Source organism: Leptosomus discolor, chromosome 15 (genome assembly GCF_034619465.1).
Source record: "Leptosomus discolor isolate bLepDis1 chromosome 15, bLepDis1.hap2, whole genome shotgun sequence".
NCBI lineage: Eukaryota > Metazoa > Chordata > Aves > Leptosomiformes > Leptosomidae > Leptosomus > Leptosomus discolor.
Window position 1 is genome coordinate 14,499,821 of NC_141405.1, and position 130,037 is coordinate 14,629,857.

At 45.6% G+C, this 130,037-nt stretch overlaps 4 protein-coding genes across 5 annotated transcripts; 1 reads left to right on the plus strand and 3 right to left on the minus strand.

The window, feature by feature from the left end:
- Positions 1–1,307: 1,307 nt before the first annotated feature.
- On the minus strand, positions 1,308–32,231 carry SAP30BP (SAP30 binding protein). Its single transcript, XM_086473555.1, has 11 exons — positions 32,117–32,231; positions 31,851–31,960; positions 28,806–28,853; positions 14,635–14,677; positions 8,062–8,150; positions 5,435–5,526; positions 4,914–4,974; positions 4,379–4,430; positions 3,905–3,963; positions 2,598–2,682; positions 1,308–1,927 (listed from the first exon to the last, which is right to left on the minus strand). The coding sequence occupies exons 1-11, from the start codon at positions 32,229–32,231 to the stop codon at positions 1,746–1,748; spliced, it is 936 nt and encodes a 311-aa protein (XP_086329681.1). The 3' UTR covers positions 1,308–1,745.
- Positions 32,232–32,502: 271 nt separating this feature from the next.
- RECQL5 (RecQ like helicase 5) lies at positions 32,503–71,356 on the plus strand. 2 transcript variants are annotated; one of them, XM_086473801.1, is made up of 20 exons: positions 32,503–32,529; positions 32,920–33,050; positions 34,291–34,412; positions 36,243–36,761; positions 37,497–37,602; positions 38,043–38,154; positions 40,365–40,527; positions 40,917–40,999; positions 62,328–62,555; positions 64,027–64,126; positions 64,620–64,656; positions 65,436–65,494; positions 65,642–65,718; positions 66,204–66,297; positions 66,770–66,910; positions 67,374–68,044; positions 68,264–68,342; positions 69,197–69,448; positions 69,923–69,995; positions 70,120–71,356. In XM_086473801.1, the coding sequence occupies exons 2-20, from the start codon at positions 32,930–32,932 to the stop codon at positions 70,218–70,220; spliced, it is 3,138 nt and encodes a 1,045-aa protein (XP_086329927.1). In that variant the 5' UTR covers positions 32,503–32,529; positions 32,920–32,929; the 3' UTR covers positions 70,221–71,356. The 2 variants fall into 2 exon arrangements, with proteins under 2 accessions (XP_086329927.1, XP_086329928.1); XM_086473802.1 differs by lacking the exon at positions 32,503–32,529 and having other exon boundaries at positions 32,915–33,050; positions 70,099–71,356.
- SMIM5 (small integral membrane protein 5) lies at positions 42,680–58,614 on the minus strand. Its single transcript, XM_009960580.2, has 4 exons — positions 58,488–58,614; positions 50,161–50,314; positions 48,430–48,755; positions 42,680–43,527 (listed from the first exon to the last, which is right to left on the minus strand). The coding sequence occupies exons 2-3, from the start codon at positions 50,285–50,287 to the stop codon at positions 48,634–48,636; spliced, it is 249 nt and encodes an 82-aa protein (XP_009958882.1). The 5' UTR covers positions 50,288–50,314; positions 58,488–58,614; the 3' UTR covers positions 42,680–43,527; positions 48,430–48,633.
- A 1,700-nt stretch (positions 71,357–73,056) lies between the features above and the next one.
- Positions 73,057–104,439, minus strand: MYO15B (myosin XVB). The gene is made up of 50 exons (XM_086473535.1): positions 104,275–104,439; positions 103,667–103,744; positions 103,191–103,339; positions 103,021–103,066; positions 102,514–102,638; positions 102,261–102,378; positions 101,575–101,750; positions 101,065–101,158; positions 99,340–99,417; positions 97,719–97,776; positions 96,041–96,171; positions 95,837–95,932; positions 93,808–94,043; positions 93,545–93,723; positions 92,808–92,880; positions 92,142–92,348; positions 91,955–92,034; positions 91,652–91,749; positions 91,393–91,480; positions 89,871–89,981; positions 89,599–89,693; positions 88,770–89,018; positions 88,193–88,286; positions 87,246–87,407; positions 86,804–86,993; positions 86,583–86,673; positions 85,823–86,027; positions 84,207–84,322; positions 83,817–83,876; positions 83,499–83,574; positions 82,875–82,993; positions 82,512–82,630; positions 81,916–82,057; positions 81,672–81,783; positions 81,178–81,338; positions 80,791–80,903; positions 80,610–80,673; positions 80,288–80,360; positions 79,422–79,498; positions 78,965–79,041; positions 78,276–78,406; positions 77,555–77,649; positions 77,200–77,277; positions 76,781–76,889; positions 76,282–76,430; positions 75,765–75,892; positions 74,628–74,761; positions 74,012–74,145; positions 73,450–73,590; positions 73,057–73,179 (listed from the first exon to the last, which is right to left on the minus strand). The coding sequence occupies exons 1-50, from the start codon at positions 104,437–104,439 to the stop codon at positions 73,099–73,101; spliced, it is 5,961 nt and encodes a 1,986-aa protein (XP_086329661.1). The 3' UTR covers positions 73,057–73,098.
- Positions 104,440–130,037: the final 25,598 nt, after the last annotated feature.

Below are 130,037 nucleotides of genomic sequence, written 5' to 3' on the forward strand. Positions count from 1 at the left end.
AAATGCAAAGTCCGGATCAGGAGTGATATAAGGAATGTAAAAAAACCAGAAAAAGCAACACCAGATTCTAAGACACTTTCGTTGATCTGGTAACTGTCCCTCCTATCACTGCTTATGCACTAAACAGGCTCTGGGTAGAAATTTAACTTGGGGAAAAAAACAATGGGAAACAGAAAAATTACCAAAACTGAAAAAATCATGATCTAAGAACTAAAGGCCATTTAAATAACCTGGAGCAACCACTGCAAAGGAAAAAAAAGTCCAGGTTAGCAGCTGTTGCTCTACACAAATGGAACCATTCAAGTTATTTACCCAATTTTCCTCAAAACAATGAGCCAACCACTTCATTGCTGATGAGCTCCATTTTAGGAGAATGGCCTCTATAGAGGAAGGTTTTTTGAAAGACCCAGGTATGAGGACCAGAAGGTAACTTCTGAAGAAGTTTAAGATGCAGGAATACATTTGAAAAAAACCACCATTAAGAACAGCTGAATTACCAACTATTTCAGAACATCCTCTACAACAAAAGCATCTCCATTCAAAATCAGTTTAATGCCCCCTTTTATTCCCCCCCGTCAGAGATTTAAAAAAAAAAAATCCATAATGTGAAAAAACCTTCATGCCACCCCCACTTTCTGGGAATTATTACATACCTCATGGTATCTGTAACCCACAGCACAACAAACGGGTAGTGATTCTCCCTCGCCAAGATGAGAAATGCAGACACATCAATGACACCAGTTGGGGTTTTTTTTTTAAAGACTTTTCCATTTTTATAATAATTTTTTTCTACACAGGTAAGAAGATTTATACAATAAAATTTTCAATTGAAAATACTTTTTCACAACAGTGGAGCAAGCAGTAACTGCCATGTGTGCACTTCACAGTACATCACTATCTAGTACAAAGATGGACAATACCACAAGTAAGACCAGACGCTCTCCTCTGCTTATCTGCTGTCCGATCTCTTGCCATGGCAATGGAAGAGTTTTCTCTGCACAAGTCTTTGCAAATGAGTTCACAAATCCGACCTCTACAGCTTACAGGTTCCACAGAAATCGCCACCCCTGCAAGACGGTAACGAGACTATTTCGGCAAATAGTTTTGTTTCCTCAAATAGTTCAACTGTTTAACACGTGGTCACTAAGATCTACACAGATAAGCACAGGGGTACAGATGTCAGTACTCTAACAGTCAGTCCACATTCACAGATGCAGATCCCTTCAAGTCTCTGCTACACATTTGAAGATGGACACTGGCCAATTGTCTCTGCTTCAATTCCCCTGGGACTGAGCGAGTGCACGGGAGGGAGGTACGTACCACGAGCCGCTAGCAGCCTTCGAGCGTGACCTGGAATACACAAGGGTAACACTGATATTCCTTCACTACTTGCCTTGGTTTTTTTCTCCCCTGAACCAGACTTGCAAGTAGGAAAGAAGAACCTAGCGCAGTAATTTCATGAGCTAACTTTCACAAGCCGACTCCAGATACCACCTTCCTCCCGCACAACGCACAGAGACTGGTTCTTCCCACAGCGAGAAAAGGCAGAGGCATTTTCGGCAGAGGTCCATTCCTGTGGGCACACAGCTGGCATGCCTGCTCCTGCCCCCATTCTTTCAAATGGGAACTGTGGTCTGTTTCAAAGAATCTTGTCATCGTTTACCAAAGGCAAAAGCTACCCCTCCCTTCCAAGAACAATGGCTTCAATGACAATTAAGTCCGAAAATCCAGGCCCAGCACTGCAGTCACTGCTTTGCCTTTTTCACAATGGTGCCAACAGCCGATATGACTGTCGTTTTGGATCCACTCGCGCTGGTTGTCACTGTGACAACGCCCGGCAGCGTTGCAGTAGTGGTGAGGATGGTGGGCTGAGCTATCGTCGTTACAGGGATGGCCGAGTCCCACTTGCTCTTCCTCTTCTGGGCATCTGTGCATTTGATTAGATCAAGCAAACGAGGATTAGCATCACGTTAGAGGTCACCAATCCCTTTGTAACACCCTGTCAACTCTTCCTATACCACTGCTCAACTAGACAACTCTCCCCTCACATTAATTTCAGCGTACACTGGCCATAAGTGTTGAGGAGGAAAGACAACTTTATACCTCCAGAGTCAAAGTAAAACTCTAGAGCTGAACTCCAGCCAAGTGGGAGAGAGGGTCACTCCCTGCCCCAAAGCCTATTTAATTTTAACAGAGCACACTGATCTCAGTTGCTCTGGTACAGGTACAGGACACAGCCACCAGCCTCCAGTGTCTTTTCTCCCTTCCTCCCAGTTTAAAAGGAAGGCAAGAATGATTTTCAGTCCTTCCAAATCTCTTGAGATGCATCAGTCCCAAGAACACTCTACAACCATAAACATCAGCAGGTTTCTTGACCTGCTAATAAACCTCTTCACTATTCAACCTGTCTCCTAAGCTTTCCTTGCAGAACGGCAGCCACGGGACACAGGGATCAGAGAAAAGCTAGTCTGTCACATCTTGGAAGGACCACTGTATACACATTAGACACACAATCAACAAGGAGCCTTCAGGGTCTCCAGAAAGCACTAATCCCAGCATTACTGCAGCTGACAGGTACAATCACAACTGTTCTTTACCTCCCACGGTGGTACTGGCCGTTGTGGTGGTTGTAGAAGCGGCACTTGTTGTTGTACCCTTTTTAGTGCCAGTCACAAACTCGATCTGGGAAGGGAGAGACAGGCAGCAGACAGAGAAGATAAAAATGAAATGTTAATATATATAGTCTTTTTTTACCCCGCCTCGCTTCTCTATGTTTTTAAAAACCAGCTTTAATGTCATGTAAGACGCTGGCCTCTGAGCTGACTTGTCATGCAGGAAGAAAGATGCAGACCTCAGGCCAAAGCGTACTGAAGTCACGATCATTAAGGATTCCTGCAACCCAGCTCCTAAGTCAGATACAATAAAAATGTGCTTGCTAACTGGTATAAGCATAGGAATCTGACACAGCTCAGAAAGGAGACATCCTGTCATTAAAGAATGTGTTCATACAGTTAGAGGTTCCTGTTCTTTTTTCCTTTAAGAAACATGCAAGACAAGTCCCTACCTGCAGGATTTACTGCGACTGCATCATAGCAGGAAACCTAGCAACAAGGGCTACAACAGCATGCAGTCTCCTGTTTTCAAAACTGCAGATACGGGCAAGGACGTAATCAGATACCTGGGTTACTGAGCAAAAACCAAAACAAGTAGCAAGACACAGCACGCACTGCAAGAAAAAAAAAATACCTCCACACACCGAATATGGAAGGAGATTTCTGCAAGGTTAGATGGCAATCTCTAACGGCAGACAGCTTCTAATGGCAGCCACTAGCTTAAAGGCAACACCACTGACAGGCAGGAATAAAATCTTCCAAAGCCTGTCTGTTCTTTTTGGGGGGTACAGAAGAATGTACGTTTTGCGACAAGCCCAGTTAAAGGTAAAATAGGCCAAACATTTCGGGAAATTGGATGCAAGAAGAGAAGGAGAACAGAAAGTAGATATTGTTTCACAACGAGATACGGTGAGGAAATTAAGCTATAACTAGGCTACGCCACTAGGCAAAACGTCATAGGTTAAGAAAAAAAGCTGTTCTTTATGCATTACCTTGTGTGTATGGGGCTTACTGAATACCCTTTTAAGAGCTCTGGTTTAAAAATACTGACAAAACAGAGGGAAACCCAGTGGAATAAAGAATTTAGAGAAATGGACCTATAAGGAAGGGCAAACAACTTGATCTCTGCAGCTTGGAAACAGACATGCAAGAAGAAAGGACAGAACCAGGGAAAACCAAACAGAATTAGCACAGGCACAGTTCATAAGAAACAGCAAAGCCACAAAATGAAATTCAGCAGGGAAGCAAACACCACCCCTGTATTTCCATCTCTCTTGGTCTTGAATAGCTACCTTTGTGCGTTCCTTCTTGGCCTTCTCCAATTTGTCCATTTCTATCTTCTGGGCTTTAGCTGAGAAAGATCAGAAGTTACAAGAAGCACTAGGGACAGTAAAAATCCATAGTTCTACCTCACTTACACACTTCCCATCATAAACAATCAAAACCTTCAAATTGTGTATAGAACACTAAACTGCCATGAAACAAACTACTGCTTTTTAATCAAAGCATTACTGCACTAAATTAGTGATTTAAGAGATGAAAACAAAGAACCACCAATGTAAGTGAAAAGGCTTTCCAGACTGATGAAGCATCAATAACATTCAGGCACATCCAACCAGAATGAAGTAGTTAGAAGAGCAGCATGTGATGACTTCTCATTTATAAAGGCAGGGAAGACTCTAGTGCAGTTAATTAACAGCACAACACAAAGAGCTAAGTCAGGAAAAAAAAAAAAAGAAGAAGGAAAAAAGGCTTCCTGGAATTACCTAGTGCCTCATAATATGAATCTTCTGACCAGCCATGAGGATCAAACATGTCCTAAAGGAAAAAAAGAAAAGTATGTCAGATTAGGGCTATTTCCACATATACACAAAACCCAGTTCAAAAACGTTTTATGTGTTTCTGTTCACTGATGAGATTCATCACTTCTTGCACCCCAGTGGCACAAAGATCACATCAGACCTTCTAGGACCACGTTCTGTGGTGAATGAAGGAACAGCTTTGAAGCCAAAAGGATGCTGGGGTAGGATGTGCGTTTTTCTGCCGCTCAGCTTCTATCCGCCCGCAAGGAGTTTCACGTCTATCTAAACACCTCAGCAGTTTTTGTTCAGAATCATGATGGCAAAGGAGGCACAGAGGCTCAATACCACACAAAAATGTTCACCTCAATGCAGAGGATCAGACTAAAGTTCCCTTAAAGCATCTCTAACCAAGCAGGCTCAAGAAGGCCTGAGGTAAGACCTAACACCCCTATATTGCCTTTTACCCACTCCCTCCCCAGTCAAAAGTATCGCACCTCACCTTCGGGTAATTTGTACCGAGTTCATCAATAGAACAAAACTGGATCAGCTTTTCATAGATGCTGCAAAGGAAAGACAAGAGTTCAGAACAGAGCCGGTGAGCTAGAAGCCAACAGAAGCATTTCAGATTTGTCACCTCTGAGGGTCACCTTACACTGCGAGAGTAAAATCAGAACCTGGGAAGCCACACTTGCCATGACGGATGTGACATGCCATTAACCACGTTATTTCCCGCTCCCCCCAAATTAATCTCCCAGCTCCCAGAACAGACACATCTAAAACACCTCATCCAAAGCCTGTATATTTAAAATCTAGCCAACACATCAACTCTAGTTGTTGCCTCACAGAACACAAAGAAGAGTTTTACTGTTTCAGTTACAACCAAATTATGTCCTTCTCATTTTTGTAAGCAGTAGTACTTCCTGCTCAGGATCCTCTTTCTGCTACAACTGCCACAAAGAGGAAAATTCTTGGCATTTGCTCCGCGGTGCTTTGGTCACACAGGAAGAGATGGTGGCTCACCTGGGGTTGCGGAACTCCTTTTTCCTCTGAATGATGTAGTTCATATCCATGCCCTCTTTTATTTTCCTCTCATACAGCTTTTGAATTTTATCCTAAGGCAGAAAGATTACCAGGTGAGACAGTACGAAAAGGAGGAGCACACCAGCTGACTATCAAAAGTGTACATGTGGAAACAAGCCAATTGAACCAGTGACCTCCTTGCACAGAGGATTCCACCTCTCCCCTAGGGCCAGGCAGGCTGATTAGTACAGACACTCCCCCCTGTAAGGTCTGAAAGTATCTCCATGAACTGTTGGGATGGGTAAGGGAACTGATGTTTGCCCCTTCCGAAGGCTTCAGTGATTAAGGATTTGCATTTGAGGCAGTACTGCACACTCCTCCTTCCCAGTCTGTGGATGCCCTTTACAGCTATGACTGTAGAGAAGCAGAAGCCACCTCAGTGGGACAGGTGAACTCCACAAAGGTTCTCCCACAACTTCCAGTGACCATCACACCCACCTTCAGACTCAGGCATGCACCTGAAAAACAGCTGCTGGGCTACACTGGGCAGAAGGCAAGGCTCGGCTGTGCCTGGGTAACGGAGGAGCAGAGCCAGTTCTGCTGGAGAACCAACCCCAGTGTGACCGTCAGGTATTGCTGGTGGTGTGTACCGGCAGCCAAGCGCTCTCAGGAACAAGGCGCCTGTAAATCCCTGCCCGGGCACAAGTGGCTTCAGCTTCTCTTTGCAGATCACTCATAGTTACGCAGTCTATGAGTGTCTTACTGAACCACAAGCCCCTGCAGAAGGCAACTTAACTGACTCAGGCTGGAAGTGTCAAGCAGTCTACTCTCCAAAAAGATTGAAAGACTAAAAACATACATTTTTTTTTCTTTCCTCAGCAAGATGGTGAAAGACCTTAAAAGTATTTTTACTCTGCTGATGCTGAAAGGATAGCAAAGCAGGAACCTTCAGATGGAACAAACTTTACTACTAGGAGAACATTCTCAGCAATTTCCTTCATCTTTTCTTTTGGACACAAATTTCTCATGTACAAGAGGCATATAAAATAAGACCAGAGGCTAGGCCTCCAGGCTGTCAGGATGGGAAACTCGAGTCAATTTTCCTTTGTTGCGTCTGGATAAGTCAATTCATGCCTCCCTCCGTACAAGCAGTCATCTTGAACACAGAACTGACTATTGTCTAAGGGTCTGCTGATGTCTGAATAAAAGACAATTGTTAAGAGCCGACATGAAACTCCTATTTCATCCACCTTAAAAAAAGCTTTATATGCTAAATTTTCATCAGATCCTCACAAAATTAGCACGAAGAAATTACACAAGCTTCACATCCAGCACGCGTATCGTGAGGCTTAAAGGAACAATTGTAAAAAGCTGAATTTGGGGAGTAGAAATGATTGAAAAGGTGTTCCTTTTTGTCCCCTCCCTGTGGAGGCAGCAATATGCTTCACAAAGTCCACAGATGGGGAACTACTCAGTCAAATTTATAATAAGAAATACTCCCTTTGGCAGAGTTCAAGATACAGTTTATTAGAGGAAGAATTTGACAAAAGGAAAGAGCAGATCAACAGTGAAAAGCCTAGAACATTTTGCATCTCTAAAGAACAATCCCATCTCCTTGCTCAAAGTGCTCTAACATGTGGTTTGACCTACTAACAGAGGACAAGTTCTCCTTTGATTTAACATCGTAAACTGCTGTCAAAGGGGAAGAAAATCTGCTTTATTCTGTCTACTCTCTCGAGCTCTGTGCATTCCTCAGATCTAACATACTCTAATTCATTGATGTCAGAGCAGTAAAATCCTCCTACAGCACAAGAGGAGGAACGGGCGTGCCCAGGTACACCGTGTCAAGAAGAAGAAAGCTGCTCTGGATGGTGAATCATTCTGAATCACCATTGCACATTAGCAGCTTACTTCATAGAGCATTCCAGAAGTGATTCTTTACTTGTATTTCTCCTGGGCAGACAACTGCAGTTCAAACTCAATTGGGTGGTAGGAAACAGCGGCCCCTGCTCTTTCATTCGCCCTCCATCAGGAGGAGGGGAACGGAGCAGAAGGTGACTGCGAGGTTGGTTACTGCAATTATTTGGGTGTGCACCAGAGAAAACATGCATTTGTTTTCTTTTGCTGCCTCTAAGTTACTAGCCTTCCCTCCAAATGTTTATCATCTAGAGATACGTAGGTGGAAAAGGAATCCAGTCAATGCTGCCTCAACCATTCCAGTTAGGGGATTCTCAGGCCTGTATAGAAAAACAATGATGTGTTCTTTCCTATGGAGATGAATTCGCTGAGATAAGAGGATAGCAGCCTTCACAATAAACATTGCTTCTGTGTCACTGGTGGGATCAAGGGCCATTTTAAAGCATAAGTGACCCAGAGAGACTAGAAAACAGCTTTAAAGCTACTTTGAGATTCCTAAACTAGAATTGCTGTAAAATAAACCATTAACACAGTGCGTTCATAAACTCAGTGTGGTAAAGAGCCAGCTTTAACGCTGGAGTTTTGACTTGTGCAAAAATACTGAGCAGAGTTCCCAAATATCCCCCCTCCCTACAGAATTCCAAGCGTGGTGGGGTTTTTTGGTTTGGTTGTTTGTTGTTTTTTTTTTTAAAAGGTGGACTTCTACCAACCTGTAAGTGGTTCGAACATCTGCCAGGAGGCTCAGGAGGGATTTTGATCTCATCTGGAGACATGTTCCGCACTCTCTCTGAAAAAGACGCTGTAGAGAGCAAACTGGGCATGAGTTCCGGCAATACTGAAGGGAATTTAACCCATGCAAGTCATTAAACTTGTTTTATGTCCTTGCTAGTGCTACTCTCTCATTGAGAACCGATGAGCAAAGGCAACGGGAATGCTGTCAACTGGTACTCGTGGTGTTTTCGAAGTGCTGAGCAAGAAGCAGCTAACCTAAAGGTTAGATCATTGGACGAGGGATGTGATGCTTGCTTTATTGATATCTACCTTATACTGTGGCTCTGTCACGCCCACGCTTAAAGCTTTACTTTCAGGGGTCTCTTCACCCCAGAATGGAAATGCGAAAAGCTAAGTTACTTCCCACTTCAGCTGCAATTGTTGTTAAGATCCTCAAAGGCAAAGGATCTCCAGAGGAACAAAGGCTGGTTTACGGAATGTATCTCTAAACCCCTGCACTGTGCACCACATCCAGAGCGCTACACTACTCCAGGTCTTCCATACACACCGTAAAATCCGACTCCGAACAGCTCAGATAACCTGGAATCTCTGACAAAACTTGTGCCAGGATACTCTCAGAGAGAGAATCCAAGCGTGCATGTGGAGGATCACAGGATCGACCTAAAGCAGCCTGGCTCACTGCCATTTTTGGGGAGGTTGGGTCCTACTTATTTCAAGACCTACCTACACGAACCAAAACGGTGCAAGAAGGGAACAACCGTCTCCAAGGCTGTCAGGAGTTAACCACAAGAAATTACAACTAGTCCTTGAGTTACCGTTTCCTTAACGAGCACTTTGATCTTTCCTTACAGAGTCAGACTATTGCTAGAAAGAGCAACTCGTTTTGCAGGACTGAGACCAGCACAGGTTGCCAGATTCCTATAGCTGTTTGTGTTGCGATATACTATTAACAGTACCCGATTGCCCTGCAAAGATTAGTTTACGGAGTTATCAGCAAAAGAAACTGCCATGTTTGCCCCTATTGCTCGCTACTTTCCCACTATTACAGGAAACCCAGTTTTCTAGCCAAGTCCTGGAGCAGAGATTCGCGCCGCATTTAGGCAGCTGGGATTGTTTTCAACCATAATTTGTACAGCGAACACATCCCAGAGTCTGTAGTGGATCAGAGACCTGACACCAGCACAGAAGTCCTATCAACCAAGCCCTTCACATCTGCAGCTCCTCAGTTATACATTCCACAGCAGAAGCTGCCTGAACTGCAGTTCCAGCACACTGAAGTTCAGCTCCTTTGACTAAAGCCTGGAAGGGCCCAAAGGACAGACACCAGCGTTTGAACACAGCGTGCTCTCCTGCCTTCAGGATCCTCTTATCTCAGCACAGAGCCCTGGATAGCTGAGGTTACAGATAATCAACACTACACATGTTCAGCGCTACTACAGTTACCATTTCTTTTGTAAAAATGTAAAGCAGCAAGGACAACACGCTTTGGAGGTGCAAAGCTGGCAGGCGACCACTTGATTCTATTTGATCAAGATGTTGCTGAGGGTTAAATTCTTCAGCAGTTGCTAGTAACGAACAAAAAGCGTCCTTTGGCATTTACTAAGAGGGTGCCTCTATGGAAGAAGGAAAGCTTGCCAGAGCCCCTACAGAAAGGCAGGCAAACTGGAGCGCCCTGACAACAAGGCAGACATTTGTTATAGGTTACAGCTGCTGGCGGGACGGGGAAGCCCCTAGTTTAATTAGAGTTTCAGGAACCCAGGGAGACAGCAGCAAACAGACAGAAGTGTTCATAATAGAGGGCACACTAGGCTTTCCGGAAAAGGTGAAAGCTGATTAGTGGCTTAAGAGATTCACAACATCAGCAGGAACATTAAAAAAGAAAAAAGGTCACCCAATCCAGACTTCCTAAGGCAAAGAAAGGACATTAAATAAAAAAAATCAAGCCTAGCTCCAAAGTTAAGACATCCCATAGGCTCCTTACCTGTGCAGATGACCAGAAGAGCCAGAGAGAAACAAAACATTTATGGGAAGGGGAACTGTGGGCTCACAAACTCAGAACTATGGGCAAGCACCGAAGAAGTCAAAGTCATCAGAGACTATTCAGCAATCAATTCAAAGCTCCTTTGAAACAGAAATAACACTGGAGGAGGAACTCCAGTGCTCCCAGTGAGACAATATGACCCATGACTTTTCAGGTCTTGGTGCTCATTTGCTCTTTTGTTTGAACCATGTGAAAACCATCATTTATCAACATTATACTGATGGAGGAAGGCATCTCTTAATGCCTTACAAGGAACCAGAAACAAGACATCTTTATCTACTGCAATCCCACCACAGCTCTAAGCAGCTGAGTCAGCAGCAAGGCTACGTGCACCCTGTTCCACCTCAAACCGAGCACAAACATTCATCATTACTCAGTTATTTCATCACATCGTAGCCAGACTGAGATGCCACATCATTAGGAAGAAAAGGATGAGTTTGACTTCTTCAGGCTTATTTTACAATAAGGAAGTGCAAATTATCCATGCCCTCGAGCAGCCTCAAACTTCCTCCCCAAACAGATAGCAGAATGGCCGATTCTACAGACTCTTCCCACCTAGAGAAAGAGGCAGCTGGGATTATTATTGAAGGTAATCCTGGAACTTGCACAGAGGGCCACAGGCTTCTGTATAAAAGACTTTATGTTTTCAAAGTCCCAAGCGCAGCTTTCTGCTGCCTATAGGGTTGGTAAATGCAGAGGGACAGCTAACGCCAAGGTGTGTCCTCACAGGATACATCCAACGGCTTTGTGCATCCTGTTATTCCTGCCAAGATCAAAGTTTTACTTTTACATGAGTCACAGGTAGCGACACTGGCTGCAGTCTCTGATTGGGCCCGGGATTTGCTGGCTCACAGCCTAGAGGATCTCCATGTGGGGACCTCAGGGAGTTGGCTGTTGGCACGATTAATCACTATGGGCACACCCAGATTCAGGCTCACAGTAAGTAAATATCTTCCCCTAATTAGATTCACAGTCCAGGTAAAAAAAAAAACCAAAAAACCCAAAAAAAACAAAGGCCATGAAGCAGATCCTACGACTCAGACGGGGGTTCAAGAAAGTAGGAGCCAATGGACTGCCAGGTCAGCAGCTCAAGCATCCTGCTGCTGAAGGACACGGCCATTGGGGCTTAGTCTGTACATTCTCCTTCCACCAGCTGACCTAAAAGTTAACAATTTAATCAGCACAAGCAATAGGTTCTTGTAGCTTTCTGTGCAGCCAGCACATGCACTGGGGTAAGGCAGATCCGTTCAGCTGCTCCCAGGCTCTGTGCGGGAGGCCAAAGCACAGCCAGCTACCGGGGTGTACCCAGCGAGAAGTCAGCTTCTCAGTAGTCAGTGGAGGATATTTGCTTGCCAGATCTTGGTGAGGCAGACAATTAAAGGGAAAAGCTGCATTTAATTTGCTTCAGTTTCAGGTAAATGGGTTATTTGACCAGTATATCCATCAGTCCAAAGATATACTGCATAGCAGGAGAGAAAGTGCCAGCACAAACTGTGGACTCAGTCCCCTCCCGAAAGGAACGGCGGCTTACAGTCCCAAAGCTACGCTGGAGACATGGACAAGGGGCACACAGTTGCTTTTTTTCCTACAGATGGCTAGGCATATTTTTCTAGTGCAGAGAAAAACCAAAAGAATAGAGAGCTGGCTGTACCTGGACAGCCTGGGGCGTGGATCACCCGAGCTCTGCTAAAGCATCTTGCCTCAGCGCTCTCAGTGAATAACACTGCTCCCCAGGTAGGATTAAGAATTCCTGTCCCTTTCAAGGTTCACTTGTATGCTTCATCCTAAGCAGCCACAAGGGACAAGAGGCAGTACCAGGTGCCACTTTGTCTACAAAGGTCACCCTATGCAAAAACCACAAGCAAAGACCTGGTAAGGGTGATCAGAGAGGCCTGGCTTTCCCCTGGAGACAGGCGAACCGGTGGTGCCTGGTCTCTTAAAACTGCATTCTTTGGCACTCTAATCAAGTCTGCTTGGCATAAACCATGGTGTGTGGGTTTCTGATTTCCTGGCACCAGAACAGCCAAATCAGAGGGAAGAACTGGAGGCAACAACATGCCAGTGAGTCACCCATCCATGGACGGACACTAGTTCCCTTTCTGCTCTGTAGGCTGAGAAATGCAGAAAGAGACCTGCAACTCAGCCATATTTTCTGCTCTTATGAACACTGACTTTGTGCTGAGATATCCTAAGGGCTGGAAAGAACATTTCTTACAATCCAAAAGGTAAACAAACATGCTGCAAAGAACCTGAGGCAAAAAAAATGCATCCTAAAAATATTATTTTGCAAAGCCACAGGGAACAGCAAACGCGATGTCCTACCAGCATGACATGCTCTTCACAGCGGTACAAAAACCCCAAAAGGACAACACTGATGCAGAATTCTATCAAAATCAGTTTCACATAGACTTCCTCCTCAACCACAAGGCAGCTACTGTTGAAACCTCCGCTCTTACTCTTTCAGGCTTCGAGTATGTGATCACTACTGTAGCCTAAACCAGGACAACCATGCCCTTCCCAGCTGCTCATCCCTACCGTTTTCTTTGTGCCAACTCCAGTGCTCACCTAGCACGCACTAAGCAGATGAGGGAATGGACCCAGCTGGAAGCCTCGGGGAGGGGGAAGCAGGAAGAGCAGTGAAGGTGGATCTCAGCTGGCTCCAACTCCCAGAGCAGCTGAAGGCAAACAAAGCTCAGCACGCGGCCGGGGGAGGTAAAACAGAAACATTACTTTTGGCAGGAGCCTACATTTATGCTGTACTTAAGCAACTACTCGGACTTTAAAGGTGACGCTGAACAGCGTACGGTTATCTTTTGAGAAGGGCAGGCCCAGAAGCTTTTCATGTGAAAAGCAGTTGTAGAAAACTAAGGAAGACACTGACTTCCACACAGTGATATTAGACAAAAGTTTAGATGTCCAGATTGGAGAAGTTACCTCCTTTGTGTCAGAAAATCTTACACCTTTTTCCATTCAAGAATTCTAACTCTGAAAGTCCAAGACGGGAGCGGTTCTCACGTCACACCAACCATAAGGCTCTTGCAACAGTTCCTTTTCAATTAGGTAAGATACGGTCTAAGGCAAAAGCCCTACAGAATCATGGCAAGTATGCTGACTTCTAACAACCTGGTTCTGCACAAAGTGAGCCTACGTGCTCCTCTGTGGGTGCTACTGTTGGGAAAGGACATTAACGACAGACTGCAAACCTTAATCCAGGTCTCAGGCTCACCGGCACTGTCCACTCATGAGTGTGTGACACTGTAGTAAGTGCCCTCTGTGCAGCTTTTAAGCCTGCAGGCAAGTCTGGGCTGTCATGAGATAAATGAGAGTCAGTCTTCTAATCTGTGCATGGGGAAAAGGAGACAAAATTGTACCCTGAGCCTTATACCTCAGCTAAGAAAGGACTTCCCACTACATAGCTTTGCAGGTGTGGAGCTTCACCTATATGTAGAGAGCAGAAGGGCACCTGTTGCTCAGATATTCTTCACTTTTTACCCACAGTGCTCTTGTCTCCTCCGCATTTCTAGTGTGCATTTTGAGGCATATCAGTAGTTTGGAGAAAAGATCTCTGTTGCATTCTATGATGCAACTGGTTAAAGCAGTTTTGCCCCCTGAAGTCTGAAAATTCAATAGAACAATTGGGTTGGTGCAAAGTCTGGGCAGGTCAACTGAAAAGGACTTAAGTCCAAAACTCCCAAGTGACGGCTGCTGTAGGAGTTGCAGCTTAGCATCCTAGATTTTACTGTCTTATTTTATGTTTGTCACACTTTATGGCTGAAATATCACGTTTGAGCCTTGACAAGCTGACTGGACAGGTAACAAGGAAACTTGTAAATTCAACTTTTATGGTATTATTACGCACTACCACAGAACTGCACTAGTAGCCTCAGGAACAAGGGGTTAGCTCAAGATAGTCAGACCTTCAACATAAAATACACCTTCTGTGCAGCTCCCCAGAGACCAAGCAGAGGCTACTGTTTCAAGCTGATGACCCTGGACTTTCCAAACCTAATAATGGTGCAATGAGTAAGTGAGATGTCACAAAAATCAAATAAGTTTCAGTAACCATGAGAAAACATACGTTACACCACATGGACAGAGTGGCTATAAATCACTATATGGATCACATTTAAGTGGGGACATTTTACGTAAGATTTTGAAGCCACAGAACAAAGTATCTGCCATCATTCCCAGTTATGCTGGTTCTCACAGAGGTGTCTGGACAAAGCTACTGCTTTATTGTTTTTAAGCTCAACTAGAAAAACACCAACACTGCCCTTTACATATACATCTCAGACATGTAATATATATCAATATTTTCATATTTTTAGGCATGGTACCTTTCTCCCAAAAGAAGACTTCATTGAAAATATTCCACTGAGATAAAACATTGCAGGCAATAATTCAAACTACAGCATTGTCAGGACAGAGTGAAGATGCTTTTTACGAAGGGGAAGCCTAGAAGGCCCAGTTTGAAAGAGACATGCGAATAAATACTTCTGAGCAAACTTACCAACTAGCTCCTGAGGATCTCTTTTCTCCAGTTCTGAGAATTCCTGGGAGGAAGGGGAGAAAAAAACCCCAGATTTTAGTCAAAATACACTTCCATCTAGAAAGCTATATTGTCCATTTGTTTAGAAATGTACACATTACTTCTGAGACAAAAGAATAAAAATTAAGTATGAAATGCAAGTTATTAGACAATAGGGCAATGTTCGTACCATAGAAAGTCAAAGCCTAACAGGATGCTCTGTTTCCTTTCAAAGCTAGTGTCTAAATTTAATGAAAGAATTTAGGCTTTGTTTCTAGTAGTCCTGGACACTCAGCTCCTCCTGAAAAACTGCTGGTTTTGAAACCTTTCCTCAAAACAGATCAAACCACGGATCCTTCATTTTTGGTGACTGGCCCTTGGCACGAGCCAAGAGTCAATGTTTCAGAGCACAGCTAGCTAAATACAAGCTGGATCCAGCCTGCAAAAAACTCCTTCAGCCCTGGGATTGCCTACCACAGGCCTGGGCAACTTGCAGTCCTCTGCGCAGGGCCAGCAGGATTCATTCCCCAGAGTAACATGAAAACAGCTGAAATGCTCCCAGAGCCAGCGGCAGAGCACGACTTCGGGGCAGCACCTGATCAGCCTCTCTGCAGACACCCAGGGCTCTGCAGGGTCCTGGGCTGCAGAGGTTTGCCAGACGGTGCCAGAATTCACTCCTGTAATTGTGCCATTCAGGGCTTTGGCTGATAAACACTCTACGAAGCAAAAGGCCAGGGGGCACGGTGGTGATGCAGATCCTGTATTCCCATTTCGGATGCGTTCACCAATGCTCCCACTGTCAATCCTCTCTTGGCTGCTACTTTCCAGGAGCGATCTAGCCCATCTGCTCTACCAGAAACTCAAGGGCAACCTCCACTGGCTTGTAATGATCTGCTTGGAGACCTTCTCAACATGGCTAATCCCTCCCTAGTTATATAAATTAAGGCCACTTCAGTTGCGGGAGCACAGCAGGTATTTGCATCAGAGTCTGCTGAGCAGGAGGTGTTACGTAGGATAAGACACTCTTAAATACGCTTTCACCATACTGAGACCAACATTCAAATATTTTGGGGCTTCTGAGAGCCCCCAGGAGAGTCACAAGTGATACCAAGCTCGGCACAAACAGAAACACTATCAGCTGTATCCCAACGTTGCCCTCTCCCCCCTGCCTCCCTCCGAAAGACCTTTTGTGACTCACTGGACTGTGCGTCCAAAATTCCTCAGTGCCTCCAAACACTGAAGCTATTCATTCAACCTGACACAGACATAATGCTGCCTCCTTGCTGCTTAGTAACCGCTCTCTAAATCCCCTCCTTTACTCCGTTTCCAATCAGGTGAGAGATGCATAAGGTGAGGAGAAAGCGGCAAGGTCACCAAGCCAGATCTGGGAACAGGCTGTGCCAAATTCACTGTGAAAACCCACCGATTTCCAGCGAAGGCAAAGCCCTCTGGAAGCAGAAAAACAAAATTCTTTGTGTGGCATTAACTGCTACAGGGCACTTTTTATAGCCATTCATGAAAGGAGGAAAAAAAAAAAAAGCACGCACTGTTTCTCCGTAAGTACACTTGGATCACAAAAATACAAGGCTAAAGCTATTTTAGAAAAAAAAAAAGTACACGAAGGAACATGCATCCTCTTGCTGGCCAGCTGGCGAGGCCCCAGGCCGCTTTGTGAGATGGACTGCAGTGTAACAGCCCCAACCCCTCTAACCTAATGCACTCGGTGCAGTGCATTAACACCTCTTCTCCTGGGGTCTTAGGAAAGAACAGCACAAGCAGAAAAAAATTAAAAGCATGACATTGCAACGCAGAAATCTTACACCAAGAGAAGGAGTTCTCTTTGGCAAGAGGATGGGACAGGAATCCAGGGAATCTAGGCTGTGCTCTCCGCAGACCTACGCAGACACGGCGTTAACGTAGTGAACCTCAGTTTGCCACCAGAGAAGTGGGGGCACTTCTGCAATAACTAACAGGTTGGGAGGACAAATTCAGATTAGTGTGCAAACGTTGCACGAGGGCTGGAGAAGTTCATAGAGCTACAAATAACAAGGTAACCACATGTCCAGGCAGCATACAATGACTCATTAGGCAGTAAACACATGCAGTCAGAAGGCTGCTTCATTCCCTTTAGGGGGAGAGCTTAACTAGATACGTAATTAAAAGTATTTCTCACCTTGGTTTGAGACAACAAGCAAATGTTTGTTGAGGTGAAAGGAGGAAACTAGTTTTATTCCAACCTTGACTGAATTACATCCTGTACTCTTATCTTTTGAAAGTTTTCTTTGAAGTGGACCGAGAGGGAAGAGGAAGAGCCAGGCTACGTCCCTGAGTGCCTCTTGATCCTTCCTCTTACCTAGCACTGCATTTATTACTCCAACATCCCTCCCATCTTCTTCTGCCCACTTGTCCTCTCACTATCCAAGAACACAAAGGCAAGAGAAACAAATCCCCCAAATGACCAATATTGCCAAGCAGGCACTTAAGCAACCCAGTGGCACAGTCAAATTCAGGTGCCTTAGACGTGTGCTAAAAGCCCTCAGGAAGGCTGCCCTCTTATTTGGCCAATTAACAGGGTTGCAAGGGTATCTGCTGTATTTCTGAAGTTTTCAGAAGCCCATTTTCAAGCCACCTGTAGCTGTCTGGAGCCAGCTCCAAGCATAAACACACAATTCGCAGGAAACACAAACTAATATTCCGGGAGATAGTCTGATAGACAAAACCTCTCCTGTTATGTACCTTATATTAGACAAATACCTCTAAAATGTCTGATGCATTAAATAGTATGTTTTATGAATCTCCAGAATCATCAATAAATTCGCTTTCCCAGAAGTAAGTTTGTTCTTAAATTTGCATCCTTTAATCCTAGAGCTACAGCATGTCTGCCCCATTTATAACAGGCTAACTAAAGCCAGTCCGATCAGGCTGTCCCTGGGTATTTACCCGGCCTGATCACCCACACCCATTTCACCACAGCCGCTCGAGCAAGTCCAGTCTCCACATCCTCAGGCCATAGCCGAGGCACCAGAAACCCCAGCGCTACACCAAGCAAAAGAGAACAAGTTCACTAACATATTACAGCCACACCTCGCTGCCCAGAGGATATGAATTTTGCTTACTGATGAATTACTGCTTACCTACACCCACTGCTCCATCATTAACAAGCTGAAGACATCAACACAGCTTTTCATTAAGTCGGACTACTTTCAAGCCTCTTAAATGCCTTCAGAAAACAAAGGGATGACCAACTCCTCCTACAGTGCTTGTTCGTATCTGCTCAGTTTACTGTCTAACGCTATGGCAAGGCAAGTATCAACAGCTTGACCAAAGGTGTACAGTTTGGCAGATGTCCGATGTAAGAGGACTTGTTCAAACCTCTGAGTATCTACTGATGATCCAGAACTTAGGGACAGTCTAAAAACCTTCAGTGCAGTAATCACCCAACAAGAACTGCCCTATACTCGCTTAGGCTAATTTAAGCCTGGGACACACGTTAAATACAATGAACTGATTAGAAAAGATAGCATTTAAAAAAAAAAAAAATCTGCAGATCTAATCTAATAAAAAGTTGAATGAAATGGTGAATCACCAAGTGGAGAAACAAGGTTCAATAAATTCTGCACAGTTGCTATCTTTTGCTTGTGGAAAAAAAAAAGTATTTACACACGGATGAGAGATTTCCAGAAGAATTCCAAGGCATTTAAACAATGGAAAATCTGGAAGGCAACTGAATTTTAAGTAGGGAAGTTACCTGAATCCATTCAGGGAAAGGCAATCTTTTTGTAGATTACCACATCCTCAATACCCAGCCTGCTATGTATCAGTATCTTACATGAAGAGCATAAAACTAAGCAGGTGAGTGGTTCCAAGCAGAGGGGATTTTATGTCAAATCTCTCTGTCAGAGTAAATATATGAAAGCTATTCGAGCCTTCACGTATCCCAGACCTACAGGCATCGTTTAGTGGGTTCATTTCTACTTTTTTGAAAGTGATCAGGATCCAAATGAAGTTAAGACTTACTAATGGCACCTGCCAATACTGCACAGTTTTCACAAGCTCGACCTCTGCAAGCCTCTAGGGGAGCGTTTCTGAATTTACTTTTGCAGCCAGCCTCTTGCTACTTGCACAGTCAGCCTGGGCACAGTAGTTATGCTGAACATTCCCTCTACCATCATGGAAATATAAAACTTGGGGGGGAAAAAAAAAAAAAACAACGTCCCACGTTAATTCTTCTTCTCTAGTCATTTTATCCCATCGAGTATTACATGATGACCTCTACGAATGGCTAGAGTTAAAAAAAACAAGCAAGCAGTACGGTCCTATTCCTCTGATGCACTCAGCAAGTCGATTTTCTGTCTGCTATCTACTTTGCAGCCTAGATCTCACAAGATCAACTGTTTAAGGGCCTAAAGCCAGACGGCCTTGCTCCAACAGACCCACTGAAAGGAGTCAAGCGATGCCGTGACGCTTCAGAGCCAAGTTGGAAGAGGACCGAAAGACAGCAAGACAAGCAGGAGACAAACTCCTTTCCCTTGATCTGGAGGCTAACAAAGAGCAGCCTCTGAAGAGCGCAAACTATTACGGACAAAGTATTAAAAAAACCCAAACAACAATAAACCCCCTTTTTTAATACCTAACTGGATGACTAAAAGTCACATTTTCTGCACTTCTGAGAGCAATTCTGCACATCAGCTCACCGACAGCAGAAAACAGTTACCCTATCACTATTCCTCTGCGCATTCAGGAAAAGGTTTTTCACTTTTTTCTACTTCCCCAAGACAAATGCTTTCTTCAAGCCTTGGGCAAGACAACGCTGCCTGAAAGAGCCTGGCTGATACAAACCCAGCTTGATGGTTCAGTTTTCATGTATCATAGTCAGCTAAAGAAGAGCAAGCTGAAGGGGGGAGTGGAGGGGGTGTGTACACCCAACGAAAGGGCTGCATTTCAGCTCAAGATTTCACCTTGCTGAGGTGAAACATAGACCATCTTTTCAGTCACTGAGCGTTTCCATTCAGTTACATAAAAACCAGTCTGTGCTCAGGTTCCATGGAAAATAAAAACAACCAAACACAATCCTCACAGTGTGGAACTGAGATTAAAGGAAGGAAGCAAAAACAATATGAATCCGAGACTGATGAATTCAAGTTTGGAAAGGCTTGCCCAGAACAGCTTTATTTAATGGAAAGAATGGACTGACTTACAACAATGCTCACTAAATCCTTCCTGAAACAAGACCCATAAATCCAGTACAAAGCTCACATCGAACACAACTGTTGGTATTAACTGTTGGCAAAAGGTACAAACTCAACCACCAATTTGTTGTAGAAGCAGCTGTATATGTTAGTGCAGGTGTACTTCAAACTACAAGAAGAAACGGTTGAGCAGGGATGCAGAAAAGATACAAAACAAGAAACTGATTGCTTTAAATAAGATGCAAATTGTAAGAAGCGGAGAAGTTGATGCCAGATTTGCCACTGCTCAGTTGTGTTCCCAGACTTGCAGCCAGCTTAGTCCTACAGCTCCATTTTTCCACTGACTTCCAGTTAGTATTAAAAAAGTAGCTAGGAAGCTTCCACAGTACCCCTCAAGAACATTTTCTCTTTTTTTTTTTTTGTTTAGGAGAGAATGCTCTTGCATCACAGAATTTCTTCTCTCCCCTAACTATTTCACCTGATTGCTTGCACATAAAGAAATTCAACACCAATTTAAACTGACAGCCACAAAATGTATAGACCAGTCACACTGTTGTCATGCTAGGGGATTAGTTTGAACATATTAATGCAAAGAATTTTTCAGTGCAGACCTTCCACTAGTAGCCAGCAGACCTGCTGCTGCAATAGTTGTTACAGTGGATTTCTCTCACCTGAGTAACTGCCAGCAGTAAGTTTTTGTAATTTCCCCCCCCCCCCCCCCAATTCAGAATATCTCCTGTGGTCTTCATGTATCAACAGCCTCCTCTGCCTAAGTATGATGGAAAGAAACTCTATAATTTAGCGTAAATTGCTGGAAGAGTTATATAAGCTGATAGTGAAGATGGCCTTGCCAGAGCAAGCAGGTGAAATGTTTCTATGCAGGCAGCAAGAGAGACCTCTCTGAACTCTGGATCATGTGCCTTTTTTCTTTTCTGCCCTTTTTTTTTCCCTCCCCTTTTTTAAAGGACTATGCTAGCAATTATGTTCTTGCTTTTTTTTTTTTTTTTTTTTTTTTTTTTTACAAACATCAGAAGTGCTTTGGGAATAGAACACCAGAAACTTCTCCTGTTATATTGAAAGGGCATGACAAGAACGATTTAATTTCTTGCTCACCACATCTGCCTGATGTTGGTGTGCCATCAGGCTGAGGGCAGCAAACGGAATGCGTGTCAAGCGTATTTAGAATCTGGGGAAGAGAAAGCAAGGGAACAGAAGTACAGGGCTTTTATTCCTCCTCCCCCCTTTTTTCTTGTATTGTGAGAGCAGAGAATCCCGAGAGAAAGCTTGAAACAAGCCCATTTCCTACAGCCATATCCTGTTTGCCAGCTCTGATACACAGCTCCAGGCAAAGTGCCCAGTACAGGATAAGAAACTTAACTAAGAAAAAACTGTAGGGACCATGATTTAGATACTAAGAGAAGCACATTGGCTCAGAAATAAGCCACCTATTTAAAAAAACCTGATACATCCAGCCTTCAATGACACTCATGTACAGGCTGCACAAACCTACCTATTTTGAGATACTATTGTCAGACAAAAATGGAAGGAAGAACAAGTCAGGAAAAAGTCAACTCCTGAGATATTCCTTAATCATCTTATCAAAACAAAGAACGTGTGTAGCTGACACTGCCTTTTACTTTTTAAGCTAAATGAAGTCTAAAAATCCACCTTCATATTCATTTCAATTTCATTGAATAAACACTGAAAAACCAAGATATGGCAAAACACTTCAGTGGGAAAATGCTTTAGAAGGGAAGCATTCATAGCATAAAAGCCTTTAAATAGCTTCTTTGAAACTCAGTTCCACTCACCTGACATATGCTAGCTCAATATTTGACAAAGATTACTTGTTAGAAGTAATTTCCAGCCAAGGAACTGTGTGCCAGGACTTTCACTTTCCAAGTGGAGGTACAGTAACATCTGCCTTACGACTGCACCCCAGTCCCAGAGCTACCTGCTTCCCTTGGCTGCCTCCTCTCTCCCTCCTTCTCCACCCCTGATGCTAGGGGCCCTCCAAGTTCAACATCTGCCCATCACCCTGCGCACGTGCTTCACAAGACCACAGAGTAGAGTCTCCACAGCACAGACACCAACCAGGGCGCAGCGGTGCAAATCGCAGAACAGCCTGCACGGAAGATGGCACAGCCCACGGGAGCCAGGGGTACAGTCCCAGCAGTCTCCACCTGAAGCCACCATGGTCTGCAGAGACAGGCCCTGCTCTGCAGAGCCCATAAATTCAGCTTTCAAGTCACTTTTCTTCTTACAGCGGAACAGGAATTCAGAGGTGAAGTATCAGCACCATATGACAAGGCTTGAAGAGTCAAGCTACTGTGACGATTTCATTTTTTTAACAGATTGTTGCAGTGCAGAATCAAGTAGAAGGGAGACTGGGCTGTGAGAAATCTTAAGCCTCACAGCAGCAAAAGAAAGGCTCAGGAATGCTGACAAAGTTAGCTTCTTGCACAAGCTTTCTTCCCTAATACACGTACTAAAACTTCTTCTTCGTGGTCTGCAGTAGAGGCAAGGCGTAAAAGCAAGTATCCTCACTGGGATACACGCTCCTCCATGAATGGATCCCATGGAGTTTTTGCAGATTTTGGTTCTTCTGTACCCAGAACGGGGAAGCTGGAGGAAGCTATTTTGAGATATTTGTTGGTATTTGAGGCAATCCTCCATCTGTGCTGCCTGTTCAGACTCTCACTCTGACATGCACCAGCAGGCAAATTCAGAACAGCCTATTTCAGTACAGCAGACAGAAATAATCGTAACAACAGAACTGGACTTGAAGAACTTAGACCCTTATCAGGTGAAATATGCAAGGGGAAGCAGCTCCAGAAAGGACCTTTCTTCAAGTTTAAAGACAAACAGAAAAAGCCTGTCTCTTCCTTGGGAGAAAGGCAAGCCACACCTGTGTCAATAATCTGTGGTATTTAGTACTGCAGGGAGTGAAGAGTCTGCCACAGCATGTATGCCTGCCGGGGAGGAAGGAACAAGCATGTCCGTGGACATGTCTCATCTTCCAAACAGCTCAAGAGCTGGACTGAAGCCAGCAGCTCTAAAGTAGGTAAGCCAGCTTCAGACACCAACCATGCTGTGATCTCTCTCTCTCTCTCCGGCAGACAGAGCTGGAGACACAGAAGTATGTGGGGCAAGGGGCAAATAACCAAAGATGCTGAACACTATTTTGTTTCCTGCATGCAAAACTGCTTAACCACTGCTGACATTCTCTGGCAATAACTAAGGTCAACCACCTAGTTAAAAAATGGGAACCAGGTATCAGCTGATGTTCATGTCTGAGCACTCACTGTAACAGGGGACACCACTAGAAGCTGGGCTAACTCTGCTCCCCCTAAAGGCTCTCTGCACGTAGTGCTGACTGCTGAACTGCCAAACGCTGGTTCCCTCGACAGAGTGCTGGAAAAGAGCCCGCCAAACCTAAAACGAGGGAAAAACAGGTAGAGGTGGAAGCACAGACAGCATTTTACACAATTATATTAAAAGGAAGCTAGAATACCAAAAAAGATGAATCCAAGACTGCAGTGCTTATCACCAGCACCTTCAGGCTGTGCTCACAGGCAGGACTGAGTGGGAAACAAGCCACTGGATCTAACCTTAACGCTAGCCCTGGAGACTGCACAGTTCACGCTCTGAAAATGTTTTCGAAGAGGTACACAGCACAGCCATGCATAACACGAGGCCATTTTTAAAATACAGCTGCTCTTTTGCCAGTTCTGCCCATCAGAGGCCAATACTAACCCAGAGAGCCTCAAAAAACCTAAAGGGGGGTGGGGGTGGGTGGGTGTGTGTGCAAGAAAAAAGGAATATAATGAATTTTGTTTGTTTGTTTCTGGTTAGACATGGGGAGTGCCCTTCTAGAACACACTTACAAACCAGTTATATCCTACCAGATCCAGCCACCACAAGACAACTAATACAGAGCCACTTCAGCCATTGCAGGGTGCACTGGTTTTGGGTGGAATGGCAGTTTTAACACATGTCCTTCCGTTATATGACCTTTAACATATTCCAAGTAGAATTTTTAACACTACCTCTCAACAACTGAAAGCATCAAGGGCTGGTATTTCCTAGGCAACCTTCACAATTTGCCACTGTCAAAGTAAAAAATGCAAACTATTTGCTAAAGCTTACTAATGCCACCTCCTTTTACCCAGCTTGCCGTGGAACACCTGAACAGAAGAGCAGTGCTTTAGTGATACAATTCTTCCCAAACACACTTTCTCCTTTTCTTCAGAGCAAAACAGTTATACTCGAGGTGAAAGTTACGGAGTAGGTTCAGGCACCTTTTGAGAATCTAGCTTGATGAATGTATCCTGACTTCTGAGAAATTAATACGCTTTATCAAAATAAGAGTTAATTACAGGGATTACATTACTGCACACAGCCCCATTTATTGGTCCTTAGCACTTGCCGCTTCTACTTTAAATCAAGATAATTTTGGTATTTAAACAAACAGGTTACTGGGTGTGCAAGACAAAAAAAACATTGCAATCAAAAGCCTCTATCTAAGTATTAGTACACACCTACACATCATAACACAGTTAAATTACTTTACAGGTATGCTGGATCAATAAAAGCTAAACAGAATAAAATGCTGATGATTATCAAGAGGTCGTACTCAGACATGCTTAGAAACACGGTATTCCTCTGAAAATCGGACACCCTTTTGCTAGCTCCCAGTTTGGCTGCCTCTCCACACAATGCCACAAGGATGCAGAGGGGACCCTTCAAGCAAAAGCAGAAAAGGAAAACACCAGAGTAGCCACCTGCTTTGAAAAATTTTTACCATGTGTTAGGCATTCACTTGCCAAGGGAGTGGCAATATTTATCAGCTTTCCTGCACTGGCTAGTCCTGATACCACAATCAAAGCTCCAGAGTTAATGATTTCCCCCTGTGAAAACTCCAGTGAGGCAAACTGCAGGGCTGGGCTCTGTCCTTGATCAACGCGTGCAACATGTTACTCATCCAGCCCTGCAATATGAAGTACAGAAGCCCTCAGGTGAGACTTGGAGCACAAGGTCAGTATTTCATTTAAGGTTCTTTCTCCTTCTTCCTGCAGGGCTGGTCCATTTAGTGAGCTCTGGAGGCTTGTATCTTGTTACTGCATCAAGGCTCTTAACCACAGCCAGCTGCTGGCAAGAGCCCAAGCAACTTGCACTCACTGCACAGGCCGTTAACCCTCATCATTCCAAAGCAATGCCAGCAGAACACCAAATTTCAGACCCGTTCCCACAACATCCTTCATTTTGTACCCATGGCTCCATCACCTGAGACAAGGACGCAAAGAACCCGTCCAGGGTGTGGGATTCCATCTTTTTAACACCACGTCTTTGCCAACAGCTTCCGTTGACCATTTCTTTTCCCTTCTAAGCAGAAGGTTTTGTTTCTGAAGCGCTTTTAGGACAGATGCTTGTTCACAGTTGGTGACTGCTCACTTAAAAGCAGGAACCCTTAAAGTGATTTTGGTCACTAACAAACGTGTCCTGTTCCAGAGCCTGAGCACATCCATCCAGACCGAAAGTTGGAAGAGGAATAGTTTTACCTTGATTTGAATCTCCAGTTTTCCACGAGTGCCTGAAGCACTTCAAAATGCAGTTACAGGATGCATTGTATCTGACCTCGCTACTTAGAGGAGGATTCTGCTTTTTGCTGCAAGCACACAGTGGTCAGAACTGGTTCACAGGCGGTCAGTAACAGAAGTCTGCTCTGGAAGAATGCTTTCAGATGACTGATGAAGCTTAAATATTCTTCTATTCTTGGCACACTCTCTTCCCCAAACAGGTGTACAGAAAATTCTCCACCTATCTCTCTGAGGGCAGACGGCAAACAGCGTTTTGACATCCCAGTGTTTGAACCTGAAAAGCTTATTGTGACTTGCTACTCAGCAGAAAAAAAAACCAGGAAAGCTGCAGTCCCATCTAGCCCTTTATACTGACTTCAGCTCTAGTGAGGAACAAGGGCTGTACAGACAGACAGATGCACCTTCATCAAGATCCACAAGGGGATACTCCCTGGAATCAAGATAACCCGAGCTAAATACGAACACCACAGGTGGGGTAGAAAAATATCTCCTCATTGGGGCAGGCTCCAAATTCCACTCTCCTCATCATCACTCTACCAGAGAGTTTTTACACCATTCCCCACTTTCAGTCTCCCTGGTCTATACCCACAACTGACACCAACTGAACCTTTTGGAGGTTTTGCATCTGGTGCTATCCAAGTGCAGAATAAGGGCAACTCACAGGACGAACCAGCAACAAGGGAACTCCTTCTCCATGCAACCCGGCTTAAGTGTCCTGGTCAATTATTCAAGATATAATATCCAAGTAGTTCATTCACCATAGGTACAGAGAGGCAAAACACCAGAAAAAAATGCTCAATGTATATTCAGGGCTTGAAGACTGTAATTAACTGATGAATTCCAACGGGTTTATCTCATTCATGCATTTTAAATGATTTACCTTCTGCACACAGTCAGATTCAGACCCTGGAAAAGCCCTAGCCATATATGAAGGGGCCGTGATATCTATTTAAACACGTTTCCAGGTCTGTGAAGTCTTACAAAGAAACTGATAGAGCAACTGACATAACACTCAGCTGGGACAAAATAAAATAGAAAGTTATCTGAAAGTGTTAGCAACTTATAATCAAGTGCCTCATTTTTTGCCACACTTTGGATTTACAGTAACTACAGCTCTTAATCACTAGTTGATATTGCAAGCTCAAAGCAATGAGGAAGAATGAGGAGAACACTGCCCCTTGGTGGAAAAAGGGGATAGGAAACATTTGCAACTGCTCCAAGTAAAACTACTTTTACAATGTTGTTCAATCTCCCCCCATCCCGAGTGAATTTCTTAACAGCATGGCTAGTGCAGCTCCAGCAGCGCCCCCCAGACCGCCGTACAGCAACACGCCTGCCCCAGCACAGCTCAGCACTCGGCTGCCTTGCCGTGTGCTGTGTAGCAAAGGTGTGCTTCTACCTCTCCCGCAAGTGCCAGCTGGCTATTTAGCTAGAATTCAAAAAAAAAAAAAACCCCAAAAGCTCAGAGAAGGCTATTGCCTTTCTCACTTACATATGAAGATATCTATTAAGGATGACACAGAAGTCTGAAACTGCTGAAGTTCAGATTTGCCTCCCTGCTAATCTTCTCAAATCCTCACCTTTCATGCTAGGATGGCAGGAATTACATTTTACTTTTTTTTTTAAGCTTTAATTTATGTTTTCAGTTCTTGCAGAGTTCCTACTACAGAGTGTACCCAAGATACCAAATGCTTTTAGTACACCCAGTGTTGCTTGCTTCCCCACCGAAGCTGAAACACTACTCCGTGGGCACGTGCAGCTCTTCAGAAGGGCAAAATGCACTTGGACAGTAGCACATAGAACTCACTGAAATCAAGAGGCTTTTTAAACAGGCCAACATGAAACATCAGCAACATATTAAAGCAGTAGTCACACCACTCCGTGGTAAGATTTCTGTATTCTATCAATACTCCGCCAAGAGCTACTATAGTCCGATTTTGTTCTTTCTCTCTGTGCCAGATATTTTCTCCTTCGTCCTGAAGTACTAAAGCCCTTTTAGAGGAGACAGAAATGCACACAACTGGAACAAGGCCTGCTACAGAGGTTGTGGTGATGTACATCAGATTTCTCTTTTAAGGAAAACCCACCTACTCTTCTTTCCCAGCACGCATTCAGATCCAGTTTTTACAGAAACATCTTGCTAGCACGCTTGTGAGCCACAATGGCAAAAATTTAGAAGTAGAAAAAGGATAAGAGGGGGAGATTACCTCTTCCTCTCTTCCAAAACCAAGGTAATTTACTTGCAACAAGGAACGGAGACAATACATTCCATTTCCAAGTGCCTCCTACCGGTATGCCAAAGGCGTTAATGATATTTCACACCCTGATGCAAGAGACTTCAGCTGCAGTACAGCTGCCAAGATTTTTCAACTGTGTATTAGTATAAACCCATAAAAATATTGTGGATACTGGAAGAAGGTGCTGCTATAAAACTCATTGAAGCAGAATAGCTAAACACACTCGTTTGCCTTCCTCTTGTCCCACCAAAGCCCTATGCTAATTCAAATGCCCTACAGAATTTCAGTTTGCAGTGGAGCCCTCCGGTTGCCTTAGCAGATCTTAGAGACTGTCAGCATCCTTGAGGAAGCTACTGGATAAAATAAAGGCCCTTGCAATTGTCATTCATTCAGTATCCCTCAAGACTGCTTATATTGGGGGGGGGGGGGGGGGCATTGAACTAGCATAGGAATTTGAGCACAATTCTCTATAAAGTTTCAAATCGATTCAGTCTTTTGTCTGTCTTCCAGCTTTTCACCTGGTGTATGTTCCTATGTGCTGTTCAACACCTGTTGTTCAGCAGAAACAAGATGTAATCCCAAGATAAAGACAACTTCAACTATTTATAATAGCTATCACCTGAAGATCTTAATTAACTTTTTAAATTTTAAATACAACCTTTACAAAACAGCTTCATTCAGAAGGACAGAAAGAGAGCTGGAGACAACTGACTTGATTTTGACATGTGTCATGACCTCTAGAAGCCTAAGATCATTTCTTTATTAAGTTGTTCTAAATGAAGACAGTATTCCAGCTAATACTAGTCACAAGAGAATCCTGCACCAAATACAACATCTCCCAGACTACTGCAGAATAGGCGAGATGCTGTCAGAAAACCTACCTGAGATCTAATACACAAGACGACCAAGTTCATGAATGCAGGTCTTCATGACTCAGCTCGTTGCCTAACTGGTTCACTATGTTTGGCAGAAGCCAGAACTAAAGTAAAACAAACACATTACAGCTACAAAAAGGAAAGTATGAAACTAGCTACGGAAGATCACAAACGAACACCAAGCCATGCTGTTAAGACTTATTCCTCTTGTACTGAACTTCCCCCCAACCACCACACCACACTTCCAAATACCTTTAGGTCACCAGCCTCAGGTTTTTCAGTCTCTGAATCGTCATCTTCCTACAAGACAAGAATTTACAGGATTAAGCTTAAAGAGCAGGCTTGGCAAGTAACTGCACTTACAGCAAAGGGCTTGCATTCAGCAGCCCAGCAGTAGTCCAAGACCCTTTCCATGGAAGTTAGTTTTGCCCCACCCACTCATGACCAGAAAACAAGTCCTACAGTCAGGGAAAGAAGTGTTTGTTTGGGTGTTTTTCAGGCAGAAGCACCACTCAGTAGCAGATGTCCCCCGCAAAATTCATGCAGCTCCTGAATGCTCAGAACTAGACAATAAGGAGCAGACTGGGAAAAAAGCATTTGTCATTTGATAACTGTCTCTTCCAGTTGGCAGCGGGGCTTTTTGCATTCGTCCCTGTTTAGCAGTACTCACAGAAAAAGCAGCACTTGCCAAGATCTATTACACTCCCAAGTGTACATCAGCAACACACAGAGGACACACAGCTGGCCTGCCACCCAACAAACATGCAGGCTCGGTGAGGGCCTGGCCTAGTACCAAGTCCCAAAGCTCCGGCGATGCCAGCTGACACAGTCTCCTTCTTATTTGGGCAGTGCTCTCGTAGCCTCGTTTGCAGGTGATGTGAACTTGCACAGAAGGGAACCACTGACAAACTTCATTGTTTTAGTTAACAGACCCCGTTCAGCTTTTACTTCTACCCAGAAATAAAGCAAAGAACTGGGTAAATTTCTACCCCGTGAAAGCTTAAAATACTGAACTTAGCCTCGTGTAAAATTCTACACTGTGTGAGAAGGAAGCCTCAGCGTTGGTCCCAACTGGTAGGTAAGCCTGCTCTTCTACTGCTCTATGAGCTGCTTCACTGGGGATCCTAGAGTTCCCTGTGTGTCTAGGCATGAATACATACTCCGGGTTCAAACCAAGTTTGAGGAGCAGAAAATGTATTTCATGCACACACAACTCAGCAGAATGCTTTTTTTCCTCCAAACTTTGGCCCCAAAACAAGAACTTGGTATTTCAGCTTCAAAAAGAAAAACAAAACAAAACAAAAAGTACTGAGACGGTTACATGCAACTGAAAGGAAGAGTTTACAACGAAGTGCCCACCTCAGAGTATTAGCACACGAGCAAGTTATGGCAAGGCAAGCTAGAGAATGACCACACAATAATGTCAGTAAGTTTTAATTGCCTGAATTAACATGCATGTCTCACAGAAGTGAGACATTGAACTCCTTCACTTCACCTACTCCCCAGCTTATCCTTCTGAAACATACATGTACGCCAATCATTCAGTCTTAACTATCAAAGTTTAATAACAGTAGATTTGTAACTAGAAAAGAACCATAGTACGAAGTAACTTGGTGTTTATCACAAATGAGATTTCTGTCCCCTCCACAGTCCCACCTTTATTACAAAGTAATTTTCAACAAAGCCACAATGGGCTGAATCATTCATATTATAGACAGGTAACTGCAACAAACTCCCCAAACCTCCTAGCCTACCAGGGGACATCGCTGAGGCAACATCAACAAAGAAGCGTTACTGAGAACTGCCTTTGAAAAGACAGAGGCTTTTCAGTCACTGTTAAGGTAGATAATACAAGCACAGAGTTGTTTAGATAAAAGCCCAGGACAACCTGAGTCCAGCTCACGCTGCTTTCTAAATACAGCTCATCACCAGCATTCGCTACTAGCAGAAGAAATAAAGGCAGCTCGACCAGAGAGAAGGCACCCTGTGTAACCTGCACGTGTCTGTACCCTAACCACAAATATATGCAAGACCTACTGGTTGGCACCAGAGCACCTCGATCAACTGCCTTTACTTGATGGCAAGTTGTTCCTCCCAGACGACGGACAGCTGCAACCTGCCCTGAAAACTGTGCGTGCAATGAAGGCTGCTCCATTTACCGGCCCGTTTGTCAACGCAAACTAAGCACGGCTGATCCTGACAAGTATCTGGATCGCACCTACCACTTTCTTCAAAGTAAAGAGATCTCATTGAAGGAAGGTCTAGAAATTGTGGATATAAAAAGAAGAATCACTAAAGCATTAAAGAAACATCATTACTTTGCTTAGCCAGAGGCCAGGAGCAGACCCTGAATGCTAGTGCTGGCGTGGCACCTTCTCCAGTCAGCAACAGAACAACACCAAAAGCAAGAGCAAGAGACGGACAGATTTCTTGTCTGCTACTTGGGAAAAACAGATGGCAGAAACAGCGAGTGTGTCATCAGAGACTGATCTAATGCACATAAAGAAGACTTCCACGAGGAAAGATGATAGTAACATAGTCCTATTTCTTTCCTCCACTGAATAGCCAAACACTAGAACAGGGACAAGGTACCATATTCTTAACATGTTGATAAGCAAAAGGTTGATGAGAAAGAAAGGAGACAAGACCCTCCCTCCCCAGTCCCCCAAAACCTGTTTTGCTTTTACAGACACAGGACAGAACTACATATCCTTTTGTGTGTTACAGCTGCTCTCACAGCTACAGGCCCTGTCTCACAATGTACCAATTACCTCGATATTTAGGTGACGTTACACACGCGCCATGCACCTACAACGAACAAAAGTCACTCACATCTAGACAGGACAGCGTTGCATCAAAATAACCTGATGCAGTGAGTGGGTTTAGTTATACACAAAAGAATAATTTAAGACGTCACAGAATTTAACTCTTTTTAATGCTCCAGCCGACCATGCAACAGCGTGTTCCTTTTACAAGGCCCTCACATATGCTAACTGCGCTTAAAGAATAATTTGAATTTAGTATGGCTGTTGACGTGCACCAGCCTTTTTCCCTTAAGAGAGTCAAACAGCATCAATACAGTCAAACAACACGAACTGTGCCAAGCTGGTGATGGGTTTCAAGACAAATGCTTTCTACTGGAAAACAGAGTGGATACAAGTATTTGTGGAGTGCCGAAACCTACACCAGGAGTGAGATATTCCGGGCTGCAGCTTGGACTGCCAGTCAGGGCCTTTCCTTGGGGAGAGAAAAGCCTCTGCAACACGTGAAGGGGTCAGAGCAAGCAGAGGTACTTACTGACTGCCTGCTGTTCTCATCATCCTCTTCCTCATACCCGTCCTCGTCGCCGTCCAGGCGGGTGAAGTCGTCATCTCCATAGCCAACTGAGACCAGGCCTCCTTTCTCTCCTAAGGAGGAAGGGAAAAGGAAAACCGTGAGGGAAGGGGAGGTGGCAACGAGCGGGGCCCTCCCCACGCAGGGGGGAAGGCGGCGGGCCGGGCCGGGCCGGGCCGACCCAGGCCGAGCCGAGCCGCCCCCTCCCCCGGCCCCCTCCCCGCCCTCACCCGTAGCCGCTCCCCCATCGCTTCCCGCCGTCCCAGCCTCGCTGTCCGACTCCGGGTCCGAATCCTCAGCATAAACCGCCAACGAGGACAAGACGCTCCGTTTCGCCGCCGCCATCTTCCGCCTCAGCGGACTTCCGGCGCCTCGAGATGACGCGACCAGCGCAGTCGCCATAGCAACACCGCCCTTCTTCTTCCGCCCTCAGCGGGCTCACGTTAAACCGGGAAAGCCCCAGCGTCCGCCCACGGCGAAAGGAGAAAACCCTTCAGCGAGGCGGAGCAAGTTTTCCATGGCGGAGGGAGAGGGGGGGATAAAAGGCGCGCGGCCTGTTTCTAGCGGGGGGCTGGCCCTTTAAGAGCGTCTTCTGACGTCATCGCGCGGCGCCGCGACAGCACCTGCCGAACCTTGACCAAGTGTGAGAGGGTCGGGGCGCGGAGGGGTACGGCTGCGGGGGGGGGGGCTGGGCATGAGGCGGCGGAAGGACACATCCCTTCTGGGAAGGGAGCGCGTGTGAGAGGACGACCCCGGGCTGCGCTCCCCCTCCGCCCGCGGGTGGGGCTGTGGGAGGGTTTGGGGGCGGCGAGCCCCCCCCCCCCCCCCCCCATGGCCCCCCCTCAGCCCCCAGCGGGGGTCCGTCCCAGAATAAACCATCCCTAAGCATCCTTGGGGGGGCCCTAAGGAAAAAAGGGGGGAGCCCGAGCCAGGGGGGAGGTCGTGAGGTGGCAACGAGACGGGACAGGCCTCGGCCCGGGGGGGGGGGGGGGGGGGGTTCGGGTTTAGCATCGGTTCCTGTCACTGTTCGCAGCTTCTCCACGATGAGCGGCAAGGCTGCCCCGGGCCTGGAAGGCAGGGTCCGGCAAACACTGCGGAAGGTCTTTGGGTTTGAGGCCTTCAAGACTTCCCTGCAGGAAAGTGCGACCATGGCTGTGGTGAAAGGTGAGGCTCCGCCTGGGAAAGGTGTGAAACACGCCTGGGCTTCCATCTTCTTGCGCGGGGGACGCTGCGGGAGTTGGTATCGTGCCTGTTTTGACGCGTCACCTGGACTAGGCAGGACCACCCGGCCCTCCTGGGCCTCCCTGGCTCCGAGGTCATTTCGGTGGCCCGGGAGCAGCAGCATGTGCCTCACGCAAGCTCTCCGAGCGCGGCTTTGCCCTGCCTGTTCCCCTTTGCGTTGGTCCTGTAACACCCCCATCGCATCAACCAGGAAATGGGAAATGTTGAAAGTGCAGCATTGTTGGTATCTCCTCTGGAGGCATCTGCCAGCATGTTTACAGTCAGATGAGGTCAAAATTTTTGTACGTTTTCAGAGTAAACCTGTCCTTGTGTTAGAGATGATACCAGCAGAAGACTTGATTCCCTGGCATCGTTTTTATCGGTTCTCTGAACCAGGTGGCCATTATCAGAAACGTGATTTTGCTGGTGCGATCGTACCCCCCAACGCACCGCCGATGCTTGGGCGGGCAGCTCCCGCATGCAGGCTGCCAACCGCCAGCTCCCCTGGCAGATCTCACGATGCGAACCGGTGTCAAGCTCAGCCTGCAGGGTACGGTTATGGTTTTCATCTCTGGCCAGCAGCTGTGCCGAGAGCAGCCCAGCCAAAAGCAGAGTTCTGCCCGCAGGGCGTCGCTGCCTGTTAATGCTGCCGTGCACTGGCATCTCTCTGGCTCGAGCGGGTACCACTTAGCGCAGTGACTGTCACTAACTGCATGACGTTGTCTGCGTGGTTGAGATTTCCAACCCTTCTTTCCTATGAGGTACCTTTCTGGGATAAGCTTTAAGAGGATGTGGTAAAGATCTGTCACGGGGCTGGTAATTTGGTAACGGGAGGTCTGTAAGATGAGTGAAAGCAGGTTGTCTGGAAGAGAATTAGCATGAATAACTTGTTTAACTTCTCTTTATCTTGGTTTCTGTGTATCTTCTGGTGCTTTTGTCAGGCCGTTTCTAAATGTTTACAAAGCAAGCAGAGATTCTTTGAAGGAAACCATTGCAGGCGTGCAAAGTATTGCTGTGCTTTTGGAGCCTAAAATGAAGTCTCTTTTGTTGGTATGCCACACGGTACCCGGACATGTAGGCTGTTTCTCACAGATTACGAGCCCTTGTGCCCACCCCTCCAGACAGCGCCCTGGGAACTCACCACTGCTCAGTAGCTTTGAGCTTTCTTCTGTTGTCTTTGCAGGCGAGAAGGATGTCTTTGTATGCATGCCCACAGGGGCAGGGAAATCCTTGTGCTACCAGCTTCCTGCGGTGCTGGCAGTGGGCATCACCATTGTCATTTCACCTCTGATTGCCCTGATTCAGGTAACTCTCTCCCATTAGCTGTGGAAAAGCAGTCAGTGAAGCGGGTCGTGAGATGCTGGAGGCACAGCTGCCTCTTGTCTTTCTGTCTCTGCTGGTGGCCTGCCTCTGGATTCTCATCTTCATGTCTCAGTGTGTTTTCCTTACCCTGGTGATAGATGAAGAGACTGCAGCTTAGCTGCAGCCCAGAGTAACTCTGGTATGATGCTATGCAGTTCTCTAAAAGCAGGTTTTTCTTCTTTAATAATAACCTGGTGGTTTTTATAACTGAGCCTTTCTCCACTTTCTTCAGTTGTCTTTGACCTCCAGTGTGCTATACAGAAGCAGCAGAGTACCTCAAATGGACCAAATTAGATCTTTCCCCAGAAGAATATTGCCATTATGCCTATAAAGTAATAACTCCAGGAATGATGAAGTTGCTTTTGAAGGCATAACTTGTTCTGCATCGAAATGTCTTTTTGTTAGGTCGGTCTTTCTGTCATGGGAAGAAGCTGGTTTAGCAGAGCTGTTCCTTGAGCATTTTTGTCTCAGACCTTTTTTTTCCCTGTATTTTGCCTTTTCTATTGTTTCATCACTTGTTGGGAGAAACACCTCCCTGTAAGAGTAGCTGTAGCATTGCTTAGACTTCTGTAAAGCACCTGATTAACACTGCGTGATGGCTGGTGGTGTAGGCTGCTGGTTTGGTTTTAGTGGTGATTTGGTTTCTATAACTGCTTTACAGTCTTGATGTAATACATTTAAGAGCAGGCTTGGTGATACATCTCAGAAAGGTCTTATAAATAGTGAATTTGTTCCAAGTGAGAGGATTTCTAGTTAAGCTCCAGCACAGACAATATTTTATCAGTGAAATGGAGGTTAAAAAAAGTTACCACTGTGAGATTTGCAGGTGAAGCAGAATGTGTCAGAGTGACAAATAGGTTGAGATGGGCTCAACGAGTGTTTGGGAACAGAGCTGGAGCCAACCTTCAGAGGTCTTCTCATCAAGGCCTGAGTTGGGGTGGCTATGCCTGAAAGGATCATGATGTATTTCAACCCAACTTCAATAGCTCAGTGTGTGCAGTTTATTATAGGGAAGGCTGAGAGCTGGCTTTGTGAGCAGAAAACGGTGGATATTAAATTAATCACTGAAACCACTTACTGAGTGAAATAATAAGTTATCTGTTTTTCAGGACTATTCATGTCTTCTGAAATGTTACCTGCTAGTCAAATGCAAGTGAACAGCTCAGTGTAGGGATAGGGAGGTGAATTTATATGCCCAGGGTTCGTCTGGATGTATCTGGATGTGATGCCATGATTTCTTCTTGGTTTTCATGGCATGATTCTCATCCAGACTTGGTTCTGTTGCAGTTATGATTTGTGTGATCCTTGTACTTTTTGTCCCACCTCACTGTGTTTATAACATCCTTTAGCTATTTGGGAATGAAATGCACTCTGTTATTGTAGGGTGGTGGTGTTCATTTTCCATCTGTGACAGCTCCATAGTGTAAATCCTGAGGCGTGTTGGCTTGTTTCAGCTCACTGTGGCTGTGATGAGTTATTTTGCAGAGATCCCTGCTGGTGTGCCCTAGCAGCAGAAAGACTCTCTTAAAGTGAATGGGTGCACAAAAATGCCGTTGGATGTTAGAGCTGGACAGATGTGCTCACTGTTGGAGATAAAGGCATCTAGAGTTGAAGTTCTGAATACCCAGACTGTAGGTGTATGTTGGCCTGAGACTTGATCCTGGAGGTGGAAGCTGGGGCCTCACCTGGATCTCCTTAGTAGTCTTTCTTGGTGATGATGACTTATTTTATTCCCATTTGCTTTTTTTCATTTTAATTTTGTCTTTACTCTAGGATCAAGTGGATCACTTGCTGGCTCTGAAGATCAAAGCCTGCTCTCTGAACTCCAAGCTTTCTGCCCAGGAAAAGAAGACCATCCTGGCTGACTTAGCAAGTGAGAAGCCCCAAGTAAAGCTCCTGTACATCACCCCAGAGATGGCAGCCGCTTCTTCCTTCCAGCCTACGCTGAACTCTCTGGTGTCCCGAAACCTCTTGTCCTACCTGATAATTGATGAAGCGCACTGCGTCTCCCAGTGGGGACACGATTTCCGACCCGACTATCTACGGCTGGGCACCTTGCGCACTCGCATACCCAGGACACCATGTGTTGCCTTGACTGCCACTGCCACCAAGCAGGTCCAGGAGGACATTGTGGCAGCGCTTAAGCTAAAGCAGCCGCTTTCCACATTTAAGACTCCTTGCTTCAGATCCAACTTGTTCTACGATGTGCAGTTCAAAGAGCTCTTAACTGATCCATACGCCAACTTGAAGGATTTCTGTCTGAAGGCACTTGAAGTGAAGAACGCCACTGGGGTAGGTTTTACACGTGGGGAAGATGGCTAAACTGGACAAAAATCTACCTTAACGGTCACTGACCTTCCAGTGGTTGGTGTGGCCCTGACGGGTCTGTGGCAGGGAGGGAGGTCCCTGGAAGGAAAGGGCTCACGTATGGTTTTTAGTTCCTCTAAAAGGGCTCACATACGGGTTTTAGTTCCTATAAAAGGGCCCACGTATGGTTCCTCTAAAACAGGTAGAATGTGAAGGCTGCGTTCCTTTCAGAGGTGTCCTCAGAAAGGGCTTGGTCTAAAAGAAAATGGATTAGGAATATGCGACTAGCATTTCTGTCTTGGTTTGTTGTGTCCCAGGCAATCATTGTGTGTTTGTGTTCTCCTCTTCTCGTCTGGTGAGGGTGAACAGCATTTGGAGTGGGGTTGTATTGAATTTCCTGCTCTAACACTAATGCCCAAAATAACTCTTAGCAACTCAGTTACAGCCTCTGCACCTGAATTTATCTGTAAGGTGGAGGGAGACTGCTTCTTGCCTTGTGCCCGCTGGGAGAGGATTTGGGGGACCATATTTGGTCCATGTTAGGCCTTGTAGGCCTTGTAAGGAAACTCTTTATGTCTGACTTACTGCAACAGTATCTTTCAGTTGCTGGGGAATCAGCTTGGAGAAGAGATGAGCTTTAGGCATCCCTCCTGTCTCCACCGTACTAATGACTGCAGCGTTGCTGATCCGTGTCACGGACTTTCTCTCCTGTCTGCCCAGGTGTACTCTGGTTGTGGCATTGTGTACTGCAGGATGAGGGATGTGTGTGACCAGCTGGCTATCGAGTTGAGCTACCGAGGAGTGAAAGCCAAGGCCTACCACGCAGGTATTGGAAGCTGCATCTCATCTCTCAGTAGCTGGTAGAGCTGAACTCTACCACTTTTAAGGCCTGGGTTGGGCTTTCTAGGCATGGTCTGCAATGTGTCTGATGCTCCCTGTCAGCTCTGTGAGGTAAGTGCGGGGCCTTCACAGGATGGCATTCCCTTTGCTCCAGAGCTGTTGGTTTTGTTGGGTCTTGCATGACCTAAATATAGCAACTGCTTTTATCCCATGGAGAGATCTGAATTTTTCTCTTTGGAATAGAAGCAGCTGTTGCTGACTTCTGCTTGATCGCAGGCCAGTTTAAACACGGGCAGAGAGGAGTGTGTGCATCAGTCCGTTCTAGCGAGGGGGTTGGCTTCACAATGGGGGAATGGAGGAGGAAGAAAATCCTCTTGTTGCTTTTGTTTTGTTTTGTTGTCTCCTCGGCTCTCTTTCCATTCCCAGGACTCAAGGCGGCTGACAGGACTTCAGTCCAGAACGAATGGATGGAGGAGAAGATCCCAGTTATTGTTGCAACCATCAGTTTTGGAATGGGAGTAGACAAAGCAAACGTCAGGTGTGTGAGGCTGTGTTGTTCACCACTAGAGCCTGAAACCTGGGCAGTGGGAAGGAAAGCCTCAGTCTCTCCGTTACCTGATAAATCTGACTGAAATGCCAGATGAATTCTTGCTGAAACCCATAAAAACAGAACTGGAGGTTTTTTTTTTTTATCTTAGAAGCAGCAAAGCAAACCCGGAAGGGTTTTGTAAAGGAATTAAAACCAAGGCACCAGAGCTCCTCTTTGCTAGTCTCTTCAAAACCAAGAAAATTGGCAGAACGCTTGTTTTTTACCACACCCTCCAGGGTTTCAAAAAGAGCCATCTCAATGCAATCACAGCTGTCCCTTTCACTACTCTTGGTGCAGGAGTTGCTGTTAAAAAGCAGTGGGAAGAAAATCTGCACCTAAAATAATTCATACACCCTTTACTAAAATAGTCAGAGCCAGCTTTTTTTAGCATTCTCCTTTTGCAACGCAACGGGGAAAAAAATAGCAGTTCACAAATGTCAATAATCATATAAAAAATAACAGCTGTAGTCCAAGGACAGAAACCTTGCATATGTTTTCAATTGCTGTTCCTCTGGGACTTCTGACTGCCACCGTGGTTGCTCTGTGTTGTTACAATTCCTGCACTGCAATATAGCTGTGCTGCGGTAGTATCGTGAGCTGTGGTCACTTGGTAGAGGGGTAACTCGGGTGCAGCTCACACAACACCCACACAGACCTGATCTTTACTCTAAAATCCACATAAAGCAATCGCTCAGAACGCTGTGGGAGAGGGGCAGGACATCACGGAGACAACCACATCAGTTCACAACTGTGCCTGCCTTCTGTCTGTGTCACTGTGCTGCCAGATAACAGGATTTCATGACAACTGTTTTACTGTTTGATGCTTGTTACCCAACAGAAATGAAAAGTCTCCTAGAGTAGCAGCATGAATTACCGACCTGCTGAAACCACTCTGCCCTGTTCAGTACAGTGGTCATTAAAAAAGGCAAGGAGTAACTGAAATCCATAGGGCTGATTAAGAGTGAAATATAGCTGAAATATGCTTGTAATATGGTTAGTTTCCAAGGAATGAAGTTAAAAATGGCTCTTTACAGGATGTTTTTTAATAGTTTAAAGGGCATTATACTCGAGCCCAGGTAACCAGGCACTGCTGCTTAGCCTTCACTCTCTGTTGGCAAAGTTCTGAGTATCCATCCGTATGTTATCAAGTAAAATCAGGTCTGACAAGTTCTGGAGGTGACTCTTCTGGACAAAAGGGAAAACAAGTGTCTCTTTTTCTGATGGAAACTGCTCCTCTCTCTTCAGTGCCAATTCAGTTTTGTTTGAGATTATTAACCAATTCCTTCAGTAAACTTCCTGATGGGGATTAAATCTGTAGGGCTCTGATGCTTCCTGCCTGGCCTGTTCCTGGAGCATTTGTGTTTGGAGAAACACGTTTGCTTGCTTTTGTTATTTACTCTTGCACACCCATATGCATCATACCTGCCTCTGGGATGTGCTGGTTTTGAGGCAGACTCGTATTTAAAACATTGGCAGTGTTAGTGTATTGTAAAATCTTCTCAACACAGGCATAAGATGAATTGCTGAATATTCAGGTACAAGCAGGTTTAAAGCAGTCTTGCAGTGGTGTCTTGAAAACCTTCCTTCAGAGATTACATAAAGTTTAGTAATGATTCATAGTCGTATTTGCCGGCTGGGAAGGGTACCCTCATCTACAGGTGAACTTGGTGAGACAGAATGTCCCATGCAGACTTTGTTGGCAAAGAAGTGTCTTTTTAAATTGAATATTTCAAATTGTGTTCTGTAATGTTCAAATTGTGTTCCACAAAATAAATAGGACTTTTGCTGATGCTGTATTTATGGTAAAATATCCCAAAGTCCTTAAATCAATGTCCTTATTCACTCTTCATAGCTGTACAATTGTATGCACGTTTGGAATATTCATGTGCTCATTCTTTTCCATCCATTTGGAGCGAGATCTGCTCACGTGTTGTTCAGGTGCATTTGTTTTCTTATAGCTCTGCTGCCTTCCTTGTGTCTCTTGTGTTAAGAAGACTTAAATTTCTGCGTGCAAAATCTCTTGCTCTGCTAAATCTTCTCTTTCATGCCTTTGCTGCCCTATTTTTTACTGTTGTTGATGTTCACAAACAACACAGTCATGTATGCAGTGATCTGAGAAACCTGCAGCCTTATGTTTCCTGTTGTCTTATCACGTGCAGATTTGTTGCCCATTGGAATATTGCGAAGTCAATGGCTGGATATTACCAAGAGTCTGGCAGAGCTGGGAGAGATGGGAAGCCATCCTGCTGCCGCCTCTATTACTCGAGGAATGATCGGGATCAAGTCAGCTTCCTGATTAAGAAGGAACTCTCTAACATCCAAGTAAGAGCTGCAGAATAGTATCCACCTGCCTAGATATGCTGCCTTTGCTCTGATCTGGTTTTCCTCTTGCCTGTGGTGACCCCTGAATATTCAAAGATGAAATGAATTTTTCTGGGTCTAGAGCTGTCTGTAGCCCTGTTCCAAGGGATAGCAGAAGGGAGTGAAGCAGGAAAGGAAAGGCCTCCAGACCCAGCTCCAGCTCTATTAGAGAGGCATGGGTGTGCAGAAGTGTGGAGCAGAGACAGGCTGGTGTCTGCTAATGTTTTAAATACCAGTCTGCCTCAAAACCTGTTTGCCATGTTGATCAGAAGGGTTGGATTTGGGCATTGCTAAAGTTTCTGTATCTGTTTGTGTTTAAATTGAAGACTATTGTCCCCATCTACTTTCAGGAAAAAAAAGGCACCTTGAAAGAATCTGACAAAGCTGTGATGACAGCTTTTGATGCCATTGTGAACTTCTGCGAGGAGCTGGGGTGAGTGCGCTTCTTTCAGACACTGTTTAACGTTGGGGAAACGATGGCCTGTCCCTTCTGAGGTGCTGTTATAGCTGAAATCTTGCATGATCAGGAAAAAGAAAACACTGAATGAATCACCTGATATTTTGCTGTCTGGACTGAGGAAGGTGTCCCTGAAACATCTCTCACTCACTCCTACCTCTGAGTTAACTGAGATGTTGGTCTTGCAGCCTGACCAAGTGACATGGTGATGTTAAGCTATATGTCCTCTGGCTATGAATTTTACTATGTTCTATCTTTGATGGGTTGACTTAGTTACATTTGCTTTTGTTTTGACTCTTTCCTCCTTCACTACATCATCTCTCTTCTAAGGAGACAAACAGACAGGGTAATCAGCATGGGATGGGAGCATTTAGATTAGTTTCTCTAAATCAGGGGCTCCACTCTGCAAAGTACCAGGTATCCAGGACTCTCATTGACCTTGGAAGATGATGCTTAGAATGTTTCAGGAACAGGCTCAAATTATGGACGTGCCCAATCTAAACACAGACTAGCAACTGCAGCATGCATTGTTCAGGTTTAGTTTATGACTTGTAAGCTGTAATTGTACTAATTGCTATTCTATGCTGGATAAGACCTCAAAGCTATAATTTTGCCAGTAAGAGAGCAGTACGTGTTCACCAACTGAAAATAGTCAACATCTGTCTTGCTTTCAAGTCTGCATTTTGTTTCATTTTTTACACCCGTGTCTAGGGCCACTTTTTCAGTGTGAATGTAACGTGCTTCTTTTCTGATGCCATGGTGAGCATATTCTCTCCTTGTGGTCATGTTTGGTAAACAAATCCTGGTTTTATGGGGTTGCTCTGGGAGAGCTGCTTGTACTGAAGTGTGGCACAACATTGAGTAGGCCTGGGGCACTTGAAGAAGCACTTCTTTGTCCAGAGTCAAGGTGATTCTGGGAAGTAGCTACTGGGAGGCTTCTTGCTATAAGAGCTTGATCCACTTACTTGACTAAGCAGCTCTGCTCCTTCTGGTGTGTGTTACCAGCTCACAGCAAGAGTGCCAGGATGGCTGTTTGTGTCTGGGTTTTGATAATCTGAGAGGCAGCTGTATCTGTCTGGTTAGATGCTAACCTCAAGAAACCTTGTCTTGATATCTGTTTCTCCTTGATTCCTAAGCTGCTTATCAGTAGATTTAGTCATGACAGTCACTTCTTGGAATGGACACTAGTACCGTAAGAACTGGACTGGGATCACTGAACCAACCTTGCAAAAGGCAGAAGCACTCACAAGACATTCTAGGGAGGCATCCCAGTGAGGGCATGAGTTAGGCTCCATGTAACCATCTTGCAGGATCTCCCACTTCATGCACGCTGCAGAGTCTGACTGCTGGCTGAAGTGAGGACCTTCTCTAGAGCTGCGCTGCAGCAGTGAAGCAATAACTGAGCAAGGACAGAGAGAAAACATTCTCCTTTGCTCAGATGAGTAGTAATGGAAAGAGGATTTCACTGGGTGCATAAAAGAGAGATTTCTGTAAAGGAATATCACTGCCCTAATTAGAAATCACATCTCCCATACTTTTTCTTCCCTCCCCCAGTTTGGTACAGTCTTCCTACTGTATAACATGCCATATGCAGCCTGGAGTCACATATTGCAGCACCACTGACTGGCTTCCCTGCTCATAGACTAAGACACTGTGTAAAGGAACACCACGTTGCATTTTTTTTTTTACATTTTGAATTAATACAGTTCTAGTCACTATCCAAACAGTGAAAGCAAACGTGAAACTCTGACCTTGCAAGGTTCTAAATAAGAACAAATAAAGACAGACTTGTTTGCTGGCAAGCAAGTTTTTGCATAGTATATTTAGGCTATTGTCCGAGTATGACAAGAGAACAATAGTATAAGCTGCTTTTAGAGAGTGGGTTTAGACAAAGCTTTTGCCGGTCAGAGTTTCCAGTTGCCCATTTGCAAGATGGAAAAAACCCCCATGTAACTGCAGCAGCGGAAGACATCTTTATCAGTTTTAGGTAGTGGTTTACCATTTACCACCTCTAACCCGTGGTTTTGCTTGAAAGATGAAAATCAGGCAGAGAGGAGTTGACTTTGGTATTTGGCTAGTCATGCAGTTCCTGAACACAGCTAGCCTGATGTATTGAGTTTGCTGCGGGCTTGCAGAACAACTTGCTGGCATTGTTGCATTGCTCTTGATGCAGGGAAGTTGCACGGGGAGAAATAACCACACAGGGAGAGAAGAGGAGAAAGCTTTCTATGAACAACATGATCAGGTTATTGCTGGGCTGACTCTTGCTGAGCTGCAGGGCTCCAAGTACCGCCTCTCAGCTTCGCTGTTTGTGCACCACTCTGTGCCTCGGAGATGAGCAGCACCCAAAGATGGCAGCAAACAAGAGAAGAGCAACAAAAACAAGACAGAAGGTGCCAATCACCACTAGCCCTCCAAGAGCCCAGTCACTTGTTGCAATCCGTCTCTTTAGGCCTTCCAGAACTAAGGGTGCCTCTTGTACTGATGACATGCTGGCTTCCACCCTGTGGAGGCAGACAACAACAGTATCAGTTGGTGTATCCTCTCTGTGCTCTGAGCCACAGTCCCAAAACCAGTATAGACATGCATGCTGTCTGAGCCTGGGTGACTCTCCAAAAGAGAGAGGGTCACCCTTCACAGAAATGGCAGCATAAACGAGAAGAAAGATAGCTGAGGCCACTTTCACAATCAAATCTACAGAGATGTAAAGAGGAAAGCTGCTGGCTTTACAAGATTTTTGGCAGTTGATATTTATTTTAATATAATACAATGTCTCTCCCACCATGTTCAGTATGAACCCTTCATCTTTGTCAACTGTACAGCTTATACATGAAAGACAAGTATTCAGCGGGAGAGCTTGCTTGATACCATTGGAAAGATCCTGAAAAAGGAGGTGGGCACTTAAACTCTGAGAAAACACTGGAGATTAAATGAACACTTATTTAACAACAAACAAAACCCCACACCAACAGTAAGCAAAGATCATCGTGTCCAAATTGTTGCTCCCATAGTCTAGTTATGTAAAAAAAAGGTCTCCTGCTAAGAGTTTGCTTTAGTAATGCTTTCTGTTACTCTGCAATAGAAGCATCTAAGCTTTCCTCCCATGAAGTACTTAGGCTCAGCAATAATTTAAACGGGGATCTCAGTGGGTTCCACACACTTGCTCTTTCACTGATACTTTGCATAATGACTTGGCCACCAGCTTTCTAAAAAACATCCAGCATCTCTTTGTGAGCATCTTGTGGTTTTACTAAAGCTTCCTTACTTCTCAAGGGAAAGGATGCATTATTTCGCGTGCTCTTTCAAATATGACCGCGCAGCTGTAACACAGGAAGAGATACTTGTTATTTTTGAAAATGTGTTTGACTTGCTGCCCCTTATGTCTGTATTCTTAATATTGCAGGGTAGAGGATTAGGCATGTAAAGCATGTTTCATCCTCAGCAAGTCACATTTGACTAGGAGCACAATCTCACACTTCAGTTTGCTGAACTTTTTGTTTCTTTCTCAGTAGTCAAATACATTCCGATCATGCTCTGTTTTCTGGCATAATGGTAGATCACCATGCCCAGCCTTTAACCACCAGGCACACAGGATATGAAAGCTGTTCTGGATAGCTTCCTTTGCCTTTAAAAAGGAGGCAGCCTAGATACCAGTTCTGTGGACCCAAAGGCAGAAACTCTGTGTGACTGTACACCCTAGAAATTTCCTGTCTCTTCTGCTAACTACAGTTAATCTCCTGAAATAGGAGAGCTGTATGCAATCTTATAAATACCTGAAGCTGCTGTGTTTGCAGTAGGTGTTTCTTCTAGTGCCTCTTCTGCACCCCCTCCAAGAGATCTTGGCCTGTGGTAAGGAACCCCCTTACTGCACCTGGAGACTGGTGGAGCTTGCATGGACGCTGACTGTTTGTACTGCAATAAATGATTAACAGCTGACTTTTCTGAAAAGGTGTGGCTAATCTTGAGCCTAGTTAAAAAGATCTGGTTCAGCTGTTGCTCAGACATTTCTCCTTCTCCACGGCTTTAGCCACTCATGTACCTATTCCATTGCTTGCAAATTCCCACTATGTCCTCTGACTGGGGGAGGCTGCGGGTTGTGGTGGAGAGGGCTTTGTTTCCTGGCTCCTGACTGGACCTGTATGGTAGGCTCCGTTAGGAGACTGCCGTATGTAAAATGAGACCGTGAACAAGACTACCTTCCAGTCCAAAATTCATTGTGACAGTTTAGGTGGATAAACGCGTTACAGAGCCTTGCACTGCTGTTAGCTGCAATAAAACTGACTTCCTGTTGCTTTCCTAACTGAAGAAGACCAGACGGATGGTGCTGGAGAGACGTGGGAAGGGAGAAGGAGGAGAGGGTGGTGTGTGACACTGTGTGTGTGTAAAAGGAAACTTGTTTTTCACAAGTCAAGCAAATCACTTTGAAACCAGAGGGATGATGTTACAGAATAGAAGCTATTCCGTTGTCAGTGGAACTTCAACCGCTTCTGCTGCAGAGGCTGGCCTCACTGTCTCTTTTAGGTTCCTCAGGGTAAGAAACTATTTCAACACTTGTTGAAATAGGACTGGAGTAACTGTATTCCCTTGAGGTCCTTCTGGGCTCGTTCAGGCTTTCACAACATGTACAGAAGTTGCCATGTTTGAAGCAGTCTCGCCTTAGTCTGTGCTCGTCTGAATCTCCCTCTGCTTTTTGAAACAGAGGATCCATCCTCACTAGTGCTCAGAGCATTCCAGGTCCCTTTATGTGGGTAATGATTGAATCAAAACCCACAAAAACGTGCGTGAGTGGTGAGCAGAGGCCTAGAGACTGGCATGTTTCTAGTCAACAGGAACTGAAGAGCTGCAGTAAGCTGGGGCATGTCTCAGGCCAACCTGATCTGTTGCATGCAAGAAGGCAGCAGACCCCACCCAGCCCAAGCAAGCAATTGGCATATCTAAATACCAAGTATAGGAGCAGTCGAGCTGAGTGCAATGGTACAAAATGGTAGAAAGCAGGACATTCGGCCTGTGAGGTCCAGGCAAGTATGTAGAAGTCAGTCCAGGGACCCCTTCTCTCCCTGGTGGCTGCTCCTCTGCTCCAGAAAGCCACCTGAATTCTCTAGAGAATGGCTTAATTTTCTCTCCTCCTTTTTTTAACAGTGCTGTGTTTATTCTCTGTTTCTAATTCAGGAACTTACAGTGGCAGAAATAAGACAGGAGCCATTTCTCTTGTCCCCCTGCCTGGGATCTGTCAGTGCTGTAACTTGTAACGCCACTGGGAAACACGTAGCTTTTCCTGTTGAGATAAGGCCTGGCAGCTTAGTCCCAGTGACAGCAACCTGTCAGTCGTTGGTATGTTTCCAGCCTGCTGAGCTTCCTCCTGGCTGTTAGCACAGACTGGTTCCATGCTGCTGAAACATTTCTCAATGGGATTCTGTTAATTCCTGTAGCTGGCACTGTCTAGCACAAGCTAGGAAAGAAAGTAAGCTCTGTTCTTTCACAGGTCTCGTGACTTAACTTAGATACAGAAACGTCTGTTGAGTCTGTCTCCTGCAAGAGAGGTTCTGAGACATCCTATGTCACCTTGATTGTCACTTGTTTGTAAGTGAAATGAGCAAAGACGTAGCTGACAGAGAGCTTAGTGTGATGCATCTCTGAATGTTGATTAGAGTAAATTGATGCCATGCTTGACCTTATCCTACCCTAACATTGGTTGGGAGTGAAGGCTTTGGGACAGTGTCATAAAGGCCAGTGCTTTGTTAGCCCTAGTGTAGCTGTGCATGCAGTAGCTCATACTAGTGCAGTCTTCTGTTGGCAGTTGTCAAGTTGGGGCTCAAATATTTACTTTCTAAGGAACATCTTCCTCTTCTGCTGGCAAGTATTTTTTATTAATTTAAATGTAACTTTGGTAGGTTGAGGAATATTTTTTTTTTCTTAATTTTTAGACTATTCTCTGTGTCGCTGGCTGTAGATATATTCCAATGTGCAGCAGTACAAAAATGCAAAATACCTAAATTGTCTTTGTTTGCAAAAATTGAAGTGCATTAAATACACGAGAAGCTACTGATGTAATGTACTAATTTGGGTGCAGGCATCAGAGAAAAGAGGTTTCTTTACAAAGTTTTCATTTTTTTGTCCCTTCTGAAGTGTAAAGAATATTTTAAAAGCCCCCTGTTGTGAACCTAATGATTCTTTTCTCTCTAGCTAGATGTTGGCTCTGGTATATACATGTGCAATCCCTTTGACTCCTCTACACCTAGCAGTTGGAATACAGGGGTAGAAGATGACTTATCTATATGCATGTAACTTTTTATCCCTTCTCATAAAGGTCATTAGTTTCACCTTTCGGGCTGAAAAAACAGTGGCTTACAGAGTTAAGTGCAGCATGATGGTCTTCTGTTTGGCTGTCCCGGTTAGGAAAGTCGTGGCCTGCACATAACCTTGTACATAAATCCCTTTCTGAAGTTCACTGAAGTGTAAACCAAACATACGCAGTGGCTGCAGCATGGAAAAGGGATTTATTTGCACTTGTTAACTGCAGCCATACAGCCCATTCTTGGCTCTGCTTTGTCACAATGCCCGCTGTCAGCTGCTGCACGTATACCCTGAAGTGACCGTTACCATGCTGTATGTCACTCCTCTGAAATGCCTTTGTGTATGCTGAGAAACATACCTTAGGCATAATGTTTATGTCCACTAAAATAAACTGCACGCAGTGCAGGGAGTCAGGCACGCAGGTCCCTCAAGCAAGGATAGGGATTTGTTCAATTCCTGTAACTCCCATGCTCTGCAAGAACCATTCACCTGCAATAAGCAGAACAGAACTACCAGGGGGTGGGGAGGGAGCACATTTAGCAGCAGAATGATCCAACTAAGCCATAGCATTGGTGTGCTTCTCCCTTTTGCCTTCATCTTTGTGTTTACAAAGGGTATTGCACGTGATCTGATTTTTCTCTTTGGCAATTTCACATCGTTGTAACACCGATGACATAAAGCAGGGAGCATTCGTTACCAGCTGTACTCAGAGCCTCGGCTGGCATGTCTGGATCAGAAGGTCCACGATGTGTTGTTTTCAGCAGACTCCTCAGCTAAACGTGTCTGATGCAGGTGGCTTTTGAGAGAGCAGGTTTGGGTTTGATCCGAGACGTACTGAGCATGTGGACCTCCCAGTGATGTCAGTGGGGTTGGCTAGCACCCAGCACCATCCTTCTGGATTAGCTACTTGTGAAGAGAGTAGGTGCTGCCTAGCATGTGGCCGTGTGTGCGTTCTCTGCTTTGGTCTGTGGCTCCAGGCCCACGAAGGGCATCCTTGGCTGGCCCAGCTGCAGGGCTTTCATTGGGAAAGTGTGTCTGTTTTTTCAGCAGCATGTGTCCGTGGCACCCCCACCCCAGCCCAGAAGAGGGAGACAGTGATAAGGTAGCATTACCTTTCTGGTCACACCACGGAGCCCAGTGGTGGCTGTCACAGAAGCAAGGAATTCCATGCTGTGATTTCTGGTCCTCTGAGTCATGTTAATGAATGTTGTTATTGCCATTTTCAGTGAGCTAGTGTAGAAAGTCATTTCCATAGGACTGAATCATGATGTCCTTGCATGTCCTAGATAGTAGGTTGTGTCACCTCTTGTTGCACTTCATGAATGGGCAGTTGGGCGGACTTGGATCTTCCTACGTCTGTGGTCAGGACGTCCGTCACAGCTACAGCAGCTGTAGCAGCAGCAACTGCAGGCAATGATCATGAGTACCAGGACAGTAACTGGAAAGAGAAGCAAAGGGTGTTGCTTCATGATGTAGGAGCTATCACTGCAGAGTAACCCTATGTCTCCTCTAAGTTGTTTGGTGAGCAGCAGAATGAACAAAGCCAATTTTTTTTTTTCCCTATATCCCCACCTCCCTCCTCCTAAGCTCCTGTTCCCTTGTATTAGTTATCCATTTAATCTGGACAATCATTACTGGATATTTCATTATTTTAAGAGCTATGTACCAAACCATGTGGGGGTATATCTTTACCTGCCTAATGGGCTGTTGTTTTGGAGGTGATATGCAGTAACTAAGTAGAACTGTGTGCCTAGAAAGGATGGAGATCCACCCACCCCCCCCAGTTGTGTCTAAAGCAACTCAAGAGGATTTGATTGGTCAAACTGGTAGTTGCATTTCTGAAGACTGCATGCAGTGTACCCTTTAATAAGCATAGATATTCGTGACTGGGTTGACTTTACTCTTTCTTCTGTATTTAGGTTCAAAAAATAGATACTTCAAATGTAGAGGTTTTTTTCAGAAAGCAGTGGGCTAACTTACTGTTATTGTACACTTGGCATAATGGCTGGTGTTGGGAGGAATATGTTAGTTTATCTGGAACAAAAAAGGATGACATGTTTAACCCTGCAAAACACATAAGGGTGCGTGAATGTGCGTATGTGTGTGCATGTGTTCCTTAAAAGTCTGGAGCTGGGCTCCCAGGTTACCGGACCTGTGGGGAACCAGCTGTAGGTATGAGAAAAATAAAGCAGCAGGTGTGTCTATCTGAATTCCAGCCCAGGGAGGAGTGTCCAGGCTGGATACACACCCTTCCTTTTGGCTGGGAGCAAAGTGTACCTCTTTGAGGGGGAGGGCCTGCCTGCCTTCCTTCTTGTTTTCCCATTGTCTAAACAAACTTCATCCCCCTAGATCAAGCAGCTCTTTGTTATTCCTTCCATGCCATCCCCACACAGAGCAGCAGGAGGGATCTTGCCATTGCCAGAGGAGAATAAATAGGCTCATCTGAAGCATACTGGCTTCCCCTGCACTAAGCACAGGAATGACAGCGTCACACTTTACGTGTCTTCTATGGCAATGAGATGCCCTAATACCCTTTGTTGTAAACTATCTCCTATGCATCAAAACATTGCAGCAGCTCTGGGTAGGTTAAAATGCTGCTGTTTAACGCTTAAATACGAGAGCTTTGAGGAAACCTGTACTGTTGCCTGTCGCGCTCTGCGTGCATGTAGAGATACACACAGAGTATTAAAAAATTACCTAGAAATTAAACTGGGCCTTAGAGCACAGCCTGGAAAACAACTGCCAACACCACCAACACACTGACAAAGACTGTGGAGCAAGCTGCCCCGTAGAAGAAGAGGAGAGACCTTCTGACAGCCCTTTGCCTCCACCGATAAACTCACCGATAAACAGAAGAACCACACAAAAGGACACAATCTCCACTGGGTCAGCCTTGGGCAGTTTCTGGAGCTTAAGGAGAAACTTCTCGCCAATGGTTTGCATTTCCTTCAGAAAGCCTTCAGAAGACATTCTGGCTGAACCTCTCCAGGCTTTGCGCTGTAGAAGAAACAAATAGAGAATAAACCTTTTCACTGACTAATGCTAGGAAGCTGCCAGCCTTCTTATAGAGCTGGTGATCACAAGGAAAACAAGTTTATCTGGTCTCAGTCCTTGTTCCCAGTAGCTAAGGTGGAGGACTATTAATTGTCTACGTGTTCCGGCACTGTTTTAATTTCAAAATCTGGCTTTGAGGGTGCTTTTGCCAGCTGCACTGTTAAGCAAAGGCAAAACAGTGTTTCTTCTAAAGGACTAGGCATAGAGTTAGAACTGGACAGTGCCTGCCCTTGGCTGTCACCCAATGAAAGTAATTTTTTTTTTTTCCAGTTTTGCTAATTTGTCCTTCGGAAAGAAATGCAATTCTAACTGGACTTGAATGCTAAATGCTGGACTCCAGTGGTATATAGTTTTCGGTTGTTTTTTACTGAGTAACACAAAGTGGACTCCCCTGAAGACTTGCACTTTCAGCTACAGAAAGCCCCTTCAAAAAATTAAGGCGCTTACTTCAACACCTCACTACAATACCATTAATAATGTTTTATCAACCAGTTTTACTGAATGGTGATATTGAGAGCTAAAGTCTGTGTTCACTGGGGACAGCTGGATGCTTTTCAAGTTCAGTAATCTTACACCTTCTTTATTCTCAGAAAGAGTGATCATCAGGAACTATTGTTACTGAAAATATTAGTCTGGTCAAAGTTCGGGGCCTCAGTTTTGCCACCACTATTTGCCCTTCTTTTGCCCCCAGAGCAGGATTTTGGAAGGCATTGCAACAAACAAGCTGGCATGAGAGCTATGGAAGTTCACATTTTGCTTCAGCCAGTTACTGCAATAGGATTTTGTTAAGAAATATCTATAGTTTCACCTAAAACAAGTATTTGGACAGGTCAGCGCTTGGATGGATTATAACTCTTGTGTCATTATTATATCAGAATGTACTAGCTTGTGTGTGTTGTAATAGTCAACGCTGTTTTATGGGACCTAAACACTGTCATTTAACATCCAAGTCTTGGTGATAACACAAAGCCAAGTGGCCAAGACAGTTCTCCCAGAATAAGCCAGCTAGTTCATTACTGCACATCTGGTTTGGTTACTCAAACAAATGGATGCTTGGAGTTCAGTTTTCCTAAACACACTGAGGACGGAGAGACCTTGGCTGTTTCTTTGCATGCTGGGCTTAAATACTACAGTGCCAAGTTAAATTACATTTTGTATGTTTATGCAATTCAAAAAGGGTTTTCTTTGTTCTTTTAAATCCAAGATAAGGAATAAAAATTGGAACCAGCTGGTTTCCTAGGGATGTGGGTGGATGGAAAATCTACATCTACAGAAAGATCTCTGTGCAACTTAGCAGGGAGGCATAGCTGTGGCCTTTTGACCCAAAAAGGTCCCTTTTGAGACTAGGGTTAAATATTTCTTTCCAGATGACTGCTGTACCCCAAGTGAGCTGTTCCAGAAATGGCTGCATTATCCTTTGCACAGTGCTGTGGGATTCTGTGTCAGCAGGTTTCCAGTTTTGTTTCCATTCCAAGAGATGGTGGTGCAGGCAGAGGTGAAGTGATTTGTGTTTTCTGCTCTTGGCTCTAGAACAACAACTTTTTTTTTTAAAAAAATAAGTACTTCTGGCTCTAATATTCTGAAAATGTGTGTTCCCTTTGTGGGTGTTTCTGCCTGCCCAGAAGCTCTCCTAGTAAGGAATCTTCTGTAACCTTTCGTGCCACATTTTGGGCTGCACCAGAAGCAGCAAGTGTAAGATTCAGGCTGCTGAAGTTTGGGTACACAGTGTAAAATTACTGATCAGGACTGTAGAACTCCATGTGGATTAGCAAAGTGCCTAGTCTAAAATGGGAGGAGCTTCTCTCAGCAGTGGACATTCCTCTGCCCGTGGTACCTGATCTGGAGCTAAGTGAAGGAGTTCTTATTCTAAAACTTGCAAGGAATGTTGCTTGTTTACCTTGGTTTGAACTTCTTCAGGGACAAAGTTTGATGTTGGTGGTGCAGTCTCCAACCTACCCGTGAGGAAGCAAATGTTTTTCTGCTCTTCTTCAGACTGCACTTCTGACTGCACACTGGTTCCAAGGGCTCTCGATTTAGGATTTCTGCTTATGCAGTGTAGCAAAAGTACACCAAGTAAAACTCCCCCAAGAAAGCTAGTTATATTCATGGCCTTTTGGATCTTCTGTTCTACTTGTGATGTAAAGTCTTTGGTCAGGACTGGTTTTAATTGTGATCTTTTTCCAACTGATTTCAGCAGAAGCAAGATCTTACCCTACAGATTAGCATAAGGGTAGAGCTAGTGCTGTGTGACTTAAACAAGTTGTCCTATGCATTTGTCTTATCTTCCTCATGTACAATACAACAGTGATGACGTTATAAATTTCAGTAAAGCTGTAAGATTCCTTTTTTTTTTTTTTTCCTTATTCTGTGTTCAAGTAAGCTCCCAGTTACCAACCGTAGTAAAGGCCAGGTGGTGCAGGATATTGGGTTGAAGCAGTAACTGTAATGATTATTATTAAAATGGGCAAGTCTTGAGAGATTAGAAACTTAAGGTTGTAGGTCTTACCTGACCATTTACTTTCTAAGACTGGAGTCCTGTTCTAGAACCTAGAACAGCCAGCAAAAGTTGGTGCCTCACAGATTCTGTGGGGTTTGGAGCAAACATAATTGTCTGCCAGTGCTTTTCTCCATTGGGAATTTCTCCTTGCTCATTGTCCTTCCTCAAAACCCCATCTCTTGAGGATGGGAGCCCTCCAGAGCAGAGGAGACATGGCTGATGTCAAAGCTGATGGAACTTGTTATGGAAGAAATGCTCGATGACCACACTGAAATGTAATCTTCATAGCGCATTGTCAGACTAACATCACGAACTTTTGCTCCATAGCTGTAGCTAGAGATCATGTGAAGTGAGAACACGGGGAAGAGAGGCAAGATGAAACTTGCATAGAAAAGAAAGTGAACGCAATGCTGATGTCTTGTGACAGGCAATTTGGAAGTTCCTGCTGTGGTGGCAGCCTGAAATTCATGGTTTCAGCTGCTTCCTCTTCTGGCTGTTCTTTAAAAAATAACTCATCTATCCGGTGTTGCCAGTGGGACTAGATCAGTTGTTTCTGCCCTCCTCTGTTACAAGGCCTGGCAGGGGAGGGAATAAAACAAGTCTTCTAATTTGGGTTTATTTGTTTTGGGGAAGAAAAGGCTGAATCGGCCATGTGCCATGAGTTTGTTAGCCTTGGTTGCAAAGAGAGAGCACGGTAGTAATGTCAGGGGATGCCTGACATCTGCAGGTGTGCAGCTCAGCTGTAAGGATTAGATGACCCTTTAAAACCAAAGCAGCATGCCCTATGTTTAGGGCTCCTGCAGATTTAGATTCCCAGAAAGTGCTAATACTTGTTTTTAATGCAGATTTATCTTGCTGTGCCCACAGAATAAAGCTGTGAAAATTGCTATAATAGCACCAGAATTATCTTTCTGCACTATTTTAATGGACTGATGCCATACTGAAGCACTCACAGAAGCTGGCTGCTCAGTCCTTCTGAGAATAAAGCCATTAAAAGGCCTCAATCGAGACACTTGAGAGAAAAGCCTTGGTCAGGGTTTCTTTGTACTGTGAACTGGCTCTGTGTGGTAGCTTCCAGGCTTCAAGCAAGAAAAAGAGCTTTGGGATGACAGTGTCAGGTGAGGTCCCACATCCCTCGGTCTGCCTTAAGCTCGTCAAGTTGCTCTAAGTATTTTGGAATTGATGTAAATTGATTGGGGGTTTTTTGGTCTGTCTTTGGTTTGGAAAGCCGTATCCTATCTGTGTGTCTCCACAGGTGCATCAAAAGTTGAACTGTAGGGAGTGGGTGAGCTTAAACTTACTGCTGAGGAATGAGACACTTGTTAAGTCATAACCCTGGTGGCATTTGAGCAGCCGATTTCAGTGCAAAGAACATGAATTTCAGTTTGTGGTTTAGCCCCAGGACTGGAAGTTAGTAAATGCAGGCAGTCTTCCTGGCCTGCCAGTGATGCTTACTGGTTGTGTGACTTCGGATAAGTCATCCCATCCCTCTGTTGGGTGACTTCATCTCTGCAAAGCAGCAGAACATGTAACCACCATCAGAGGCTTGTTTGCTAATTGTTGTGTGTCCAAGTCTCTAATGTGCTCTGAAATCTGTAGACAGAAAGACAGTAAGTCCCTGGTTTTGTTGCAGTTACAAAATGAAATGACCTTAGCTTGCTAACTTCTTGTTACACTTCAGTCACTGAGCCTGTTTGGGATGAAAGCAGATGAAAGCATGGCTTCCACTCTTGGTTGTTCCTTAGTCATGCTGTACAGGCTTTACTTCTCTTGACATGACCTCCCAGTCCATTGGTTTTACTGTGCTCCCTCGGAATTTTTGCTTGTGTGGGTTTGTTGCTGCAGTAATCTAGAAATGGAGATGAAGCTTTGGAGGGGGTGATCTGTTGGTGGTACCCCGAGGCTGCCAGTGCCCCTAGTCCTAGTGCATCAAGTCCCAGCAAAGGTGAGTTGGATATCCTCCATGCCCACATGAGCAGGGCTCCAGAGACCTTACAAAGTAGGACCTTCCTGATGTGCCCCAAAGCAAGCAGAATGCCAGGGCAACGTTGTCATTGCAATGTTGTCTTTCCCCCCAAGACCGTGGCTGTGGAGAAGCAAATACTTTGTGTTGTTCTTACTCAGACAAGTCAAATAAGTTAGTGGAAATTGGACCAATACAGGGATGGGAAACCTGTATGGATTGTGGTAGCTTGTTTGATAGGAAATCTTAGAAGGCAATCCCAGCCTCATGGAAGAAGAGTGCTGAGCAGCTGAAGGGCAGAGGATGCTTTTTATTCTGGTCTAAAACTTTAAAATAAACTCTGGCTGTATTTGGCCACTTTCTTAAGAATGTGGAGGCTTGGCCAGTTCCTAAGCATACCAGCTTTGTTCTTGGTTCCTGAAATGTGCTTCTGATTTCATATGGATAAGGTCTGCAATGCTTCCTGTCCTAAAACAGTGCTGGGCTGCTAGGTGTTGTTACAGTTTAGATGCATTTTGGCAGAATGTGTAGTAATTCCTGCACGATTGTTTATTGTTCTAAGCTTGTCATGTACTTCTGAGATGAAAAGGGCTGTAGAAATGTAGTCATGTTATCAGTGCATGGTTTTCCTTCATCATTGTTAATGCAGTGTTTGCTGTAGTTGACCAGCCACGTGAATCAACTATAGTTCACAGGCAAGCCCCATTTTCCTAAAACAGGAGTGAATGGAGTGAGACAGACCTATAATTCATTCCCAAGCAGATGAAAATAGTTTCCAGTATCAAGAGAATTCAGCCTTTAACAGCACACACCCAAAACGGTAAATTGCAGCTCCGTGTCATGGGAGAAAAGCTTTGACTTTGTCAACTGGTCTGGAAAAGAAGGCCACACATTCTTTCAGATTATAAAGCTGCCCTGACTGGGTAGCCATTTGGCTGGAATACCCTGTCATCTCCACCACCCACTATTTGGAGACTGGTTTTGAGGCAGCACCATAAATGTTCCTTCTCTCCTCTACAACCTAATATTAGATTAATATAAAAATACTCTGAATTCCCTGCAATTTCAGTAGCCGAGGTACCCATTGGGGCACAGAGCTGGGAGTCTACACCTTTACAGAACACCCTGGTTTTCTCCAGTCCATCCCACAAACAAGTCCACAAAACACCGTAAGATAATTCCTCACTACTAGTCCCATTTTTAAGTGGGGAAACCAAAGCACAGACCCATGCAGTGAAAGGAAAAGGTCAATTTTAAAAATAAACCTGTAGCTCTTCTACAAGAGGACTTTTTTAAGGGTTGCTGATGCTTGAATCTAGCCTGAAAGTCTATTCTAATATTAGCAAAATAACCATTTCCCAGGAAGCTGACAGAGAGGTAGCTGTGTGCCTGTGAAAGCCTTGTAAATAGTCACTTCACAAACATACTGGGATCTATCAGTGTCTGGTGTTTGAGATAAGGCAGCTGGAGCCCCCTGAGACAGCTGGAAACACCTCCTTCTTTCAGCCACCTCTGTGCCCTGTCCTTGACTGGTCTCAGACCTACAGGTCTCAGAAATTACATCAATTTTTGAGGGTTTTTTTTTAAATTAGCTGGTCTAATCCTAGTAAAGATGACAGTTGGCTGAAGGAACTCAAAACTGGAGGCTACAACAGCTGCTTCCTCAGAAGGAGCGGTTTGGAACAGCATCAGCTGCGGTGGCACAGGGTAGCGGTGAGAGCCTGCGTGGAGGCGAGGGGTGGCTGCTGCTCTCCTCGCCCAGCTCTCTCACAGCCTCTGCTGTCCAGCCGGCAGCCCTGCGCGCTGGCCCGCTGCAGGCTGGCTGGCTCAGCGGCCTGGGTTGCAGAAAAGAGCCGCTCTGTCAAACTCGGTTTGTTCTGTACCTCCACTCCCGTAACTGCTTTTGCACCGCAGTCAGGCGAAGAGGCCCGTGCACTGTGACAGCTGTAACACAAGCCATGTCCTGCCGCTTTTATCCAGACATGTGTTTCATATTGCTTATCCCTCCGTCCCGCCCCCGCCTGTGTACAACATGGCTGCGGCTGGACAAGCCCTCAGCCAAACCCATTAAGATTTTCTTTTGGCAAGGAAAACTTGGCATGTTTCTCTACCTCCCTCCCTCCCCTGCCCTTCTCCCCTTGCTCCTCCCTCTGTCCTTTTTTTTTTTTTTTCACCCCCCCCCGTAAATCTTGTTTTTCCCGTACTTTATGAGAAACCATCTTAACTGCAACAAACAACCTAGAGAGACCCTTCATTAGCAGGGTGGAAACTTCCCTCTGTCCCCGTTGAACCCAGGGCTAGACTGGAGGCATGCGGGTCTTAACTACTAGATCTTCTCCCATGGGCAGTTCCAATTCGGTATTTGTACAACAGGTAGGTCAGAAAGACCTCCCCTCCCTTCCGTGTTAATGAGAATGGAGAGAAGTGGAAATACCTGATCCTTAGCATTCCTCCCTACAGGGAGACATCTTTTTGTGAGAACTGGCTTTCTGCAGCTCTCCCTACCTGTTTGTGAACAGCTGACTGCCCACGTGCCTCCTGGAAGATGCAAAAGGTCCCAGCTCAGTGCTAGGAGCTGCAAGAGCTTCCAAGCAAAGTAATTGGCTTCAGATGGGAGAAAACAGGGGCTTATATGGTCAGTCTCCTTGCCAGTCCACCTTCCCGTACCCAGCAGCAAAATGGAGATGGGAGCACAGGTTGTGGGACACCTCCCTTACGTAAAACCAAGGCTTGCACTTGATGATCTTAAAGGTCTTTTCCAACATAAATGATTCTATGATTCTATATTTGCATGTATTTGAGGGATCCTTTTCCTCTTCCTTCCCTTCTCACTGCATTCAGACCTCACAGTCTTGTTACTGTAAACCATGGAACATGTATGTGTTCTCAGAGCAGTGGTTTCTCATGCTGTTTTGAATAGTAAACCAGCATCTGTGCTGACACACTAGCTGATTTTTTTTTTTTTTAAATGCTTGTTAGAAGCTGTGTAAAATCTTTCCGTTTATTTCTATTGGACACAGATGCTGAACGTGCACAGTATGCTAGTTCCCTGACCAGAGTTTGTTTTCTAAGCTCTCTGTTTGCTTCAGGATTTGGGGGATAAAACTTCGCTCCAGCTGGGAAAAGCTCTGGAGAAATGCTCTGGCTGGCACCCGCTTGGTTTCACATATGCTTGCCTGTGCTGGCAGCTACTTGCTAGTAGCACATACACTCCTCCTCAGGAGCAGACCAGCTCTCTTGTCCACATTAAGTATCAATATATCAAGTCATCCCTGTGGAGAATGCCCTGCGCCAGACCTGCTTATCAGCTAAGGTCACATTCCATAACAGCAACAGAAAAATGAGCAGGCAGCCTTTCTAAACAGCAACGAAGTCGCTTGCTCCTGCCCTGTCGAAGCTCTGCAAGACCGCAGGCTGGCTCCTTTTGTTAGCCGAACGGCTGCCGCGCAGGTTGCTGCGATCCGATTAAAAGCTTTTCCCTCGCCACCTTTGCTCCTGAGGGTCCCTTGCAAACAAATTCAGGCTAGCAAGCTCTGCTCAGCGGCTGATCCTGCAGCTCACCATAGAGCGAGCGACAAAAAGCCCCGGCTACTTGCTAACTCGCTGAATGCTAAGGTGCTACGGTTGAGCGAACGCCAGGAGTAGCTCAGCCTTACCCCAGCCGCACGAACTCTTCTCTCGTCGTTCTTTCTGTCTTCTGAAACTTTCCCGTCATCTCTGCCTCATCCTGACTGGTGTCTCGCTGCTCGCTCGGCTCCTCTCCGCTCTGCTGCTGACAGCCAGCTGTTGTCTCTGCCTTTTTTTTTTTTTTTTGTTACTGGTTGTCGTGGCGACACGAAGTTTCCTGTTACATGGGTGCCAGAGGGAGGGCGGCCAGCGAGGAGCCACCACAAGCCGAGCCAGGCGCTGGTGCGAACTCCCCGGAGCGCCGAGTGCCAGCGCTCGTTGGTCGTTTCTTCCGTGCATCTCCTCCTAGCAAGGGCTTCTCCTTGTTTCCTTTTAACTACAGCTTTTTCTGGAGCGAGACGTGAATCGATTCTCTCCTTGTGATAGTTCGGGGGTGTGTTAAAGCAATTAACTTTCCTCCACGCTGCCCAGTTTCCTTCTGAGTCCCCGGGGAAGGAGCTTTTCTCTGGTGTTCTTTGAAGGGGCAGAGCAAAAATGGCAAGGACAGTGCAGCAGGGTCTGCCACTGACAGGGGAGCCGGGAGGATGCTGGGCTGGTGAATTTGCTCAGTGCTCTTGGCCAAGTCCTTTACTCTCTTGATGCTGTGGGTTCTGCTGCTTGTATTTTGAGGACAGCTAAACACTCCGTGTTTTGTCCCAGAGCGTTGTTGAAGTTCAGGTGGTATTTCGAAGAATACAGCCCTTCAGGCAGGTGCAAAAGATCGTTTCTCATCAACTTACTGTTTTTCTCTTTGACAAAGCTTATTAAATGGCTTTTGTTCAGCAACTCCCATCTGTGTAACTAATTTGTTCTCATATGATTTTTGTCCTTTTTTTAATGCTTTCATTTCTTGGCTTTATTCCAAGACTTGCTGGTGGGTTTTTTTGAGGGGGAGCTCTTCTGATGAGGCTGTGTACCCTTCTTTGGCTTATATGAGGGAATGCTTTTTTTGGTATATTTTGGGAGAGGCAAAGCTTCTCTTGGGATATGTGGCTTTGCTTCTTCTCAGTCTGTCCATCTGCTTCTACTAATTGCAGGAACAGCGCTCCTGTTTTACCTGGTGTATGAAAGCAAGGAGTACCAAAAGGTACAGGCAGCCGTGTGGTCAGTTTAGTACCTCCCTGAAATGTAGTGCCACAGGCAAAAACATGTTAATAAACTTGATTGTTACTTGCTCTTCATCCTATCCCATGATGTCAAATCGGGGTAGGATGTCTCAAATGAAATAATGATTTTGTTTAGACAGTTTAAAGACCAATGGTCATCTCATACATACTCCTGTTGAAGGGTGGGGGAGGCCAATAATACAGTTGCATATTTAAAAGATGAAATCATTTTAGGACATGTATAATAGTACAAACTACTATTAATTTATGTAAATCAGCTCTCCCATCTGGTGGGCTAGTCAGGTGCTCATGTGACTTGGGAAGTTTTTCCACCACATGTTAATGCATAACCATGTTTCTGGACCTCTTATGTACAGTTAAACATTAATCCAGTAGTTACCCCCAGCATCCGTATTGGTAACTCTGGTTTTGGTCTTTTGGCTTTAATTACAGGACTGCAATCTTAGTTCTGCAACTGAATTTCTGTTACGACCCAACTCATGAGCACCATTGGCTAAAGTGGGGCTGTGGCCCCAATTTGGATAATTCTGCAGGAAGATATAGGCAGTTACAGGAGGCTGGACAGAAAGGACTTGGCTTTGCAAGCCTGATGGGTTAGAAGCTGGAACTCTAAATTGCAGTGACTTCAGAGCTGATCTCTGCTTCCACCAAAGCCCTCTCTTGGGGTATCTCTTTTGTTTGCATTAAGGGACAGAGGTGCGTATGGATGTCCCTCCCCAGCATAAGCCCGGCGAGTAGGCTGTAGGAGTGAGGAGGGGGCTTGACCATTACTGTATGCCTCAGTTCACTCTAACACAGATCAGTGTGTGTGAGAGAAAGAGACACGGACTAATGAGAATGCCGGCGTGTTTTCTTTTGGGGAAACAAAAAGCTGACTTGCAGCTTGCTGACATTTCTATAGTCACGTTGCATTGGCAGGACAGGCAGCACCAGTAGCTCTTTTGGAAAGGCAGGACAAGGGGATCGAATGTGTTGTCCCCATCGCGGTCCCCCCACCCTTCCCCACCATGTGAAAGGAGCTCTTTGAGTGCAAGACGAGAGTGAGTCAGTGCAGCTCTGCAGGGGGATATAAAGCCAGCTTTGTAGTAGCCCTCTCTAGGCTTTCAGTGCCCTGGACCGCGCAGTGACACGTCACGCTGTTGCAGCCCTCCTTACCTGAGCGGCACCAGGTCCCTTGCGCTTCAGCACACGCATTTCTTTGCTGTGGTGACAGTAGTCTGTGACCTGCTGCTTTGCTGCTTCGCTCGCTCTTCTGCTTGGTAAATTAACCTCCCGGGCCGTGGGAATGAGTGAGCGAGCTGCCGCGGTAGACCCTCGCAGGGTTGGTTTGTGATGCTTTGGTAGACATGCAGTTGTGTTTGTCCCAGGCGCACGCACGCACCCAAGTTAAGAAGTAAAATGTATTTGTTAGATCTCTGGCAAGTTCAGACATGCCTTAAAGGGTTTATAATAAGAATAAATGAAGTGTGCAGTCTCTTACTTTTCCTCTCTGTGACCCACTTTTTACAGATGAAGTTGGTAAGCTGACTAGGGCACTCCTTGGTATAGAGGAAAAATCTCCACTTTGTTCTTCCTTGCAGTAAAATAATTCTTTTCTAAAATAACTCTTGTTGCTGCTTGGCTGCAGGGTTTGATCTCTAAATGCCTGATGAAGTAAGTGTTTCTGTGTATCTAGTATCAGCATTTTGATTGAGAGACGACTGGCCACCTCTTCTGTGAAACTCAATTTTTAAAAAAACTCCTGTAAATTCTGCCTGATTTCTTAAAAAAAAAAAAAAAAAAAAAAAAGAAAAAGAAAAAAAGAAACTGCCTGGTTTTTTATCTAGCGAAATTGGTGTCTTCACTGGTTTAAGTTAGGGAGTGTCCTAGAAGAGGAATTACTTCCTGCCTGCATTGCTAATTAGTATATCTCTGTTACCAAACTCTTTTTTACATACCCAAAAGCACTGATGTCTGCTAGAAATCTTTTGAAGATTCCTGTAAGAATGTACTCCTCTTCACATGGCTAGTTTGCTAAGGCTGGTAGAACTGGTTGTGCAATGCTGTGAGCAAATGGACTGGTTTTCGTGGCTGTTGGCCTCTACCCAAACTTTGGCTGCTGATCTTGGAGCATGTGTTAGGAGATGGAGACCCAGGCTGTATTATCTGACTAGTACTCCCTTGTGACCTCAGTCTGGACTCTGTTTCTGTGACTTAATTTACATTCCTATTTGTTCAAATGTAGATTTCTTCACCTTCAAATCACAAACGATAAAATCAGAAGCTCTCCAATATAGACATACACTGAACCGTGAGGTATAGGGATCAACAGGACCTCTTTATATTTTTATCCTAGAGCCATTCTGACTGGACATGGAATATATTTGGCCAGTGATGCAGAATTAGTATCTGCATATTTCATCCACTGTGCCTACTGTGGATCTCAAAGATCTGAAAGCATTTAGCAGAAGAGGTTGGCACCCATGTGTCTTACATGTGGGGAAGTGGAGGCAGAGAGACCTTAAGCAAGGTGCCAGGAACTGAACCCCAGTTCTGCTCCAGGCCTTAATCCCTGTGATTCCTGCTGGAATAGGCATTCTCTGCAAAAAAAAAAAAAAAAAAAAAAAAAGACTGAAGTCTTTATCAGAAGACCCCTTGCATTTGAAGGGTGGAGTTCTTGTCAATAAAAGCAATTACCAGATCATTTTCCCTTTTGTTTCCTAGATGCCGCCATGCTGCCATAGCCAAGTACTTTGGGGATGTCACCCCCCCTTGTAACAAGTGCTGTGATTACTGCAAGAACCCAGGGGCGGTGAAAAGACAACTGGAGTCACTGGAGCGCTGCAGCAACAGCTGGAGCAAAACCTGCATTGGGCCCGCAAGTTCCTCCTGGGATAGCTATGACCCAGAGCTGTATGAAGGCGGGAAGAGAGGTTGCAGAGGTTTTAGCAGGTCTGTACCTGGTACCTTAAATTCAGCTCATAGGAGCTACCAGAGAGAAGAGAGCATCTCCCAGCTGCAGGCCCAGCCACTCCTATTTTCAGCACATGTTTCTGTGGGGTGGTATTTTCCTGTAACTTCCTGGCAGCAGGAGCTGGAATTTCATTTTCCACACGCTTTGGCAGCCTCGATCACATGCATGTCCTAGAGAGCCAAAAGCTGTTTTGACTGACCTAAGAATTGCCCCGTAGAATGTAATTGGTTCAAGAAACTAGCCTGAAATTTTTTGAAAGCAGTAAGTGGGCTCAGACCGTTCACAGTCACAAGGATCAAAAACGTTTGAATTGAGACCAATGTGACAGCAAAGGATGACGTGGTCCAGAGGTCATTCCTGACTTAGTACGGCTGTCTGTGGGCCGGCAGGCTGGGGGGCTGCTGACAGGACTTAGTCATCACAGGGGTTGTAATGGAGCGCCAGCGTCAGCTTCTTCAGGAGATTGCTAAATTTTAGTGTTTCCCTATCAGACTGACAGCAAAAGGAAGATGCGCAGTGGGAAGCATGATTTATTCTGTAAAAGGCCCAGCAGCGTGGAGATGACAACTGCTCTTCCTCCTTGTTCTCTGGCTGAGTTGCGGCAGTTGCGCAGCTCTGTCAGGACGCAAGTTTCACTGCCTGCGGTGCCCGCCAAGCCCTGCCTGGCTGCGCAGCGCCATTGCTGGCCTGGCCCTCTGCTTTGCCTGAAACAGCTCGAGACTGGTAGCTTTGTTCTTCAGGCAAGTCCATCTGAGTCAGAGGAAACAGGTGTGCTTGTGGCCGAAGCCTGTGTTTGATCTCAGGACCTGAGAAGACACGGCCAGTGCTGTTGTACAGCACGCTGTTCGCCCCTTGATTTATTGAACCTCTCCATGACTTGATTGTAGCTTTGCCTTGGAAGTCGTAATATAAAGCTGTGATTTGTGCTACCTGTAAGTTTTGGCTGTGACAGCTGTGGAAGGCAGTAGACTCTTGGTCTACATCTGGGGAGAATCAGCTGCTGGATTTCAGTTTATTAGTGACGGGGATTCCATTTAATACAACAGTCTGTGAACAACTGAGGCTGAGGAATGGATGCTTTGCCCTTTCTGCCATCTCTGCTCCGAGGACAGTAGTGACCGACAGATGGGGTGTACATGGCACAAGGCAGTGACTCCTCAGCCCCATGGGAGAGTCTGGCGGAGCTTCTGAAATGGAGCCCTCCCTTCTCAGAGCACTAGTTATGAGCTACTAGTTCAGTGGATTAACAAAGCCCATGAATTTTTGGAGGGTGCTCACTACTCTCCAGGTTAAGGGATGGTAGTGAAACTAAAAGCTAAAACTTGTTTAGGAAGGAAATACATCGTCTTTTGTAAATATTGGGACAACCTAGGCTTTCCAAAGCCTGTCCCCCAGTTAGTGCTGCAGCTACAGAAGTGGTTGTTCCTCTTGTTTTCCTGCCTTGTCCAGCTATGATGAAGAAAGCAGTGGGAATGGGGATGAAGCCAATGAAGAGAGTCGGAAACGGGAGTGGAACAACTTTTACAAAAGGCAGATGAGTCTGCGCAAAGTGAGTTTGTATCCTTTGGTGGGAGATTCTCAGACCGCTGTGAGCTTGGCTTACAGACATAAAGGCTTCCTGGCACTAATGAAAGTAAGCGATAGCATCTTGCTGTTGCTTGTCCTGGTTTTTACTTTTTGTACTTGCTGTGTTCTCCATATTCTCAGTCAGTCCTATCATATGAAGAAACACAGCTTATTCAGGTACTGATTTCTGTGCCGTGCTAATGAAGAGGATCCTGTTGTCTTTAATACCTCCGATACTAGTAAAAACAGATTTCCCCATTCAGCTTCTCTTGCTTATTCCTATAGCAAAGGTGAACTTTGGCTTTGATTCTCATTGTTTGTCTTTTTTCCCCCATTTTGATGCCTTTTCAGTGCCTTTGTAACTTCAGTATTATTTTTTCCCTGGAGCAGGGGTATGAAATGTGTCTTTTGTGCTTCTAGACCTGCATATGTGTTGCAGGAATGGAAATGTTTGACTGATCTTTGTTTTCTTCCAGGGCAAAGAACCAGAAAAGGAAGATTTTGTTCCTCCAAGTAAATATCTTCTTTGATTTATAGTGCATTTTATTTGGGAGAAAAAAGACTTATATTTTGCAGCTGTGTGTAATTTATATAGCATCAACACTGGAGGTATCAGCCCCTAGGCACAGAGGTTAGGCTTTTGGCCTTGAAAGCTTGGCTGGAGGAGATGGCTCAGAGCTTATCTTTGGTTGGGGTGAAGATGGGAATGCGTCTTTCTGAACAACTTTTCCAAATAATTAAGAGAGAAAAAAAACTCTGTGTAACCTGACTTTGTAGGCTATTTCTGCAGTCATTATGCAGCAGTATTGAGTTGGGCTGTAAGGAAACTGCTGAAAAACTTTGCTGTTTGTGACTGTGCAGCTTGGGGCCCTGTCTAGCAACACTCCTTACACCATTGTAAAAGAATACCTGGGAGTTCATGTTACTCTATTCAGCCTCTTTATTTTTGGTTGGTGTTACAGGGAGCGGAAAAGAGTTGCGTTTCTTAAGTGCTGTAATTCCTTGAAAAAGGATTTCCTGAGATGGGGAGGTTTGGGAAAGCTGTTAGTCATAAACTAGCAAAGTAGATGTTCTCAACCAGAGAGAAAAATCTCACTTTTTTTCTGCCTAGTCTTTTGGAGATTGTAACTTCTCCAGGTAAAAAGGGTGACTGTAGTGGTCCTTGGGGTGACTATGCAGGGAGGAGCATGCCAAGCAGTACTGGCCTGGCACCCTCCCCATGACAGTTGAGATGTTCTCCATCAGTCCCAGCCCTGCTATGATGCTGTTTCCAAATCCCTCTTCTGTGGTAGGTGCCGACTGCCCCTTGAAGGATGCCTGCAGCAGGAGAATCTCTAAGCTCACAGTGAAGGTAAGAAACGCTGGTTAACAGTCAGACTTGTTGACTTGCAAAGAACAACAAAGATTCTGCCTGCCCTGTTCTTACTCCTTCAGGGATGGAACTCCAAGGGGCACTATGACTTCTGTAGAGCATGTCTGAGTATCCCATGTTTCCTAGGGACGGGAACACTGCTTGAAGATACTGGAAGAAGCTTTGAGCACCAATCAAAAGGTTCCAGCAGCAGAAGGAAGAGGGTATGAGATGAGAGAAAAGGGGTAGCATATTGAGTCCCTTGACACAGGGCCTGTTCTTCCCTGAGCAGCATTACCACTCTCAGGGAATGCTTTTTCAAGTTATTTGGTCCAAGGATGTAGTTTCACTTAGCAGCATCCTTCTTGTAGTGATGTTCAGGATCAGATATGAGGATTCCTGTGTCTGATTCTGCTAAATCAGCTTGATCCTAGGAGTCACAATTCTTCCCTGTCCCACAAGATGAGGATAGTTTACTTCTTGAACTGAGCAACTGGACAAGAGGAGTTTTATTTAAAATTGTTTTCACCACCCTTTCTCTTCTCCAGCAATTCACCACTGCATCCCTTAGGATTTAATTGGAAGTTATCACTTATTCTTCACCAGAGAGAGTGAATTTTGTACTTTCTGGGAGATGCTTAAGCATTAGTGTTCCCTTTGCAGATATAGAAGTGTGTCGTGCCAGAAATCACCTCAGCCTGTGTTACAGGTCAGACGCTCATGCCTGTGCTGTGGAGTTGGAGTATGAAGCTTTCCGAACCAGTAAAATGGCTAACTCGTACAAGGCAACTGTGCTAAAGAAGGTAGGGCCTTACATCTGCTGACGTTCCCTTGGAGGTAGTGTGGCCTCAGCTCGAGGGGAAATAGGGTAGAGTTTGTGTGGGAAAGATGAAGGAGAAGCTCTGCTTTGCCTTGGGTGTCTTCCAAATCTTTCTTCTTGATTTTCTTTCCAGGAGGGCCCAGAATCCTGTTGGTTTCATACCTTTGTTGGCTTCACAGGCTCTGGAAACCTAAATACCAGTGCAAGCTTATCCAGAAACCTTCTAGGGCTGGCAATAAAGGGAATGAGGTGGTCCTCAGAGTGACGCTGACAATAGGGAAACCTTGGTTTAGGTTAGCTGGTTGCCATAAGTCTCTTTGAAGATGTTTGTGTTCTTGAGATAGGTGTCTCTCCAGAGGAGACATTTGTTTTGCCACTGTGGCTTTCAGTATGTACAAAGGCAGGAATGCATAAAGATTTCTGGCCACTAGAGAATATTTCTATTCTCTTTTCAGGTAGCAGAAATCAACAAAGCCTCAAAACAAGGAGAGTTGTTCTCAGTATTTGGGTCTGGAACAGGTGGCAACAGCAGCTTGGAAACAAAATCTGTGTCTCCAGCAGAAGAGGACTTCCTCCCTGCATCCCAAGTTTACTCGGTGAGTGAGGACAGATGGGATACACAAGGAGGGAATGGTGTGCTTTGTCTAGCTGCTTTTTTGTGATTTTAAGTCCTTTCTGTGGCCACAGCTGTATATTTCTATTGTAATTGCTTTCCCTGTCTGTCTTTTTTTTTGAAGTGAGATCAACTAGTTGTGCTGGTTCCTATTAGTGAATATAATCTATGTGCAGGCCATACGTTAAATAAGTTTTTCTCATCTTGCTCTAACCAAGGACGCTGCCTGTTCCTTTCTGTGGGCCTGTGACTTTAACCTAATCCATTTCCCTGATGTCTCAGTTGGTGGTTGTGATGATGAGTCCGTTTTAGAGCCTTCCCCAGCTTACGGCTGTACACGCTGGTGTATTGTATACAGAAACTTAGCTCCTTTCAGGGTCCTGCACACACTCTCGGGGCTTCCTTAATGCTCTCCTATCCAAAATTTCTTCTTGCTTTCTCCCTAGTTCAAACCCAAGCGTGTGGGAGCAGGATTTCCAAAGAAATCCAGCTTGTTTCAGACAGCTTCAGAACTGCTGAAGATCCAGGAGGACAGTGATGTAAAGCCTGTCAAAAAAGAAGTAGATTGTCCAAATGGGCAAGACAACAGCAACTGCAGTCTGGAACTGGACACCAGAAACCCTGTTCGCCAGAAGAAAGAAATAGGAACCAAAGCAATGTGTGAGAGTGCTGGGGTAGAAGTACTCCTTGCTGAAAAGAAGGGACAGCAACCCAGTCCAGACACAAAAGCTGCCCTTTGGGAGAGCCCTACTAAGAAGTCCAAACCTAGCAAGAAGCAGCAAATGCTCGCAGAAGCTGCTAAAAAAGAATCGCAGGATATTTCCAAATTCTTCTCCCTCCCCAAAGGTGGGTCTAAAGCCAAAAGTTGCAGCTCAGCAAAGGAAGATGGCTGTTCTGCAAGCACACTACCTCAGGTTTCTTCTCAAAGCATGTGTCAGGAGAAACCAATACCTCAGGAAAACAAAGATTTCTCTGGAGATGATGTGACTGGACAATCCCAGGCGGAGAACGGAGAACTAGGAGGGACAGAAATAACACTGGCTGAGAGAGAGGATTTTAAGAGCCAGCAGGCTGCTGAATCTGAACTCCTTCAGGAAGAAATGGATGTAAAACCCAGGTAAAATCTCTACCTCTCTGCTCCCTGTGTTGCCCTGTTAATGAGCTGCAGAGCCCCACCAGCCTTGTCCGGGAAACTGGGAATCTGTATGAGATTTTTAGGCTGGTGAAGGAGACTCTTGCTTTACCGTGGAGAGTCTCATGACCACTGACAGTGAACGCAGTAGTACCTTCACTGTGGAATGATTAAAATTTCCCTTCTCTCCCCTCTTCCCACTAGTGTTGCTGAAAACGTCGCAGAAACTGAACTAACTGTTGTTGGGGAAGATGAGAGTGGCAAACGACCAGGCTCAGATGAGGTAAGACTCTAATAAATGATGATTTCCTCTATTTCTTCTGCTCATCTTGTGCCAAGTTTCTGCCTGGGAGTGATGTTCCTGGTCTGAACTTCACCTGATAGTGTTAGTTATCCAGGGAGGCCCAGCTGCAATTGCAGCAGAGAGGAGAACCACAGTTGCATTGCACTCTTGGTGTCCCTCCTGCCACCCACTGCCAGCAACTGAGGCTGCAGTGGAAAGCTTCCCCTCCACTCTGCTTGATTTCCTCTTCCCTGCAACACATGTGACTGTGCCCTGGCTGATGACATGCCTGGAATGAGTCTCTCCACCCCCTCTGGATCTGTAACTAACTATAATTAGCAAGCTGCTTTCTCAAGTCAAGGGAACAACCACAGGCCAGTCACACACCGGACCATCATCACAGCTTTCCTTGCCGTTGTCTCTGGTTCTGTATTTGGCATCTGAGACTGCCTGGCAGCTGTCTCTGCTGAACAGTGCAGTCTTCTCCTTGCTCTTTCAAGTTGGACAGGAGTGTGGCGCTCCTGAGGTGGTTGATTCTTCCTGAGAGGTGTATTCTCAGCAGATATCCTGGGAAATCTTTTCCTGTCAGTTTTTCCTGTGTAGGATGGGGTCTAGCAGTTAGCTGCCCTAATAAGGGCATAGGGTAGTTCTAGATGTGGAGGTCTTAAAGGGTTTTTATTAAAGTCCCTTTGGGTGGGAAATAGTGTATTATGTCGGCATAGCAAAGTGGGTTACGTAGATTCCTGCATGGTATTTGCTGCAAAGATTCATGTTCTCAGAAGGTAGTGGCTGCTTGGAAGTGTAATGCTGCCACAGGAATTGGTGCTTTTGGTTTTCTTCTGTCGCACCTCCAGGATATGGAAAGTCCCGCAACAAAGCGGCTACGGACAGTGGCAAAATCTTCTATTCTGTCCCAGCCAGAAAGCAAAAGTGTTGGTCCCACAAAGAAGAAGGTGACTTTTGATCCAAACTTATCACAGTGTGATAAAGAAGGAACCAGCAAGACCGTACAGCCAGTGACCAAAGGCATGTCCCTCAAAGAGACAGCAGACATCGTTGTCAAGTATTTGACCCCATTCTACAAGGGTGGCAAGTTTGCTTCCAAGGTAGGACGCAGCTCAAGACCCTCCTTAGTAGAAGGAGACTGCATCTCCCAAGCGATCTGGGGCTCTAAGAAAGGGGAGATGGTCTGGGTACCACATTTCATTTCCAAGTCACCTCTTCCAGGAAGGGGTTTGTGTGTGATTTAGAGTGGTATCATGTTAGTTCCACACTTGTTTGTGATTGTTCATGTTTTCACACTAAACTGTCATGTTTTTAAGAACTCCCACGTGGGGAGCGGCAACAGATCAGGGTAATTCTGGTGTAGGTTACTTGATATGTTCTGCAAGGCAGCATGTGTGTGCATGTGCTTCTCCAGCAGGGCAGGTGTAGTTGCAGGTTCACAACACTCCTGTAGTCTAAACCTATGAATGGTTTGTGCTACAGCCAGCCTGTGCTAAGGGCAAGACAAATGTGGGAACAGCCTGGTGAGGTAACCAATGTCTGCTTTCTGCTCTTTATCCTCCCCGATTCTGCAGGAACTGTTCAAGGGCTTTGCTCGGCACCTGTCTCACTTGCTGACTGAAGAGCAGAACCCTGCCCGCAAGACTGGTGAGTTGGCAGCTGGGGAGAGCACCAAGAATCTTGGATTCTTTTGATGCTAAATGGATTGATGTCTTTAGAGGGGGCAGATGCCTTAAGTATCATCTCAAAGGGGGTGCTTCCTCTCTTGCAGTGAAAGAGGAAGCACAGAGACTCATCAAGGAGTTTTTCAAAACAAGGGACAGATGTGAGAGTGAGACAGACTGGCAGGAGCTGCAGAGCTCAGAGAGCTGATCCTTGCATCATGTTGGCTGTCTTTCCTCCAGCAGTGGGACCAGGGGGTCTTGAAGAACTCAGCCATGGAGGGTTTCATGAAACCGCAGAAGTGAGCTTTCTTTTCCCACTGCTTTTTTGCTCACTTCCATCCTTAGTGAGACACACTTCAAGGAAACCAGTTTCTGTGAACTTACGGAGACTTTCTCCAATAACCAGGAAGCTGAAGCCCTCTAGTACCTCTTGCCAAGAGGTGTGAAGTCTGCATCTGCTGTGTAGGTTAGGGGCTGCTGCCTCAGGTGTTCTGCAGTGTCTCCAACCTGTGCTCCCTGCAGCAGTCTGGGAAGGGCTCAGACTTTCCAACTGGGACTCTGCTTTGGGATGGCATCTTGCTTTTGGTGGCTCCTCCCCTCGCTCCCCCATCTCTCAGTTCTTATTTCAGTGTTACTGATAGAAGCCTTATGCTACAAGTTCACGTGCTTTGCTCAGGGCTGCCAATGGCAAACTTGACGGTTGAGGTCCTGGATGGAATGTTTTCCCTTGAAGGGCAGGGGGGAAGCGTTTTGTTCTCACCATGCAGGCAATGCCTACTTTCTGAAGGTGGAGAAACTCAGATTCTTTTTCTTTTAATCTGAACTTTTTTTTAACTTTGTCTAGTTCTGCCTGCCCTTTAACTTAAGCGGTGATGCTCTTCCAGTATTAACCTCTCCAATAGTGGCACCAAGGCTGCCAACACTTTTCCAGCATTTGCTTGTAACCCCTAAAGCCATATTTGCTCCCTGTGCCTCACCCACAGTCTGCAATACAGAGGGCAGTGCTGCTGTTACAGCTGGTTAAGGTACTGCTCTGGCCCTCAGATTGACACTGTGGTACCTCTGCTGCTATATTTATGTAAGGGCCTGAACCTTAGGTTATCAGTAGGTTTGAAATAACCTGATTCCCTGGTGCAAGTCCTTTATGTTGGGTGTTTTTTTTGGTTCTGCCTCTGTTCCATGCCTGTAGAGGCTGGTGGCCTCAGGCACTAATGCTGCTAGAGGAATCTGCAGCCTGAGAGGCCATCAAACAGGCTTTGGGATCACTGTACTCAACAGATGTGGTTTTTTTAATTGTACTGGAGGGTATGTGCGGAACTGACAATAAAACAATGTTATAGCTGCTGCGGACTCTTCCTGGAAGCTTTTTCTTACCACTCAGTCATACATTAAGACTCCATTACTGCGAACATAGACATGAAAGCTCATTTCTTATCTGAACAGACAGCTACTAAATGCAAGCCTGGGATGGGAAGCATGTGCCAGCAGACACCTCCAGCCAGAATCAGAAGAACCTGAAAACATTTAGCTCAAAAGTCACTTTCATCTTCAGCTTGCTCTACTCACTGCAGGACAAAGGGGTTTACAAGAACCCTTTTACACAACAGAAGTATTTTTCAGCTGTTGCCTGCTGGCTTCTATTTCACCTTCACATTAAAAATACTATTTTATCAGCCACTTAGGTAGGGTTACAACCTCTCCAGAGTCAGTGCTTATACAGTTCAGCTGCTGCCTAGGTGAACTTCTCAGAAATGCTTTGTCTTGTACGGGGGGAGCTCACAAAAGGGCTGGCTAAGGCATGGTTTGTGTGACAAAGTGCTCTATCACTATGTGGAGCATTTCTAAGGAGGTGAGTTGTGCTTCTATGTAAGGCAGCCAAAGCTCAGAGAAAGAGAAGGGGAATAAGGATAAGTCAATCTTCAGATATCTTCTCTATTCCTTTCTTTCGTGTTGCTGTGGTGCTTTACCTAGCCTTGCAGTAGTACTGCTGAAGGGGGAGGGTGGAACATGCTTCAGCTAAGGCCTCACAGGCCACAGCAAGCGGCACTTGAAGTTCCTGACGTTGCTGCTGGCATCAGCTCCCCAGCAAGAAGCTAGCTGTGCATCACGGCTTGCGTTGAGCGCTCTCAGATCTAGCCCCTTCCCAGCCAACAGTGACAACCTTTTCCTCAAGCTTTGCCAGTTACCTGCAGGTCAGTCGTCCCACGACAGATGTAAACCAGTGTCTGTCATGTCATAGCTTCAAAACATCTCTATATGATTTTTTTATTGCAATCTCCTGAAGTGCAGATACTTTTCAGTTCAGTAGGATAGCTGTAGCAATAAAAATAAATTAAGCATTTTTGTACAACCCAGGACACTCCTCTACTGTAATATAAATGCCATTTGAATACCCTTTCTCCGCGGGCACGGAGCCATCATTGAAGGATGACAGCTGCGTGGACATGACTGACTTCTTTGTAGTAGAGGGAAACATATGCGTATAATTATGTTAGTAAGAAATTAATTAACAATAAACTTTCTTACCATTGCAGCTCAATGTGTGCCCCAGCATATGTGTTAATTGTATATTAACACTGATCTGCTTTGCAATTAAGATGCTTTCTACGAGCTCCCGCTTCACAAATCCTGCTATAGGGCCTCTTGGGTATCAATACAGAGAAAAGGCGGCCCTGCGGAAAACACCAGCAGCCGGGGCAGTCATTTCATAGCCTCAGCTGTGCACTGTGATACACAAATCTCTAGCAAGCATCAGTCTTTGCTCATGTTAATTAATTCAAAAAGGAAGAGAAGAGTCCCACACTGCATAGCTTGAAGGCAATTGCTTGCATCTGTTCAGCCGCTCTGTGTTGGAACAGGCTATGAAAAAGCAATGGTGTGGAAAGGGTGTCTTGTGGTTGTTTAGCCACTGCATGCATCAAGTACTTGGGAACTGAATGGCAGGTCACAGGGGGTGAGATTATGGTCCAGTCCATCAAGAAACACTGTGGTGGCAGTCTTAGAAAGCAGCTGTCTGAGGTCATGGATGTCTTCTGGAAAAGTTCTCTCAACAAGCTCAAAGAAAGGAGAACTGCTGGTTTGCTTGGTCATTCTCCTCCTCTTAGGCTGTAGTGGTGCAACTCTGTTTTATCCAGGATGACAACAATTGTGTGATACATTTCTTTAGCCTGTCAAAACACAAATCAGTATCAGTCATTCTCTGCCCCAGAAATGGCTGGTTCTCATAATTAAATATTCCCATAAATCACTTTCCATAATTAAATATCACGTATGTGCTAGGACAAAGCTGGACTTTGGGGCCTGGGAAATGCAGTGCCCCCATCTACCTGTGGGACAGAAGAGAGCAGGAATATTGCCTCTTAGTAGAGGCTCAGCTGGGCCGTGGAGGGCAAGTTCTGAATTGCCAGGAGGAAAATGTAGGTCCAGGCTGATCTCACCTGTGACAGTTCAACCCACATAGTCTTGGGGCTGGCAGCTGAGCCATAGTTCAGTTCTATGCCGGGAAGCCCACCGTCAGAGACAGGCTGCAGCGTTCGCATATTCTGCAGCTCTTTCAAGGGGATGATGCAGGAGACCTCCTGTGTGAGGAGAAAAGCCACAAAACACTCTCTGGTGCAATCCTTACAAATAAATTCACCTGATTATTACCAAGAAGGAATCACTTCAGGAGCCTGTTGAAAGCTGACACAAGGACTAGGGCACAGGGCAGTGTGTACAGAATACAGGGCAGGCTCCTGCAAGATTGGGACCAGCAGGAATGTGACCTACACTTAGTTCTACTGCAGACCATGCTTGTTAGCATGATCACTGGACTGACTTACAAAAGAGCACATGGCAGGTTCTACCAGCCTTGTTACTTGCTTTGGGCTAGGGCTGTTGTTACAGTGGCTGTGATGCAGGTGAATACAGCCTCTTCCTGCACAAGTTCTTCTAAAAGTCAAAGTGAACATCTGACAGACATCAGGGCTCTGGACTCTAGGGAGGAATTGTCTGGCATACCTGGATGGTGCCATCCACTGCAATGATCTCCTCTGTATTCACGCCAAAGAAACAGGGTGCGGGGATCGTGTCATCACTGACTCTCTCTACAAAGTAGGTGGTGTAGCCAAAGAAAGGCAATTTCATCATGTGCTCTGTAAGAAACAAACAGTGGCTTTCAGGCAGCAGCTTCCAGCCAGCAATCTACTGCACCAAACTAAGGTGGTCAAAATCTGCAAGTGTTCCCAAGCTTTTCTACGTTAAAAAGTAAGATTGACAACATTTCCCTCCCCCCACAGGCTGCTGATACTCAATTCTCAGCAGCCTGAATGGATGTCTTGTTCTTTTCCAACCAGAAAACAGATGTGCAGGCAGAATATCAATTAAAACACAACTTGCACAGAGCTCTGAAAACCTACTGCAGACTTCTACAAAAGAGGTAGAACTTCTACCATGATCACCATGCTTGGGAACAAGTGCAATCTGCAGGGGGAGGCTGTCAGGGAGATCTATGTCATGTCCCATTCCAGGCTCCAAGGATCCTCTCCAACCTCATGAATTGTCCCAATAGTGCATTCAGAGCAGCTTCCATCGTGCTCAGGATAGATGACTCGAGCGGATCTGGATGTCTTCTTACCCATGAACTGGATTTTTGCATCCACTCGCTGGAGGGGCTGCCTGGTTCTCAGCAGCATGCCAACATGCTTCTCCAGAGCCTGGAGTTTGATAGAGGACTGCAGGGTCTTCGGCATGTACTCCTTCAGCTCTTCCCTGTGCCAACAAGCAGATACTAATTCACCCCCTGTCCAGCTAAAATCGAAAGATCAGTCAGGGGGGTTAAGAGGAAGGAGGGGATGTGGCAACAATTTCCAATTGCTTGGCTGGGTGGAGGGTGGAGGGAGAGGGGAAGAGCACAACAGGTTGTATCTGAATTGGGTAACGTGGAAGGAAAGATCAGAGACAGCGAGACAACCATTTTCCACAGAGAAGGCAGTTGTGCACCACTGACTAGTGCACTGAGAGAGATCCCTCCTTTCTGGAGACAACAGGAGCTCTTCAAGCAAGGACTGTAGCATGGAAGTAAAGTCACAGAGTGTTTCCTAGGCAGTCTCAGCCAAAGACCACCTTGCTCTAACCCTGTCTTGCTCCTGTGCATCCAAAGCACTACACAGAGCAGAGTTCCCCATGTCCAGCAGTGTTATGTCATTACCTGCTGCTGGTGGTGCTGTAAGGGGATCTGATGGAGACATTACCTCAACTCTGAGTCAAAGTGCATAAGGATACAGGAAGGAAGGAGTGTGAAAATACAGATTGGGTCTGTAGGACAGAAGCTTTCCAGTACCTAGGGGCATTTTCATTCCCATCAGGCATGTCACTACAGATTTCAGGTGCCCAGGGTTGAAAACTCTGGCACTTGTGAGAAAGAACAAAGGAGCATTCATCCCAACTATAAGCTCATGCAATTCTTCCTTCTTGGTATTACAAACACATGGCAGTCAAAAGAAATGCCCGTGGCACCCTCATGGCCCTCAACTCAGGAGGAGTCACAAGAGGAAATGTGGATCAGAGATGGTCAGCATTAAGAGAGTGAAGAAGAGGTAAACTTTCTTGATTATGGGCAGGAGTCCGTCACTAAGTGACATTAATTAGTAGCTTATGTTCTCCAGCACTATCCATTCCTTAATTATCCAGAGAGTACTTTCAGGCACCTACCCCTAGCCCCTGTAGTGCCAACAGCCGTTAGAGAGAGAGACGCACCCCAAGACAGACATACCTGGAGAGGGCAGCGTTGTGCTGCTTTGTTTTGGCCCAGTGCTGGAGCATTGCCAAAATGCCCACCTGCATCTCCATTTCTTTACTATGTCTCAACAGTATCCTCCCATTCAGGTAATCCCACAGCATCTGAGAGACAGCACAGCAAAGAGGCCTCTTAAACCTTCCAGGAGGTACAGGCAAGCCTGGGCAGCGCCAGGCTGCAGAGACCCTCATCTTGCCTTGCTGATAACACATCCAGCTCAGGCTGGTAACACGAAAGCAAAGGCTTTCTGGGCTCAGGAAGAGCATGCACAAACCATGTCTGGAACAGTACAGCTCATAGGCTAGGGCTAGAGGCAGACTCTCTTCCTTGCATCCATAGCTTCAGTCACTAGTCATTCCCACAAACAGCATACAAAGCCGATCAGCCAAAGCCCTCCCGCTTCTTCAGCCCCCTTGGGACACTCCCACTGGCCTGTGCGCTAACTGCCCCTGCTAGGGAGGTTCCCGGTGAGCACACTGGCCTTGTGGCTTACCTGTCCATAATGGACATCAGTATAAATTTTGTTCTCAAAGTGCAAAGGTGTCCTCCAGATGAGCCTGCGTAAAGTCACAGTGACCAACTTGTCCTCCAGCAGGTAATCATGAAGATACTCCTCCGATCTTATCGGCCTCACCATTTTATCTACATGTTTATGCAGAGAGAGGGTCATCACTCTTGGTGCTGAGACAGTGGGCTGAGCTCCACAGCCTGGGACAGGAGCCTTCCTGCAGACCTCTATTCCACCCCGCCGTTGTGACTCCAAAACCATTCCAAAGGGACACGGACCCACACAGTCACACACACCTCTTTCAGAAACAGGCAACACATCCCTTCAGAAGGCACCATCCTTAACCCTAGTACAGAAGGAAAATGCTGAAGAGGAACCTCCCCAGAGGCAGCAAGGGTGGGGGAACTACTTTAAACATTACCCATGGTACGCCCTGTTGGAGAAACTGCTTTAAGAAAGAAGCTAGAAGCTAGTCTCTACTTGCCAAGATTATTGCTGTCGCTTCTGATGGCAAAAAGAACAAATTCCTGTATCTCTTCCTGTTCACTTGCCCCCATCTGCTCGCAGATCTCCTGCAAGAGCTCCTTGGCCACCTGAAGCAAGAAAAGAAGCAAATAAATACCATGGGCAGGCAAGCCCAAAGCAGCCCCAGAGCGGTTAGCCATACTGGGCCTGCTGAAGTATGGCTCTGGCCATTGCGCAAAGCAGTAAGCTGGGTGAGGCATCCCAGCGTTGTGCAGGCTCGGCAGAGATACGCTGCTACAGGGATTCCTAGGAAGTGAGGGGAAACTGTCACAGCACTATGGGAAGCACAGGCCAAGCCTAAGGTTTCGACAGATCAGGGAGTTCCATGGTGTGGCTGAGAGACCAGATCAATGAAGAAATTCAAAGTAGAAAACTCACAGTGAATGTCTTGATTCTGGTGAGATATTCCATGCCTCCAGGCATCAGTATCGTTAGCCGGCGGGCACTGCGCCCCTTCTGCAAAGGACAGTCCTTAGGCAGCAAGACATGCAGGGTCCTATCAGCCCCACAATTGTTTCTCCCTCCTCAGCTCTGCCTTCCACTGCTTGCCCATAGTACCTGTCTCTTCCCTGCCTATACCCCTGACTACTCCATGGCGTTGCACTTCCCAGTCCCCTTACAGACACATGCTTCATTTCCTCCCTTGGAACACTAAACACGGCACATAGCACCTCCTGGCAAGCCTCTGCCCTCCCTCGCTTCCCAGCATCCCCACTTCTCTGCTCCTCCGTACCAGCAATGCCCCTATCTCCACAGGAAAAGGAAGGTGACGACGGCCCCCATACATGAAATTTTTCCGCAGGTTGCTCTGACAGATCTTGGCTATATCTGCAGGAAAAGGAAAGAGCTTCATGTGCTGAGCCAAACAGAGGACTAAAGCATTGTCTCCTATGGTGTTGGGTCATCCTGGCTGGGTTGAATTTCACCCAGGGCCGCTGCTAGGAGAGCAAAGAGACTTGACCTCATCTCGCACTCTGCCAGGACATATCCAAATCATGAAGGGCCACCCCCAGACAGCGTCCAGGGCAGTAAGAGTACAGAGGAATGACAGAATGGGAGAACTAGAACCCTCATCTCTAGCAGGATTCCAACCCAAATACCTCACAGCTGATGGCTGGAAGACCACAGCCTGCCTTTCCCCCAAGGGCTACCTATTAAACTGGGCCTAAGCCACAGGACTAAACTAAGCCTCAAAAACCCAATTCCACCTTGCCTGGCTGAAGATGCAATGGGAAATTACCCCTGCAAATAGCAAGACTAGTGATAAAAAGCAGACTCTTGCCTGCAGGCTTGACTCCCTCAGTACCCCACTCGTTTCTCCTGCCTAACAGGATAAGGGAGATTTTCCCATTGGACCATGTCCCTGCCTAGGTCTTGTTCTTCTTTCCTTGACCACTGGACCTTAGTAACAAGGGAGCAGACGTTTATTTTACAGGACACAGAAACAGTCATACCATGGTGGGTGCTAGATGGATCACTGCTGGCTAGCTGCAGAAACTTGGTGGCATAGGGCATCAGGATGTTAGAAGGGAGGAAGTACCCTGTTAGCAGGTTTAGGAGCAACCAACCACGCAGCACGCTCTCCCTGCAGAACAGAAGGAAGTGTGGGCACCTTGGAACAAGAAAATTCCTGCTCAAAGTGAGCCTCTGCCCTTCTGAACATCTATGGCAGGTGGCAGAAAATGAGGTGGTGCCCCTCGGTCAGAGGTTTCTTATGCCAAGGAAGGGATTGATTCAGTTATTCTAGCAGCAAACAAAGAAAAGGAACAGTCAAGGCAACTCTGATGCCACTGCTGCCATATCGCAGGGCAGCATGGGGTCAAACCAGTCCCTAACTTGTATCAACTCCCCACAGCTGCGATGGGGAAATCAGCACCACTACTGGGAGCTATCAGGAATGTTTACCAGTGCCCAGATATATCAGCAGCCAGAGACACAAGGACAAACATCCATTGAAGTGCAAACGCCAAACTCAGTGACTGGCTAAATTTCCTGAGTGCTCAGCAAAAGCCCCAGCATCTGAGCAGCTGGGAGAGCACGTCATTCGGGGGCAGCCTCTCCCCTGGCCCTGGTGTCCCTGCAGCGAGGCAGACAGTTCCCCTGCAGCTGTGCACATACAGGAGCTGACAGTGCTGGTACTCACTGGTTAGGGTTGCAGGTGACCTGTTTGATGACCTGGCAGTAGACCTCATCATGCAAACTCTCCTTCTCCTTGCACAGCTGCATTCAGAGAGGAGAAGACAGCATCAGAGAGGGGACGAGAGCATCAGAGAGGCCCCCAAGTCATCTCTGTGCCCTTCCTCGCCCAGCTCCAGAGCTCTGCCAATTTGGCTTAAAGCTTGGGCTTTGCAGCCTCTGGTCTCTAGTGCTATCTAGGCCCAAAGGAAAGGCAGGTTGTGTTCTCATCCAGACAGTGATATCCAGGGAAACCATTTACATGCAACCCCTTCCCTCCATGTTTTTTAATCAGCCTGTTTCAGCTCCCTTTCTCATGTAGGAGGTTGCATTATGGCTCTCCCTGCTCTCTCCCTTCCCAGCAAGGTCTTGGCCTGTCATTCCCACAGGTGCTTCAGAGCCTTATCCAGGGGAAGGTCACAAACCTGAAGGATTTCATAGATGCATTCAACCTCATCCTGCTTCTTGGGTTTTGATTGATCTCCCATGAATTGCATCAGAGCTGCAAAGCAAAGGCTAGCATTTAGGTCTAAGCAGAGGTGATCCTGCCATGGGGCAGGCAGGAGGCTAGAAAATGTCCTGAAAGCTTTTCTGCTCCACAGGCTATTAGGGCGCTTGCATTAGACACATGTAGTCGTCAGGGCATTAGCCCAGGCAGTGTGTGTTCATAGAATCACAGAATGGTTTCGGTTGGAAGGGACCTTAAAGACCATCTAGTTCCAACCCCCTGCCATGGGCAGGGACTCCTTCCACTAGACCAGGTTGCTCCAAGCCCCATCCAACCTGGACCAACACTGCCAGGGAGGGGGCAGCCACAGCTGCTCTGGGCAGCCTGTGCCAGTTACCCTCACAGTAAAAATTTCTTCCTAATAGCTAATCTCAATCTACCCTCCTGCAGTTTGAAACTGTTACCCCTCATCCTGTCACCACACTCCCTGATCAGAAGCCCCTCCTCACCTTTCCTGTAACCCCCTTTAAGTACTGGAAGGCTTCTAGAAGGTCTCCCCGGAGCCTTCTCTTCTCCACACTGAACAACCCCAGCTCTCTCAGCCTGTCCTCATGGGGGAGGTGTTCTTGGACACTTTGCACTCGAGGCAAAGTACATTTTGCTGGATGCTTTCAGCATGGACACAGCTGGTTATTAACTGCAGAAATGCCTTAGGAGGGCCCCTCCTCTCACAGTTTTCATTCCCCACTCTGGGTCCCAATGATGCCTATGTGTGGCCACGAAGGGAGTCCCACTCACCCCTGCTCCAGCCTCTGCAGTCTTGTGTCCTAGAGAGGTACTTACTCTTGAAGTTCTTTGTAGCAAGGTCATTCAGCTCACTGTCAGAGTAACAGAGCAAAGATTCCTGGATTGGGACCTGCAGGGCCAGAATACAAGGGTAAGTAAGTGGGGGGGTAGATCGCACAGAGCTGTGCTGGCAGGCTTCATGAAAGACACAAGCTCCCTGTATCTTGCAGGCACCACTGAAGAGTAGGGGGCACCTACACTTCTGCAGAGGCTGCAGCCAATGATCTGCCCTCTGCGCTTTTGCCATGGGGGGGACAAAGCTAGAGGCAATGCTGGACCTGGGATTCTGGCTATAGCCATGGGGAGAGACGGGGCTCACCTTGGTGTGCTGGACCAGGTTAGCTGCACTCTTCTTTTCAGCAGACATCCCCTTCAGTCCCTGCCTAGACAGAGGAGAAGGAACATGGAATCCAAGAAATATCCCCAGAAATGGCTTGGTTGTGGGTCAGGCTACACAGGTCCTGTGTATGCCTGTTCAGGAAGGACCGCAGCCTACTCACATGGACTGAGCCTCTCGGAAGTAGGCTGTGGCGAAGTCTATCATGGTATAATGATCACCAGCAGGGACTAACATGATGCTGTTGGATTCTGATGTCAGGCTGGGAGCAGAACTCTGCAGGGACAGGCACCAAAGCCACCCTAAAAAATCAGCTGCGGAACTGCAGTGTGCATTCTCCTCACTGGCCAGACCTGGGAAGGCCTCATCTGTGTGTGGTGCCTCCCCCTCCCACTATGATAGTATTTAAGTATCTCCATCTGCAAGGATTAAGCAGTTGTCTTCTTTCCTTCTAGCCTTGGAGGTCAGATGGTACCAGGGCCATGGACCCCCCCGGCAGCTCCCACAGAACCCAGCCATGTCCCCTAGAAATTCCCCAAGGACAACTCACCTCCCTGCTGGTGTTCCTGCTCTCTGGAGAAGCTTTCAGACTCTTCCGCAGCCCTCCACGTCTGTCCATGCTGGTACTGAGGTAATCAGGGGCTGCAGCCAATTGCACCAGGCTGGTGGGGAAAATACCACAGCGGCCACCAGTGGAGCCAAACTGCCAGCCTGCAGAAACAGGGGAGAATGACTCAGGAACCATGGCAGCCTCCAAGAGAAACGAGCCGTGAAGCATTCTACTGGCAGAGGAGAGCATCAGACTGAACAGGCTTTCCTGCATCCTAAGATAACATCCCCTGTAACTATGGCAGCTGGAACAAGGTGGGTTGTGGGCAGGGAATGGCAGAGCTGAATGCTGTGGACAGGGAATGCCAGCCCTTAACAGTCTGCTTTCCTCTGATTTACTCGACAGCAGCGTGTAGAGTTTCTGGGCACCATGGGTCCAGCAGGCCCTTGAATCCAGTCCCCCCCTTTCCTGCCAATCTCCACAAACTCCCTCACCTGGCTCCACGCCTTCCATGGGCAGTAGCTCAATGAGGTCGCCCTTCTTGAAGCTAAGAAGGCTCTTGTCATCCACAATGTAGCTGCGCAGAGCAACGACGTAGTTGGTATCCTGGGGAAAAAAGTGATGGGGAGGTCAAATGTCATCCCCAGGAAGGACTCGGACCATGTCATCTCGTGGACCCTCTCAGGTCCCTGAGGGAAAACACCTTCATTCGCTACCGCACTACAGCCACTCCCTCACCTGCCTCAGCTCCTGGATGAAGAGTTCCACCATGGCCTTGATGCACAGAGCCTTTGGAGAGTGCAGGAAGAGCTGCTCTGTCTTCAAAGAGAACTCCAGGGCATTGCTGCCCTTCAGTTCCACTGACAGCACATCTGCAAAGCTGAGAACACAGCATGCTCAGGCTCCTTCTGCCAGAGCTAGGGATGCAAATCATGGGGATGGGAGCTCGTTCCAAGGACGGAAAATAGAGACAGGCCTCAGCATGCTCGAGGATAGCCTTTCACCAGCACTGTGTTACAACAGTAATAGCACCATAGGCTGCTCGTGGCTTTCACTGTACCACTCTGAGGACCTTCCTTGTGATGACATGCACGGAGCCGATTCACACCTCGCACTCACTCATTGTAAGCAAAGCACAAAGTAGGAAGGAAAGGGAAAGGCCATACTCACTAGAAGGAGGGTCAGCGAGTCACAACTGGCCTAGGACAATCCTAGAGAGCACAGCACAACCAGGGAATTTTCAGCTCACCCGTTCAGTTTGCCTCCTAACACTCTGAAAGCATCCTGCAAGTGACAAATTATCATCCTGCAGCAACCAGCACCGTTTTGCTCACCTGTAGCTACGAAGAATCTTCAGGTGCTCAGGGTTATAGCCAGCTGCTTTCACCACCTTCAGCAGCCGCATGCCCCGGTGAGAAACACCCAGGATCTGGACATCACTTCCACTTTCACCCTGTAAGGGAAGTGCAGCAGAGAGCATCAAAGGCTCCATCCCACCTGGACAGGATGCAGCAGGGGAAGAAGATGCTACCACATGTACCATGAAGGAGGCCCTGGGCTGACCAGCAAGATACAGAAGGCACAGAAGAACAAGTGATGTGTGGCCAGGCAGGAAGACAGGAAGAGATCCCAGGTGAACCACATAGAGCCACACAGCTAAAGCAAGCCCAGGATCTGGCGAGAAGGTTAAGACTCACATGAACTGGGAAAAGGCGGGAGAAATAGTTAGCCCAGTTATCCCGAGCAGCCAGTACAATCCTCTTCTTTATCCCATCCTCCTGAATGGACTGGGCATCGTTGCCAACCCGGAACTCCACTGGCAGGGTTACAAAGCAGACACTTTCTCAATAAGACAAAGATGGCCAAGTCTCCCTCTGCCCAGGGACTCCTTCCCACCAGTCCCCCTCAGTGATTACACCACAGCAAACATGCAGGGGCAAAAGGATACCACATTACTTGCACACACCAGTCTACTACTAGTTTCTCTCCCCCTCTCCATGAAGCTCCTGTCAAAGACGACAGTTGGATTTTGAGACAACTCAAAATCCCATCCTTAGGCCTCAGTTTCCTCTCCCCACAATAAACATATCAGAACTAAGTTTTTCTGGCTCAGAGAAATTTCAGGGCCATTTTCTGGCCATTTTGGAATAAACAAACATTCCTAGACTGCACTACACAGCACACACAAATGTGATTTCTTGCTATAATGACAAACGTTTCTCCTCTGCCCTAAGTCCTGCCTGAAAGGGCTTGGAGGCCCATTTCTCATTTCAGACCAAAAGATGGGATGGGCATAGGGAGGAAGGGATGATGTTAATTACTCAGCAGGTCTTTCATCTTGCGCTTCTCCTCCCTGGAGATCCGAAAGCAGGAATCGGAGAAAGTGTCACGCATGATCTGCAGAGGAAGGAAACAGAGAGGCTTTCATTGAAAAGGCCACGTCTGATTGTGTTGGAGCATCTGAGGCTGTTAAACAGACTGAGTTTCAGAGAGCAATGAACAGGGGCTTGACTGGATGGACCTGGACAAGTGGCTAACACTGCTAGGGATGCAGAAGTGAAGGCAACTTATACAACATAATTATGGAGCGGTTTGTGCCCAGGGAGACAATAGGCCTCAAGTCATACGCCGGTACATACCTGTTCACACAGCAAGTTCAGACAATAAGGGTGACTGAAATTTTCTTTGGGGTAAAACACCTGCAAGAGGAGGATAAATACAATATTGATGTTACAGACCTTGTGGAAATAGTAACAACAAATTGACTTCATTTGTAGATTTCTCAGTGCTTTACAGAGGAAGGAAAGGACAGGCAGGGAAACTGAGACACAAGATTCAGTAGGGCAGAGTAGGACCCATATCCCCTATGAGATGCTCTCCTGCCTCCAACTCCTGTGTCATGTGACCGCCTCCCAGAACTATCTTTGTGCTTTTACATCACACTGGGTACATATGACAAAAAATGATTTTAACCAAATGGGGGACCAGTTCCCTCCCCCCATAGCCAGCCCTCAGCTAATGAACTGTACCTCTTTGCGCAGAAAGATTTTCCAGGCAGGGTTGACATAAGAAAAGCTGACACTGGTAGTGAGCTTGTACAGCTGGGTCTTAATGCCATCATCTTCTGCTACTGTTACAGCAGGGTCTGTGTGGGAAGAAAGAGCAGTGAAGATGGGCTTAATTGACTACAGGTTCACCTTCCCACCTGCCAAAGACCTACCAAGAGAAAGGGGACAGTGCCATATGCCTGACTGAAGATTACTGTCAGGAACCCTCTTGAAGGTCAGTGATCAGCTAATGTGAACGCATGCACAAAAGTCATCATGTGAGTACCAGCTTTCCTGATAGCTTTATGCTTGCTGCATTAGCCACAACGTTCAGCGCTTACAATAGAAGCATTCCAGAGATAAGCAGCACACAGTGTCCCAGGCAAAATACTGCCCCTGTGCTTAAGGTTGGAGACACAAGGTTCACTTTAAGGCTGCTAAAGGTTTCAAAAGGACATAAAAGTTCTCCCCTGAGCTTGCAGACTGCAAGGTTCTAGTACAAGGCACCCAGTACTTGCATTGGATTTTCTCTCTGCAGGAGATGTATTAAAGACAGGCTGAGTTTGAAGGCAACCATTCAAAGACATTGCTTTATGAGGCAGGAATGTCTTCATTTAAGCACTCCCAACTTCCAAAACTGAGACAAGAAATATAGTACATCCCACTCAGCTGTTTCTATATCCCTGTTCAAAAGCATGTAGGGATTTTTCAGGCTAATCCAGTTACTTTGATTTACTTTCACAGGACTTCTTAAAGAAACAGTTTTTAAAAGAGGAGAGTGAAACAGGGGAATTCTTCTACAATGGGGAAACTGCTGCAGTCCTTCAGCAATGTGTTTGGCTGACTGTTCCTTGTGTGTCATAAAATGTAATACTGATGAGAGTTTTAAACAGCTCGAAATACATTGGTACATGTATCCAAAATAGCAGCAAAGTATAAAATAAATTATAGCTCCAGGGTCCCGCTGAAATTAGGCAAAACCTAAGACTGAATAACACTTCCAACTACTGCTGAGAAGCATTAGCTATGCCATTTTTTAGGTGGGCAGCATCCAAGACACTCCTTATGTGGCCAATGTCCAAGGTCTCCCAGGCTCTCATTCTCCCTCTGAGAAACATTCCCTCCTTCCTCAGCCTGTCTCTAAGGACCCTCCAGAGGCTCTAGATGGTAAAACACTTGGCTTCCCATTCCTCCCTGGTCTAAAGTCCATCTGTTGAATTACAGCTTTGTGGAAGTAATGACGCTTCAGGTAGGCAATAAAACATATTGGTGGTTGGACCTTGATAAAGCTGTAGCCCAAAGGTCCTTTTTAGCAGCAGTCTTCAGAGAAACCCAGCCCCTCCTTCATCATTTGTGCCTGACATCCTGCACTGCACTGGGAAGAAAGGGAAGAGTTAGAGCTGTGAAGTGCCATGTGGATTACTGGGCCAGACTGGAACTATGACAGTCTCTGATTTCACACAGCCCACTCAGGCTTTGGCCAGCTGGCTGATGACAGAACATGTGCTGTGACTCTCCTGGGCCACTGGGCTGATTCTAACCCCATCCCCTCCCCACGCCCTGCTACCAAATCCCACTTGGGTGACATCACTACTCACCCTTCCCTGTGGATTCCTGCCAGCCTTGGTTCTCAGGCAGAAAAGGTGAAGGCAATAGTAGGGGAGAAGGGGGAGCAGTAGGTGGGGTACTCTCCTGGCTGAAGATGGACAGGAGAGGCAACTGCTTCTCCTTGATAGAGCTGCAAGCTGAGCCTGGCTTGGGCTTGGGAGGTGGAGGTGTTTTCTTTTGTGGCAGGGGCGACGGCTGCAAGACAGTAAAACCATTTGACCCAGTCATTGTCTGCATTACTGTGGTCTGTCCTGACACTGCTGTTACAGATCATCACTAGGGCAGCAGTCCAACCCTGGAAGCAAGATCTATCTGAACAGGGATACCAGGACCTTTAAATCAACACACGATCTACAAACAGATGAAGATCAACCAAACCCAGGTGCAGAGAACCGAGTATTTGAGACTGGAACTTCCAGTTGGGAAGGGGGAAAAAAAGACATTAATGGGCCAAGACCTTGGTGCCAAATGTGGGGATCATGAGTTGCTTGCTTCCAGACCACCCTTAAACATACCACAATAGGACTTTCTGCTCCAGAGCCTTTTCTTCAGGACTTCAAGTGGATTTACAGACTGGAACCCAGTCTAGGATGGGCAGCACCAATGGTATGAGCTCACAGCTATCTAGTAACCCAACAAGAAGTCACTTGGCTGCTACTGCACTACCAGGTAGCTCCCAACCTATTGGAGATTGGATATATAGGGCCTCTCTGCTGAGCTCTTAAGGTGACTGGAGAGCAAAGAACTCACTGAGTCAGGAGGTGGGAGGTTCATCATTCCCAGCTTGGCCAGAGCCTCATTTTTGGGGTCGTTCTTCTTCACAAATGGCTTGGACACTCTCCTGCAAGGAAATGGGGAACACAGTTACAGGGGCTGCAGGTGGGTTGTGGCCACAATGGAGCCAAGTGGCAGTGCTGGGATATAGTCCCACTCATGTCCTTCCTGCCCACCTGGGTGGACCCCACTCTCACCTGACAGGCTCAATAGGCTGGGGCTCGGGGGCTGGCCTGCTCTGGTACATTTTGATGATGTTGCCGATCTCCCGGCTGGGTGCAGGCCGCGACTCAGGGCCTGAAGGCTTCACTACAAGTGGCTTCTTCTTCACTTGTGGTGTCTGCTTTTTTGGCTTTGGCTCAGGAGGTGGCAAAAGGGGAGCAGGAGCTATTGGGGATGAGAGTTTAACCAACAGACCAGCAAAGACTCAGGAGAAGTCCCTTTATCTCATTTGAATCTTCCTCTCTTTCACCTCTAGGCTGACTGGCCATGGCTTTCCACTGCCTTGCTTTGGGATCCCATTTCCCAAAGCTCAGGCCTTTTTTCTCTCCTCTGCTGTAAAGATGCAGACTGCCAGAAGAGCCAGATCTTTTCCTCCTCTGACTATATCCTGGGTCTCCACACTGCATAGCATCTTACCTGCCTCTTTTTTAGGGCTAGGCTTCTCTTCTTCCCTCTTCTCTAGCTCTTCTTCCTTCTCCAGCTCCTCTTCCTCCTCCTCCTGCTTTGACTGTGGATTTGCTGGAGGGGTCCAGATTTTGGAAGGAGGCCTGACTTTCTTCACTCGGATGTGTTGCTCTCCTGCATAGAAAGGGGGACCTAAGCTAGTTAAACCCACAGCCAAAACCAAATCTAGCGCTAATGGCATAGTTCCCACCCTTGCATCAGTCAGCAGAAGCCTATGCTTTCTAGAGGCAAAGGAGGGTGCAGCAGTCACAAGCCCAAAGATTTCTAGCGAGCTGGCAACACAACAGCTCACAATCTGAATCGTAGCCAGCTGTGCAGGCACCCAAAACTCCTGCTACACACAGCATCAGCAGCTTCTGCAGGGATTAAGGAGGTGGAACATCTCCCTTATGACGAAAGGCTGAAGGAGCTGGGTCTCTTTAGCTTGGAGAAGAGGAGACTGAGAGGTGACCTCATTAATGTTTATAAATACGTAAAGGGCGAGTGTCAGGAGGATTGAGCTGGGCTCTTCTCGGTGATGGCCAATGACAGGACAAGGGGCAATGGGTGCAAGCTGGAGCACAGGAGGTTCCACATTAACATAAGGAAAAACTTTTTCACTGTGAGGGTGACAGAGCCCTGGAACAGGCTGCCCAGTGAGGTGGTGGAGTCTCCTTCTCTGGAGACATTCAAAACCTGCCTGGACGCATTCCTGTGTGAGCTACTCGAGGTGGTCCTGCTCTGGCAGGGGGGTTGGACTAGATGATCTTTTGAGGTCCCTTCCAACCCCTAACATTCTGTGATTCTGTGATTAGCTGGGTTCCAGACAGGGAGAGAGGAACACAACACTTTATTCTGCAGCCTCCCTGGCATAACAAGGTGTTACAGTAAGTGAAATTCCTGAAGTGGTAGACACTCACCCATCTTCTGAAAATACTGTCTCTTCTGCTGGAAAGTTTCCCGAGGATAGTCATCTTCACTGCTGGAGAACTTGTCTTCCGTGCAGTCATACACCTGCAAGCAGTTCACAACATGGGTAGTTAGCACTACCCAGCAGATACTTCCATACTGCCCTTAAGTTCAGAGGTGACTTTCCTCGCCAAGTTCTGATCTAGAACTTCTCTCCATCTGAGAGTGTCCCAAGAGATCAGTCTCTGACCCAAGGAATCATCAACCAAGTCCAGAGAAGGAGGACTATGTTAGTGGCCCAAGACAGCTTGCTGGAAGATAAAGAACTCTGAGTGATGAATTCTCCTATGGAAAAATTCAGATCAGCTGTGAATTAATATGCCAACACTGCAGCCAAACCTCCACAGAGCTAATGCCACCAAAGTTTGATCCTGTATCTTAAAGGCTCAGCAAGCTCAGTTTGGAAGGCCTCGGTATCACGGGTAAGCATAGCTCTGTGCCAAACCACTGCCACAGTGGAAGGGAAGCAGAGCAAAATCAAATCATGAAATTCAAACCAAATTCACCACCACTGTATGTTTCTCATACCGGTTCTTCTGCCTTAGCTGGTGGTTCTGGAGCCTTTGGTGGCGGTACAGAATTCTGGCTGCTGGGAGGTTTCTTGGGTTTTAGGGAAGTGGCTGGGACTGGGTCTGAGGCTGGAGCCAGGGTTTGGGCTTGTGGCAGATTTGAGACTCTTGGCCTTGAGTTCTCAAGGGACTGTTGCCGCCACTGCTGTTGCTGCTGCTGTTGCTGCTGCTGGGAAATGCTCATGGCTTGAAGGGTCATCTGCTGGGCCTGGAGGAAGGAATTGCAATGTCCATGAGCTCTAGGCTACACAAACCCACCAGCCATCAGTCAGGCTGTCCCATTCTTTCACTGATAATCAGAGAATATCTACATAGTCCACTGCAAATCTCCCACAGTTATGGACAAGGTATGCCCAGGGAGTCTGCTCCCACCTAGCCAAGCATGCAGAGCTCCGAACAACACCCCGAAGACTCAGCTGTCAGTAAGATAGCCTGGGGCCTCCATGCACTCACAAAGCCTTGTACAGAAAGCAGAACACTGCAGATCTGCATCTGTAGCAAATCCCAGCTTAAAAACACACAGGAATTACAGCTGGGGCTTCTCAGGGCCTGCTCTTGTCCTTGCTACTCACTCACCTATGGTGTCTCAGTGTCCCCATGGGTGTCCCCAGTTTTGCAGGCTTAAATAATCCCAACTTTATACAGCTAACCCCAGCACATAAGTACAGAGTGTTACAGAGCTGGCCTAAGGCAGGAGGGGAGCATGGCTAACCTCTTCACAGCACATACACCAGTGCATTGTTCTTCCCCAGTTCCTGGGCCCCTCCCAGCCAGTCCCTTCCACTTACCATGAGCATGGCTTGCTGGTTGATAAAGGCTTGTTGTTGTGCTGCTAACTGATTGGGATCTACAGCTGGAACCACAGACTGGGGCATAACCATGGCTGTGGAAGACACACACATTTGCAAAAGCCCACAGGCAACATTTCCCCACAGTGCTTGAGCAGCAGCCCAGAGCTGATGTTCACTGTGCACTCCGCCTGACGTTCAAATGCACAGGCTCCATTACACCCACCCTTCCATCCTCTTCCCCTGTGTAGCTACTGAACCGGTGTTATTACCTGGCATAGGTGCAATCCCACCAGCCGCTGGCATCATAGGCATGGCTGCTGGCATCCCCATCATTGAAGGCATGGGCTGGTAAATTGGTGCTTGAGTCATTCCAGAGAAGCCTAGAGGCAAAAGACCACACGCATAGTGCTTTTGGGGGATGGCAGCCGAGAAAGCCCTGATCAGTCCTGCAGAGCACATCACACAGGCTGGGTACCTCTGGTTCTCTCCACATGCACCAACAACGGGGACATGTGAGTGGTTTATCTCTTCACACACAGCAGGACACAGCAAACTCAGGTGGAAAAAGGAAAGCAAAGAGAAACGTGTGTCTTGCCAAACTTTACAATAGCAGTATCCAGACCCTGCTTCTGCAGTCTAGCTTAGGACACCGCCACCCCTCATGACCAAGCATATAAATAACTCCAGCCTGTGTATGATTACAGAGAAGGGTTTCTTTTGAGGGATGGGCAAAGATCTCTGGAACTGCCACATCCATATTGGTCTCTTTACAGAAGGTAGCAAGGGTGAAAGAATAATGAGCCCTGGCCTGGGTGGCATTGTGTATCATGTGAAGGAACTGAGGGGAGAAAGGAATTCCTCTGCCCACAGCAGTCAAGTCCCACATGAGGCCACAAAACAGAAATTCCACTGAGGGCAAAGCCAGCAGAGTAAGGGGCATGGAGATCAGTCTCAGCTACGAGTGAGTCAGCACACAGCACAGGTCTAGTGAATCATGATGTTCTTGCCAGTGAGAATGGCCCAGGGATGCCACGGAGATATCTTCACATTCCTGACTGATCTAAGTAGCCAATGAGCAACAAACTGGCGTCAGGCCAGCGATCTGTAATAGGGCTTGTCATGTCCCAGAGTCTCTACAATAGCCAAAAATAGTCCCAGTCTCAGTAATGATCTGAATAGGACATTCCCCACCTTTCTGAAACAGCAGATTTCTCAGTGCTATTAACATATTGATGTTTGACTCCACCCTACTGAAAATACCTGAGTCTTAGCTCCACAGAAAGGAGGAAAAGTAAAGAAACCAAGCACACAAACCAGAACCTCTGTGGGGTTCAGACTTACTAACCCAAGGAATAGCTAGAGATGATGGAAAAGTCTGTAAGGAAGCAATAAGAAAGATTAAAACCCTCCCCTGAGAAAGGCAGCAACTGTTTTGTGAAAGCACAAGGTGAATAGATGGTAAATACAGGACTTAATGAGTATTGTCCTAGGGAAGAGGTGGCCTGGGTTGGAAGCAAGTTACCTGTTGCCTTGACTCCAAGACCAACTCGAGAGAGAAATTAAAACAGTACAAAGGTGGTAGCCTTACCCAGCACCTTTCCCAAAGCATCTGTCTCCCAGCTCCTGGGAGTGAGGAGAGCAACTTCTGATGATCTATATTAAAGACCAATGCTCTTCATGAATCAGCTGAGCCCACGCAATAATTAGCATTTAAGGCACTCTCTGACTTGTGCTCACTGAAGCTTGTGTAGCCCCACAGGGGTTCCCAGCTGTCCCCACCCGCTTACAGACCTGAAGAAGGAAAGATTCCTCTCTGTGTGGGTCCAATCTTCCCACCTCCTTTCATGCGTCCAGTCAGAATCTCCCTGTTCTCCATATCCTGCATCAAGAAAAAACAGTTACCTGAGCTCAGATAGACTTCACAGAGGGAGAGTCATCCAAAGGCATAACTGAGCTCAGCAGAGCGTGAATAGGCAGAGGCATGTCTGAGGGTGTCACAGGGACAGGAGAGCTGCAGAAAGAAAGAAAGAGGGAACATCAAGGGACTTACTGGTACTCTGGAGCCTTGATGCAGCACAGTGCTGAAGAGATCATCCACATAGTGATCTAAGCCTACAGGGGTCCTCAGGTCATCTCTGAATCTTGGATCTAAAAGCAGAGAGAAGTCTGGTGACAAGGCAAGTGAGGAACATTCCCCTGCCTCCAGTCCCTATCAGACAGTCATGTTTTGGAGTGAAGCCCTTCCTTGCTCTACATCAAGAAGAATCACCTGTCTCCCGCTCTGCTCTGTTTCCCTGGCTGGGGCCCAGCTGGGTCTTCCCAGTGCCTTCCACAGTCCTGGGCAAGAGCTTACCTGGATGGAGATTGTTGAATTCTGGAGGCAGGCTAGGTGGTGGGAAGGTAGGTGCCCGGATGCTTGGAGCAGGAGGTATCCTGTTGAAGAGGAAAATGAGATGAGAACAGTACAGAGTGCTGAGAGAAAGACGAGCCACTGGGTCATAGGGCCACAAATGGTGGTGCAGGAGGATTAAGTGACTTACGAATCCAGGTCAGAGTTCTGGAGGAAGCTTCTGTCCCTTTGAGGAGTGATGGGGTACTCAATTGAGGACTGAGAGAGGCGGCTGAGGTTGCTGACCTCCTCCATCTCTCCAATGAGGTCCAGCACAAAGTCACAGCCCAGCAGGTCCTGCCATGTGTTGCCAGTAAACATGGAGATAGACCACCCTCGAGGCTTCTTATCACAGCCCCTGGTAACAGGGAGAGGAAGGAGAGAAAAGGTGTCCAGGTAGACAGGGGAAAGGGAGAGGAAAGAAAACATTGCATTCAGTTTCTTCTTGCCGTGGCTATCCTGGCTTAAGTCCTTAAGATATAGGGTGTGAACCACATAAGTGCCCAGGGTCAGGAAATAACTAGAATCACTCAATATTTGTCCTTATTTTTGTTTTGTTTTGTTTTCATCTTTCCTCTGAAGCTGCTCTGACAGATCATGCCAGTGATTCCTGTGATTCCTCTGTTCCTAAAGAGGCCCGCAGTTTATGTACATAGATGGAAGGGTGAAGGAGAGAGCACAAGCCAGAGTGGGTAAGGAGTGGCTATTCCACATCTGCCCGTATAAATTCTAGCCTGCAGCCCCAACCAGTCTGAACCTTAGAACTAGTGACAGCCTTTTTCACACCCCCAGGTCTTCTCCCATCCTCTGGCAGTACCTTGCATTCAGGAGCCAGCCTGCATACTGCTCCCCAGTCATCCAGGACTCCACCTCAGCTGAGAACTTCTCCTCTAGCACAGAAAAGAAAGTCAGTACACACAGCCTCCCCGGCAGGACTCAAAGTGACACCTAAGCTCCTCAGGACAAAGGCAGAGCCCAGCTGGAAAGTCTTACACACTCCTCAGTGGGGTCCACAGGAGGACTGAAAGCACACGGAGGGCTCCACATGAACACATTCACATCCCATATAACTGTTTGATGGCACAAGTTGGCATTTCCAACCTGACAGCTGAAAATCTTCCCAATGTCCTGGTTTGCTTGGGCCACCACTCCACTCGCCAAGAAGCCAGAGCAGGGATGTTCTGCATTCAATTCACAGAGCTTCTGATGACTCAAGAGGCAGCATAAGCCAATATTTGAGAAGGGAGAAAGGCAGAAAGTCCCTGTAACATAGGCAGCAGTTGCTGCTGCATGGGCTATGCAGTAAAGGATAACGCGAAAACTAGACCCATAGACATGCGAATCTCATCCCTCAGCCTGAGTAGGAGGTCTCATCAGGCCCAAACTTTATGATTTTTGCGTCTAGCTTCAAATGCTTGTATTCCTCGTGGTTGTACCAGTCAGAAGCAATCAATGTTCTGATCCCTCTTTACTAAGTGGAGGGAAATGCTGATTTCTGCACTGGAAAAGTCCTTAGGGACTAGAAGACAGTGGAAGGGCAGAAGCATGAGTTACCATTAAAGGTATGAACATCCAGCACCATCTTCCCTCTCCTCTGGTTTGCGGTCCACTCCAGCTGAGTGGGAGGGTAGGCTCGAGACAATGTAGAGTCTATCTCTGTGTACTGTGCTGCTGTCAAGATCTTGCGCTGGCAAACAGCGTTGTAGCCCTCCATGCCATGATCTGACACAAATCTAGGAAAAGGCAACTGCATTTAGCACACTGCTCGTCTCTCTTGACCTTAATGAAAGTGTAGCTAGAGCTTTTCTCCCCCTTACTTCAGCAATGGCTTCTCCAGTGCTGGTGAAGGGGCAAAGCAGCTCAGCAAAGTTGCCATCAGGACCCAAGCTCTCCGGCTGTACTCCATGTCTGGGTTTTTCCATGTCTGGGCAACCACCTGACTGAAGATTTCATTGCGCAGAGCCACGTTATTCAAACCTCTCCAAGCAATATAGTTGCCCAGAAGTGCCTCCTGCCAGCCATGGAGATCCTTGTCACCAATGAACCGCAAAATCTAGAAGCGTCCAGGGGGAAAAAAAAAAAAAAAAAAAAAAGAGAGAGCTCTAGCTGTAACCCTTGGTCTCAAACTGTGTTGTAAAGTGACAACCTGTGTTGTAGACAGCAGAGTGTTTGTGAGCCTAAGAAGAGGAGCCAACACTCAGATCAGGATCTATTCTCAGGTTTTATGCACCACCTAAGTTCTAGGGAATCTGGGAGGCAGTGTTCATAGAGATTGGACCCTGACTAAAAGTCAGGATGACTTCAGTCTCTTCTTACTTATGCCTCTGCCTCAGAATTTGTTCTTGGGCAAACTACTTCCTCTTCTTTGGGCAGAGATTTTTTACTAAATAGGCTATTTGTTACTGTGTCTGAGCCCACAGGCTGCCTAGCTGTAAAAACATGTAAAAGAAATTGATGCTTAGCTGATCTTTGCGAAAAGCTCATAGAGCCAGACATGAGGAAACACTGTCTAACAACTGAATGTTAAAAAGACTTTGGTGTAGTTAATATTACACCAAGTAGTATGAGAGGTGGTATCTCAACCAACTCACTTAAGCAATGATTCAGCTTCTTGGCTATGCATATCAACGTCTCAGATGCTTTTATAAATTTGTATTTCTCACCCTTAGGTACAGAATAATTTCTTTCAGCCTTTACACTTCAATATGTCATTAGACTGAATTTTTTTGTAAAATGTGCCATGGACAGCTTTGGAAAGAACATTTATGAGTGATGGCCTATTTTTTTCTCATAGAACAACACTTCTTAAAATGGTTAATGGTAGTAAGCGTGTCAGAGATTCACTGAGAAAAACAGGAGACAGTAGTTGTTTAGTTCTCATGGAATTCTTTGTAGTAAATCCCTACGTATTACTGCCTTCGCCAAATAAATAGCTTTTTATTATTATTATTATTAGCAACAGAAAAAAATTATCTTTGATCTTCAGAAAAAATAATAGTAGTCTGCTTAAACACAATCCTATTCACAATGTTTTATTGAAGCTTATGCTCTTCTATAATTGGTATCATTAGGACAAAACAAGAGACTGGTTTTTAGGTATCACCTTTCCTAAAGGGCTTATTTTAAATACATGTAATTCTCAAAAGGATTACCAGATTTACCCAGAAATTATCTGAAGTTTCATTCTATTTTCAGAGAGTCACCATTACTGTTTTTAAGAAGAAATGTATGTTTCACATCTACAGAGATGAAATAACACCATCCCCCTCACATAAACACTACAGAATTAGGGTGTGGTTCCAGGTGTATTCTTGATGACAAAGTCCCTACCTTTTTCCAGCTTTTATACAACAGTTCACTGTCCCCTGTTGTTTACCGGCACAACTGTATGGCTGAGATACAATCAATATATTTACTATAAACCACATTAAGGAAAAGATCTGGGTTAAATTACCCTTTTTTATGACTGACAGATAAGAATAAGTGCTTGAGAAGACGGATATCTCTTATACTGCCATTGCTACTGAACCTGGAATACTGAGAAAGCAAGGTTTAGCAGTCTAATCCCTGTATGTCCTGCCAAATTCTGAGGCTACATTACCAGGCAATTCACTTTGATCCCATTGGTCTATGGCTGGTCTATACTTCACCAAGAACACAGCAACCCTAAGGGGCTGCAATTGACCTCTGCCAGACTGCTCCAGTACCTAGAAGGAGCAATTTATTCTGCTCTCCTGTGCTGTAAGAACAGTAGCCATCACCAACATCCTGTATAACAGCATCAAAACATTGTCTCATGTCCACCTGTTCTTCAACAAGGCCCTGGTCAAGAAAGACATCTCTTACCAGCTTGTTGATCTCAAGTGCGCTTTCCTCGTATTCAGCATCCAGATAGGTTAAGGGGTGCTCCAGAGGCTGACCAGGGGCAGGGAAACCTGTCTTCTACAAAGAAATAAAAGGACAGAAATGTAGAGTTTGTTCCTGGTGTTACTAGAACTAGTGTGTCTCCCCAGTGGGGAAGCAATGAAGAGATATAAAATGAGTTCCCACCTGGAAGTGTGACTTAATGAAGGAGGAGAAAGGATAGCTGTTGATGGTGGGTGGGAGGGAAACGTCATCTTTGACCTTGACTTCTGGAGGCAATGCCTCAGTTATCTGGTTGGCCTGTGCTCGGTACTGACCTGCAAGAGAAAGAGGTCCTGTGTGGCAGCAGTTGGAAAGGCAGGCAGAACACATCTGACTCACAGTGCGACACATGGCTGACATGCATCTAACCTTGCCTGAGCACCTGTACCACCCCCCGGCTCCAGGGACACCCAGGCCACCCCCGCTGCCCTAAACCACCAAGCAGGCACATCCTCATTTCCTTGAAACCACAAGGCCTAACTTCAGGAGAGAGCTTTACAGCTCTGATCTTTCAGACTCTTATCCCTGGGTAACACCCAGAGGGCAGTCAGCACCTGGAGTTTCAATTGCTCATGCGGAGTTTACAAGGCAGGGAACACTGAGCCTGCGCAGAGGTACTGCTGACAACTGTTCAGTCAGCAAGTAAATGAGAGGTCTTCATGATGAGGCGCTGGATAAGGGATTTATCACGGATAACGTAGGAGTAAGCATCTTCCCAAATGAAGAGATTTCTCAATGCAGCACAGCTTCTGTGCATTCCTCTGCCTCCAGACCAATGTGTCCCCTGATGCTCTCCCCCTCCTCTTCCCTGTTTACATCCATCAGCTTTCATTTTCAGCAGTTTCAGTGCAGTTTGTCCCATGAGCTCCTCTAGGTAACCTTGCTCACTAGACCAGCTGATAGTCCCTAGAGGGCTATGCCATGAAGTATGAGGGATTTGGGAATCCAGCACAGTCTACTCCAATTCACAAGACTCTTCTGCCTGATCGTAACTTTTGCTGTACTACACAGAAGGCCAAAGATACAGCTGTCGTTGTTAGGTGCTGTACTGAATCCTGCCTCAACCTTTTTCAACTTCAGCATATACATTGTACAAAGAGTTATAGAGGAAACAAAACTGCAAATAACTGAATGCTCAAGATCAGGTCAACAACTTGATAAATTATTTCAGTTAGTGGTATTTTGGTGATTTGAAAACAAAACAAAAACCTTTCCATCCCAAACAAAACATTTCCCTAAATTGTTACATTGTTCCATCCTTATGTTGTTACATGGATTCTACTTCTAGTTTAAAAGAACTAATACTTTTGAACAAGCATTTTTAAAGGAAAACCCCAAATATTTCTTTGAAAGTGCCAAAATTGTACTTTTGGCTTCTTCATCTTCAATTTCCTTAAAGATTTTTGAGTAGAAAAAAGCTGCGTTTAAGTTCTCGCACCTCAGATATCCAGCTCTGCAAGAGACCTGGGTTCATTAAACAGTTTACTGTCACATAGCTTTGATCAAAAGGTTTTGCACCATCACTCTTATCATTTCTATCAGCACAGTTCAAAAGAAGAGCTGAAAAGGAAGCAAAGATACTGAATTTTAATCTGGTGTTTAGCCCACTGGCCCAAGTTGCTTTTCCGCCCTGTCGAGTTGGGAAACAATATACATGACACCATTCGTCTTCATCATATTCACACTGCAATAATAATAAATCAAATACAACCCAGGTGACAGCAGGTAAAACAAGCAAGTCCTTAAACTGCTAGCAAATAAGGAACTAAACAGTAAAGTAAAACAGTTCAGGAAAGGGAGGGAAGGAGGGAGGATTTCTCACCTTCAGCTAACTGCAGGAGGGCAGCAAGCTCTGCAGGGATCTCCAGCAGTCCCACATCCTGGGGAGACAGAGAGCAAGTCAGTCAGTTTTTCACCTGAAGTGAAACAACATATAAACCCTGAGCTGTGCTGTTGAGACTGGGTAAAGCTGCCTTTCAAAAGCTGGCAAGGACTGAGCATCCGAGCAAACCCAATAATTTCTGCCTGTGCAACATTCAGAACATTACAAATAGGGAAGTATCATATTGACACAGGTACACAGCCTGGGCCAGCAAATGAGGGAAAGGTGAGTAATTCCTAAAATATCAACTGCCACAGGGGGAAGTGACAGGAAAATTGACTTTGACTCATCTCTTATTACTAACAAATTTGGCATACTGCACAGAAGAGGTTGCAGTTCAAGGGTAAGGGCCATTTCCTCCTACTCCTTTTCTGCCTTGTTTTTTATTTTTTTTTTCCCCAAGAGTGCTACAGCATAAATAGAGAGACCCAATTCTGATCTTTGATGCATGCCACTATTTTGGAGCTTCCTAAGGAAGCTCAGCTCTGTACCCAGGTAATTCAGATGAAAATCTGGCCAATGAGCCTTGACTTTTCAGTTTTGCACCTTGCATGATGCATGCATTTGCACAAGGTAGGAAGTAAACGGGCCAATACAATGCGGTGTATCAGCATCAGTGTCTGCATGTAACATCAGCTGAAGGTATTTCAGACAGGACTACTCAGGTTAAGACACTATGAAACCGAGCCAAAGGCACAAAGCCTGAGCTTTTGGGGTTTGGTTTTGGGTTAAGATCTGCATAGTAAAGCCTCTACTCACCAGCGCACTGTTCTGACATCTCCCTCCACATAAACTCTCAGCAATGATTAAAGATAGATTCACAGCTTTCTTGTCCTGCTCATAAGAAGATGCTTGACTTTAAGTCTAGCTTTTCAATAGCGTATTCAGGAAGTGGACTGTGAAATTCCACAGTCCTGGATCCACACCTGAGGAAGCAGGGGATATTGCAAGAGCACCCAGTGCTAAGTATTCCCGTTGTTGTTACTGACAATTCTGTTCCAAATTGTGGATGATATCAATTCTGATTTCCTTGCTACACACATCATAGCAAATGTATACCCAGTCTAAACATACAAGTAATGACATTAGTTAGCAGTGGTACTTACAGTAGTTGATACGGGTTAAGCTTATTAGGAAGCCTTTAATACCTGCCTTCCTCTACAACATCTTCCATAAATACATTTGTGCAGAACTGTCTTGTTCCCACCCTTCACAACAGAACATGATTATCAAAAATAGCCTTCCTCCCAGCTCCAAAGAACAGGTCCAGTGCTGTGAACAAATACCATACTCTGCCTCAGGACCACTTTATGATGCCCAACTATGCCCAGAGACTGGAAAACACTGAACTAATGAGATATTTATGTATTAGAAGGCTCTTTATACCATGCTAAACTGCATTCTTGCTGCTAGGTTTCCAGCATACACGTGGGCTCTGTACACTCTCCAGACATTTTGCTATTCCCCAGCAAACTGGGCTGAAGAGGCACAGGGGAGGGAGAACACCCTGAGAGCCTGGCTCGTTTCATCACAGACTCTCCCAGGCTGTTTGACAACTTACCATCCCTTGGCTGGGACTGTTCTCTGTGCCACCACTGGCCAGGGACCTCCTTCTTCGTTTCCCTTCCTCTAACTTCTGCTGTTAAGAGACAAAAAGGGGATGGGGGGTGGGAAAAGATGTATATGAGGTCACTCCCAGCTACTTCTCAGGGCAGGCTCTGTGGATGGGCAGGAGCTGCTGTCTTGCTCCAACAGATAGAACGACAGAACAGCTGCAGAGCCTTCCTGGGACTCAACACAGCGTATCGAGAAGGGGATGCCCAGGCAAAGCCCTTAGCTTTGCCGAAACATCACCTGCCCTGCACAACACAATTCAACAGCAAGAGCCTTCACCGCCTGCCCAGCATCCCTGCCACACCTTTACTCCCTTGACCAGCATTTGATGTGTCTCAGGAGAAAAGCACAGAGAAGCTAGCAGAAACATTCACCTGCCTCCTCCAGCATCAAAGAATATGGTAACACAGCCTGAACATGGATGGATGAACTTGTCCATAGAGAGGGACCCCTTTAGAGGGGATGGGAGGGATACCAAAAGCCAAACTCCCTTGCAGCTCTGCCCTTTCCCATCCATTCTATTGTCCCCCAGCCTCACCACTCACCTGACTCCTACTCTGAGACGGAAAAGGAGGGTTGTCTCTCCTCCTCTCTCTCCTGCTTGCCAGTGTTACAGAATGGTGTGACCAGATGGGAGGTTATGAGGGCTGGGCTGAGAAAGACAGTAGGCATGCTAAAGTCCAAAGGGCAGGGCCGTGGGATGAGGGGAAAGGAGGAACTTTGCAGCAGGTGAACTTTGAGACCTTTATTGTTGCTGCTGCATGTCCAGAGACGTCAGCAAGCAAACACTGGAGGAACAGAAACAGATTCAAAAGAGCTGGGCTGTTGTGGTTGCCTGGGAGAATGAAAAGCTGGACCCTGTCCAAGTAGCAAGGGGCAGGAAAAGGAACAGAAACACACACTGCTCTGGGCATGGCATAGCAGAAGGAACCCCTGCAGTCTTCCAGCAACAACGCTGGCCTTAACCCTCTGCCCCATCCTTTGCTAATCATCCCAGCAGCTGTACTGGGTCCCTTGCTGTTGAGGCCAACAGCTATGGGGATGTTAGTTGGTGCTCTAAGGATGAGCGGTCTGATTTCCTGGTTTTCAATTTTCTTTTTAATAGCTTGTGCAAAATACATTCAACCCATTTGAACCATGGCTCTCTCATGCACACAATTGTCCATCTTCTCAAACCACTGCCATCCTGTTCTCACCCCAACTATAGGCCCAGCTGATTTTCAAAAGGCCAAGGACTTCATCAGCCCGAGGTAGCTGTAAGGGATCAGGGAAGGATCACTGTGAACTGAAAAAAATCTTGTATTTCAGTCACCATCTGGGAAAACATCAAAAATTGAACTGGACAACTAAAAGAACAAGACAAATTACTCCTTATAGCTTGAACAGAACAGCAGCTTTGGAGGCCACAGATTAAATAAGCTCATGTCTTGCGTGGGACAACCTAGAGAAGCTCGCATACACAGACATATGAATCAGCTGCATTTGTATGACCATTGCCAGTTCAGAACTTTGCCTAGTGAGAGAAGGCTCCAGAGACAGAAGGACACCTCACTGGATCATTTCCAAGAAAGTTTCTAAAGCCACCCCTGCCCTGGCCTCACCCAGTCATCAGCTCTCTCAAGAGCAGAAATAGCTCCTGCAGTACACCTGGTCCCAACAAGAGTGTTGTTACCTGGCACTGCTTCCTCCTTTGAATCAAAAGTCTGGAGACTAAAATCATGGTATTAAACTGCACCAAAGTCTTCTTCAGCCTCCTGTAACGCTTCCTAGAGGGATGTGAAAAGAAAAGAATCACTAATGAGAGAAACGTCAACAAAATTTAGGCAGACTGTGGACTTAATATGAGGGTATGGGCCAAACAGAACATTAATACGGTCAGCCAGTCTGGATTTGTCTTACAGTGTTAAGCCTGGTCCTCTCTGAGATGGTTTCCCTACATCCTTTACTCTAGCTATGACAATATCTGCCTTAGCACAGGCAAGTTTCTGTAACAGTTTCGACAGCAGCTGTATTTGCCCTGGAGCCTCTGTTCAGTGTTGGGAACCAGGCTGGGAAGTCCTTCCTCCACCATCCCAGCAGCAGGATACCCCTGCCTGCAGAGCAGGTCAAGAGCCAACGAAAGGAAGGGCCTAGCCAGGCACATCCCCACCTTGTTGTCCTACGCAAGGGCAAAGGGCTGTACCTTGCCTGGTAACCTCGGAAGTGAGCCTGAATGATTGTGACTTTCTCCTGGAGGACTCGGAGGCGTTGGCGGCGAAGGAGGCATCGGAAGTTCCTTTGCAAAGTAACGATGGCCCAACTCTGCCTCTGGTTCCATCGTCTCTCCAAAAGCTGCCTGGCCTTCTCCTTCAGAAAGACCTAGGCAAAAGGAACAGCTGCTGACCCATAAGGAATGCAGCCAGCTTCTCTGAGAGCTGATCAATAATAAAAGCTGCTGGTTTATCTCATTGTAGCCTTTGAGGCTCCGTGCTAAGGAAACTGTGTTCCATGCTAAGGGAACTGCACTCCCTTAACTGGGGAGGGCAGGAGTTGCAGGTGCATTTATGGAGGACAGGGAATCAGGGAGTGATGAAGGTTAGTAGGCAGGAAAGGCAGAAGCCCAGCTCTCCACCAAGGAATGCTGGGTAGACAAAGGAGTGGGCCATGCTACTACAGTAGCCTGGAGCCAGAATCTCCTGTTTCTTTATCTGAAATGCTAAAAGTCCCTCCTTCATACTTGAGACAAGAGGCAAAGCAAAAGGGAGGTGAAGGCATGTAATGTTCTCTCTCTTTGGGCAGAGAGTCAAGCAGCAGCTCAGTCCATTGACAGCCAGTGAATATAGATGGCTGGGCCTGTGTGATTAAGATGGGGTTGTCTATAGGCATCACCTTTGTTAGTCCAATCTGATAGAGATCTGAGGGGTTCCCCACCACATGAGACAGCACTGCCATGCAGCCTTCTCTCTCCTCCAAGCAGTTGTGCCTTCGCCCAGCCAGAAGGCCATACCTGAAAGACAAGAGGTTGATGTGACAGAAGCCACGGCTGTAACTGGAGTCCTCAGAGGAGAACAAATCACAGCGTGCTGACAAGTTCGTCCAGGCTTTGCATGCTGGAGAATCCCAAGCCAGTACCCCACTGTACCTAGCTAGGAAGTTGTGGAACGGCAGACGGACTGGGTATCCCTCCTTTGTAATGTGGATAGCTTCCAGTATCCCAGAATGTCGCAGCTGACAAGTGACATACTCCACATCAAAGATATTTGACAGCTGTGAATATAAGGCAGAAGAAAAATGTAAAACAAGAAATAAAGAAAGAAAAAAGAAAGGAGACAGAAGGCGGAGAGTTTAGAAAGGGTGTCCTTCTATTGCCCTGTCCTTGGGTTAGATCTTCCCGTGCTCTACAGGTGGTGGAACACAAAAGCCAACACATTCTTTGATGTCCAACTGGCACTGGCATCTTATCCTCCAGCATGTGGTCAGCTCACCTGGCCACAGGGAAGGGTGAGAGTCAGAGAAAGGAGAAGAAAAGTTTCAAGCTATCAAATGAAGCAAAGAAGTCCAAACCCCAACTGTGAAAACAGAGCTGCTGGAGAGGACTGGACTTCAAAGAACTGAGGTACTCCATAAGGAGCTCAGGGTGCTGCCCTACCTTTTTGGGATTAGGGGTGATGCACCGAATGAAGAAGGCATGGCTCCTGCAAAATGGAAGGAAGAACCTTCGATCATCCTCCACTCTATGCTGACCTGGGAAGACTTCACACCCTTCTGGGTGCAGCAACCAGCCCAGTGCAGGGAGGGCACCATAGCAGTATCTCTCACCTTTTCAGCTTGGATGTGAGGTCCTGCAAAGACTGCTGGAATTTGGACACAAGTGTGGAGGCCTGAGGCTTGAGCCCTTTGCCTCCGGCCCCCAGCAACCTTTGCTGACTATAGGCAGCTTTAGCCTTCTGGAAAATGTGAGAGACCACCTGCAAAAAACAAAGAAATGATCAAAGCTCCCTGAATTACATGGAAAGAAAAATGTCTTCTACCTGAAACTGGGGGACCATTCTCCCTTGCCCCTAGCAGTGTCAGGAACCCAGCTGCACCCTCAGGCAGTCTGTGTATTTTATATATAAAATGCATCAATTGTGGGCAAAGACAACTTGCTCAATTCCCAAGTTTCCTTCAGTAGAACAAAACTCCTCCAGGGTCTCCTGACACCTGACGAGGATCTTTCTGCTTCTCACATGAAAGCAGTGAGTGGCTCGTTAGGCATCTGCAACAGAGATCTTCACCCTGAACCACTACAGTACCTTGAGGCGGCTCTGAGAGAAGATATCCAGCACCTCTGGACGTAGCTGGTCACGGTTTTTATTAAGAAACTTGTGGACCTGCAGAGGCAAAGTCTGATTTAATGTACCATTCATACCACCAACCAGACAGGCAAACACCCCTCTCACACACACCTTGACTTGGGGCAGACAGCTGGAAAGGTAGAACAAGGGGACAGCCCTAGAGAATGAAGCTTGCTGTTCCTGCTGCCACCAGGAGTGGAGGGGACAATGACTTCTGTTTTTAGGAGGAATTGCTCCTTTTCCCCTTCACATTGCCCAGCAGACTTTAACCCTTCACTTTTTTTCAGCAGCAACAGCTTTCCCAGATTTCCAGGGCTCTGAGACAAAAGCAGCGCAGGCTGTTGTGTAGCTGAGGCCATTACCTATTTTGCTTCTGCACAGAAGCAGCTAAATGCCTCTCCTAATAAGAATCTCCTTGTTTCTTATAAACTGATGCTCTAGAGGGATGCGCAGTTACAAAGAGAGGGCTTTGTTCACAGCACTCAGACCTGGTCCATCAGGACATCCACAGCATGCTTCCATGCTGGCCTGTTGCTCCAACTGCTCAGAGCCCCCTGCCAGCTCACCTGATAGGTGACAGGGCCAGCATAGTGCTTCACAGTGAAAACAGGTAAAGGCAACTTGGGCTTGGTGTACCAAGGGCTGTTTCCATGATGGTAATGACACTTCTGGAGGAAAGTGTGATCTGTGCCCTGTAAAGATGACAAACACGTTTCCTGCTGCTGCAACATATTCAGTAGGCTGAAAAGCCGCTGCTAAACTGAAGGTAAAACATCTAATACTCATGCAAACAGTCCCTGTTCAATCTGCATGACTGCCTTACCATAACCACCCTGTGAAAGGGGTCATATAAGAGAATAAAAGCTTCTCACCTGAGTCAGTGAAGTCTGGTCATCCAGGATACACAAGATGCCATGGGGTTTTGCAGCAAGGAAATCTAGGCATGACTCACTGTACATCTTGGAAATAGGAATCCAAGCTAACTGCTCTTGGCTGTATTCTTCCTGCATGTTAAAGACCAACCAGTCAAATCCAGCCACGCAAACAAGAACAAATGGAGGGAGTTAACAGAGGGGTTTAGATTATTCATCAGGAAGTTAGTGTTTCATGGCTGTTAGGAACTTCCTAGAATTATCTGGTTTTGTCTTATGAAACTTCTAAAGCCACTAGTGATTTTCCTAGTTTAAGAGAGAAGGGTGCTAAGCAGAGTGATGAAATGAACTGTAAAAGGCAACAAGTCTGACAAGTACATGTTCATCTCCAGGATGAGTGGTACATAAAATGCTACAATGAATCCACTAAACAGGCTTTGAAAGTACCAGTGGTCTGGGGTCCTTGATCCTGACCAACTCACTTATAAAATCTGAATAAATCTTCCCTTAATTTACTACAGAATTAGTAAAGATACTAAACAGCCAGCTCTTTGAACTAGGATTCCACAGGTACTGCTTAAGATGGTCAGGTCTAGTCAGCTTCATGCTTCCTCACTAAAGGGTACTCCCCAGCTGAGGCTGCCTCAGATCATTCCATCCGTGCTGCCTTTCACCTGCTGGCTTGAGTTCCACTTACCTCTTCCTGAGCAACAACTGTCTGACTGAAAAAACACTGGAGATGCTCATTGGCAAAGTTGATGCAGAGTTGCTCTAAGCTGTTCACGCCTAGGTCCTACAAAGACAAAAAGGCATCAACACTTCCAACCCAGAGCCCTCCCAGGAGTCTGTATCTTCTTCTGAATAACACACCGCACCAGATGGTGCTGATCTGACCTGCTGGTTGAGGCAGCATGTTCTGATCAGTAAGTGTGAATGAACCTGAGAAATTCAAATCATCTTATGTCTGGTTTGCAAGCTCTCGGCCTTGTTTATTGACTAGGCTGAACAGTGAGAGGCAAGACACACTGTGAAGGAGCACAAAGAGATCTACCCTTGGGTGCACACCCCCACCTGTATATGCCCCATTATTTTCAGCATTCATCAGAACATACAGATTTTAACAGGAATCTTAAGTATAAAACTCACATGCCTTGATGAGCAGATATCACTGAGCCCCTGCTCTGCCTGGTTTTTACTTACCACAGGTCTGGGAAGCCCTCAGAAGCTCACTGGGGCAGACATATGGGTATACACCTGCCTCAAGGGTAATGATTCCCGACCCAAAACTCCAGATGCTACCCTAATCTCAATTTGAAAAATTAACAACTTGCAGGGCCTCTGTTTACAAAATTATCTGCACTTCTATCCCTGGCCTGATCCAAAGCCTAGTTATCAGGGAGAACCTCTTCGGAAACTTCAGTGGATTCTGGGCTTGTCCCTATTCAGGCTGGGAATAACAGAAAACCAGGATATGCTGAAGCAAGTGAAAAGGAGTAAATTGTAAAAGACAGTGTTAACGTATTTCCAGCTTTATCCAGGTTTTCAAGGAACAAATGGGAACAGTTAGATTAAAACTACATTAAAAATGTCTCTTTTACTTCTGTTAGTAATAGCACTAGGAATAATTAAAATGTGATTCATTAAGAATTAGCTCAACCAGCTCACCACATCAGTAAAGCTAATTTATACCAGGTATTTTTCTGGCTTTGGTCCATCAAAACAGGCTGATCATTGATCTGGCTCCCCAAGCCACTGCTGAGCAGCAGAACATAGGCTGCAGGGAAAAGACTCTGAGCTGTTTTATAGAGGAATTTGTGTATAAGTAACTAGAGATTCTAAGAAATTTCTGGGGGTTTTGTCAAACCTTCTTTAGGTGACAATGGAACCATGGAGTTAAAATCTCCATGTGTCCTTTCAACATCACACACAACTTGGTTTCTAAACTCCAGTGCACTTGCTGAAAAGACAGTCCTGATCTGCATTTAACACAGCATATGAGCTAATTCAATGGGCCAAGTTGGCTGAAAGTGCCGATTTTGTTCTGATTTAAAACCAAATCATTTTCCTTTTCCTTAGAATGACATAACCAAAGCTAGCTAGGTGCACTAGTTATGCAGCACCATACTGGTCAGTCCATGCAAAGCTATCAAACATGCAAGGCTGACGTGGTGGGAGTACCAGAAGCCACTCTATTTGAGACTAGATTGTTAGCTGCCTATGATTGTTAGGATTCCACTTTCACACCAATACAACTTGCAATCCACCCGGTCCTATGTACCTTAGGATTCTACCTACGCCACACAGTCATGGAAGACTATGGGCTCCTGCAGATAGCAGTTCATAACATGAGTCTGTAGTAAGAGTGTTAAAGCACACGCTGAAGGAGTACTTTTCTACTGCCTCTGAAAAAAAATGTACCCCCTGAATACAAGCATCTACATTACGTCGTACAATTACTGTCTCCTTTCTGGAAAAAAGAAAAAACAAACAAACAAAACCAAAACCCCACCCATCAGATTCCTTCCCGTTTCTGGCAGTGATTGAGGAGAATCAGCACATGCACTTGCAGCCCAGAAAATATCAAAAGAATAGGAAATGCAACCTCAAAACCATGTATGTCCACAATGCCCACGGCACAGTCCGATTCCCAGGGAGCCAGCCACTCATTGATTCTCAGCAGCAGCCACTCAAAGAGCAGGTAATACAGAGTCTTGGCAATGGAGTCCCTGAGTAGGAAAGGGGAGTAAAAACACCTACTGCAAAGACAGCACCCTTGGGTGTATCTCACCAACTCAGACAACAACAGCAGAAGTCACCTGGCATCGATGGCTCCTTCTACGGACAGAGGGGTGAAGATCCGATCATAAGATGTCACCTGGATACATAAAGAGCCACAATTTACTCTTATCTCATAAATACACTTTTTTTTAAAAATCCACAAGGAAGTCAGGCTGGTTAATAAATTGATTTTTTTTATTTGGCCCGAGGATTTACCCAGGTATCAAAGGGAAAAGTAAAAACAGAATTTGGCTGGCACATTCCAGGGTGGGAGTCAGCTGGCCAAAGTGTTGAGCCTGAAGCCACTTCATGTCAGAAAAGAGCCCTCCTAAAAGTGAGTTCTGCCATCTTTACAGGGCTTCCTTGAGGCAGCTCATCCCCATCACTGATCCAGCACAACAACCATTTTACTCCTGCTGTTACCTCCCAGATTTTGGACCTTCTAAGGTGGTGACCCTTCTGCTGACCGAGCACTGGGCTAGGGCATTCCATGCTTCACAATGAACAAGAAATTGCCATAAAGGTACTTACAGTGACACGGTGAGTGACAGCACTTTGCAGGAAATCTGCTGAGACACGCAACAAATTGGCCACAATCTGAATCTCAGTGTCACTGGCAATGGCTGCATGTTCATAGGATTCTTTCTAAATAATGGAGAGGAACAACAGAGTCAGCTGTGGATGGGATACTAGGTTCTACTAGTATCAATGTTCTCAATAGCACCTCAGCTCTACAGAGCTGGTCACAGCCTAGGTGAAACAACAGCGTCTTGGTTCATTTTGGTGCCTCAAAGAGCCACCCAAGCTCTAATGACCTCTGGTTGCCTCCTGTCTTCTGTCCTCAACTAGGTCAGTCTAGAGCCTAACATCAAAAGAACAGAATAGTCTTCAAAAGGTATCATCTTTAGTCAAGAATAACGTCCCCGGTCCCATCACATGGGATAACAGCAATGTTCAGCACAAATAGCTCACTCCCAAGCTGCCAAGGATTAGTGTACCTCGTAGGAGGTAAAGCAGATATTCCCCAGTTGCAGAATGGCAGCCAGGACAGCCCAGGTGGAGGTCAGCTGATCATCCGAGAGGCTGATTTCCTCCAGAGCTTGCACCAAGACCAGAAAGTCCTGACTGTCCTCCTTCCCCAGGATTTCACAGGCTCTGCCCTGAGAGAATAGAGACAGATAATCGTGGTCAGCCCGTTTTGCCCCAGGCTGGAACTGAGCTACCAGCAGCAATCTTCAGAGAAGTAGTTCAATGTTTTAAGGACTGGAGGAATCCGAAATAAAAAGACCAAAGACACCACTAGCAGGAGCTCTGCATTCATGTCAGACCAGTCTATTTTCTCTCTGGAGTTTTGGAAAGTTAGATCTCTTTTGACCCCCCATGCTATGTTTTTATTATGGTTCCACCATATGCACCCCAGCTACCCCTTGCCCACTACTGGAGTGCAGCTTGAGTGAAAAAGGGATGCCAGAATCTACTCCCAGGTAAGTCCTGTCAGTTGCTATCCCAAATGGTACCAGAACCCAATATATCAAAGCAAATGTGTTTCTGTGCACCTAGAGAGCCATCCTGGGTTATAGTCTCACTCATGTTTGCCACAGAGCTTAACTACAACATGAGCATATCATACTCTTATTCTTCTAGTGCTTTTCTCTACAAGAGGACACTCCTAACAACTGCATGGGACTCTAAAGTTCATGGAAATCCTGGGTCAAGGGGGTCTGTAGAACCTGTTCATGTACAAGGACATTCTTTGACAAAAGTTTCCAGCTGAACACCAGATTCAGATGAGGACTAGAATGAGGTCCAGGCAGCCCTTGGGCTTCTTCTTGCCAAGACCAAGACCCAACAGAGATTTTTGTCAGTCTCTGCTAACTTCTTTACGCATGATCTGATCTTTTCCCCTTTTCTTCTCTGCAGCAAGCTGAGACACTCCTGTTAGCTACCACCTTGAAGAGTTTAGTTTACAATACAGATCCTTTGCCAACCAGGAACATCTCCTCATTAAGGGATGGGCCCTTAATCGCCCACCGTCCTTGAGTCATTAATGGTACTTGTCCATTCCTTGCCTGAAGGAAAGATGATAGCAATCATTCCTTAAGGACTCCTCATATGACCACAGCTGCTGTAAAAAATCTGCCCCTGGGAAAGCTGACCTAGATAGCTGAAATGGGAAAGATATCTTGTTATTGCTGTGAACTCCTTGAGTATGGAAAACATTATTAAACAAAAGAAACCATGCTCCAAGGTGATGGCTTGCTCTAAGTCTGACAAACATTTCTCCAATTTAAATAAATTGTAGTCAGCGACACATTTCAGTGGTTTAAAATTTCCACCCATTGACTCAATCAACGAAGCAAGTGTTTTGCCGAAGGTAGAAAGAAATATCCCCTGCTCTTTGCACTTCCACAATAAACTGCAAATGCAAGGGAGGACATCGAGAAAAGTATTTCTTCACCACAGGGTGGAGCCACGGGCCTACGTGATGACTACTTTTTTAAAAGGCTTTCTTTGGGAGCAGAAGGGGCCTGAAAGGTGAGGAAAAGATCACGAGAGACAAAGGTAGCCCTTCTTAGGTCAGGTGTGAGAAGGAGCAGAGCAGACTTTAGCACAGTCCTGTGAGGGACGCATCAGGAGGGAAGCAAAGTTATCGGGTGCCCCACTAACCAAACAGAAGGGATGTCTTGGCCATTTCACGCTGTCAGCTGCTGCAGAGCATCCTCGCCTCACTCACCTGATTCAGGTAAAAGTAAGACTCGGCCTCTTGCAAGTACAGCTCCTCTTTCTGCTCCACAGGAAGCCCAGCCAGTAGCTCATAAAAGACATGGTAGTTCCTCTCACCATGGGCCTGACAGGGGACACAGTTCATGGAGTTGACTTACATCCAGTTCCAAAATCCTACAGAACACATGCTGCCACAAACGAAACACTCAAAGAGCAAGACACTGAAACTCTGAGATCAGCAAGAGGAAGCCAGAAGCCACCCAAGAACTATTTCATTTGAAAAGTTTCCAGGGTTTCTCACTAACACCTTAACAGCATTCCATTTGAGAGGAGTCCCTTTCACACAGCTCCAATATCTGACCTTTTCCACACTCCAGACTTTACAAAAAATTAGTTGAGGAAAGATTTAACATCCAGCGATCTGCAATAAGTGGCTTAATTCAATTTGTTTGAGGCAGAGTGACCTCCTACTTTATTCAAGTAAAATAAGCAATCACCTTGTGCTACAGAGGGGACATATTTCTTGCTAACAGAAGAAATGGGAGAATGTTCCCATGCTTATTCCTATCCCTGTTATTTAACAGTGAATTTAAGATTAAATATGAATAAGGGAGAGAGGGACCCCTCTAGTTCCTCACCTGAAATACCACACGAGACTTCTCCAGGAGGTACTGGGAGATGGATGTTCCCACCACGACGCCACTAAGCATAAGACAACAACAGATCCTGTCAGAAGCTAGTGACATGTTTTCTGTAGATCCATTTGTCTCAGGGTTTAGCAGAGGAAGCTGCTGAGAAACAAGAGTATGACCTGACCACCTTGGTCTGAATTTTGAAGCTTTCCCACACAGGTGTTTTGCACCTTACAGAGAAATCGGTTCTGAAACATACAGATTCGAATTTGGGTGCTGAACAGCCTTGAGAATACAAAGGAGCTTGGACTTGAATGATCCTTCCAGGATATGTCCTGAAAACAGTCCAGGGAACATGCCACGCCCCTTCTTCCCCTCAGCCCTACCTGATTGCTGTCATATTACCGCTCCCCCATCTGACCTTACCCACCCATTTCATATGTCAGGCTGATAGCCTGTGGGTTCAGGGACCACCTTTTTCTTCTGTAATTCAGTTGCATCTTGCACAAAGTGATCCTGGACCAAACCCAGGATGTCCGAGTACTACAGCAATAGTGGGCCATGTGGCCAGCAGCCTGGATTTAAGTTGCCTGCAAGGATCTATAGGCCTTTAAGCCTGTCATGTGCCCCATGCTGATTAGGCAGATGTATAACGAAGGGCTGAATTAGTGGGCACCTGAATATACAGAATCAATTCGAGAAGAGTCAATATGGCTTCTGTAAAAGAAGATCCTGCCTCACAAACCTCCTGGAGTCATTTGAAGGGGATAACAAATTTGCAGATAAGAATGACCTAAGGGATGTAGTCTACAAGAATTTCCAAAACGTTTTGACAAAGCTGTGGGACTTTCAGGAAAACTAAGCAAGCATGGCATAAGAGTGAAGGTCCTGACATGAGTAGGAGTAAATGGCTAATCTTCTTAACAGTGGGAGGCAACCACTAGAGTTCCACAAAGTGTCTGTGCTCTGACCTGTGAGTGTAATTCAAGGTTTGATAACTGACCTAAAAGAGGAGCTGAACAGCAATGTGACAAAGCTTCCTGATTGTATGAAATTATTTAAGGCAGCGAGGATGAAGGCCTACTGTAATAAATGCAGACAGACCTTACAATACTGAGTGAGTGAGCAAGAAAATAGCACATGAAATTCACTGTAGATAAATGTAAAGTGACGCATGCAGGCCAAAGTAATCCTAGCTTCACATATAAACTGACAGGCTCTGAGTTAACCACTGCTGCTTAGGACTGAGACGTTGGGGTTATGATAGACAGTTCCACGAAAATATCAGCTCAGTGCTTGGCAACAGTCAAAAAAAAACCAAACCAAAAGAAAAGGAAAAAAAAAAACAAACAACATAAGCTAGAAAGGAGGCAGGTTCAAAACAAAAAAGGTGTTTTTCACAGAACTGGTTAGACCTGTAGAACACTTGCCACAGACTGTTGCAGAGGCATGAAGTTTATAGAGTCCAAGAGGAAACTGGAAAACCACAAGACTCTCAGAAAAACTGAGCTGCTGCAAATGGTTAAGATCTAGCAGAGTGTCAGAGAAAAGCATTATATTCATTTGGCCTGTTCTTACTGTTGCCTCAGTGAATGCTTGTGGCCGGTATTGGAGACACAACATTGTATTAGATGGCTCCTTGGTATAAACCAGTTCAGCCATTCTGATGTTCTTAATTTATCACCCATCGTGAGAGGTGAAGATCTATTCTTTTGTGGAGGAAACCTAAAAGCAAAATAGGGGTGTAAACTCTCCCTCATCATATCCTGATGATAACAAGAGTGTAAGGGAGGACTATTGCATGAGCTCTAAGCGCTGCTAGACCTTTTCTCATCCAAGCACCCATTGACAGCTGGCAAGGACAGCATCCCAAGATGTTCCTTTAACTCACTGTCGCAAATAGACATTCAGAAGCTTTCCAAAACGGCTTGAATTGTCATTGAGGATGGTTCTGGCATTCCCAAAACTCTCCAGGATGGGTAGGACATTACAGGGCTTGAAGAAAAGAGTGAGAGAACACTTCAGCAGCAATTACAGGTTTTTAAAGCCAAAAGAGACTTAAGCAGTTAGTCTGAAAACCCAAGAAATATGGGACTTCAGTGAAAAAATTCTTGCCTGGCTAAAGAGTCTCTTTTTAAATTTATCTTGGTATTATTACCTCTAGTCATTGGTGAGTTGCTCTACAAGCTCTTTACCTTCACTACTATGATCTTTCACTTCTGCTCTGTTTTTGTTCAGATTTGCATCCCAGACCCTGTTATAAGGTCTCTAAGGCAGGTATCATCTCGCTGTTCAAACAGACACAGCACTTTATACAGCATCAGGGCTTCCAGATACTAAAATCCAGAACAACAAATACATCAGCTGTCCTCATGTCTTTACAGGAGCTTCACCTTGAACCACAAGCCATCCAAAGTCCAGCTCAGTTAAACAGGAACAAAGAACTAACATAAATATTATGGCTTCTTTACCCTGTCTTTGACTTCTACTCCTTGCCTAACCATCACAGCATAAAGCCAATCTCTGTTACTTCTTACCTGTCTGATCCTGTGGCTGTCTGATCTCTGGTACAGCGTGGTCAGGTATTGCACAATTGCTTTGGCAGCCTCTGTTTTACCTGATCCACTGCGTCCACTGGAGGAACAAGAGGTAAGGAAGCTGGCATCAAAACATAATTACCTGATTTAAACATCTCAGAGGACGTTACAGTAAATCAGTGGAGTTGTACTGATTTACAGCAAATAGCAATCTATCACATATTGCTTGAAACACTGAGACAACTTGTCAAAATAGCCCCAAATGAGCACTGTGGAATGCCAAACGCCTTCCCTTCCACTCCTCCAAACTGATGTGAAGCTAAATTCAAACTGTATTTGCACAGAGTGAAATAAAAATCCATCTTATTCATGTTCCTTACTGACAGCCTTCACACAAGAGCCAGAATGATAAACTTATGGACAGTGAAATACAAAGATTAAAGTCTTACATAAAGAAATTAACAAGCCTTCAAAAAAGTACCCTTATTTCCTACCTGATGATGACACACTGCTCTTGCTCTGATGACTGGGACAGCGTGTAGGCCATTTCTGCTATGGCAAAGATGTGTCTAGATGTACAGAAAGAAAACCCCAGGTAACTGACCTCACACTTCTACCTCACAAATACAGCACCAAAAGGTTGCTCATCAGCGATCTATGTTAAAGATGGGCCACTATCTTAATCTGAGAAATGTGAGGAACCAGGGAAAGCAGAGCCTTGTTCTGATTCTGTTCAGGTTCCTCCAGGACCTTTTCAGCCTAACCCGAGTAATGCTCTGTGCCCTGGTTTTTAACATAAGGGACACCAGCAGCATTATCTGCGCTAGAGGAGCCTGCCTACATTGCTAGCTCTGGCAGGGCTGTACGAGTGTTAGCAGTGGGGAGCACATACTGCCAGAACTCCTCAAGTACATCCCGGCAGGCACTGAATTCAGGACCTTCAAGCAATACTGAAGAAACTTGACCTAGAGAGTTTAACCCTGTAGCATTACAGGTCCGAGCAACTACAACTTTGCCAAATGGATTGTCCACTTCCTATGGCATTCATGGTGCTCTATCAGACAACTGGAAGAAAATAAAATACTTTCTGGAGCACAAACAGAACAGAGTTTAGGGAGTTAATTGAGAAAGAGAAACATACGGGGTATTTTTTGAGAGAGTCCTTTGGTGGTACTGGGTAGCCACATCTTCAGAGTAGATACTGAGGTCTTTGAAAGGATTCACAGAAACCAAAATTTGCCCAATGTAAGTCTAGGACAAAAATAAGAAAGTGAAAAAAAAAAAAAATCTGGTGGCTTCTTAGAACTTTCTGAATGAGGAATGCATCTAAACACATATATCAATACAGAGACTAAAATGGCCTTTAAAGGAATACTGTCTATTCTGACTATACTGCAAGGTTATGCAGGGTACAGCACAATTTTTCCGTGGTTGTTTTCAAAGCTCCATCATTAATATTTTGGGATAAGTGGGCATTCAATGCCCTGTGGTCATCTTCACTCGCCACTATCTATTCTCCAAGCTTCACTTGAAATTACAGGCATAGATATGAACCCTTGAGCCAGTAAACGAAAAAGAGAACAATTAGCCATCCAGAACTAGCTCTGGACTGCAACGCTGTGAAATGTTTGCAGTAACTCTGAAGTTTCCTCTCGAGATGTGCAATTTTTACTCAGAACTGCTTTGCTAAGACAGGATAGTTCCACTAGGAGCAGCGGAGGCCAAAAGTGAGCCTAAGTATACTCATAGGTTGGCAACAAATACCAAAATTTAAAAAAACAAAACCTCTGGGACTCTCAGATTTTACCACAAATAATTTATGCTACCCATTTTCTGAACAGAGTATCCTTCTGTTCCCAGTAACGAGTGAGCTCTTGAGCTACTTGGTGTGTTATTATAGCTTGATGGAATGACAGAAATTATTTTCTCTTAAAGCTCTTTGTTCAGAATGAACAAGCACAGAAGAAAAAGAATCAACAAAGCACCACTAGACATACATAAATAAGATTGCGATGGAACCTCTTCTTCAGACACCACAGAACTGAGCTCTCGCAGACTTCCCTACAAAGAGAGGAAAGGACTTGTCAGCCATCAGCTTCACTTGCATGTGTTTAATATTAACCTTTCTGCCTTCCCAAGGATTTTGTAGGAGGCTGGGATCTGAAACTATTCACTGCCTTCACGTGGTTCCAACATGTCCAGGATTAAACACATCATAGAGCAGCCAAAGCTCAGAACATCCAGCCTGTCCATCTCTGTGTAATCACACCTCCTGGCACACAGCCTTTACAGTTGTTTATCTCACAGGTTGGCAAGGGTAGAGGGTGCAGGACATGTGCGAGAAGCAGCGTTAGGTGCCTGTCTTTCAACAACAGCAGTGAGCCCATGGTTTAAAAGCTGTTAAAGAGGTAGGGCCTGAGTTTGCCATAGCTGAAGGCAATGGGGGTCAGTAGAGCCACAGATGGCAGCGTCAGTAGGCAAACAACATAGAAAGGTGCCTCTCATCCTGCAAGTCTTCCTGACTTACCACCCACTTCAAGCAACAAGAATGGTATGTCAAATTCCCAGTTCCGTCCCTTTGCAACACCACAAAAGTCACATCAGCATCTAAACCTCATTTCCCCTACCCATAAAGTACCTTTGGTTTCTCTAGAACCCATTTAGGACTGGGAACCATTTAACAAGAGCGGTAGAGTTCACTGGATGCATCTGTAAGTCTGCTAACTAGGATGAGCTGCTCTCAGAGATTCAACGCACAGTCTCTGTGCAGCAGAGCTTAGGGACACGCTATACACAACAGCCAGGAGTTCCCTCTGCAACTGTGCTTCTCCCCACGTGACTCTGTGTAAGTCTGTAAGTTAAATGGTACAACTCAGTCTTCTACTTAGCTTTACTGCGGAGCATCAGTTACTCAGCTATGATATGCACCAAATTAATTTTATTTTCTCACATGGTAGCCAAGGACCCATAATGTGCTTTCTGTTGTTGAGCCAACAGTAGCTTTGAAGCATAACAAGCAAGGCCCTGTGACCTTAAATTAGCCACAGAATACCACTGACAACACATACTCAAGTCTGGTTAGATCTTCAATCTCCTCAACTTCTACACAGTGGTCTTCACATGTGTACACCTGAAATGAATAGATACATTACTGAAAATCAGAGGAAGTTCAGCTTCATTCCAGTACTGGAGCCAACACCTGTACCTGTTTCTGCATGAATTCCATCTCTAGCGTATCGTCAGTGATGTCCTCTGCCTCCCACTGATCCTTGCAGACCTTCATCTCATGGCTGTTGGCCAGATGTGGGTCCTTGTAGATAGCCCATTTGCTCAGGTTCTCAATGGTTAGTCGTGGCAGCAGCAATTCAGAGTTCAGCCATGCTGCAGGATCACCTCCCTCAGCCTGCTGCTGAGACCAATGAACGCAAGGCGTGACTACGGACCCTGCAGTCTGGAGGACACCTGAACCCTCTTTGACATCTACTTCGCTGGAATAATCTGATGTACATCTTGGATCCTCTTCTTGATGTGGAAAGAAGCCCTGTTCTCTATTTCTCTGAGGGCTTTGATCCAGCAAAGATCTGGGGAGGTCACATTTGAATCTGCAACCCGGTTGCACAGGCATCACAGATTTTCTGTCTGATAGAGATCTCAGTTTGTCTAGGGAATAACCATTCCCAGAGCACCTGGATAAGGAGCTCTTTTTCTTAACCATGCTGTGGACTCTGGGGAATACTATAGCAAACTTGGCATCAGTAGCATTGTTCTTCTCCTCATCCAAGCTAAGTAAGTATGGAAAGGAACTGCTTCCACGAAGAGGGGAATCACCTGAAGGCAAATCAATGTGTCCCACTTCCTGTGCCATTTTAGGACCACCTTTCCCCTCCACTAAAGGAGGAGAAGATTCTTTGTCATCTGACTCAGTCCTCCCCAGCTGCCCAGCTGCACCAGGGAAGGCTTTGCCAGACAGACCAACCCACCCAGCAGTGCTTACAATCTGGATTGCCACTCTGCTTCTGAATCCAAAAGATTTGCTGCTCCTCTTCCTCTTCCCAAATTTCTTCAAGAGCCATCTTGAAATACCGATCGCACGTGCCACACTCAGAACACGAGCTTTCAGACTTGCTTTCTTGGCAGGTTTTTGATCAAGCCAGCTGGTGACTTTTCTAAAAGCAGAATGGGTGTGCAAGTACTTGGATCCTTTCCCATCATGTACATTTTCTTTTTCAGAAGGTGCTTCTGCAACCACTTCTGCTTTCTCTTTTTTTGCCTCTAAAGTCTGGCCTGAACTCAGTTTAACTTTTCCAATAACTTTCCCAATTTTCTTCCTGCCAAGGAGCTGCTTATCAGATAGTTTTTTTGTAACAGTGGAACAGCTTGAAATATTTGATAGATTTAATCTTTTCTCTCGAAAACTCTGAGCTATGTTGGGTTCTTTCTGTGTGCTGAGGGTTTCTGGAGTCATGGGTTTTGAACAGATGCTTTCAGCATTTTTCAGGTCAGAGTTGGTTTCCGAAGCCATCTGGACAGGATTTGGTTTACAGCTTGTTAATAGTTTGGTCTCAGCATTTTTCTGTTTGTTTTTCAGCTTGAGAAGGATTTGGGATTGCGAAGAGCATTTCTTCGTGAGCATCATCGCTGCTAACTCCTGCTTGCTGCAGTCTGATGAACTGTCCCTCTGTATATGTCCTACCACTTTACCTTCTTCTGCAATCTCACACCTCCCAGATTTTTCTTTCAATGTCATCTGCTGCTTGGAGAGCAAAGGGCTGTCTCCCGGTGCATTGCCTTCATCGTTCATCTTCTCTTCCTGCTCAGTTCCTTGAAGTACTTTGCTAAGGCAAACATGGAGTTTTGCTTTCACAGCACTAGGCAGTGATTGTTTTGTTGCATTTTCTTTTCCTTTGTCAATGCTCTCTTCAGCGCTGTTCTCCCTATTGCTGTCAGAATTATCATGTGCATCTTTTGACATATTTTGAACTTTGTAATTTTCTAATATATTTTCCTTGCCTACTTCATTATTGCCATTTTCTTTGTTCTTAAGCCTTTGAAGTTGGAATCCTGAAATGCTTACATCATCACCTTCCTCACTGCTCTCAGCTATAATAGATTTTGGTTGTCTTGGTATGTCATCTTGCTTCTTCATATTCTCCTCTGCCTCCAATCCTGCAAAGTCAGTGCCTTCATCCTCAGATTCGTTCCTTCCATCTGTGGTCACCTGCTGCCTTTTAGTTTCAGTAGATTCTTCACTGCTTTCATGAAGCAGTTCCTTGTAGCCTTTTCCTTCAGCCACAGGAGGATCTTTAAGCATGGCTTCCTTCTCACTGATGCCATCTTCCTCCGAAGAACCACCCTTCTCTTCACTGCTTGCAGTGCTGTCCACCACAGTCTCCTTTGTACCTTTTTTATGGGTCCAATGGCCTTCATCGCTAGAGTCAGAGCAGGAGTTATCTGAGGTTTCGAGGATATTTTCTTCTGCGCTTTTAATGACAGTAATCCTGGTATATTTTCCAACTTGCTTTTCCCCAGTTCTCTTACCTTTTCCCTGTGCCACACTGCCTTGGGATTGAGAACCTGACTTCTGCTGAGAAGCTTCCTTAAAGCCATGATGCTCACTGTGCTTTTCCCTAAGCCTGGCATTGTGTGCCTTCTGCGGTGAGTCGGGTTTCTGAAAAGAGCCTTCAACACTTCGCACTGCAACTGAATTTACAGACACTGACTTGGTGACTTTTTCTCTAACAGCAAGAGGCTTTCCACACTTCTTTTTAAAACTGTGTTTCTTGCTGCTTGTGGTGGCTTTTTCCTCCTTATCGCTACTGTCCTCACTTTCATGTCCTGATATAATTTCCTGTTGCTTGCAAGCCTTTCCTTTTTTCCCCTCTGACTTGGACACTAGTTGTTCTCCATGTTTTCTCCCCAAACCAGATTCTCTTCTGTCATTTCTCTTGTAGGCTCTTTTCCCCCGCAATATCTTTTTGTGGCCATTCTCTTTGCTTCCCTGAAGCCTCACCAGCCTCTGGCTTTTTAAGGGGTCCTCTTCAAGGGTGTCATCTTGTCCAGGCAATGGCTCTTTGCCCTTCCGCTGGCTTTCACCCTTACCTTCCCACCATCTCCCACGGTGGATCTTTGACTCTCCTGGGGAGCTTGCCTTTTTCTCACAATTCAACACTTTCTCTTTTCCAACCTTTTTGTCCTGTGTCTTGGATCGGGAAGGAGGCATTTCTCAAGTGTTCAGGAGTATGTGAAGGCTTATCTCAATTCACCTATGAAAGGAAACATTGTGCATTTTGCTGTGAAATAAGCTACAAAGACAGGGTAGATTCTCCTAAGTGGTAATTTACCTCATTTCTATAGAACTAAACAAACATTTGCAGAACATACCCATGCAGCCCAGGAGTGCCAAACTGACTGTCCTGTTCCAGGTTAATGTCTGGTTTATTTTGTCATGAATCACTCTTATTTTCTTCTTTTATTAGGACTCTTGCCAGAGGCCAGTCATATACAGGCAACTGAACGAATGCCCGTGATTTTCCACAGCTGACAAAGGTTTGGCCACGCTGTAGTTTCAGAAAGAATAATTATTTTATTTCAGTTTTCACTTCTCCAATAACCTTCTTTGGGCTGAAGAAGAGAGGAATACATCTAATGACCTATGTCAAATGAATGAACAGTAAATAGTTAACTCAGTTTCCTAGGTATCCTAAATCACAGTTTGACCTATATGAACAACACTGGCTTGCAGGTTGAAAATACACAACACTGAGTAGATCTGAAAAGATCATAACTGGTTGTTAACCAAAAAAAAAAAAAAAAAAAAAAATTAAGTTAAACTGTACAAGCTGAATTGATACTGCAGTACTAGAATCTATACAAGCGGAGCTGATACGTAATTAGTAGAAAGGATGCAGAAATGTAAGTGCCATTTTTTTTTGTTTATTATTTTTCCCCCTTTTATTTGAGCACTTGTCTCTTAAGAAGCAAATAAGTACTTAGTAAATTTAAATACATTGCAGTTACAGTTAGATAGTGTCTGATTTTTCAGGCGATAATCTTTTAAATTTTCTGCAGTGCAAGAGAAGGACATTAATGAACAGACGTTACTCAGATTCAGCCTGTCATGAAAACAGTTTAGCCCAAATAACAAAATTTATCAGGAAACCAGCTCCCATAGCACATAATGTCTGTCCCTGAACACCTCTCCTGAAATCTTACTGGAGAGAAGGCTAAATAAATAAAGGAATTAATGAGGAATGGGAAAAAGAGAGAAGAAATAAAGTTTTAAGAAAGGAAATATAGCAAAGTGGACAACAAGAATAACAATCCAACCATGTAAACTGATAATCTCTGCAGGAACAGGCAGTTGAAACTAGGTTAACTTTGTAGCACAAGTCTACATTTCAGAATTGCTTCTGAAGTCGTAAAATACTGACAGAAGATTGCTTTTTTTTTTTTTAGGATAGTGCATGTTAGTTGCCCAAAAGGCAAAAGCTGCCCAAAAAGGATTTTCAAATCATTAGAACTGATTCTACATCAAGATTTTTGTTGATACATAACTGTACTGCAAAGACACACTGCATAAATCCTGGCAAGCGTTTGTACGCCAAAGCAAACTCTTAACACAGACCCGGTGCAAGCCTGTGAAATTGCCTGACTCCATCTTTTCTCTGAGCATGATGGGGCTGGTTTTGAATGATGAGTTCCATGAATAAGCACTCGATGCCTTCCAGGATCTGGCTAAACTGAGCAAGAAATCAAAAGCAAATACTACTCCACTATGTAACGACATCTCCACACAACTCCTCCTGAGTGCGCTGTTATTAGCTGACAGTCTAGGAAATGTGCAATATTCTAAGTGTTAACCAGCATTGCTTATCTCTTTATCTTTCCTCTAATCACAGGCAGGAAATAAAGGATGTAAAAGTGCCCAAAGGATTAGTCCTGACCTTTCAGCCTGTTGGAAAGTATCACTTCTATCCTTTCCAGTTATAAAGAGCCTTTATTTTATGAGTCAACCTCTTGCTGCCTCAGACAGACCGAAATACCACTTGGGCTGCAGACTCCACATCCACCCATTTGTCTGAATGATGTGCTAATGGCAGAGCCTGGTTTTGATTCCCCAGTCACTAAACACTTCAAGGCAAATGTCCAAACCAGAAAACATTAAGGGCGTAACTGAGAGGAAGTGATGGACCGGAGAAAGGAAAACTTAGAGGTGAATGAAGAGGAGAACGGAACTAAGGAAAAAACCGTATAGCAAGGAAACCCATCAGTCTGCAACATCTTTCCAAAGGAAAAAAAGTAAAAAGCCTTCTGTTAGGGGCATTTGTAGATACCTTAAAGATTACATTAGGCAATGATGAGCAAGGAACAAACCAGTGCATAGGACACAGGGAAATTACATATATTTTGTCCTCTCACCTCTTCTCTCCCTTTGTTCCTTCTTTCTCTTTGTTTTTCGGCCAACTCCATAGACTTTCCACAGGCAGAAAAGAAACTTCCACCCATCACAGCCTTACAATTTCTCCCCATAGGTAAGAGCACCTAGCAGTCAAGATTTTGTTACTAATTCCTACTGTCAATAGAACTCCACAAAGCCTTAATTTATTTAATTAAAGGCTGAAATACAGTGTCTGGAAGCCTTCAGTCAGATGTTGGACTATTATGGGATGCTGGCAACATATTTACCTGTCTCACAGCTCTGAACCCTGCATCTCAGTGATCATGATTGCAGTGTACGAGCTCTGACAGCCGTACCCAACAGTAACACGGACTGCAGACACACAAGGGCTGGTGGGGAACCCTTGAGAGACGGGATTTAGCTGAGAGGATTAGCTATACTATATGGTACAAATGTTTTCTTCCCCATAATGAAAAGTAAACTCTTTGGTTATTGTACATGTTATAAGCTCAAAAGCGTTCTGGCCAAGGTTTGTTGAAACTTGCTTCTATCCACAGGCCTCTCCTTGCCCTAGGGTAGGGGGATGGGGGAAGAGTACACAGTCAAGATTACAGTTCAGCATAAAGCTTTAAATCTTTGCAGCTACTGTGAAGTCTGACAAGGAATGAGTATTTTTAACATTTAATACCTCAAGAAGTCAGCCTACTCTGCTGGATGGAAATCCATCCACTCTCCAGAACACCTTATGACTTGTTTGCAGACTAAAACTTGTCCAAGCATCCTCACAAGTTATTTTTTAAAAAAAAAAAAGTCATTAAAAAAAACCATTCCAGTGCTCTGGGAACAAACTGGTAAAGAATAACTTAGTGAATCAAAGTTTGCCTCACCTCAGTCACTCCAAGGAGGGCAGCAAAACCACATTTGAGATTTACAGAGTCCAGGAAAGCTGATGCTCTAAAAAAAGCACACTAGGTGTATGTAAAGCACATGATTTTATTGCAAATGGTTTTTTGCGTACTGCCCATTCTGTGCTCTTCCGCATGACAGAACAATCCCCGCAACTGGAAAAAACAGTGTCTCTCTTTTCCACAGTTGCAACTCTGATGCTGAGCAAAAAGCTGCTGCCCTGAAAGCACTGTTAGGTACAGTTAAGGGTTCCTCAACAATCAGTGTCTTTAGCGTTCCCTCTAAACTTGCTTTTTTTGCTCTAGTCTAGAGCTGACACTATTCAAACCACCTTGGACACGTATGTTGCATAGTACAGAGCTCATCTCTTAACATAAAATCCTCTTCTTTTATCCCTCTCCTTAAACAGTACTTTCTGTAATATGTAGGTGTTTGGGCACCTTCTTTCAGCCCCCCTCCCCACTTAATACACCCATACTAGTGGCCTAGATCTCTAAATCCTGTAACAAGACTTTTGTTACTGAGATTAATGGTAGCTCAATAAGACGCTAAATCCTAGTACAGAATAGTTAATATTTTATCCTCCTGGGGGCTTAAAGTTGATACTGCTTCTCTACAGTGCCAAATGCAGTAGAAAAAAAATAATTTAAAAGTCTGTTTTTATGCGCTACTGCTAGATAGTCATGTGTCTGGAAAGCTAAAGCCTTGCACAAAACAAAAATGCTGCAATACTTGGGTGATGAGGAAGATCAGGAACACTGTCCAAATTTGCAGGGAGCTTAGGCACAGGATCTCAGTTTGACTCACTGTAAAGACAGGACCCCAGACTCTGAATCTGGGTTACAACGTGAAAACCTAGAGTTCACAATTCATCTGAGACAGCATTTTAGAGCAGATTGTTTTGTAACACCACTGTTATTACTGGGAATGGTAAGATGAATCACTGCTTATATAAACAATTCCTTTGACATCAGACCTGCTTTGATTAACTGCCCTGGACCATCTGCCTCCTGGACACACTGGAGCAGGTGAAAGATCCTCCTCATCAGTTTTTCAACTCCCCTCACTATACCAACTTTATCTAAATCACTACAGGAAAAATAAGTTCATTTCTGTTCTTCCTTTTTAGAAGAAATAAGAATACTTTACATCAGAGAAAGGAGAACATCCATGCTATTAAGAAACACAGCATGAACCTACAGACAAAAAGAAGACCAGATAGCTCATGCTGTTATTTTAAGACCAGTAGAGAAGTGAGTCTCATCTTCCCTAAAAACGGCAGTTTCTCCCAACTGATAGAGGAAAAAGTACAATCACTAACCTCAAAGGGAAACATTTGAAACTTGATTCTTAACAGTTTCTGTTTTCATTCACCAGTACAAATTGCTCAAGCTCCTTCTTTATCACTCTGCACAGTAACTTTTTCAACATACCCACGCTGTCCGTCCCAGTTCCAGCGAGTTTCTCAGTACCACGTATCATAGGCCATATTCGTGTGCCCAGTAACACATCCACTCTCCTGTGCCTTATTTCCAGGCAGCCTAGAGTCTGTTCCGGCACCCTCGCAAGCCTGCCCAGCTGCGGAGTGCAACATCGATTCTGGCTGGGCTGTGCCCAAACAGCAGATGATTACAGGCGTATGGAAGGAAAGTGGCATCAATAATTCAAGCTTTCTCATGGCACCTTTGAACTTTTCAACCAGCAATATCACCAGCTGGTTGGCAGAGTTTTGGATAAAGGAAGAGGTGGGATTTCAGCTAGCCAAGAGTCAGGCTCAGACGTGCTATGACTAGGTACATCTCCAAAGAAAGACTGAAAAGGAGAGGTCAATTCCAATACCAAAACATGTCCGCTATAATCCAAGTGGCTACCAGAGAAGGCACAGTGAATAATATCTAAACAAGAGCTTAGGCTAGTGAAAAGGATTAAATCATAGGCCTCTTTCTTTTGCAACCCTGGAGTTTTATTTCAGGGAGCCAACTAAGGACAGCTCAGCCTCTGCTCTCTTCTCCTTGCCAATACCAAGCCCTCTGCTGACAACAGGAAAGTAGTTTCCAGCTCAGCACTGAAAAGACAGCAAAACTGGCACCATTTTTGTCCTCATTATGCCTAAATCTCAGTCCAAATCAAGCTGAACAGCTAAATCTCCTTTCAACTTGAATTTCCAAATAAAGCCATGCTCCACTTTAAACAAAGCTTTTGCAGACAGGTCAAGGTTACTCACAGCAGGTGATATGTCCATGTAACATTTCTGTCTAATTCAGTGATAATTTTCCCCTTCCTAGGTTTTTCTCAAGAAAGCGAGTGACAGAGTAAACACAAATGCACACAGTCTAGTCTGAACATGCAGACTGTACAGTTTCCCTCTGCACTCACCAGGTTGTGAAGTGACAGCGTGGTTAGTGTAGGATTTAACTACCCTCAGGATGACCCTGGTTCTTTAAAGCAAAGTCCCCTTCTACCCCCTCCCAAAAAAGCTTTCCAGAGGACTTGGAGATGAAACAGGTTAAACTCAGGTGTGGCCAGCAACCAGAACAAGTGACCCTAACATAAAACGTGATGAGTGCTGTTAAGATAAGATATTAGCTACCTAGCAGCGTTAGTTTGGGTGAGGCCTGTTTTTCTGTCTCCTTCCAAGAACCCCCTGGCTGTTACGCACTGTACTTTGAGGGCTCCTCCACTAAGAAGCAAAGATAAAAACTGGGCACTGAGCTGGAGAACTTAAGAAAAGCACTTCACCTAAGCCGCCGCTGGATGGTCGTCTTCTCTTAGCTCACAGGAACAAGGCTGTAGGGCAACAGCTTAATTAACTATTTCATCATGTTCTTTTATTCACTATTTATAAATAACTCTCTGTCCCTCTCTGCAGAGAAGAGAGATCTCTTTTGTAAAGCCCAGAATGACTGATGTCATCTGGATCATGAATTCCTCACCCAATCTTGAAAAAAAAAAAGCCCCGGGGCTTTAGCACTAAACTCCTCATATATGCATGGTGGGGAGGAGAAACTTCTCTGAAAAATCCAACTCTTCACAGTTGCTGAGGAGGAAGTGGCTCTAAAACTCTGTCATTATTCGCTGGAGCCTCTTCAAGGCTCTGTATAACCCAGGTGGAACTGGAGCCCTGTTTTTTTGATTGCTTTGATTCTCAGGCGGTATGATTGGGTTTTGCCCGAGGAGACGGCCAAGATGAAGGCACTGATCATGTTCATGTTCTTATCAGACAACTGTCTGCTTTGAGATACACCGAGATGAGAAAGGCTAAATTGATGCTGTGCAAATATTCCCTCTCCATCTCAGTCTCAAGCCTGTCTGCTTCAGCACCTCTAACCTGAATTCTCTGCACAGACTAACACTGCATTTTTGGGTTTTTAAAGTGCTTCTAGCAAGATGCTGGCAGTTTGTTCACGTCTTTTTAATGGAGAGAGAGGTAAGCCCCAGGAAACATAAAACATTTCCAGATTCCAGCTCCAGAACCCCAAGCAGACTGGACAGCGGAGTTTGCGGCCCGAGACCTGGGTTCAACGCGCACCTCAGCCGCTGATTTACCATGTAGTTTTGCCCAAGTCATTGCTTCAATAACAAGACAGATTGACTTCAGGCAAGAGTATGAATACTGGCACAACTTGCCCTCACGCACAGCACCCTCAACATCTGGTACGTGCAATGACAATGAAGTCATCTTTTGAACTAAAATCTTGTTTGCACTTTCCCATTTTCACTGTCCTTCTCTGCCCATTTCTGTCCGGACACACAGGGTTGAGAAGGCAATGCTGGGTGCAGTAAGGAGCTGGGAAGTACCCTGTCTCTGCCAGCTATGCACTACCCAGGGACACCAGTACCGAGGGGAATTTCCAGCTGGTCAGGTCCTCTGACTTAAAAGCACTTTTACCTTGAAGAAACTGCTTTGACTGGGGAATCCAGCAACAGATGGAAGGAACAGAAGGCTACATTCTTTGAGAAAGTACGAGGCTCCCCAGTTTCCTAAAGATTCCTTCATTTACACAAAATATCAGCTCCTTTCACCTAGTACTCAGCCACTATTATTTTGAAATATTAGAGCGTGATAACTCATCAGACCCACCTTTTCACTGCAAATTCTTAAGTCAACTACATAAAACAAAAGCATTGATGCTATTGCAGAAGATAAGACAGTAACTCAATTTTCAAAAACCAGCTAAACCACATGAATAAAAGAGCAGAAACTGGTCATAAGATAAATTACGCTTTGCATAAATTCACAACAATCTTGTTTGTCTGGTAGTAGTCCAGGTAAGGGGCCTGGTCAATGCTGTTCCTAACTATTTTTAAGATGAAACTTGATAAATGTATAAATAGGGTCTCCTCTTGGTTTCATTCTATAACAGGTAGAATTGACAATCCAGTCAGGATCCTGCAGCCTATAATGCTGGTTTAAAAATATCTTCCTCTTTTTTGTGGTTTGGTGGTAGGTTGTTTTTTTTATCCCCTCAATGCATTAATATAAAATATCTACTCTGTTCCTTCCATACCACATGCTGCCTTGATATTGACAGAAAACATTCTCCCTTGAGAATAATAGCCTATACCCCAGGCTATTAAGAGAGAATTCCTGGCCCCTCGCTGCTTCAAACTGGTAAGGCCTCTGCTCTCTTCTTCCAGCTATTTTAAGATGAACTAGAAGATCTCCAAGGTCCTCTTCCCCAGCAATAACCTGAGGAATCCAAATAAAGTATTCATGACTGCAAGAAGAAACCAAAACAATTAAGTTACATACGTTTGAAAACAGCCTTCTTGAATATTTCAGGAGCACTTTGTTGCCCAATTGTCTGCCATTCAATGAGGCTGGATGATCCTGTTACACTGGAAGCCAGTGTCCCATGGCCCCCACCCAGAGGTCAGCCAACACAACAGACCAATACACTGTACAGGTGGTATTACACCCTACTGGAGGGATGGACTTTATCTGGGTCTGAGCCAAAAGACTCCACACTATGCTAAGATGCATCCCAGGCTTCCTCCTTTTAATCCCCTGACCAGCTCCATAGTTAGTGTCTAAAACGAGCAAACTGAAGATGCAAGGCCAGGGAAGCCTGTACTAACTTTAATCCTGCTGGTTTGGTAACCAGAGCAGGTAACAACAGGGAATAACTGAGTAACGACAACAGCAGGAACTCTGGCATGACTAGAATACAGCAAATAGGCCCATGTGTCATTCTACTGCATCCTCACTGCTGTTGTGTCCTGTGCTAGCTAGAGTATAACTAAAGAAGATGTGACCTTTGCGCTTCCATCATGCTTCTTTTCACTGGGCATGCTAAGGTGCCTGGGTGGCCTCAAATAAGGAGCAGACCTTGTTCTCCTTCTCCTTTTCTGCATAGCTGGGAACCGTGGGTTTGACACAGAACTCATTTGAGTCAGTGAAATCCCCTGGATTTGAACTGGTTTTCAAACCAATTATACACGAATGCAAGAGACTTTCCAATTGTGTGGACTACAGCCCTGGTGTGTGGCTGCTGACAGGGCCTGTTCTCCCATGAGAAATGACTTCTCTGCAGAAAGCATCATAGCCCCTGATGTATAAATCAAAAGATCAAAGTGGAAAGTTAGATTGTCCAGACTGAAATAATTACACTCAGGTATTTGAAAATCCCCAGCAGATGCTAACAAGCTTGCAGAGGTAAAGGCAGAAAGAATCACGCAGCTAGGGGTGAGGTTTCATGTTACGGCTAAACTGACTTTACGACTGCCATCTGAAAGGGGCCGCTCCTTCCTTCCAGTCTCTTCTATATTCCTCGGTTCTGGTGGTCGTCTTTGTGCAATCTGACCTTACAGGTAAGCTGATCTAATGGTGAGCTTCCACTTCAATGAGGGGGCCCGCTTGTCTGCAATTGCTGTTGCTGGCTATTCCCTTACTCCAGATTACAAGGCAAAATCATAAGGCATCGTTGAGTTAACTCATTCAGCAAAATTTTAACATAGTTAAAAATAAAATTGAAAAGCACAAATATGTACTAGGAGAAGAAAAGGAGCAGGAACAAGTGACACAGGAGGGCAGAACAGCCTTAGCAGTGACACGACAGATGTGAAACTCTTTTAGGGCTCCTGAGCTTTGGGAGGCAATGAGGAGGAAAGCACAGGGAGGTTAGAGTGCAGAGAAGACAGGCTGGTTTTGAGACTTTGACAGATGCTCTCTCACAAGCAGATTATTCTATAGCGGAACAACAGAAACTGTAGTATGGTATTAGGCCACTCATGCTTTTTATGCCCTGTTATATTTTGTTTCCAGTTTTGTAAGCACAGGCACTCTGGTTGTGCTTCGCTACCAAAGATTTGGGGCAAACTGGGAGTGGTTTGCCTGGCCAAGTATTAGAAGACACACTCAAAGGCTCTTCTCAAGGGGATTGTCCCCAAAACCTGCCATTTGTTTTGCAGGACGATGAACTTTTTCTCCCATTTAATATTAACAAGCCTGTCAGTATCTTGTGCTCTATTCCACTGCAGATATTTAATTTCCTTAATCTTCTGCAGATAGATCCCTATTCATTTTATGAGAGGTCTCATCTCTCCCTATGCACAGGAGATACCCTCATAAGTAACAAATACCTCTCAATAGCTATCACTTTAACAAGGAAATGGTTTCTAGAATTGGAGTGACTTCCATGCAGTACACATTCTAATGGAAAATTCCCTTTCCGTGCATAAGCAGTGCTAAGACAAGCGCATCAGTGAGCAAGTTAACCTGCTGAACCAAGTCTGTTCAGCCTTACGAGACAAGAAAAGATCACAGCTACTACCTGCTGCTTCTCATCAAAGAAGATCTACTACTGTTAATGGTACCTGCCTCCCTTCTTACTAACGAGGCACATGGAGTTCTCATACATTCATTCATGGCTGTGATGTGAGCTACTCAGAAATTAGCATTTTTCTTATGCACTAAAAAAAATAATTGTCAGATGAAGATATTACCCTCAAACAGGGTTCTCTAATGGCTTAACAAACAAACTTTTAAGTAACAGTTCAATGGGCACAGAGAACAGTAGAGGGGAACCTGCCTAGGCAATGTCATTAAGCAGAGCTGAAGCAGACTAGGAGGGGTTTCCATCCAAACTCAAGGTTCGAGTCTTTGAACACGTAATGCCCTTCAGAAAGATGACGTTAGATTATTTCACTTTGAAATTCTTATGTCCCACTTACCATAGTCAAAACAAGCCTTTTTAAGGATGGACCCTGAATGTTGCATGACAGAAGTCATAGTGCCGGGACTCTCAGACTGCTTTTAGTTAAGGCTTCTTTCTGTGCCTCCTGAGCCTTTAGGACTGAGGCACTACTGCCTGCTGTGGAGTCTCCAGCAAGTTAACTAAGTATAAAATTAAGCCAGTCTTTTTTAAAGTTTAATTCCATAGTAGGTGACGACCACTTAGTGCTTTTACCGTTTCCAGAAACTGTGCCTCACGGGCCTAACTTGACAGAACTCAACTTCCTTGAGATGGATTTTTTTTTTTT

Coding starts and splice junctions, on each gene's coding strand:
- SMIM5 (XM_009960580.2), bottom strand. CDS start 50,287: ATGTCTTCTGAAGGCTTTCTGAAGGAAATGCAAACCATTGGCGAGAAG. Junction 48,756..50,160: donor TGTGGTTCTTCTGTTTATCG/GTGAGTTTATCG, acceptor TTCTCTTTCCAG/TTACTGTCCTGGTACTCATG.
- MYO15B (XM_086473535.1), bottom strand. CDS start 104,439: ATGTTGCAGCAGCAGGAAACGTGTTTGTCATCTTTACAGGGCACAGAT. Junction 81,339..81,671: donor CATGGAAGGCGTGGAGCCAG/GTGAGGGAGTTT, acceptor CTGTTTCTGCAG/GCTGGCAGTTTGGCTCCACT. Junction 80,674..80,790: donor TTCCGAGAGGCTCAGTCCAT/GTGAGTAGGCTG, acceptor TCCTCTGTCTAG/GCAGGGACTGAAGGGGATGT.
- RECQL5 (XM_086473802.1), top strand. CDS start 32,930: ATGAGCGGCAAGGCTGCCCCGGGCCTGGAAGGCAGGGTCCGGCAAACA. Junction 34,413..36,242: donor CTCTGATTGCCCTGATTCAG/GTAACTCTCTCC, acceptor TCTTTACTCTAG/GATCAAGTGGATCACTTGCT. Junction 64,657..65,435: donor GGAAGATTTTGTTCCTCCAA/GTAAATATCTTC, acceptor CTTCTGTGGTAG/GTGCCGACTGCCCCTTGAAG.
- SAP30BP (XM_086473555.1), bottom strand. CDS start 32,231: ATGGCGGCGGCGAAACGGAGCGTCTTGTCCTCGTTGGCGGTTTATGCT. Junction 28,854..31,850: donor ATGAGAACAGCAGGCAGTCA/GTAAGTACCTCT, acceptor CTTGTCTTGTAG/GAAGATGACGATTCAGAGAC. Junction 3,964..4,378: donor TTCATATTATGAGGCACTAG/GTAATTCCAGGA, acceptor GATCTTTCTCAG/CTAAAGCCCAGAAGATAGAA.